We start from the raw sequence: 144,179 nt of genomic DNA on the forward strand, positions 1-144,179 counted from the left end.
ATAATCACAGTTTAATAGTCTCTCAAAAATAGTAACGAAGGCAGTCTGCCAAGTGCGGAGTCACACACACACTCGCAGCTGGTATCAAAAACAAACAGTCTAGAACAACCAGTTAAGGGGAGCCGCAGAGCCATCTTCAGGCTGGAGATGGAAAGTACCACGGCCAGCAGATGGAGAGACCAGGCAGAGGGAACCGAAGACTCAGATGGTGAGATCCTGAGAACGCATCAGTGGCTTGGACTGGGACCAAGACTGAGGCACACTCAATATAACAGGTCAAAAGGCTTCTTGAAACAGCGAAGAGCAAACGCCAGCATGGGAAAGCAATAATCTGACACTGAAGCTCGGAGAGCAACAGAGAAAAGAAGGGGAAACAATCAGAGAAGAAACAAAACAGGTGCGTGAGCAATCAGCGCGAACGCTGAGGAGAAATGAGCTGCAGGTGAAACTAAAAGAAATGATAGGAAGAAAGGAGAAAATAAGGAGCAATTAAACCTGGTTCATGACAACAAAAGCCATGTGATGCATATATTTCACATACGATGATTTAAAAGATTATAATAGCTAAAATGATAAACAATACAGTTTTTATGTATTCATTTAAGTTTCAGTCATGAAGGATTGAACTTGAAGCACTTCTGCTGAGGATCATAATGGTTTGGTTTCTGCTGTTCACTGATTGAGTGGATGTGGGTGATTTTTACTCTGTTTTCAAAAGCTTGTTATCAAGAGATTCAGTAGTGATCGCACATTTCCTCATTTCCCATCAGCATTAATTCATTATGCATGTCACAAACCACCTCTAATGTAACATGAATGTTTACTGTTTTCTACTGAAATTATCCTTCAATGTCAGATTTGTTTGATGAAACATCACAACTTTAGTGGGCAAACTCCATATACATGCTTGATTGGTAAGATTTGTGGGTAACACTTTATAATAATGTTCAGTTATAAGTCATTTATAAATGATTAGTTAAATTACAAAACATCATAAATGATTAACATGCTAATGACATGCTAATGATTTACAAATGTATGTTATCTTAAAAATGTGTAAATCATTAAATAAATCAATCAGATTATTAGTAGGTGATTGATAAGTCATTAGTTGATACATTATTGATCACTTATAAATCTTTGAATTATTTATTTCAAAATTGTTTTGTATCATCTCAATAAACAATGGTTATTCATAAACAAATGATGAACAAACCATTAGTAAATGATCAGTATATGATTTATTGATTATTTATTGATATTGATTATTTATTGATTATTATTAAGTTGTAAGCTGGTCAGTGTTCAAAAGCACAAACATCACTCTACAAAATGCTGGCTTAAATATGGACAAACCCAGGGATTAGGTTGTTTTCACCCAGCCATTTTTTTCAAACAATTTTGGATTTATTTTTTTAGCCATCAATATAGTAATATAGTAAAAGGCATGTTTTTGCTCACCCCCAAATAGGAGCAATTTTGTGGGGTATTTTAAACTGAAACTTGACCAGACCAGAGACTTATATTACATCTTGTGAAAGAGGGCATAATAGGTGCCCTTTAACCCAACCTGCTGGGTTTGTCCATATTTAACTTAACTTAGGTTGTTTTTAACCCAGCATTTTTTAGAGTGATGCAGGTGTGCTAAAGCACTATTTTTAAAAAGAGTAATTTATTTGTTTTGAAGTGGATAAACATTTATAAATGCCTTACAGTCACGTGATTCTAGTCGATTATATTAAATCTTTTCACTCATCAGTACAGGCTTGTGTTCTGTGTGGAGTGTGTGGATCTAGTGATGAAGTGAACCTCTGAACCGGTTTTACCTTCCACTGAAGCTCACATCAGGTGCACAGAGTTAAACACTCCATGTACACACTACAAAGTACACACTACAAAGTGTTTAACACCTGTTATAGATGAAGTGTAAACGCATGAATCATTTGCAAAGCTTTCTGCATCTCTAATCTAAAGTGTAAACTATTCATCAATTTTAAATGTGTTACACATAATTTGCAGTTTCTTTATAAATTATGTACAAACTGCAATTTGTAAATTTACCCTTCATTTGCCATATGCAAAGGTTCTGCTACCTTTCAGTTACAGTATATAAAAATTTTAGTCTTCACAATATTCCTCATTTAAATAATTAATATGCAGAATAAAAGGGCAGGCCTGGTTAAGTTAGTAAGTAGTTTGTTGAAATTGGCGGTTATGGTAAGGGGCGGGACATTTCCCAAACGCCAATCACAACACACTGCTCCAGCCGACCAATCAGAGCACATTGTGCTTTTCAGAAGGAGGGGCTTCATAGAGACAGGATCTAAACAGAGCATTACTGACAGACTGGGAAGAGAGGAGCTGCAACAATGAGAATATGAGGAAGCATTAAAACATCTCAGGTTGTGTATTCAACCCGGTTCCATAAGAAGGTGAACAAGACACTGCGCCTTGGTGTTAATGCTATGGAGAACGCCATCAGTGTGACCGGTGTCTGAAGTACATGTAAGAACATGGCCATATTCATTGGCAAATGGCAGTCTATGATGTCACAAGTGGAGCCTGTGAGTATAAAAGGGAGCCTGTAATACACGTCACCATCTCTTTGTATGTAGGAGGTTCGCAGGCAAGCATGGGCAAGCTATTGAAAGAGATGCTTCCAGAGGTCATAGATCCTCTTCTTAATATTGTTAATTCATCTTTATCACTAGGATATGTACCAAAAACTTTTAAGCTGGCTATTATTAAACCTCTTATTAAAAAAACACATCTTGATCCTAGAGAATTAATCATTTACACGCTGATCTCAAATCTCACTTTTCTGTCAAAAATTCTAGAAAAGGCAGTTTCATCACAACTATATTCCTATTTAGAAAGAAAAAGGATTTAGACCGTACCATAGTACTGAGACTGCTCTCATTAGAGTTACTAATGATTTGCTCTTATCATCAGATCGTGGTTGTATCTCTCTATTAGTGTTACTGGATCTTAGTGCTGCATTTGACACTATTGATCACAATATTCTTCTAAATAGACTCGAAAATTATGTTGGCATTAGTGGAATTGCATTGGCATGGTTCAAATCATACTTATCTGACCGTTATCAGTTTGTAGTAGTAAACGATGAGATGTCATATCGATCACAAGTTAAATATGGAGTACCGCAAGGCTCAGTACTAGGACCGTTGCTTTTCACTCTGTACTCTAATTTTTGGACTGAAAACTTCTTCACGTAATAACCTAGAATACTGTCTAACACTTGATGGCTGCTCTGTTAAGTCTTCGTCGTCAGTTAGGAACCTGGGTGTGCTCTTTGATACCAATCTTTCATTTGAAGGCCATGTTACTAGCATCTGTAAAACTGCATTCTTCCATCTGAAAAATATATCTAAACTACGACATATGCTCTCAATGAAAAATGCAGAACAGTTAGTTCATGCGTTCATGACCTCGAGACTAGATTACTGTAACGCTTTACTGGGTGGTTGTTCCTCCCGCTTGATAAATAAACTACAGCTCGTACAAAATGCAGCAGCTAGAGTTCTTACTAGAACTAGGAAGTATGACCATATTAGCCCAGTTCTGTCATCACTGCATTGGCTTCCTGTTAAACATCGTATAGATTTTAAAATCTTGCTAATTAATTACAAAGCACTAAATGGTTTAGCTCCCCAGTACCTGAGCGAGCTCTTAATGCATTATAGTCCTTCATGTTTATTGCGATCTCAGAATTCAGGCCAGCTGATAATACCTAGAATATCAAAATCAACCGCAGGCGGCAGATCCTTCTCCTATTTGGCACCTAAACTCTGGAACAATCTTCCTAGCATTGTTCGGGATGCAGACACACTCTGTCAGTTTAAATCTAGACTAAAAACACATCTCTTTAACCTGGCATACACATAACACATTATCAATTTATATTTTCAAATCCGTTAAAGGATTATTAGGCTGCATAAATTAGTTCAGCCGGAACCGGGAACACTTCCTATAACACCAGATGTACTCGTTACATCAGAAAAAGAATGGCATCTACGCTAATATGAGTCTTTCTGTTTATCCCGAGGTTTACCGTAGTCAACCGGATCCGGGCCGTATCCAGCTGAGACCAAGGACCGGTGCCATGACACGACCACAACGCAGCCCTGAAGTATCAGCAGAGATCAAGTCGACTAGATTATCCATTGTGAAGACATCATCGACACGACAGCCAGTAGCACAGCTCCTCAACAGACTGTCCATACTAGAGCTGTAATCGGGCCTTAAAAGTTAGGCCCGACAGAATTCGGCCCGAGCCTGACAAATACATTTTGATTGACAGCTTTTTAAAAGCCCGAACACGTTTACAGCCCGACATTATTCAAATGTGTGCACACATACAGCTTTTGTCAAGAATGAGTCATTTATACATGTTTTAACATAATTTATTCATGACTAACGTAGGCTACTTGGAAGTTGTAACAAAGAAAATAAGTCCTCTGTAACATCTCAGCACTCTAAATATGCCTAGGCATACACTTAGCATATAAAAATAATTTCTTAACAAATTAAATTAAGATAAATTCTAAATTAAGATCGGTATTTGGCAATAACGAAATTAAGATAAAGGCTTCGCCACTTCTCTCCACAATCCAGCCTCAACACGACAGTAAATAGCAGCTGAAATTAAAAAAAAAAATAATGCCAACATTAGCCTATACTCTGTCTACATTATGCATTTAAGACTCAATTAATATTTAGTTATAATTTTAAAAACCTTTACTCACCAAGATTAGGCTACATGTTTTTGTGGAGGAAAATTATTGAATCCACTGATAGTTTCAGCGCAGTCCTGTGCTCACTGAACACCCTTTCACTGCTGCTGGTACTGGCCGGGATGCATAGTAGGCCTACCTACTGATCTGGCTAATTTTTCAAGTTTTGGGTAGGATGGTTTGTTGATCTTCCACATCTATTTCATTTTCCATGACAGCCGTTTTAATGTAGCGAGTGACCTCGTTATCATCCCAGTCAGCTTACTGTAGATTTTCCCATCTTTCTCGCGCTAATCGAAACGCATCACATGTCCGCTCATTTACAGCGCAAGCCGGAGCGCAAGTCCGAGCCCGTGTAAAATGATAGATATTAAGTCCAAACCCGGCCGAATCCGTCGGGTCCCGTCGGGTTCAAAGATCTTCAGCTCTAGTCCATACCGGCGTGATGAATACGATCCTCAACTGGATGGAACTGAAATAAATACTTTGATTGTTACGATCCTATCAGACTTATGATAGCAACCTGAATCGTAACAAAGCACTGTTCGCCAGAGGAGAACTGGCCCCCTGACTAAGCCTGGTTTCTCCCAAGGGTTTTTTCTCCATTTTAACACCTATTTGCCACTTGTTTGCCACCTGATGTCACCTGATGGAGTTTGGGTTCCTTGCCACTTGTCGCCTTTGGCTTGCTTAGTTGGGGACACTTGACATTTGACATTCAATAGTATTCTTGACATTTATTCAACAGTGCTTTGATCTGCCTGCATTGACACTATTCTTGAAGAGCTGCTGTGCAGCAAAAATTATGTACCAGTTATCAATGTAAAGCTGCTTTGACACAATCTGCATTGTAAAAAGTGCTATATAAATAAAGGTGACTTGACTTAGCCCAATGGTGACTATAATCCAGCAGCCTATTCCAGCTGTTATTAGTCAAATAAACACAGACAGAAACAGATACAGGAGAACTGGAGCTCTTTAATTATATTAATGATAGAAAAGAGAGAATACAGGACAGTCTCTGACTCCATATGATACAGTCAACTATATGAAACACTTCTATAAACACAACAATATTACTAATAACTCCTGGATAATATTTATATAAACTTAGTACACTTCTGATATACTTCATGCACTTGAAATCAAGTGTTTTTAGGGATTGTTCACCCAAAACTGTCCACTGACTTACAATATATGGACAGAATAATCTCAAAATATTGTCTTTTATGTTCCACAGTAGAAAGAAAGTTATTCTTCTTTTGATCAACATGAAGGTAAAGTGTCATTTTTCATCCTTTTAATAGCATGAATAGTAATTATCTGCTAAAAAGAGTGTGATAAATGTACATGCATTACGAACACTAGCTGACAAGCAGGAATATGACATTAAACTGTGAGTCTAGCGGGAAATTAAGTCAGAATAAAGGGTGTTTGTGTGCATGTGTGCGTCTGCACTGATGTAGTGATCAGAACTGATGCTGAACGCAGTGTTCACGCTGAAACCTGCTCGTGTGTGGAGGATCCAGCAGACTGTTGGACCTGTTTTACTGCGGGAACATTGATCCTACAGCATTTCCCCACGACTGCAATGAGACGCTCTTTATGAAGGCAAACCATTGATCCACTACTCTGGATTATAACTCCTCTCCATTGAATGAGAAATTACTGCTGCTACAGAAAGTCAGCAGAAGCTTCAACAGTAAGTGTTCATCAATACATCTTTGGATAAAACTCTCTTTACTGTGTGTGTTTTCTTTATGAATCGAGAGTTTTCTCTGATAAACCTGTTTGTGATGAATAGAATGACACTGTCTTCATTTCATCAGTTCAGCTCTATTTCATCTGTTTAAACTGAACTGCAGGCGGTCTGTGAACGAGACGCAGGATTTTGCACTGAAACACAGCAGGCAAACGTGGCTCTACTGTCTCGAGAGTGTTCGTCCCGACTGTGTGTCGAATTCTGATGTGTGTCAGTCCTACAACAGCAGCGAACAGACTTCATTAAATCACCAGCATCAGGCCTCATGAACAAGTACAATAAACAGTCAGCGAGTGGGTTCAGATACAGGAGGTGTTTAGAAAAAAAAAAAACTTTATCAAATAATAAACTGTACTTTAACTTGGGAAAAGTCGTGACAATAAAATCTAGGATTACAAAGGGGAGAATGAGAAATGTGTAAGTCAGCAGCACCAGGAACAAACTTCCCAAAATCAATCGTCGCTTTAGAGAAGTAAGAGATATTGCGTGTGAAAGACCGCGACGAGTACCAACAAAACACAGAATGATTATCGGGTAGGGGATAAAACAGCCGATCGATCGCTTCACATATCCAAAAGACAGCGAATCAAAGTCTATGTCTACAAAGATCAGAGGAACAAACCAGATGATCACAGAAATAACACAGGAGACTTTTAGTGAATGGTGAGATTTGTACCAGATAGGATGAGAAACCAGAAGATATCGTTCAAAAGCAACACACGCCATAAAATACACACCCGCAATCAAACTGTAATGATATGCCCTAAAGAATATATATAACTTGAATCCAATATACACTTCAGGTGTGAAATCGATTGTCTTCATTATGATACAAATGATCTGAATGAGATCTGAAAGAATCAAATGAATAACAAAAACTGGAGCAGAGCGCTGAGATTTGATAAGAGCACACAACGCCACCAGAGTTAAGATCATGATGGGAATCTCAATGGCTGAAATGACCCAGATGAATAATGATGCTGCAATATCGTGTTTCTTGTCAAATTCATTTAGCTCATGCAACAATTCCTCTTCATCATAATAATCTTCACTTGATCCGTTGAAGCTGGTGTTTTGTTCCATTGTTTCATGAAATCTTGACAGGCAGCACTAAATAACAAACCAGTCATTAGTTTGAAAAACATGTAAGATTAAATATTGAAAATCCTCCATCTGAACAATAACACAAGAATGCTGTTGTTGTGAATATTCAGTTCAGCTCAACTGTAAGTGTTCAATGGTTTATTAATGGAGGAATAAATCTGGAAGAACTTACGTTACTGACAGTAGTTTGTGTGTTTGTTCTGCAGGTCAAAGCGAGTCGAAGCAGAAGGTTTGTGGAGCAGCACACAGACTGACAGATGTTTCACGTGTTTGAAGAGCTCTTCATTCGCTGCACTGGAAAAACACACATTTTAAAGCTTGTTGATCTGATGTAGGAAATGACAGAGATTACAGACAAACAATCTGATCAACGAGTGAAACTGTGATTACCTGAAAGGACACGATTAACTAACAATGATAGTTTGAGTGAAAAACCAGTCTAACTTTCAGAACTGGTTCGGCTCAACTACGACGACTGAAGTAAACTGAGAAATGCTTTGCAGCTGCTTGATTTCATTTTTAAACTTCACTCAGTGTTTTTCATATCCTCAGTAAAATAAGAAACCCACGAATGATCATGAGAGGAAACAGAAATGACATGATCTTCCTGAAATATTGATTCTTCTGCTGCTTTTCAAGCCCATTTTCTTTAAGAAATGGAAATCTGTAGTTTTTCCATTTGGATCTGCTGTACTGAAATCACACACAATGTTCATTAAAGGAAACTAGTTTAAACACAAATGATCACAGTGATTCCAGAGGCTGAAACACAAAGATAGTTGATGATATAAACTCACCGATGAGATGATCTCCTGATCTGACCTGGAATCAGACTGTGGACTGAAGACGCTGTTCATCAGAAGATGATGGTGTTTATGAGCTGCTCAGCGCTCTTTTATAGCCTGAATAACTCCGGAAACATCAAACAAAGATGCATTAAACATCATTAACACTTAATGGACACACAGCCGCATCAGCAAACAAAACCAAACTTCAAATGAGAAAACCACTGAAACAAAGAGCCTCAAGTGTTATTGAGAGGAAAATGTGTACAGTGATATAATACTCGGATTCTGTCATTCTGTAAGTTTATCAAATTATGATTATGCAGTGAGAGCAAAATAAAGACAAAACCTTAGAGCAACTTTTTCTACTGAAAACAAAATCTCTGCATCTTTATCTTGAGTTTCATTCAGACTCTGATGTTTGTGAAGCTCCACATCGATCCGTCAGTAAACTTTGAGTTAGTTTGATTCTGCACTGCTTTAGTAATGTTCACTAATTTACATCTGATTATAATTACTGACACTTGATGTAGTGATAAATGTAAAGTATACTAACTTTATCTGTTAAACATTTACAAATCATTATAAATGTGTATTCCAAATTTTTAATTATGTTGTGTTAATATCTATTAATATTGGTGAAATCATAATTGATGTTCAGATATGGTGAACACTAGAGTTTTTCACAGCAGAATAATCAAACACATCTGATCTTAATGGTAAATAATGACAGTAATGAACACTTTCATTAACATGTTGATCGTGAACACAAAAGCCACGTGATGCATATATTTCACTCATGATGATTTAAAGATTATAATAGCTAAAATGATGAACAATACAGTTTTTATGTATTCTTTAAAGTTTCAGTCATGAAGGATTGAACTTGAAGCACTTCTACTGAGGATCATAATGGTTTGGTTTCTGCCGTTAGAAAACTCTTCCCTGATTGAGTGGATGTGGGGGATTTTTACTCTGTTTTCAAAAGCTTGTTATCAAGAGATTCAGTAGTGATCGCACATTTCCTCATTTCCCATCAGCATTAATTCATTATGCATGTCACAAACCACCTCTAATGTAACATGAATGTTTACTGTTTCCTCCTGAAATTATCCTTCAATGTCACATTTGTTTGATGAAACATCACAACTTTAGTGGGCAAACTCCATATACATGCTTGATTGGTAAGATTTGTGGGTAACACTTTATAATAATGTTCAGTTATAAGTCATTTATGAATGATTAGTTAATTTACAAAACATCATAAATGATTAATAAGTGACATGCTAACGATTTACAAATGTATGTTATCTTAAAAATGTGTAAATCATGAAATAAATCAAACAGATCATTAGTAGATGGTTGATAAGTCATTAGTTAATACATTATTTATCACTTATAAATCATTGAATTATTTATTTCAAAATTGTTTTGTATCATCTCAATAAACAATGGTTAATCATAAACAAATGATGAATAAACCATTAGTAATTGATCAGTATATGATTTATTGATGAAGTTGTAAGCTGGTCAAAAGCACAAACATGCAGGTATACTAAAGCACCATTTTTAAGAAGAGTAATTTATTTGTTTTGAAGTGGATAAACATTTATAAATGCTTTACAGTCAGGTGATTCTAGTCGATTATATTAAATCCTTTCACTCATCAGCACAGACTTGTGTTCTGTGTGGAGTGTGTGGGGTCTAGTGATGAAGTGAACCTCTGAACCGGTTTTACCTTCCACTGAAGCTCACATCAGGTGCACAGAGTTAAACACTCCATGTGTGTCGGAGAAGACAGCTGTCTGTACCCTCACCAGTCAGCACTCACACTGCAGTACACACTACAAAGTGTTCAACACCTGTTATAGATGATGTGTAAACGCATGAATCATTTACAAAGCTTTCTGCATCTCTAACCTAAAGTGTAAACTATTTATCACTTGTAAATGTGTTACACATCATTTGCAAATCTTCTTTATAAATTATGTACAAACTGCAATTTGTAAATTTACCATTTATTTGCCATATGCAAAGGTTCTGCTACCTTTCAGTTACAGGATATAATAATTTTAGTCTTTACAATATTCCTCATTTAAATAATGTGCAGAATAAAGGGGCGGGGCCTGTTTGAGTTAGTTAGTGGTGTGTTGAAACTGGCGGTTATGGTAAGGGGTGGGACATTTCCCAAACACCAATCACAACACACTGCTCCAGCCGGCCAATCAGAGCACATTGTGCTTTTCAGAAGGAGGGGCTTCATAGAGACAGGATCTAAACAGAGCGTTACTGACAGACTGGGAAGAGAGGAGCTGCAACAATGAGAATATGAGGAAGCATTAAAACATCTCAGGTTGTGTATTCAACCCGGTTCCATAAGAAGGTGAACAAGACACTGCGCCTTGGTGTTAATGCTATGGAGAACGCCATCAGTGTGACCGGTGTCTGAAGCACATGTAAGAACATGGCCATATTCATTGGCAAATGGCAGTCTATGATGTCACAAGTGGAGCCCGTGAGTATAAAAGGGAGCCTGTAATACATGTCACCATCTCTTTGTATGTAGGAGGTTCGCAGGCAAGCATGGCAATGAGATGTAGCGTCTCATTCTCCTTCTCAGAGAAACGGGTTACATACACATCATGACACGTTCCTTTTCAAAATGGAACTTCAACGCTGTGTCTTGGTGAATCTATGGGGAACTCAATACCCCAGAAATGCCTGCCTCACTAAGCTGTGAATATGCACAAACACAGCGACTCTACGGGACAAGGCCAGAGTCAATAGTGTGTCAACCCCCAGGTTTCATCTTCTTTTCAATGCACTACAAACAAATCTGAAAACAAAAGAGTTGGTGATATGTAGCTCAGGCACCCTTTTATACTCGCCAATGAATACTGCCATGTGTTTACATGTGACACCGGTCACACTGATGGCGTTCCCCATAGCATCAACACCAAGATGCAGCATTGAAGTCTCACTTTGAAAGGGAACCTATTCTAGTAGAGCCCAAAAACAAAATCAAGACTTTGTACATAATAGATCCCCTTTAAAGACTTAAAAACATGGTTCATTTCTCCAGAGAGATGACAAACACAAAAGCAGCACAAATGCTTTTCCAGTTTATTATTTATTGCTTTAAAACAGTAGCATGAATGTAAGTGCAACTAAGTGTAGTTTATTGGATATTTCGTATGAACCGTGTTGTGGTTGAGACTTATAACTGTTCTTTGACCCGCACAGGATCAGTTCATCCACCTCTCTTATCACGTCCCACATTGATTCGTCTCCACTGTCATGAGTCTGGCCTACGCTTGGGTTAGTCATTAACATACGCCAGCGAGAGAATCAGCTCTACATCAAAAGCATTCTGGGACTCTGTCAGAAAAGAAGTGCAAAAAATGACAGCTTGTCACAGGGGCAGAACCCTTAAAGAGACAAGTTTATTCTTTATTCACCCTAAAAGTTCATAGTATCGCTTTAAACATATAACTGTATTATATTTGAAATGCAAATTTCTAAGGCGTCTAAATTACCAACATGATCAAAACTTCGCTGATAACCCTGTTGCACACAATTTACTACAGTCCTTCTGTCCTCTGATTGATAGTTTAGGCTTTTTTTTAAGTAAAAGTCTTTTAGTACAAATGTCCACCTTCAGCTCAGCTTCACGTATCTTTCTTCTGTGAAATATGTACTGATTTTTGTCCAGTAAACATTAGAATAACTTTGATATTGTTAGTAATATTTCAAGATGAACACATTGGACTGAAAAAACAAGTGTGTAAGGCTTTACAGGGACAAGCTGTTTTACCATTTTTCTAATTTTTCTCATCTAATTTTTTCTGAGAGTGAGAACACTAAGTAGTCCCATTGGAGCATCCGGCAGGCGCTAGCCACTCTTCGCTCACGACTGTTTCCGATTCACTTCCATCCACAAATTCAAAAAGAGCCTGAAACCTCACGCTTGTGCATTTAGTGAGTTTGCACTGAATGGTTGCCACGTCATTGGCATCTCGGAGCGAGCAGCGAACGCCACCGCCATCATTGCCATGAACTGGGATCTCTGTAATGTTTGTGTCGGAGGAGCTTTGAAACGCAGAGCTGGAGTTTTTCGCACAGTCGAGCCGCTCCTTCTCCACAGACACCACGCCGTGTCCCCGAATAAACCTGGGAGCTTGGCAGTAAACCCGTGTCACGTCCTCCACGTTCCTGAGGTTGTTCCTCAGCCAGTCGGAGAGATACTGTATCCCACAGTCACAGCGCCAGGGGTTCCCGTGGAGCTGAACGATGCACTGGAAGTCCAGCTCATCGAAAAAGCCATCAGGGATGCTCTGTAGGCTGTTCATGGACAGGTACAGCTGCTCCATGTCGTGCAGATCCTTCAGCAGACCCACTTCCAGTGAGTTCAGTTTGTTCTTCTGCAGATGGATGGCTTTTATACTGAACAGTCCTTTGAAGACGGTGCCAGGCAGCGTCGTAATTTGGTTCTCGGACAAATCCAGCTTTTTCAGAGAGATCAGGTTCTGAAAGAGATCTGAAGGAACCTCAGAGAGCTTATTCTGAGACAGGTCCAGATAGGTAAGGTGATGCAGTTTGTGAAATACAGAGGGGTGAAGCTGCGCCAGCGCGTTCTTCTTGAGGATCAGCTTCCGCAGGCTGGACGGAAACACGTCAGTGCTCAGGTCACTTATGTGATTGCTGCGGAGGTTCAGCTCCTCCAGGTGATCCAGGTGGGCGAAGATCCCTGCCGGAAGCTGCGGGATCATGTTGGTCTGCAGTGAGAGCACTCTCAGGAGAGAGTTGTTCTGGAAAACATCCGCCGAGACCAAGCTGATCTGGTTGAAGGACAGGTCCAGCTCCTGCAGTTTGTGGAGACGATGGAAGAGACGATCGGGCACAGACAACAAGATATTCGCCCTCAACTGCAGCATCTCCAGTTTCTGCAAGGAGTCAAAAATGCCGCCGTCCAGAATGCTGATCTTGTTGTTGTTGAGAAGCAGTCTTGTCAGGTTGGTCAGCGAGCTGAAGGTCCGCACGTCAAACATCAACCAGTTAGAGTTTCCACTGATGTCCAGCTCCTGCAGCTCAAGCAGGCGGTCGAAGGCGTCGTGTGAGACCGTTTTCAAGACGCCGTTGAGGACGACCAGTTTGGTGAGTGTGAGGTTCTCTCTGAAGGAATGGCTGTCCAGATGCGTGACGCCCGACGCCACTACAATCAGCTCTCTGACCTGTTCTGAGATGTTGACAGGTAGGGTTCTCATGTCGTCGTCTGCGCAGACGACCTTTGCAGCGGAGAAGCACTGGCAGAGTTCAGGACAGCAGTCGCTGCAGTGAAGCTGAATCAGGACGAGCAGGAGCGCAGCCCAGTGTTTGCTCATGACTTCTGGGAAAAGAAAAGCCACAGTTCAGTTTCAGTCACTGCGTCTCTTCGAAGTTTGGGCTGTGTTCACATCCAAAAATAATAGTTAAACAACTCTCATATGCAGTTTTAACAGGTCAGAGATCGTCTCTGCATTTACATGAACATTCATTACACTGAGTAGAAGAAAACTTGACTTCATCAAATGTACATTAGGTCTTGATCATTGAAAGTAAATGTAAGGTTGCAGTACATTTGACAAACACTTTTATCCAAAGCGTATGTTTTGTCAGCGTGTGCGTTCCCTCAGAAATCAGACCCAGTACTTTGATATTATTAGTGCAGAAACAATTTACAATAAAGTTTGATTTATTAACATTAGATAACTACAATATTTAAGATGAACTGACTATGAAATAACACTTCTGAAGCATTTATTAATATGAGTTATTAGTTAATATTAACTAATACATTATTAAAATCAAAAGTTGTATCTGTAATGGACCGGAGCAAATATGAACAAACAATTAGTATTTTTGTTAACTAACATAAAGATTAATAAATACTGTTTGCTCATTGTTAGTTGATGTTTGTCAATGCGTCAACTAACGTTAACTAATGGGAACTTATTGTTAAGTATGTAAACAATGAAAATTAGTATATTTATGAATTTACATTAACCTAGATTAATAAAAGCTGTAAAATAATATTTTTCATTGTTCATGATTCCTAACTAATGGTAATGATTTTTTTTTCTAAGATCACATTTTAGTCATTTAAAAGAAACGTATTTATTTTAATATTATCCACAAAGAACATTTAAATTTGCCCATAAAATGGCTCAGGGGACTACAAAAATAAATATATAAATAAAATAACAAAATTAATATTGAAAATGATTAATTACTGGTTCTTTCTTTAGAAATTTATGGTATTCTCACCCATGCCCTCGCACACGTCCAGCTCCAGGAGAAATGAGCGACGTCAGTGACTCTCAGATGAACTCTGGGTCTGAGGACACTGATGGTGATTGGTCAGCTCTATCTGTGACATCATCATGGTTTGATCAGTTTCAGACCCTCAAACAGCTAAAACACACTGACTGCATGCACTTATACTGCTCAAATCATTATTCTTTTAGTTCAACATTAATAATAATGAATTCTCCCAAATACAGTGATCATGTGGTGGTAACAGAGCCGACAGAGGACGGATTTCAGTGGATGTATTTGTGCAGAGCAAGACTTATGGATTGACCCGTGCAGACAGTTGAGCAACACAAGAGGTGTGTGTTTTGATTTATTTGCTTTTCTGTGGTCAACAGAATTCAGATGGATTTCAGATCTGTGAACGCTGTTCACCATTAAACAGCAAATAATTCAACATGATTTACAGATTCAATCATATCACATTGTCACAGGCCCCACTTGTGTTATTTTGAGAAAGTGTAATAAGAACACAAGAACACATTCCTCTCATCATGTCTACAGTGATTCACACTAACATCTATCAGTCTATTCATATTCATTACATTTCATACATTCAGTTTTTAAATGTTTTAAATGTTTTTCCCTGGTTATATGAGTGTTAAGGGAACATTTCATTGGATCATTCTTCAAACATTATGGGAACGTTACATTTTAATGTTCTCTGTTTTGATAACTTTGAACAAATGTTATATTAACGTTACTAGAAGAACAGTTGTTCGTAAAGTTCACAGGATGTTCCATGTTGTAAAAAGTAGTTAAATAATTTACTTAATTTAACACATAAAAATACATTTTGTTTGTGTAGATTAATGTATTTAGGTTGATTTAGCAATATTAAATAATATTTTTGACTGTGAGCAAACCTGTTAATTTAGTTAATTTAACCAGTAAATGTTTATGTTGGCCTTTTTAGGTTACCATTTTTGTTCAGTGCAGCTGGGATAGCCTACTATTTTATTTTATTTTATTTTATTTTATTTTATTTTATTTTATTTTATTTTATTTTATTTTATTTTATTTTATTTTATTTTATTTCATTTTATTTTATTTTATTTTATTTTATTTTGTTGTCATATAATTATTCTTTAACATACACTGCCCTCCAAAAGTTTGGAAACGCTCTAGAAAAGTGGGGTTTTGGACAATATTGGCATGAATCCTTTTTAATTTGTGATAATTTTGCACTGATAAGGAACAACACAAACTACAAAAACATATTTTATTACATAAATTGTTTATACGTAGAAAAATCTTAAATTTTCGATTAATCAATATATCCAGCATTAGCAGCTATCTGACCTAAACTGGGTTCTGATTGGTTCATTGTATTCTAAACTTAATTGGAAATCAATTGTTGAAGCTATTAAGGTGTGCTGACCCAAACATCTTTTACAAACCTGGGCCAAGTTTAATCCAGTAACCAGCATCACAGCTGGCAAAGGGGCATGTCTGACTTTGACATGTATATATTGCCATTATTATGTTATCAAAATGAAAATTATTATTGCTGGTCTTCAATAATAATGTCAAGTTACCTTAATGTATTTGCACCAAAAAATGATAAGGATTTATGCTGATATCGTCCAAAACCACACTTTGCCAGGAGTGTTCCCAAACTTTTGGAGGGGTGTGTAAGTTTTGTTGTTGTTGTTTTTTATTACTGCGCAGTGTGAAGTTGTGTGAAACTGCAGCCTCGAGCGGTGGGAGGATCTTCAGGTGTGGCTTCAGAGCTCGTGAGGATGATGATAATGATGATGATGATGATGATGCTTGAGGAGTTTCATTCAGGTGTCAGCAGCAACTCGAGCGGCTCTCAGCTCATCTCTCTCCCTCCAGCGGTCTTTAACTCAGTGTTCAGGCGCACAGATGGCCAACGCGGGTCTGCAGCTCCTCGGCTACACTTTGGCTTTTCTGGGTCTCTTGGGTCTCATCGCATCTACAGCCATGCCCGAGTGGAAGATGTCCTCATACGCCGGAGACAACATCATCACCGCCCAGGCCATGTACGAGGGGCTCTGGCAGTCCTGCGTGTCTCAGAGCACCGGGCAGCTCCAGTGTAAAACATACGACTCCTTACTGCAGCTACCAGGTACGAGTTCATCCGTTCAGTGTGTGAGAGAGAGAGACCACTTATTCCTGCGCATGTCCAGACAAGTCAGACGAATACCGCAAATTCTTCAACAGATGTGTAGAATGATCTAAACCTCTGGATGTATTAGTTTAAGACTTTAATCTTCATCTGAGCTCGAGCTGTATTTGTGTAACAATAAGTGAAGACAAAAAAAAAGTTTCTGTCTCTATTCACAAAGTTAACAGAATGTTCTCTCAAAGTTCTTCTAGTAACGTTAATAGAACGTTCTTTAAAAGTTATCTGGTCTTTAATAATGTTCTCAGAATATTTGCACAAAAACACAATTTATACATCGTTCATGGAACGTTTTTCTGAAACATTTTAGTTTCTACCTTGTTACTCCTTATTTCAGAACATTCAAAAGTAACATTCAAAAGTAACATTCAAAAGTAACGTTCCCATAATGTTTAAACTGAAGAATGATACAATAGAATGTTCCCTTAAGGTTCACATAATCAAGAAAAAATATTTAAAATGTTTAAACTAGACACAAGACAGAAATAACATTCTTTAGAACTTTTTTCCCGATGGGCTCCAGGTATTTTCCTTTCAGAGCAACACTGAATGTGTCGAAAACATATGGAGTGGGTGAAAATTATTCTCTTTTACACTTCTGTTTCTTCTGTTTCTTTTACATTTAATTTTAAATTACCAGCATAACCAATTGAATAAACTGAAAATGGTCACATGATCAGGGACTTATTTTCTTACATTTGAATAAAGTCACTGTGAAATCAAAATGGATAGACCTTATCTTTTATGAAATATTGTTTTAATCATGTTTAACAAGCCTGGACTGTTGGTGAATCAGCTGATGGGATGCGATGTGCTACGATGATGGAATGCAATGTGATGAGATATGATGGGATGCGATACGATGATGGGATGCGATGGGATGGGATATGATGGGATGCGATACGATGATGGGATGCGTTGGGATGAGATATGATGGGATGCGATACGATGATGGGATGCGATGGGATGAGATATGATGGGATGCGATACGATGATGGGATGCGTTGGGATGAGATATGATGGGATGCGATACGATGATGGGATGCAATGGGATGGGATATGATGGGATGCGATACGATGATGGGATGCGATGGGATGGGAGACGATACAATGCTTAACTGTAAAGCTGCTTTGACACAATCTGTTTGCAAAAAGCGCTATATAAATAAAGGTGACTTGACTTGACAATGCGATTGGATGTGATGCGATACGATGCTGGGATGGGGTGTGATTGAAAGGGATGAAATGTGATGTGATGTGAAGGGATGCGATGTAATCCATTGATGAGATGAGATGGGATGGGATGTGATACAATGATGTAATGTGGCTCTCTCAGGGGAAGTTCAGGGCGCTCGCGCTCTCATGATCCTCGCCGCCTTCCTGTGTGGCATCGGTCTGCTGGTCGCCGCCGTCGGCATGAAGTGCACAACCTGCCTGTCTGACAACACAGAGCTGAAGAACAAGGTGGCCATGGCTGGAGGCGTCCTCTTCATCATCGCAGATAAGTTGCTATTCACTTTCATTCATTCCAGAAACAACTAATGTGTGAAGACACAGAAGAGCGCTGAGATTAACCAGGTCAACAAAGTTATGAAAGTCCTAAGACAGCAGCATGTTCATGTCAAATCTCTTCTTATTTCTACAAGGGTTTGTGCTCTTTCTGCCACAAGCTGGTATGGAGAAAACATAAGACGAAAGTTCTTCGACCCGTTCACTCCAACAAATGGCAGGTGAGCGTCAGTTTAACGGTTCAAATGATGCCAGCTTAATTTATTACAGCTAGATGAGTCACATTATATTTATGGTTTGGGTCAATCCTTACATTTTATTATTAATATTTCAGTTTTTCAGCATGTGTGGCTTTACGTCTAATATCTTAATTTTTAATAATTCAATAATAATCCATCCAAAGATGTGACTTGATTATAGTGCATATTGTTATTCATTAATTGAATTGTGTCTTGAACATCCATGGTGAAGTCATGTGACACACAGGCATGGCTCTAAATGGTCATGTGACTGTGGTTCAGTGGTCAGGTGCTGATGTTGACTCGTGTGCTGACAGGTTTGAGTTTGGCAAGGCTCTGTACGTGGGCTGGGGAGCGTCGGCGCTGGCCGTGATCGGCGGGAGCATGCTGTGCTGTAACTGTTCGAGCAAAGCTGCTGGGAAATCATACCCGCCTCCTTCCCGCGCAGCAGGACGACCGGGAACGGACCGCGTGTGAATCCCCAGGATCAGCAGTCATATGAACACACCTCTGTCTGCCAGTGATGTGCCAATCAGTTTCTGTATGTACTTTATTACTGTATGTGTTGTAATGCCAAAACTTCTCACGATGTTTCAAAAGGCTTAAATCAATGTGTTGCTTCACTACTTAATAAAATATTTTAATAATAAAATTCATTTTTTCATTGATGTTATGAACAATTCATTATTATGTGTCACGCCCCTGTCTGCCATTGGTCAGTAAAACAGACAGCTCCGCCCCCAACTCTGAGTCAGTGAATTAAACTTGTGTGAAAAATTGGAACATGGCATAAAACGTTTGTGAATAACTCCCTAGAAAATTGGCGCAAAACATAATAAAAGTGTAAGTTTCGAGTTTTGGGCTCTTTTTCCTCCATCATAAATGAGTTAATCTCAGAGCGTCAGACGAAACACAATAAACGCCATCATGTGATCTTGCGTTCGGATGCTGGTGTTTGGGAACACAATCGTGTGAGACGCTTCTGGAGGAATTAATCCAAATCATTCTGATGACAGACTTTGACTCAGAACCACCAAACCAATGTTTGAGATCCTGCGATGCGATTGGTCCACTGGTTAGTCCAGTTTTCCAAAGTCACATGAGTTTATTGTCACACATAGAGGGATTTATTCAGTAAATGTGTTTCCAATATAGTTTATACGTGTTTCTTGTTATCGGAAGAATTTAGCACGCAAGTTTTTTATGCACATTTTAAGATTTAATGCCTATCCTGATGTTTCCATCCAGCACTCTTTTATATTGCAAAATCCACATTAAAAATGTATGGATAGAAACACAGCTAGTGTGAGAGTGTCGGGCTGATGCAGTGATGGTGAAACAAACTTTAAATGACTGAATATAAAGAAAGTATTTGAACATCCAAAACTATTACACACTTCAGCTTGACTCTGTTTTCCAGTGTAGTTCAACTGCTGTTATAAATACATGATAATAGTGGAAGATTCATGGGTTTAAGTTTCAGGTGAGTTTATCTGCTAAAGATTTGCTCAGCGGGGTGTTTGCTCTCTATCGTGTGTGTGTGTGTATGTGTGTGTGTGTGTGTGTGTGTTTGGACATGCTCCGGGTTGAACCTGTGTGGACCTGCACACATTCCTCCCACATTATCCACCAGAACAGAACAACAGCACACAGTTAGGACGGAAATATCACCATGTGTTCATTACTTCAAGGTTGTGCTCATAAACTCTGATAATGAAGAGCAGCACAGCGACGGAGGTGTGTTTCTCAACATCCTCAGCCTACAGATGAGTCTCAGCAAACACATTATCAGACAAGCACCACTCACTATCAGACAAAGCACACCACAAATCACAGTCAAGAATAAACACACACAGTTTGTCCGGGGTGGATAGATTATGTAGCATTACTTCACACTCATTATAATGTGAGCTGAGATCTGATCTGTCCATTATACTAACCAGACTGTGACTGAATCATAATGAAATCTAAATCTCATCACCAATTAATTTTCTCTTACATTCAACAAGGGCCGTGGGAAGTAGTGACAATGACATAAGAAAGGACTTTTCTTGTAATACATTTGTGCCAGTCAAAGACAGAATATGCACGGACGTTTAAGTTTAGATTGCATAAGTTGAATATGTGACACATAACATTTTAGTTTTATGTAGACAGAAATGAATTAGATGAGATGCTGCTAGGCTTGTAACCACACACCCACCGATTCCTGTGAATGTGAGAGATGGAGAGGGGGTGAGGCGGCTGTCAGTGAATGATGAGTGTGTTAGTGAAGGGAGAATAAGCTCTCATTTTTTAACATATGTCTTTAATAAACATAAATTACCACATTTATATGGTGATCTGATTGTAGTAGTGTGTGTACGTATGTTGTCTTTTTCATGCACTGAAGATGATGAAGCTGTTTCTCAAACCCCTAGTGTCTGGTGAAGGAAGTGCAGGGGTTTGTAAGTTCATGAAAAGCTGATATTTAATTCAATAATTATCATTTATCATTCTGAATATGGGCCCCAGCTTGGTTAAGGTGATCATTCATGTGGGCCCCATGAGGTTTTTGTGTGTAGCCCACCTTGGCCCCATTATTAGCTCACATTTTGAACCCAATTGTGCCATATAATGAACATCTAAATGGGCAGCCCTGTCATGTGCCCCTATGGGCTGACATACACGGGGTCCATGTGGAGCCGATGGACATATTTCTTTGGCCTCCGTTCGGGTTGCAAATGCAGAGCCCAAGTGACAGCCCATCAAAAACCCACATGGAAATGTTGGCTGGGTTATGAACAAACGTTCTTCCGGTAATGTTAATAGAATGTTTGTTCAGCATTATCTGGCTTTTAATAATGTTCTCAAAATGTTAGCACAAAAACATTATTTATACATCATCATTGTTTTTTAAATGTTTGTACTTGTTTCAGAACATTAAGAGAACATTCAAAAGTAACGTTCTCATAATGTTTGAAGAATGAAAAAAATGGAATGTTCCATTAATGTTCATTTAACCCAGAATTTATTTAAACACTTTAAAAACAGGATGTTTTGAATGTTCAGAGATAATAATGTTTCATAACTTGATGGGACCGTTAGCAAAATGTTATTAGAACATACTTTTGTAGGCTGTGTATGTGATAGAAATTAAAATATAATGTGGTTTTTACAGCAAAGTTCATATTGAATCTTCACTGATAGTGTTTGATGAAACATGCTACAGAAACACACACTGGTGTCAAAAGAGACACTGACTTCACTTGGACTGACGGAGAAATAAAGTAACTTTTGTCTCTGTGTGAGAAAATGTGACCCGAGCGTGAAAACAGTCAGTCATGTGATTGTGGGCAGCCCTTGATGATTCTTGCCATGAAGCCCACTGCTGTATGAAGAGTGAAGAGTTTTGCACAACAAGGTTAGAATCTAACAAAGATTAGAATCAGAGATTTCTCAGATGTTTCTGTGATATTAACGTCAATATGTTCAACAAGAGCAGTTAGTTTTGATTAGTCATGTGTCTGATGTAGAGAACTGTGTTTAGCATTTTTCAAAAAGTTTGTTTTACAATTGCAAACTAAGTGTAAAGCAGATAATGTGTCTGCAGTATTTCAGACTTGGTCTGAAGATAGATACACGAGTGAATGGTTTCACTGAGTGGGCCTCAAGTACCACATTTAGCTTGAGCATTTAAAAAAAAAAAAAAAACTGTAAAGCTCAAAATATAATGGAAATGTTCAGGCTGAATGTTTAGATCCAAACACAAGAGGGCAGCAGATCACCACTCACATCGATCATTACTTAATCAGAATCAGAATCAGAATCAGAAAGAGCTTTATTGCCAGGTATGTTGTTTACACATACTAGGAATTTGTTTTAGTGACAGAAGCTCCACAGTGCAACAGAGTAACAGCGACAAGACAAGACACATAATAAAAAGAATAAAATAATAATATACAAATTTACAAGATAGACAAAGTGCAAAAAAAGCAAAAGACAATATATATTATAGACAATTGTATGTACAATTATGTGTGCAAATTGAGATATAAATAAGTGTTTTAAGTAAATAATGTGTAATAGTGTTGTGTGTTCCGTGTTTGTCAAGTGTTCATGAGATGGATTGCTTGAGGGAAGAAACTGTTCCTGTGTCTGGTCGTTCTGGTGCTCAGGGCTCTGTAGCGTCGACCGGATGGCAACAGTTCAAAGAGGGAGTGTGCTGGATGTGAGGGGTCCAGAGTGATCTTCTTTGCCCTTTTTCTCACTCTGGATAAGTACAGTTCTTGGAGAGTGGGGAGGGTTGTGCCAATGATTCGCTCAGCAGACCGGACTACCCTCTGTAGTCTTCTGAGGTCAGATTTGGTAGCTGAGCTGAACCAGACGGTAATTGAAGTGCAGAGGATGGATTCAATGATGGCAGAGTAGAACTGTTTCAGCAGCTCCTGTGGTAGGTTGAACTTCCTCAGCTGGCGAAGGAAGTACAACCTCTGCTGGGCCTTTTTCACAATGGACTCGATGTGGTTGTCCCACTTCAGGTCCTGGGAGATGGTGGTGCCCAGGAACCTGAATGACTCCACTGCAGTCACAGTGCTGTTCATGATGGTGAGTGGGGGGAGAGCAGGTCGGTTTTTCCTGAAGTCCACGATCATCTCCACTGTCTTGAGCGTGTTGAGCTCCAGGTTGTTAAGACTGCACCAGACAGCCAGCTGTTCAACCTCCAGTCTGTAAGCAGACTCGTCACTGTCCTGGATGAGGCCGATCAGTGTGGTGTCATCCGCAAACTTCAGGAGCTTGACAGAGGGGTCTTTAGAGGTGCAGTCGTTGGTGTAGAGGGAGAAGAGCAGTGGGGAGAGCACACAGCCCTGAGGGGCGCCGGTGCTGATGGTGAGGGTGCTGGATGAGAATTTCCCCAGCCTCACTAGCTGCTGCCTGTCTGTCAGGAAGCTGGTGATCCACTGACAGACAGAGGTGGGCACGGAGAGCTGAGTTAGTTTAGGCTGGAGGAGTGATGGGACAATGGTGTTAAAAGCAGAGCTGAAGTCCACAAACAGGATCCTCACATAAGACCCTGGTCTGTCCAGATGCTGGAGAACATAATGCAGTCCCATATTGACTGCATCATCCACAGACCTGTTTGCTCGGTAAGCAAACTGCAGGGGGTCCAGTAAGGGTCCAGTGATGTCCTTCAGAAAAGCCAGAACCAGTCTTTCAAATGACTTCATGGCCACAGACGTTAGAGCCACAGGTCTGTAGTCATTTAGTCCAGTAATTTTGGGTTTCTTTGGGACAGGGATGATGGTGGAGCGTTTGAAGCATGAGGGACTTCGCACAGCTCCAGTGATCTGTTGAAGATCTGTGTGAAGATGGGGGCCAGCTGGTCAGCGCAGGTTTTCAGACAGGCTGGTGAAACGCTGTCTGGGCCTGGTGCCTTTCTTCTCTTGTTCTTTCTGAAGACCTGGCGCACGTCATCTTCACTGAACTGAATTGCAGGTGTGGGGGAGAGTGGGGTTGATGGAGGTGTGAATGGTGATTTTTCAAACCTGCAATAAAACCCATTCAGATCGTCTGCCAGTCGTTGATTCTCCACAGAGCTGGGGGATGGTGTCTTGTAGTTGGTGATGTCTTTCAGACCTTTCCACACTGAAGCCGTGTCATTAGAAGAGAACTGATTCCGAAGTTTATCAGAATAATTCCTCTTTGCCACTCTGATCTCCTTTTCCAGTGTGTATTTGGCCTGTTTGTACAAGACTCTGTCCCCTTTTCTGCGAGCATCTTCTTTGGCCTGACGGAGCTGGCTGAGTTTTGCAGTGAACCAGGGTTTGTCATTGTTGTAAGATAAATGAGTCTTTGTAGGAATGCACAGATCCTCACAGAAACTGATATATGATGTAACAGTCTCTGTGAGCTCGTCCAGATCGGTGGCAGCAACTTCAAAAACACTCCAATCAGTCCATTCGAAACAGGCTTGTAAAGCCCGCTCTGTTTCGGTGGTCCATCTCTTTACAGTCTTTGCTACAGGTTTAGCTGATTTCAGTTTCTGCCTGTAGGTTGGTATGAGATGAACTAGACAGTGATCAGAGAGCCCCAAAGCTGCCCGTGGGACAGAGTGATATGCATCCTTTATTGCTGTGTAACAATGGTCGAGTATATTACTGTCTCTGGTGGGACAAGTAACATGCTGTCTGTATTTGGGCAGTTCACGTGAGAGAATCGCTTTATTAAAGTCCCCGAGAATGATAAGAACAGAGTCCGGGTGTTGTTGCTCGCTCTCTGTGATCATATCAGCGAGTAACTGTAAAGCCGAGCTCACGTGCGCTTGCGGAGGAATGTAGACGCTCACCAGAATGAACGAGCAAAACTCCCGCGGCGAATAGAACGGTTTGCAGTTAATGAAGAGTGTTTCAAGATCTGGACAGCACATCTTCTTTAACACCGTTACATCTGAACACCACCTTTCGTTGATGTAAAAGCACGTCCCGCCGCCGCGCGATTTCCCCGTTGATTCAGCGTCGCGATCTGATCTAAACAGCTGAAAGCCCGGCAGACATAACACGCTGTCCGGAATGGCGTCGTTCAGCCAGGTTTCCGTGAAGCACAGAGCAGCCGAGTTCGAGAAATCCTTATTTGTCCGGGAGAGCAGAAGGAGTTCGTCCGTTTTGTTGGGCAGAGAGCGGAGATTCGCCAGATGGATGCTAGGCAGCGGCGTTCTTAATCCGCGCTGTCTGAGCTTCACGAGGGCGCCGGCGCGCTTTCCCCGTCTGCGCGTCCTGAAGCATCTAAACAGCGCTGCCGCTCCGCCGACTACAACATTCAACAAAACGTCTGAATAATCGAAATCCGGAAAAAGATTTTGTGGTGTGAACTGCCGAATGTTCAGCAGTTCATCCCTGGTAAAACTGATGGTGTTTGAAAAACAGAAAACAGGAAAAACTAACAAAAACAGAACAAACACTGAAGAGCTAAGCACTGTGGCTGCCATGCGCGGCGCCATCTTGATCTTGAATGTTGTTTAAAAATCAATAATGTTAATAACAGTTCAACAAAAAGTACAAGCAAAAATAAACAAAATACATTAAAAATATATCATCGTTGTCCAATACTCGGTTCAAGCATCATTGGCTCATGTAGATGATTCAGTATATTTTCTAATATATATTAACCAACATCTCAGAAACACGAGCCATGTGCAGTCTAGTGTGTGTTAAACCCAGTGAAATACTTGAGTAATTTCACCTGATTACTTTAATATTATTTTACTGGATTTGTACTTTACTCAAGTGCAATTTAAACTGAATAATTGAATTTTTTCTTAATTACATTTCTGAAGCAATCAAACAAACAAACAAAACCGTAGCCTAAATTTTACTCTTACTTTTCACTTCTGCAAATTATTTTTATTTGAAAAGTACTCGTTTTAATTTTGCAGCGGTGTTTAGAGGGTTTATGATCAGGTCTTTATTATCCAACCAGGTTTTTGGGGATATTTAGCCTAGCTGAGCGATATACAGCAACAATATGCTTCTGGAAGTAAAAAATACAATTCAAACAATTCACAAAGAAAATACATTTAAAAGTAGTATTTATAGAACTTTAAACTTTACAACTCTAAATCTAAAACTGCAAAACAATCCTCATAAAGTATAACATCACTGATATAGTGTTTGTCAGTCTCATAATCTGGTGCTTCATGTTTTGTTTTGATTAATGTGCTCAAATCTAGATCAGTGTGGTTAACTAATAGAGAGCAAGTCTACAACTGCAGAATGGAGTAGACTGTGATCTGTTTACGGTGTTGTGTATGTGTGTATGTCTGGTGTTTCTTGAGAGATTATGTGGACAATACCACTAATTACTACTTGCAAACTGAAAGCATTTTCTGACTGCATAAACCTCCAATCCCACAAACTGTGTCAGCACTAACTGACATTTTCTTTATAAATGAATCTTAACTGAAGCAATCCTCCTACTATCATTCTTGCTATTCTGTGAAAGCACTTGTAAAGGTCTCCAGATAGAAGCACCTTAAACATATCAATCCGCAAGTTTTAATTCAAAGGTATTTTATTGAGGTGAATGTTTGGATGACGATTCATCAGGTGTGCTTGCTGCTCATCAGCTATACTTTTATATACATCTAGGGTTGCAGTAGATGAACAGTGTCAGGTTCATCCTCTCCAGCAGGACCAAGCAGACAGCTGGTATATACATTCTTCTTTCTTTCTTGTTTTTTTTTTATCCTTTTTACTTTATATGAGGGTTTGATGTTCTGTCATGGTTGCGTGTGGTAAAACCTAAATGTAAAGGATCACTATAAAAAGAAATGCACACAGGATCCAGAGCCAAAGCAGAGCCAGGATGAAGACCCATGGCAGAATCGATGTTGGGAGAAGATAACAGAGATAATGACAGGAGAGGTGAAGACCCAGGTGGAGTCCGAGGGACGGAAGGGCCGGGCAACACTGGAGGACTAGGAGGTCTATGTGGAGCTGCAGTGACAAGAAGCTGAGGTGGAGCCAGGTTGCTGGAGAACTGAGAACTAGTGGGAGTGAGGACTGAGGAGGAGCCGGAGGTAAGGAGGAGCCCAATAAGGCACAGTCAGGGGCCCGGAAGCCCAAGGTGGAGCCGGAGTGATGAGGTTGCACGGAGCCAGAAGGACGACGGTCTCAGGTGGAGAAGAGGGAGTGAGGGGGCAAGGTGGAGCTGACTGACCGATGGACCGAGGTGGAGTACAGGGCTTGGAGGATTGAGGTGGAGCACAGACCAAGGTGGAGATGATGATCTGGAATCCAATGAATTCGTCATGATAAAATCAAGTCTACAAAATCTACATACTTTCTAATTGAATATTCCATTTATAGAAATAACATGGTTTGGAAATGCAGTTGTCATTGATTCTCTTACTGTGATCTTCCTGAGAGGAAGAATGGAAGGACATTGGACTGTTTTCTATACCGTTGCATCAGATATAAAACGCTTTATGACATCAGTTCATGAGTGAACTGACATGATCGTCATCTCCTCATCTATGCATTTCCAGCTTCCACAGACTCCAGAGAGACTCTCCACAGCATCTCTCAGCTCTTCGTGTCGAGTTTTTTTCCACTCAACAGAGTCAGAATGGCTCTCTTCAGACCATTTAGACTTGTGTGGTCTCTGCATGTGGGCCAAAGATGTCACCTTCATCCCACAAGCACCTACTGAGAGACAGCAGTCACAGCGTCTGGTCAAACTCGTGCGACCGCCAGTCAGATTTCAGCCTCGGCTCGAACTATGCCAGCGCTGAAAGAAGGTTTTTACTTCACCCACAGGAGAGTTTCTGGAAACACTAGATCACACTGGCTCCCTGTGTGCTGGAGGCTCAACACATTTATGTTAATTTGAGGTTTGCATTTATGTATGCAGACGCTCTATGTATATGTGGTGTATATATGACTGTGAGCGTCACTTATATGCTGCATGCTGACAGGAGAATCATTCAGATGTACAATAGTGTCTCACGTGAAGAACATCTGACTGCGCTACAAAATGCACAGTATGTTATTTTGTCCTCAGATCATGTGTGTTGTTGAGAAGAGTGAGCTGCTGCTTTACAAAGTGATCAGATGCATGATTTTCAGGAAAAAGCTGAAAAGCCCCACAGATACACACTGAAGGAGGAACTAGAGTCACATATACAGACCAGAAGATCAGGAGCAACTCTTCACACACCAGACAGGAATAAAACATCTAGAAACACCCTAAAACACACATGGCACTGCATATTAAGCATATAGAGATCCCTCTAGTCTTTCTTTTAAGAAGCTTTAAAGAAAAAATAACCTATAAAACTTTTTGTGTGATTTTTTTCACCATTTATATTGCAATAAACACTCCATAAAGGCGTGTTGAAGTTTTTGTGGTCGCATGTTATTGGTCTCTTGGCTGTTTCTTTGTCCATTTGATTGTCAGTTTAAGAAGAAGCTGTTAAAATGCTAAAGTTTCATTTGGATGAATGTATCTGTACTTTTTCCACATTTTCTGTGATTGTAAATCTGCTGTTGATGGACTGGCCATCCATCTGTCGGGGTGTTTCCCTGTCAACAGCCTGAGACACTGGGATGGATGAATGGACTTTAAATCTGTCATCTTTCCATAAGTTAAACCCTTCGATGGCACATATTATTCCTTCATGTTTCTCTCACAACACAGGTCTGGATCCTTCACAGTGCTTTTCATTGCTTGAGGTTTCCTGCCAAGCTATCAAGAGTTTCTTTGCATTTCTGAAAGTCAGAGAGTGAAAAATGAATGAAAAAGAACGGCATGTTTTTGTATTTTATTCCGTGGTTGTTGGATCAGATTATTCAGCAAGAGTTAATCAACTACAGTTAGACATATTGATGCATTAGCCAGTAGCTGGACTGATGGAGGAAAAGGAAAACACACAACAACCACAGACATTTGGCCAGTTTCCATCCCAGCGGCTCCTCTTACCCACTTTCCCCTGCGCCGTCTGAATCTCAGCAATATGTTTCTCATTGTGCTTCTGTGCTTGCTCTGTTCTTCTGCTCCCTACATCTATAAAGCCACCAAAATAACCTCTGATTCCTCCAGACAGGAGACGAGAGAAACTGGCATACAGGCAGCTTCATTTCACATATATGTGTATTAAAGCTCATGTCTGGACGTTTCCAGATTCTCTGTGTTTGATGAGAATGAACAGTATGAACGTCAAGATGTGAGTTATGATGTGTTACGAAATCAATGCTTCTCCGGCTAACAAAATGAGTTGCAAGTACATTTTGCAAATGTTCCCATTAATTTATGAAAACCTTATTTCTGAATGTTCTCTAAACTTACACATTTTTTTAAATGTTTAAAAAACGTTTTTTCTTGGTTATGTGAACGTTAAGGGAACATTCCATTTCAACATTCTTCAAACATTATGGGAACGTTATTTTGTTCCAAATGGCAACTACTTTTTTTTCTTGGTGGAAAGCTCATAATAGTCTTCACAGATGTTAGAAATCTCTTTTGTTTTATTTTAATTTAATTACAAAATAGTGATGACATTCTTTCATCTCTCTGTCAAATAATTTGTAAAACAAGTAAACCCCAAACATTACTAATACAAACTGGTTAAAACCTGAAGAAGCATAAGGACAAATGAAAGCATCACTGATTTCATGATGTTTCCCGCTGGACCCTGATGAACTTGAAGGATGATCTGTCTCAGATCAGTAAGAGCGATCCGCTCATGCGTCAGTCAATGGGTCTGATCATCATACGCACAGACTTCATGGAGTAAAAACCACCTCCGTAATCGGCCCAGAAGATGCCATCCTGAAACCTGCTGCGATACACTCCTCCTGAATACCACACGCCGTTCAGATTGGTCTGACCGCAGGCGTTGTACCACCAGCCGCCCTTGTGGAAATGAGCACAGTTCCCTGAAAGACAGTAAAGAAGCATAATCAATGAGGCAAACAGCACTGTCTAAATGACAAATGGACTATTGGTGTGGGCATTTCACTCATAAATGTGCTTTAGTCTCGCTTTAAATCATAAAATGACCTCTCGAGCTTCACAAACATGTACATGTGAACACCCAGGCAAAAATACTGAGGAAGAGCATCATTTTTTGCATTGTTACCTTTAACCCAGTGTGTTCAGATGTACTTTGTGTAACCGTGTGAACAGTGTGAAGGACAGATCTCAATGAGCACCTGAGAAGGCGTCGTTGTCGTGGTCCAGCGTAGTGAACTGTTTGCCGTTGTGGCTGGTTAAAGAGTCTCCAGCGTTGCCCTGGTACGTGCCCAGACGCAGGCGGTACGACTGACTCTCCGGCTCCAGGTGGAAGCTGCTGTACGCCGCGTAAACCTTTTTCCCCATCCAGTCCTCCAGCTCCACCAGCAGCTTGTAATCCTCCTGCTTGCCCAGGTTGTAGATGTTTTCCAGACCCAGCCAATGTTCGCCATCCACACTGCCAAAGCCTTTCTGGAGGAAAAGGAAAGGAGAGCTGAACACGGCCGTTTCATTACCGTCACATTGGGCTTTAAAACACTGCGGCTTCCTTGAACAACCGGGCTGATGATGATGGATGTTATCACCAGACTTACACTGCTGATTCAGCACATGCTGTGGCTTATTATTATTTCATGAAGTGAATAAGCATGCATGAGTTCAGTTACAACTCAAACACACCTGAAGCAGCTCATCAAGCGCTGGAACGTGTGTTATGTTGAGGTTTAAGAGACCTCACTATGTGTATGTGGGGCTCGAGGCGAAAGGACTGCTGGCACACGGGAACGAGCGCAATCAAAACAAACGGACGTGAGCAATCCTGGGAATGAGATCCAGCTGTTTATTTTAATGTTAGCGTATGCCTGACAGCATAACAGGCCCTTTATTATTAATTACCAGTGTTGTTAACTCTGAGGGGTCTCCACCTCTAGTTTTATTCCTGGACAATTAATGGACAAAAGAGTGTGAATTGGTGAATTAGCCATCGCTATACCTTATAGCTGTCCCAGTTTCTGAAGAAGTTGACCGATCCGTCCTTCCTCCTCTGGATAAGCGTCCAGCCGCCTCTGTCCACGTCATGCTCACACCAGGCCTCTACAGGCTTCTCCGTCCCGTCCGGCTTCAGCAGATACGTCCCGCTGGTGCCGTGTCCAGCCTGCATCACCTGTAAACAGTCCCGGAAGGGACCTCGGGAGACAAGAACACACAAATGAGTGCTGTTGAGCAGAAATAATGCCTCAATATAGTTGAAGTATAATGTTTTCGGATGCAGGGTTGATCTTGGGTGCCTGAAATAACTTCCCAGAGGTGTTTCAAATATAGCCACAGAGTGAAAAGACCTTCCTCGATAGGGAAGTGTTTGGTGTGCAAATGAGTGTTTGGGAAGCCATTTTCAATTTGTGCAGACTTTTTAATGCAGTTAATAATGTGTCCTAACCAGACGCTATGCGATAAGATTCCAGCAACAAGCACACCAGACATGACACGACTATGAGACCAATCAAGCCAATCAGAAGAGAGTGTGGGCGGAGTCTCTCTCAAACTGCACTCGCAACCAAATTAATCCAAAATCACAGCCAATCAGAAGAGCATGTGGGCGGAGTCTCTCTCAAACTGTACTTACAACAAACTTAATCCAAAATCACAGCCAATCAGAAGAGAGTGTGGGCGGAGCCTCTCTGCAAGAGCACTGCACTCACAACCAAATCAATCCAAAATCACAGCCAATCAGAAGAGAGAGTGGGTGGAGCCTCTCTCAAACTGCACTCACAACCAAATCAATCCAAAATCACAGCCAATCAGAAGAGAGAGTGGGTGGAGCCTCTCTCAAACTGCACTCACAACCAAATCAATCCAAAATCACAGCCAATCAGAAGAGTGTGGGTGGAGCCTCTCTGCAAGAGCACTGCACTCACAACCAAATCAATCCAAAATCACAGCCAATCAGAAGAGAGAGTGGGCGGAGTCTCTCTCAAACTACACTTACAACAAACTTAATCCAAAATCACAGCCAATCAGAAGAGAGTGTGGGCGGAGCCTCTCTGCAAGAGCACTGCACTCACAACCAAATCAATCCAAAATCACAGCCAATCAGAAGAGAGAGTGGGTGGAGCCTCTCTCAAACTGCACTCACAACCAAATCAATCCAAAATCACAGCCAATCAGAAGAGTGTGGGTGGAGCCTCTCTGCAAGAGCACTGCACTCACAACCAAATCAATCCAAAATCATAGCCAATCAGAAGAGAGAGTGGGCGGAGTCTCTCTCAAACTACACTTACAACAAACTTAATCCAAAATCACAGCCAATCAGAAGAGAGTGTGGGCGGAGTCACTCTCAAACTACACTTACAACAAACTTAATCCAAAATCACAGCCAATCAGAAGAGAGTGTGGGCGGAGCCTCTCTGCAAGAGCACTGCACTCACAACCAAATCAATCCAAAATGTCAAATTCACAAATATTACACAATAACATTATTAAAAATACCTACTGAGTGACTGAAACAATCTTTGTCATATAACATTTACAGTTTGAATGTTCTTGTTTCCTTTCATTTATTTTGAGGATTATTCTCTTTCAGTACGACTATAAATGATATCCAAACTCACATTAGATGCTTTTAACATTAAAACACATTTTTATCATGTTTCGAGGCGTCTGGGTAAGTGTGTCGTGGAAATCTCAGTCTCGCAGGTGTGTTTTCTGTGTAATGAGCTCTTGTTACCCTCCAGACTGACGTTGGCCGGATGAGTTGGCCTGGGACTCCTGTCCTCTGAAATGGGCCAGCCGGGGCTCCTCTGGATCTCATTGGAGAAGCGAGGCACGTACACCGGGATGTTCTCCGGCACCACCTGCACAAGAGGTGGAGGCAGCGGCTCCCGTCTGTGGTTCCCGTACACCTGCAGGCATCGGTCCTCCAGAGCGGCGATCAACAGCGACTGGTTGTTGACCAGCGCGGCCAGCGCGGAGAAGCGCAGCTCCAGCTCACGGTACAGGCCGGACAGCCGCAGCGCCTCAGCCGTGCCGTTCAGGATCCGTCCCTCCAGCTGCGCCAGCTCCAGAGAGTTATCCCGCTTGCGGATGATTTCGTGCAGCAGCTGCATGTACAGCTGGGTGACGCGGGAGTTCATGTTGCGCGACTCTTTACGCAAAAGTTTCATTTCGTTGACCATGTTTCCATCCACGTCCACGATCAACCGGAGCGTGTCCATTTCACGTCTCTGCTTTGTCAGGATCTCGCGGACATCAGCTACGTCCGTCTGCGTCACGCGCTCTTTGTCGGGCAGAGACGGGCCCTGACTGGCACAGATCGGCCCTGTGATCTTCTGCTCCGGGACCAAGAAGGTGTAAGAGCACTTTTTCGGGGCCTCATCGTCTGTGTCATCTACGAATCTCCTCTTTCGGCTCTGGACGGGCCCTCTGGACGCGCTCCTGCTCCGTTCACAGGTGAGGACGCAGAGGAGAGCGCAGAAGATCCAGGCATGAGGACTCATGGCAGCAGATCCGACGATCAACCCTGAGATGAAAACACAGTGTCACATGTACAAAAGGAACTGTTAGCTGTCTTTAAAATCTTAATATCTTCAGTCATTTCTCTTCTCCAGCAGTGTTGGGGTAGTTACTCAAAGAATGTGATTAGTTACTAGTTACTAGTTATTTCTGTAACTTGTAATGAGATTACTTTACTAGTTACTGCATTTGAAAAGTAACTTCACTACTTATTACTTTACTTTCTTTTTCTTAATTTACTGTGTAGATACATGGACAAACATCATAGCCCTATCATCACTTAACCTTTCTGCATAGAGTTTATTGTATAAGTATTGAACCATATGAAAGAACAATATCCCTGTCTGCACAAAGAAATATGCCTCACCGTGAAATCCAGAAACAACAGTATAAAGAAGGCTATGGTGGGGTCATTTTAAAATGGTGTCAACACACAAGTTTCAAAACACAGGCTTTGGGAAACATGAGAACAAAACCAGCTTTTTATTAGATTCATGGCAACAACAAAAAAAAGAAGTGGTCAATGAAAAATATAAAAATAAAGGTCCCTTTATCCTATAAAAAATAAATCTTAATTTAAAATGCACTTAAGCCCATAAAAAGGAAATAGAAAATGAAATTAATTAGTTAAACAGAAAATTCAAGTCATCCCACAAACCCTCACCCCGTTTTCCCCTTAGCTTTTAATCACCATCGCAATATCACAATATTTGTAATCACCAATGAAATCTCACAATAACTGTCTCATAATTTTTTTCCCAAACGCTCGAATCATGACAAAAAACCCCTGTATTTTTTAGGCTGGATCAAGCTAATGCACATGCGCAGACCTAAATGCCCGTCTCTGGAAGCGAGCGTCTGGTACCGGTGCTTCTAACGGCCGCTGCAGTGACGCGATGACTTTACCAGTCGGCGATTGGCTCTTATTTAGAAGGCGGAGCTTATTCCGCCATATTGCGCGTTACACTTTCTCCCATTCATAATAATACGAGTGACACGTCTTGTGTTATTCTATAGTCTTTGATGTGGCTTCCAGAGGCGGTAACATACCAAGTCACAAACTTGTCGCCTGGGCATAGTGTGCATTTCACACGAGCAATAAACTGAAAGTAATGTGAATATCGCCAGTGGCCGAAACCCCCTGTCTCTGTCTCCATCTCCATTTCTCGCTCCCCTTTGCACCAGCAGCTACGTCAAATCGATCTCTATGGCAACGGCACAGATACAGGCACACGCATGCACGCGCCACTTAGACAGACAGAACTTTACACACAGGCAAACACGGCTTGGGTAACGCAGGAAAGCACGTTCCTATAGTCTAGTAAAGTAGTGTAGTTACCAATATTATTAGTGTAATGCGTTACTTTACTTCGTTACCCAAAAAAGTAATATAGTTACTGTAATCCGTTACTTTGTAACTCGTTGCCCCCAACACTGCTCTCCAGTAAATGTACAGTACAGCCCAAAAGTTTGGAACCACTAAGATTTTTAATGTTTTTAAAAGACGTTTATTTAATTAAAAATACAGTAAAAAACAGTAATATTGTGAAATATTATTACAATTTAAAATAACTGTGTACTATTTAAATATATTTGACAAAGTAATTTATTCCTGTGATCAAAGCTGAATTTTCAGCATCATTACTCCAGTCTTCAGTGTCACATGATCCTTCAGAAATCATTCTAATATGCTGATCTGCTGCTCAAGAAACATTTATGATTATTTTCAATGTTGAAAACAGTTGTGTACTTTTTTTTTCAGGATTCCTTGATGAATAGAAAGTTCAAAAGAACAGCATTTATCTGAAATACAAAGCTTCTGTAGCATTATACACTACCGTTCAAAAGTTTGGGGTCTTTTTTTGAAAAGAAATTAAAGAAATGAATACTTTTATTCATCCATGGCAGTAAAGACATTTATAATGTTACAAAAGATTAGATTTCAGATAAACACTGTTCTTTTGAACTTTCTATTCATCAAATAATCCTGAAAAAAAAATATTGTACACAAATATTTTGTACAATTGTACACATTAAATGTTTCTTGAGCAGCAGATCAGCATATTAGAATGATTTCTGAAGGATCATGTGACACTGAAGACTCAAAATTCAGCTTTGCATCACAGGAATAAATTACTTTGTGAAATATATTCAAATAGAAAACAGCTATAATATTTCACAATATTACTGTTTTTTTACTGTATTTTTAATTAAATAAATGTAGCCTTGGTGAGCAGACGAAACTTCTTTTAAAAACATTAAAAATCTTAGTGGTTCCAAACTTTTGGACTGTACTGTATCTTGATTTAAGAATGTTTAGATATTTGTGCTGGAAAACAAGACAGAAACACTGAGGAAGAACCTCATTTAACATCACACAATCAGGTGCGACTCTTGTTCAGACACAGATAAGATTTGACTGCATGATCTTCAGTTCAGTCCAACATCTCCTTTCGTGCCTCACAGAAGAACGAAGCTCTTATGGATGAACGATGAGTGTTTGAGGCGAGGGTTTCTATACCCGTCACACGACAGCTCATGGTCAGGTGAGTTTGCTTTCCATCTTATTAGTGGCCAGTTTTCCCTTCTCTGCTCATGAAAGGTTTGGTTTCTCTTAAGAAACTCAGTGACTCCGTCAGCAGAGGTATCGTGATGGTGTCATTCAGAGTAGTTTGTAAGGTTTCAGTGCTGCTTCATTTATACTTGCTTTCTAAATGTCAGTGATGTTTCAGCATCTTTAAAGGATTAGTTCACTTTCAAATAAACTTTTCCTGATAATTTACTCTCCTCCATGTCATCCAAGATGTTTTTCTTTCTTCAGTTGAAAAGAAATGAAGGAAAACATTCCAGGATTTTTCTCCATATAGTGGACTTCACTGGGGTTCAACGGGTTGAAGGTCCAAATGTCAGTTTCAGTGCAGCTTCAAAGAGCTCTACATGATCCCAGACGAGGAATAAGAGTCTTATCTAGAGAAACCATCAGACATTTTCTAAAATAAATTCTACTTACAGAAAAAAATGAATCTGGCGCTGCGTTCGTTCCGTGAGTAGAATAGGGAAGGTGTAGGACATACAGCGTAAACCTTTTGAAGAATACGGAAAGCGTAAGTACGTGCAAGGGGATATTTTGTGTTTATAAAGCATATACAGTTGTATTTTTTTAGAAAATGTCTGATGGTTTCTCTAGATAAGACTCTTATTCCTCGTCTGGGATCATGTAGAGCTCTTTGAAGCTGCACTGAAACTGACATTTGGACCTTCAACCCGTTGAACCCCAGTGAAGTCCACTATATGGAGAAAAATCCTGGAATGTTTTCCTCAAAAACCTTCATTTTTTCAAATTATCAGGAAATTTTAATTTTAAAGTGAACTAATCCTTTAATGCAGCTTTACTCAGAAATGAGGAATATGACACGAAAGCCAGTGTTTTCTCTGTGTTTGTCAGCATTGCTGGCGGCGCATGATTGTCTGTGCAGGAAAAGAGAGAAAAAGAGTTTGTCGTGAGCAGAACTGCAGCTTTAAATAGAGGCTGGCAGGACCTGTGCGTTCAGTCACAATAATACAAACACTGATTTATTCAGCGGTTTGGTGAGATCGCTCAGGACTGGCTGCTTCAGTATTTTCCATCATGAAAGCGGCTTTGGCAGCGCGTGATCCTTCACAATGTCCAGAAAACAGAACAAGGGAGGAAAGGGATCTGTTGCCATCATGAGTCAATGAAAATAAATTACCTAAGACTTTCTTCAAAAATGTAGTTCTCTGTCCTGTCGCAGGATGGAAAGTCTCAACAGCACAATCATTTGAGATGCTCTGGAACTCACTTTCTGCTGAATTACAGAAGCACTGAGAATAAATCCTCAATGATGAAGCATAAAGGAGGTCTGGGCTTGTGCGGATCCAGAGATCAGGATATTATAAAACTATCTGAATTATTCACAGAATTCACCATCACTGACACTTTGAATTTGAATAAAACCCTGTGAGAATATGGAAAATGAACTATTGTAATGACTTTTTGTCATAATTCTGTATAAATATTTTCAGATTAGTCAGGAGTGAATTACTCTACATTTACAGCCACGAAGTTCATCTGAATGTGAAGATGTAAGATTGTCTGATGCGAGACATGTAAAGCTTGTTCATGCATTAGCAGACTGAAAACCAGGATGGAAAAAGTTACTCACAGTCACAGAATTTGAGAGCTAGATGAAAAATTTTCACGGCTGGAAAAATCCCAATTGGATAAAGTTACATCCGTCTGAAGCCGGTTCAAGACTTGTTTTTAAACTCACACAGGAGCTAATAATTGCTTTCTTTCTGGTTTCTGATGGTCATGTGATGAAGTGAAGTTTGTCATAAAAACTTATATCTAATATACATCTAATATATATATATATATATATATATATATATATATATATAGTTGTTCAGGTATTTGATAGATGAACGCTGACAGCTGCTCTCCAAAGATCCACAACACATAAAGGGAAATCCACATCAAGACTTGAACATTTCTCTAAGTCTAGACAAATCTGGACTCGACTTTATAAGATTTATTATAGAGCATTTGATCATGACCTATGAATCACGACTTCACTGTGTCATGCAGTCCAAAATGAATAAAAGCTTGTAAACTGGTAAATGTTTATGTTAGTTTTTATATTTCAGGAGTTTCAGCAGACCGTCAGAGAGTAAAAGCAGTCACTGACCTCTGTTCGTTCTGATGATCCTCCGTCTGCTGCAGTCTGTGCTTCTGCTGATGAGCGGCTGCTCTCGCTCTCACACTGTGTGTGTGTGTGTGTGTGTGTGTGTGTGTGTGTGTGTGTGTGTGTGTGTGTGTGGTTCACCTCTGTGATCACACCACTGACAAGAATCTGGCCACAAAAGTGAGAAAGAAACTGATGTATTTTTGTCTATGATCGCTTGTTTCTGCCATGGGATAAATAAATAAATAAAAAAGCTAATTGTGACTCTTTTTTCACAGTTGTGTACTGCTTTTGTAATTCTGAGTTTGTACCTAAAATCAGAATTTAAAAAAGATAAAAAGGCTTCTGAGTTTTAAACTGTGAGAAGAGAGTCAGAACTGTGAAATATTGTCACATGATCTTTCTGTTTTACTTCTGTTAGCTCTTTTGATTGTGTGTTCACTAGTTGTCATGGTTTCTAGAATGTTGCCATGTGTTTCCATAGTTACTCATTTGTTAACTGATTAACTCCCCCTGTTCCTTGTTTTCCTCCTCACTCTAAAAACTGCTGGGTTAAATGTGGACAAACCCAGGGATTGGGTTGTTTTCACCCAGCTATTTTTTTCAACCAATTTTGGATTTATTTTTTTAGCCAGCAATATAGTAATATAACAAAAGGCGTGTTTTTGCTCACCCCCAAATAGGGGCAAATTTGTGGTGTATTTTAAGCTGAAACTTGACCAGACCAGAGACTTATATTACATCATGTTTGTCCATATTTTACCCAGCTTGGGTTGTTTTTAACCCAGCATTTTTTAGAGTGTATAAACAGTGTTGTAGTCGAGACCAGCTCATTCGAGTCCGAGTCAAGACCGAGTCCAAAGAGGTCCAAGACAAGTTCAAGTTCACATAAGGTTGGGTCTGAGACAAGACCTAAAGAAATTTAAAGACCTAAAAGAATATGTATATGTTTGGTCCCGAGTCTCGAGTACTACAACACTTTGTATAAAGTGTTTCAGTGTGTCTTTATTTTTGGCTCAAATAACAGTGACTGCTGAATATCATGAAGCTAATATCATCATTTCATCATTTTTCCAGACAGACAGGATCCTCTCGTCCATCAGCATTCACACTTTCTTCAGGACACGTGTGTCTGACATCATTCCTCTCATGATATCTTCATGTCACAGCTGATTAACTTCAGGAAGAGCTCACAGAAGACTTTAATACTTCAGATCACAGGATCAGAAGATGCTTCAGTGGAGATCACAGCAGATTTTACAGCTCAGATTTACCCCACACTTTCCTTTAGCGGATTCTGTTTTCTGACACGCTAGACTGCGCGCGAATACACTAATTTTAATTAATTAACAGTCTGTATTTTATATCCCACTCAATGAGCTGCAGCGCCCTCTGCTGGCACAGATGTGTGATGATCCTACTGTCAGATCCGCTTTCATTTGCTCTTTCAATATCTGTTTATTCTGACAGTTTAAACAAATTTGTAATTTTGTAACAGCAAAAACTATTTTCATCAAATGTTCATGTTATTATATTGTGTCGTGCAGTTGAAGTTGAAAAACACGTCCAACTTTCGCGATATGTTTTCCATTCTCCAATCTATAAGTTTTATTATCTGCTTTCACACATTAAACTTGTTAAATTGACAAACTGACTTCCGGTAAAAACACAAATCTGCTGTTGACACGAGCAGCTGTCAGACGAGGAGAGGAGAAGAAATACATCTAAATAAAAAACGTTTTGCCGATACATAAATTGTAGGAAATTTAGGAAAGAAAGAAAATAACTTGCTTTATCAAAACTGGAAGGAAATGGAGTCTTAAAGGCAGGAAATAATCAGTTGTAAGTTTTAGTGAATAAGTTGAATATATGAAACAGGTGAATGTATAAATAAAGCCATGTTTAACACACTCTAATACACTAGGTGGCGCTGTGAATCGTGTGATGGTCTGTAACCCGCCAAGAAACAAGCAGAAGAAGAAGAGCGCGTCATCGCAGCTTCCGGTGCCAGTATGGCGGCTCACGCGAGTGAACTGGAGATCGCGAAGAAGAATTTAACCGACGCGATCGGAGACAATGTTAAACAGTGAGTGTTAATGAGCGATTAAACCTTTAATTATCACTGACTCGATACACTCGTGTGTGTGTGTGTGTGTGTGTGTGTGTGTGTGTGTGTGTGTGTGTGTGTGTGTGTGTGTGTGTGTGTGTGTGTTTGAGAACTGATGACTGATCCTGTATCTGAGAGTCTTCTTTTGTGTCTTCAGATGATTCTGTGTTTGAATATTCGCTTTTCTGCCGTTAACTGAGCTGTAAACTTTGTTTTGAAGATAATTTCAGCACTTTTAGGACATTTCGATATAAAGTTTGTAAATCTCGTGTTGACTGTTGTTTTATATTTAATGGAAATGTCATTCACTGCTTAAACTGGCTGATAATCCAGATGAAAACTGATTAAAACATTTACTTTAATCATTATCATCAATTCAGAATGAATGAACTTCGGTAAAGTTGGTTTTATATTCGCACATTCGGACATCCGTATTCAATAGCCTTGTTAATCACACTACATTGGACATTCAGTGGACATTCACAAGTAAATATGCCATTAAAACAATACTTGCCTATTTTGATCGACTGTGAAAAATGTTGTAAGTTGACAATCGTTGGTTGTCAATATCATGTCGCTGCTTAAAATTCGCAAACATTAATTTATTGAACATTTATTGCACATTTATCAGAAGTCCGAATGTGCGAATATAAAACCAACTTTACCCAAGTAATGAACTACTGACTGATCCAGTTTTGAGTCTCTGCAAACACAATAATCAATATTTGATGCATATTCTTTTAATTATTCATTTGGTGAAGTGTAAGAAGCCAAATCGACAGGTCAAAATGGGCAAAGTTGAAATTCATGAAATTTATGTTATAACTAAGCTATAAATATAAGATAAAGTCGAAATTATAGCATAAAATGTCATAAGTTTGACTGTTCGTGTCATAATCATGAGTTAGTATGTTATTTTCATCATGTGTCATGATTGTTTTACTGAAGCATGTTTCCCCTCATGTGATCATGTGATGATTTCTCGTGTCGCTCACACTGATGTCTCTCGTGTGTGTGTGTGTGTGTGTGTGTGTGTGTGTGTGTGTGTGTGTGTCTCAGTTACTGGGCCAATCTAAAGCTGTGGTTCAAGCAGAAGATCAGCAAGGAGGAGTTTGACCTGGAGGCGCGCCGTCTGCTGGCCCAGGACAACGGTAAGGTCACGCGTGTCGTCTGTGGGGTCGAGCTGAGGTCACGCGTGTCGTCTGTGGGGTCGAGCTGAGGTCACGTGTGTCGTCTGCAGCTGACGCTCTTGTGTTTCCTCCACAGTTCATGTTCACAATGACTTCCTGCTGGCCATCCTCACACGCTGCCAGATCATCGTGTCCACCTCAGGTACGTCAGTGTGACGCTCAGCGCTTGACCGTCAGGTGTGTGCTGTGCTTGATGATGTGTGTGTGTGTGTGTGTGTGTGTGTGTGTGCGCGCGCAGAGGGCGCGGGAGCTCTGCAGTGGACCGGAGGATCCGCGTCTAAACCAGGCAAACCCAGCCGAGGCAAGAAGAAGTTTCCCTCCGTGCGGCAGAAGTTTGATGTGAGTTCTGTTTGTTCTCTCTTACACACACACACACACTCTCACACACACACACACACACACACACACACACACACACACACACACACACACACACACACACACACACACACACACACACACACACTCACTCACTCACTCACTCACTCACTCTCACTCAGTGAAGAGAAGCGTCGAGGTGTTGAACACTCTTGATTTGGTGCAATATTATTCTCATGTTTCTCATGTTCACACTAATATTTGCATGAATGTTTTTGTGTTTCATCTTTCAATGGTTCTGTTTTTATTGCCTGTAGTACAAAAGTCACTGTAATTTTATAAAAACTACTCCTATGGATCATTTTAGTTTCTAATAAGTTACAAATAGTAGTGTGCTTAATTTCTTAAGTGATTTATACAATACAGATCGTTTCAAAGCAGCTTTTCAGTGATAAACATGATGATAACAGAGATAATGATGCAAACTTCATCAAATATGAGACAAATTCAGAAGATCAAGAGTGTCATTATTCAGATCAAGTTTTCTCATCAGAGCTCGTTTCTGCCATACAATAAAACAATAAAGACATTTGTGATATTTTCTCACAATTTCTGAAAAGTCAAAATTGTGAGATTTAAACTGAATTACGAGGAAATGAGGCGAAATTGTGAGAAACTTGCAATCGTGAGAAAAAACTTTGGAATTCCGAGAAACTTTTGCCTGTATTTGTTTATTCCGGCGCAGAAACGAGCTGTCAGTGAGTCAAACTGATGATGTCACTGCACATCACATGTCTCTTAAAGCAGCAGCACAGATGTTGTCACAGTATTACTGTATTAATGCGGTTTATGCAGTCATGAGGAGGATGAGAGCGAGTGTTTGTTGAACGTGACGTCAGCAGTAGAGTCTGAGCCTGACGTGACGCTCCTGTGCCGCAGCACCGCTTCCAGCCCCAGAACCCCCTGCAGGCGGCGCAGGCCTTCAGCCCGCGAGAGGCGGAGGACGAGGAGCTGCGGCTGAGCGCTCAGACCCTGCTGCTGCCCACCCGAGGACAGATGGAGGCGCGCATGATGGTCAGCGCCTTCGAGATGGGCCTGGACAACGTGAGCGAGGACGCCGTGAGCGGCCTGCTGTGTGCGCTGGAGGTCAGCTGACACGACATCATCATACTGACCGTCACAGTCGCAGTACCGACAGACATGAGATCATACTCTGTGTTCCTCCTGCAGGTCCACCTGAAGGACATCATCACAGCGCTGGTCTCGCGGAGGAAAGCGTATCGTCTGCGCGACGGACACTTCCAGTACGCGTTCGGCAGTGACGTCACGCCGCGGCCGTACCTGAAGAACAGCCTGCCGGCCTATCAGAGCGTCACAGAATGGCACGTCACCTTCCTCTTCCTCTTCTCTCTCAGACACACTCTCTCTCTCTCTCTGACTGACGTGTGTTCATGTGTTGTGTTCATGGCAGCCCCCCGCCGAGCGCATCACTTCCTGCCGGCCCTCCTCCTCAGGTGTCTCCGGATGATGCGGAGCAGCAGGCCGCTCTCCTGCTGGCGTGTTCAGGTGACAGTGTCCCGCCGCCGCTGCCGCCCATCAGCGTGTACGACCTGCTGGAAGCCCTTCAGGTGAGATTGGTGTAGAAACGCTCATAAAAACATGCGCTCAAATGAAGCACATAAATGTTTTATCCAATAAGAAGTCATGCATAAAACACATTTACTGAATAAACCCTTCGATGTGCAACAGAAACCTCAGGTGACTTTACCTCAACAGATCATGTGATCAGAAAAATGGCGTCAGTTGATGGAAATCACCATTCCCTCCTGAAGCATCACATGATTGATGTCCAGAGAAACGATGCTCTTTCAGACTTGTTGTGTAGTGAACAGGTTGTGTGTGTGTGTGTGTGTGTGTGTGTGCAGGTGCAGCGCAGGGTGATGCCGTCTCACAGCATGTACGCGCTGAACATGGAGCGGATCCTGGCGCGGCTCTGGCATCCCAGTCACGAGGAGCTGGAGCAGGACCGGATCCACCGGCAGCACCTCGCCAGCAGAGACGGCCTGATGGTCAGCTGAGAGACGTGTGTGTGTGTGTGTGTGTGTGTGTGTGTGTGTGTGTGTGTGTGTGTGTGTCAAGAACACACAGAGGAAGATCATCATCATCCAGAGACTCTGCATCACTGGGTCTGTCCGTCACGAGCCCGTCACATGATTACTTTGAATATTTCTGTGCATTATTTTGTTGGAAGGCAGTAAATATGATTTTGTAAATATTTGTTCTCTAGTTTTGTATGTCAGTTCAGCACATCTGTGTTTTTATATCTCTAAATAAACCACAGGTTTCTGTTCTCATGACTTCCTTGTTCACTGATGAAATCTTGTTTAGAGTCAAAGACACTGAATGAATATTTAACTCAGTGAAACTGAAAGATTGAAAATAAATGAAAGAGAATCTGTTACAGAAGACTTTCAGACTGCAGTCTGGGAAATGTTTAGAGAGAAACTAAAATTGTAAAAATAGGATTAAATGCTGTACCCGTCAGAAGTTTGGAAATTAATATTTTTTTGATGTTTTTGAATAGAAGTCATTGTTTGCATTTATTTGATCAAAAATACAGAAAAAAGCAGCAATATTGTGAATAATTGTTACAATTTAAAATGATAGTTTTTGAATATATAGTAAAGTGTAATTTATTCCTGTGATTTTCAGCATCATTACTCCAGTCTTCAGTGTCACATGATCCTTCAGAAATCATTCTGATATGATGATTTGCTGCTTTGAATTGTTTTATAACCTGTGATGCTTTTTTTCAGGATTCATTGATGTAAATTAAAGCATTTATTCAAAATAGAAATCTTTTTGAAGTTCAAAGCCTGTTTCTGAAAAAGGAAATTCTTACTTTACTTTCCAATCTGAATTATGTTAAAAATAAATGCAGATAAAGAATAAAAATAAATGAGTGAAAAAATGACATTTCTAACAATAAGTCTTTACCAGCAGTTTTTTTAAATCAATTTTACACATCCTTTCTATTACTGTCCCCAAACTTTTGAACGGTAGTGTATATTGTTATATCGTCTTTTAATTTTTTTTTTACTTTTTATTCTAATAATCCTGACAGAACTGTCGCTGGTTATAAAACATTAAGCAGCACAAGTGATGATAAATCAGAATGATCTCTCGGTCTGGAGGTGTTTGAGGCAGATATTCATGTCTTTCTGGAAGAGAAGGAGAGAGAGAAACTCTTCATGGCTCAGAGTCATTCATGTTCTCGTACTTTTTGGTCTCGCTCGAGCGCCGTAAGCGACAATCTAAAGTCCATGTGAATGTTTTTGTGTTTGTGTTCATTCGCAGAAACTGACTGAAGTCCAGTATCAGACCTGCTGAAGGTGAGAGATTCAGATTATTACTGCTGTAAACACAGAATGATTAAGTGTAACCTGCTTCTTCTATATAATATATTATACACTGAATGAAGAAACAGCACTATAGCGAACACTGTATTCAGTTAATCATATTACAGTAATAATGAGGAAATATTAACCCGCGCGAGTGTAAATGACGTGCATTTTTCTGTTCAAGTGCATTATTTCCTTTAACATAATCTGATGAAATCGTGACATCTATAAAAGTCTATTTAGTCTGAATTCATTTTCAGTACATTTAAATAAATATTTTATGTTTTGATATCTTAAACACCTAAAATGAAATGTGGAGCAAAATTAACAATAAGAAAAATAAGAAGAAATTCTATAACATGATTTCATATTGAAACCTTTCATATAAACATATTTTATCAGTATAAGTAGTTTTAAAGCTGTTGAGATAATTAAATCATTGTTCAGGCAATCTGTGTGTTATCAAATGTCAGTGTGACACATCTGCAAACATGACTTTTATTATGAATTGATAAAGTAATAACAGTAAACATGTCATAAACTGATAAAAAATAGCTATTTTCGAGTATGATACACTTTTATGTCAGGTGGTACAACTAATGTAAAACTAGAAAAATACTATTTTATAATGAACTTATTAACATTTCATGTTCTAGAACAGGCAAAAGCTAATACAGTAATTAATGTATGTGTAAAATTAATTAGTTGCACTTGCAAAAGTCACATGGCACAACTGCAGTGTCCTTATATAAAATAAATAACATTATTTCAGCTAAATAGACAAATTTAAGCTAAGGTTGTCTATTGTGACTCTATTTTTTAGGTATTGTATAAGTATTTTTTTATTATTATTTAATATATATATTGTATTATTTTCATGATAATTTTTAGATAATTTTAGATGCCACTGTCAAATAAAGGAAAATCAGTCACACTTTATATTAGGTGTCTTTAAAAACTGTGCAAATAAGTACATTTACAAACATTTGGTTGTACCACTGACCAAAAATTATATAATATACTTTAAACTAAATTTGAGGTGGCAGGAGGGAGCAGCCAGCCACAGGTTTCCCAGAGGGAGGAGGAAGATTCGGGGAAGAAAAGAAAGAGACAGGATAATGATGAGGAGGAGCAAATAGAGCCAATGTTTGGAAGACGGGAGAAAATCAGGAATTGGTCCCTTAGGCCACAACGGCCGGTCCTGATTATGGGGGACTCCAATATGGGAAGACTGCCAGCAATTTTTGATAATCAGGTCCAGGTGGAGTGCTATCCAGAGGCACACTGGTTCCCTGCCTATGAAATCCTGAGCAACAGGACCCCTACCACAGACTGGGTCACGGCAGTGATTCTATCATTCGGGATTAACGACAAAGGATATGCATCAGCAGAAGGGGGCAAACTGGTCCAAAAGACCCCAGGAGTGGCAGGGATGCCCGGATGTTCATTCCCATCATAAACTTTAACAGGCATCTTCCAAAGGAGCAGTATGGCATGCTGAACCACATAAATGCGTTCATCACCGGCACGGGCACTGGAGGCCTTACCGTATGAACACCTTAAAACGGAACATGATTTCGACTTTTTCAAGGGGGAGGAGGGGGAAGGGCAGAGGGTTCCCTTCACAGGTGCGTCTGAGTGGGAGCCACAGAGATGTCAGGTGGGGGAATTGGTGTGGAGGATAATTGAGGAGGATAAAAAATGATGAGGGGTGTGAGGGAGGTGTGGGAGGATAGTAACTTATCGAGGGGGGAGTGGGAGGCTTTGAAGGGAGGACCACTCATTGGTTATTAAGTCAGCGGACAAGGGGAGTATGGTGGTAGTGATGGACCGGGAACAGTACATTAGTGAGGCTATGAGGCAGTTGGAGGATAAGGAGTTTTATGAGGAATTGCAGGAGCCCATTTTTCCAGAGTCAGTGGGGTTGATTAAGGAGGAGCTGGGGCGGTTACGGGAGGGGTGTTGGCTGAGTGCTAACCAGGTCCAGTACATTAGGGGCCAGGACACTCCCAGGGAGAGGAGATTTTATTTGCTTCCGAAGATTCATAAAGATAGGGCCACCTGGCTATTTCCAGATGTCCCCCCGTGGAGACCTATAGTGTTGGACCGTGGCAGTGAAAGCTATGGGGTGGCGGAGTTCATCACCAAACACCTGGGTCTGCTCTCCACAAGACATGCCAGCTATATTACGTACGATTTTCTGTAAAAAGGTGCAAGGCATAAGAATAGGTCCGGGCGCCAGTCTCTTCTCTATGGATGTGGAAAGCCTGTATGCTAATATAGAGATAGAGAAGGGGCTGGAGGAGCCCAGATCAGAGTATCCTGAGGCTGCTGGAGTTGAGCCTGAAGAGGAATGCTTTTGGATTCAACGGGCGTCACTATCTGCAGGTGAAGGGCACGGCCATGGGGAAAAGGTTCGCACGCACACACATATGCAAATATTTACATGGCGGACTGGGAGGAGTCAGTGTTCCTCAAATGCAGGAGCAGGCCCAGTCATTATTGGAGATATTTAGATGACATATGGGGGGTCTGGGAGGGCACTGAAGAGGGCTTCAAAGACTTTGTGGGGACCCTGAATGAACACCACCTATCCATTCGGGTGATGGTGGAGAAGGATGAGATCAATTTTTTGGACACAACCATTTTCAAAGGGCCCAGGCTTCAGGACTCTGGGCGGCTGGACTCAAGGGTGTATTTTAAAGTCCCTGTAAAGTCATTGTAAAGTATGTGATCTGAGTTTGTCACACCGCAGAAAAATGTGTTATTAACCACCCAGCCAAATTTGAATGATTAAAAAAAAAGCAAGTAAATGAAATAAGATATCAAAATCTCGAAGAACTGAGCAGCATTCGCTGCTCTCAAACGCTGGGGTCGTGTCCACTGTCGGCGATGAAACCACACCCTCTCGCGAGTCTCAACTGACTTGTCTAATGAGTCAAACATAGTGATGCATAAAAAGAATCATGTTAGAGGGTTGCACATTTTAGTAGAGTTACTGTGGACTACCTACTAATTATAACATAAGCACACACACGGCAACTTACACTCATTGGTGGGCGTGTACTGCCGACTGTTATCAAATGACTCCTGCCCCATATCATCGATTGTCGGTGAGACAATAGGAATGCTGAGTCTAGTCTGTTCAGCCCCATTCACCAAAACAGCGGATTATCAGTGAATCCCAGCTGTCTGATGAAAGTCTGTAAAACAATCCGGTGTAGAACGATCACTTTAGATAAAAATTAATCCATCCCTTCTTCATATCATTGTTTTAGGAAATTTAAATAAGGAGACCGAGCTGTATTGTATATCATAACAACCATGTAATATGAATTTGCGTGACGAAGGCATTACTAGCTAAATGTGCAAAGGGCTGTATAACTGTAATGACACTCGAGATTGAGTGGGTGATGCCATGCTCGGTGCGTCGTCGACAGTTACATAGGGTTAGGGGCGGGGCCATGCTCGGTGCGTCGTCGACAGTTACATAGTGTTAGGGGCGGGGCCATGCTCGGTGCGTCGTCGACAGTTACATAGGGTTAGGGGCGGGGCCATGCTCGGTGCGTCGTCGACAGTTACATAGGGTTAGGGGCGGGGCCATGCTCGGTGCGTCGTCGACAGTTACATAGGGTTAGGGGTGGGGCCATGCTCGGTGCGTCGTCGACAGTTACATAGGGTTAGGGGCGGGGCCATGCTCGGTGCGTCGTCGACAGTTACATAGGGTTAGGGGCGGGGCCATGCTCGGTGCGTCGTCGACAGTTACATAGGGTTAGGGGCGGGGCCATGCTCGGTGCGTCGTCGACAGTTACATAGGGTTAGGGGCGGGGCCATGCTCGGTGCGTCGTCGACAGTTACATAGGGTTAGGGGCGGGGCCATGCTCGGTGCGTCGTCGACAGTTACATAGTGTTAGGGGCGGGGCCATGCTCGGTGCGTCGTCGACAGTTACATAGGGTTAGGGGCGGGGCCATGCTCGGTGCGTCGTCGACAGTTACATAGGGTTAGGGGCGGGGCCATGCTCGGTGCGTCGTCGACAGTTACATAGGGTTAGGGGCGGGGCCATGCTCGGTGCGTCGTCGACAGTTACATAGGGTTAGGGGCGGGGCCATGCTCGGTGCGTCGTCGACAGTTACATAGTGTTAGGGGCGGGGCCATGCTCGGTGCGTCGTCGACAGTTACATAGGGTTAGGGGCGGGGCCATGCTCGGTGCGTCGTCGACAGTTACATAGTGTTAGGGGCGGGGCCATGCTCGGTGCGTCGTCGACAGTTACATAGTGTTAGGGGCGGGGCCATGCTCGGTGCGTCGTCGACAGTTACATAGGGTTAGGGGCGGGGCCATGCTCGGTGCGTCGTCGACAGTTACATAGGGTTAGGGGCGGGGCCATGCTCGGTGCGTCGTCGACAGTTACATAGGGTTAGGGGTGGGGCCATGCTCGGTGCGTCGTCGACAGTTACATAGGGTTAGGGGCGGGGCCATGCTCGGTGCGTCGTCGACAGTTACATAGGGTTAGGGCGGGGCCATGCTCGGTGCGTCGTCGACAGTTACATAGGGTTAGGGGCGGGGCCATGCTCGGTGCGTCGTCGACAGTTACATAGGGTTAGGGGCGGGGCCATGCTCGGTGCGTCGTCGACAGTTACATAGGGTTAGGGGCGGGGCCATGCTCGGTGCGTCGTCGACAGTTACATAGTGTTAGGGGCGGGGCCATGCTCGGTGCGTCGTCGACAGTTACATAGTGTTAGGGGCGGGGCCATGCTCGGGGGCTCCAGTGCGTCATCAAACCCCTGTTTTAGCTCCGCCCAAGAAATCCTGAACAGAGAATTGGTGAAAAACTGTTTAACGCTCTAACTTCAACAATTCAGCACTACACAATTCACAGTCTTTGTAATGTGTTTCAGCAATACATTTGTAACATTTATAACGTGTTTAGAAACAATTCTCAGAATTGACTTTACAGGGACTTTGAAATGTTATTTAACAACTTGTTTAAACACTTTGTTCCCGACGCATAAATTTCAACAAAAATTAAAAAAAAAAAAAAAAAAAAAAAACTTTTTTTGAAGCTTTCTTCTCGTGTGTGTGTGTGTGTGTGTGTGTGTGTGTGTGTGTTCCGCAGGTGAAATGAGCAGGTATTATGTGGCGGTGGACGTGGGCACTGCCAGTGTGCGGGCGGCTCTGGTCACTCCGGATGGTCGAGTCAAACACACGGCGGAGGAGCCGGTGGTGATCTGGGATCCGTGTGCGGAGCATTATGAGCAGTCTTCGGAGGACATCTGGAGCAAGTGCTGCAGGACGGTGAAGGTGAGCCGAGAGCCTTCGTCCTTCTGCATCACCCTCGACTCTTGTGTTAGTCATATGGTCTGTGTCCTCAGAGAGTAACTCGGGACATTGACGTGGCGTGTGTTCGAGGGGTCGGGTTCGATGCCACCTGCTCACTGGTGGTTCTGGACCGGCACTTCCAGCCCGTGGCTGTCAATCACACAGGTGAGGAGCGTCCGTCGGTCGTCCGGAGAGCGTGACGCGGCGTCTGACCGAGTGTTGTCCCGCAGGCGTCAGGGAGAGGAACGTGGTGATGTGGATGGACCACCGGGCCGCAGAACAAGCCGCTCGGATCACGGCCTCCAAACACAGAGTGCTCCGGGGAGTCGGAGGAGTGATGTCGCCCGAAATGCAGCCGCCCAAACTGCTGTGGCTCAAAGAGGTGAGGAGCGCCAGGGATCCTGAGGAATGCGAGGACTACAGCGCTTTCATTTCAGACTCTTGTTTTTCTTCTGTTCAGAATCTGCGGGAATCCTGTTGGAAAGAAGCGGCACATTTCTTTGACCTTCCAGACTTCCTGTCCTGGAAAGCCACAGGGTCCTTATGCAGGTGAGATGATGATTAGACGACATTCATCCTGTGATTAAACACTGAATATCTACAAAACCTGATGTTCAGTTTGTGAAGTTTCTCTGAAATGACTTTAATCAGATGAATCACTTCAGCCACTGTAGATGTGAGCTCATCATGTGGACAATTATTTAATATTCTCCATGAGATTCACTCGTAAACACAAACAAACATACATCAGAGGCCAAACGTGTTGCCTGGAGGAGATATTTGTTTTTAATGCCCTACAAGTTTTTATATTAATACAAATGTTATTCACTACTGGTCAAAAGTGTTTGAACGGTAAGATGTTTTAATGCTTTTAATGTAAGTAAAAATATTTCAAATTATTACTGTTTCTGTGTTCTGGATAAAATAAATGAAGCCTTGGTGATAATAATAATAATAATAATAAGTTTTATTTATATAGCACCTTTCCAGAGCTCAAGGACGCAGAAGAGACTTCTTTAAAAAATATTAAAAATCTTACCGTCCAAAAACGTTTGAGCATTGTGAATATTTTTCACAACCTTTACATATAATGGAAGAGCAAAACACTAAACTTGGCAAAATTATTTGGCAAAAATGGAAACTACAGCTACAGGTTTGGTTTTGCTTTGAAAAAAAAAAATGATTAGAAACAAAAAGTTGACAGAAAAAAGCAAACACTGACTACAACATGATCAGTTAATATTTCATTGTTTCTGTCTATCATTTTTTGACAGCCTGGACAAATATTATGTCATGCAGTTTTGCAGGTTTCATTGCGTTATGACAAATAAAACTTTAAGTACAGATATGCAATATGATTACAACTTTTGTAATGGAAGAACAAAACACTAACGATATTTATCTGGCAAAATAATTTGGCAAAAAATGGAAACTACAGCTACTTGCAGCTTAGCAAAAAAAAAAATGCTTAGAAAAACAAAAAGTTTGCAGAAAAAACATACACTGACTTTTTTATCATTGGTTCATATGTTGATCATTTCTTTGACAGACTGGACAAAAATGATGTTGCACAATTTTGCAGGTTTCATTGCGTTATTATCACAAATAAAACAATCGACTCCAAACACAGATATGCAATATGATTATTATCTGAATAAAGGGGGAAAATGTCAGTATTCTCCAGTCGGAAATCACTTTTGGCCAATACTGTACATCTGGAAAAATGACTATTTTCAATCCTCTTCCTGAAATGTTCATTTACTAATATTTGTTGAAATGAAATTAATGTTGCATGAAAAAATCTGATGCTACTGTAATTCTATCAATTATGATAGAAGTAAATGTACAGCACCTTCATAAATTAAAACATAAAGAGCAAAAACATTGCATGTGTGATTTATTCATTATTTTATATAAGTAGAAAATGATTTATTTTGTAGAAAGGTCCATCACCATCTTCCTTTGAACTTAGTGACTTAAACACATCTGATGTCATCATTATGAATTCCTGTAAATATGAAATGCTGAGGAGGAATTAACTGCACCGTATGTTTTTTGAAAACATTATCCATATAAGAGCGTCACACGTATGAAATCATTTACAGACAGTTACTCTCATCATCACACTGTGACTTGTTTACAAAACGATCTGCTGTCAAATGCTCCGAACAAACTTTATTTCTCTCTACTCTGCTAAGATGGCGCCAGTGCACTCGGCATGCCGTCTCTCTTGTGTGTTTCAGTCTGTAGTAACGTTACCTGTACTGTTTGTTCTTTGTGTGGTATTGCACTGGTATCATGTAGACTCAGTGCTGACCTACGATCGCCAAGCCCTATTTAACATCAAATTTTGTATGGAAGCTGGTTACCTGGAAAACTGCCCAGTTCTCTACTCTCGCTCTCAATCCTCTTCCAATCCACCTGCGCCAGAGTGCGTTTACCAGCTACCTTGCTGTGTTCATCCTCTGCGGAAATGCCGCAGAAAGAGAGGTTGTCGTGGCGGTGTTCGAGTGAGAATTAGACGGGCGATTGCTTCCACCTTAAAATTCTCAACCCAGCTTTCCCTGGATACAACATATTTGGAGGGGCATAGTCTGGCGCGACGCTCTTGGGATTATTTATATGCTTTTCATCTTCCAGTTTTCGGTGATTCTTCTACCTCCGCTTTGCCGCGTTTACGACTTAGCCGGAGAGGAGTGGAACGTTTACATCTTCGCCAACTGGATTTTGTTCGACTGGATCGGAACCCGGAACCACAGTCTCATCTCAACATGCCCTTAGTCAATGCTAGGTCCGTGTGCAACAAGACTTATATTTTAAATGACTTTTATACTGGACGCAACTTGGATATCCTTTTCCTGACGGAGACATGGGCCTCTGCCGGTGAGTCGTCAGTTTTTGAAGAACTGTGTCCGCCGGGCTGTTGTTTTATTAGTACATCACAATGTACTGGCAAGGGCGGTGGGGTTGCCATGGTTTTTAAACAAACCCTTAACGTACGTCCCGTTTCTGTCGGGAGTTATGCATCATTTGAGTTACAATGTATTGTGCTTGAGTTTGATTCCACTGCAGTGTTCTGTGCGCTTATTTATAGGCCACCTAATGTTGACAGTGCTTTTATATGAGAGTTTTGTGAATTTGTAACTCATATCATGCCATCATATGATCAGCTGTTATTAATTGGTGATTTTAATATACATGTGTGCTGCCCAGGTCGACCCTTGGTCAGTGAATTTGGTAATATTTTGGAATCTTTTGGTTTTATGCAACATATAAATGGAGCAACTCATATCCATGGTCACACACTGGACCTTATTTTGTCAAATGGTGTTGCTGTAGAAGATGTAACCATAGAAGTTGTCTCCTTCTCTGATCATTGCCCTATTGTTTTTAATGTCCATGCTGAGAATTCTGCAGTTATGGAAAAACATCTGGGCCATTACTCTCGTTGTATAAATTCATCTATTCCTCCTCAGTTTAGTGAAATCTATCATGCTAACGCTGTTGAAGGATCTATTCTGAATGCTGTTGAGTCTTCCATTGGACCTGATGAACTGACTTCTCTTCTCTATACATCTTGTTCTAATATTTTAGATGCTATTGCACCTTTTAAGTTAAAGTCACCCAGACAGAAATCTTATTACTGGCTCGACGATAATGCTCGCTCTCTCAGGCGGGCATGTCGTCAAGCGGAGAGGAAATGGAAACAGGATTCGTTAACTGTGTCTCTTGAGTTTTTCAAAGATTGTTGGTTTAACTTTCAGAAAGCTGCAAAATCAGCTAGGTCTAAGTATTTTTCAGGTTTGATTACTACACACTCTCATAGACCTAGAATTCTGTTTTCCACGATTAATTCAATAATTAATCCAGGTTGTCAGTTTCATGTGGAACCCTCAACTGAACTTTGTGAAACATTTTTACATTTTTTTTCAGATAAAGTGTTAGCTATTCGCTCCTCTTTTACCTTGCAGTCATCAGATCTGTCATTGTTCTCGCTGGCAAGTCCGGCTTCCTTTTCTTGTTTTCAAATTGTTTCTTTGAGGGAACTCTGTGATCTGGTCAATAAGATGAAGAAAACTGCCTCTTCACTTGATGTCATTCCTTCTGAGATTATTAAGGCCTCTTTTTCTGAAATCGGTACTTCCATTCAGTCATTGATTAACTCGTCTCTAAGTGCTGGGGTTGTCCCGAAATGTTTCAAGCATGCTGTAGTTCAACCTTTGCTTAAGAAACAGGGTTTGGATGAAAATTGCCTTGATAATTATCGGCCTGTCTCTAAGCTTTCATTTCTATCTAAACTTTAAGAAAAAGTTGTATATTCACAATTGATTTCCTTTTTGAATACAGCTAAATTAACAGAACCTCTCCAATCTGGTTTCTCTGCTCATCATAGCACTGAGTCTGCTTTGCTTAAAGTATTCAATGACATTTTGCTTGCAGTGGATAGTGGTAAAAATTCAGTTCTGCTGCTTCTTGATCTTACAGCTGCTTTTGATACAGTTGATCATGATATTCTTCTCTGCCGATTAGAAAATCTGTTTGGTATTGGGGGTATTGCTTTGCAGTGGTTCAACTCATATCTTAGAGACAGGTCTTTTTCTGTTGAGTTAGGTAGGTTTTCTTCATCTGTTGCTCCTATTACCTGTGGAGTGCCCCAAGGATCCATTTTGGGGCCACTTCTTTTTAATTTATATATGCGACCTTTGGGAGACATTATTAGGAGACACAATGTTTCATTTCATTTATATGCTGTTGATACCCAGTTGTACATACCATTGAAAGCTGGCGATACTATTCAACTCTTATTGGCCTGCCTTGGGGACATCAAGAAATGGCTGTCCAATAGCTTTCTTCGACTAAATGAAAATAAAATGGAAGTAATCGTCTTTGGTCCCCCTAAGTTGAGAAGTGGTCTTATGAATGAGCTTGGCAAGCATTTCCCCTCCCAGGTTAGGAATCTTGGTGTCATTCTGGATTCTGAACTTTGCTTAACTAAGCAAACTAATACAGTTGTCAAGAACATCATCTCGAGACTGAAATCATTTTTAACTTTTAATGACCTGGAGAAAGTCATTCATGCTTTTATTACCTCTCGCCTTGACTACTGTAATTCATTATATCTGGGTCTTCCTCAGTCATCCATTGCACGCTTACAGATGGTACACAATGCAGCTGTGAGACTGTTGACCGGGGCAAAGAAAACAGAGCACATTACACCAATTTTAGCCTCTCTTCATGGGCTTCCTGTCTATTTTAGAATTCAATTTAAAATTTTGTTGTTTGTTTTTAAAGCTCTTAATGGTCAAGCCCCATATTATCTCTCGGTTCATCTTATTCCTTCTTCATCCTCCAGATCTCTAAGATCTTCTGATAGAGCTCTCTTGGTTGTCCCTCGTTCACGTTTAAAAACGAAGGGTGATAGTGCTTTTTCTATTGCGGCCCCCGTCTCTGGAACCAACTTCCACTGGACATTCGCCTTGCACCTTCCATTACAACTTTTAAAATGAAGTTGAAAACATATCTTTATTCCCAGGCATTTTAAATGGATTTTGTCTATGTTTTATTGTTTTATCTGTTTTGTTTATTTTATGTTTATGTTTATGTTTATCTTTGACTTTGTTCAGCACTTTGGTCAGTTCTGCTGTGATAAATGTGCTATATAAATAAACTTTACTTACTTACTTACTTACAAACATATTTTTCATATCATGACCTGATCATATCGTATCCACACAGTAATGAAGCTTCTCTCCTGCCGCAGGTCTCTGTGTACTCTGGTCTGTAAGTGGACGTATTCCCCGTCTGAAGGGTGGGACGACACCTTCTGGAGCGCCGTCGGCCTGGAGGACCTGATGGAGAACAGTTACTCTAAGATCGGTGGGAGAGAGTATGGCTCAGGAGTGTGTGTGTGTTCAGCCGGTTGTGTTCATTGATAATGTTTGGTTTGCAGGTGAGCAGACGTGTTGTCCCGGGACTCCTGTAGGACGAGGACTGACCGCAGACGCCGCTGCAGATCTGGGCCTGAGACCGGGGACGGCTGTGGCCGCTTCGCTCATAGACGCTCACGCAGGAGGGTTAGGTACGATACGCCATCAGTGCTCGCTCATCCAGAGCTCTTTCCTGTCATATTGAGCTGTTAAATACAGTGTCACTCCACTTCTGATTGACCTGTAAAGATTCGACAACCTGCTTCTGTCCTGAATAGATCAGATAGTTATATAAAATCTGCATAATGTGAACGTATCTAGTTGAACTAACAGATGGTTTGCGTCTTTACTTGTTCACAAATATAAATACTGTCAGCTTGTTTCAGGCAGTTCAGAATCGCTTCTTTCTTTTAGGAAACAATAACTCCATTTATCTACACTTTGCATTAAAGAATAACTTTACTCATATAACTTATTATAATATAAAAACATTTGATTTAACAAGGGAAGTGTATTTTAAACATATACTCAGTCTTATCTTGAAGTAAATGAATGTTTTCTGTGGTGTCTCTCCTGCAGGGGTGATCGGGGCCGATGTGAGCGGACACCAGCTGCCCTGTGAAGAGCAACCGGTCACGTCCCGTATGGCGCTCATCTGTGGGACGTCCTCGTGTCACATGGCTGTGAGCTCCAGTTCCTGTAGGTGTGTGTGTTCAGAGCATGTGACTGATGATGTCAGTGTGTGTCTGTCTCTCTCAGGTGAGCACGCAGCCGCTGTTCGTCCCCGGGGTCTGGGGCCCGTATCTGTCCGCAATGCTGCCGGGACTGTGGCTGAATGAGGGCGGCCAGAGCGCCACGGGGCGACTGGTGAGAGCGGAGCGTCCAGTCACATGTGCCTTTGATATGAGCAGTTGTTTACACGTTACAGTAAAATATTCTCATGGCTTTATAATATTAATATTGAACCACTGTACTCACATGAACTGATTTAAATATGTTTTTAGTACATTAATGGATCTTGAGAGAGGAAATGTCATTGCTGGCTATGCAGGCCTCACTGAGCCATCGGATTTCATCAAAAATATCTTAATTTGTGTTCTGAAGATGAACGAAGGTCTTATACACGGCATATACAGATGATTTACATGGAAATATATGAACATCTTTCAGGTGGACCATGTGGTGAAGGGACACGCGGCGTACGGTCAGCTGAGAGAGCAGGCGGAGACGAGGTGAGCGTCAGTGACTCTGATGCCGTCTCTCTGATGACGCTCAGTCTGATGTCTGTGTTCTTGTTCTTCAGTGGGAAACACGTTTGCTCCTGCCTGAACCTCCATCTGCAGCACATGTGTGGAGACGCAGCACATCTGGAGCAGCTGACCGCCGGCCTGCACATCTGGCCTGATTTCCACGGCAACCGCTCTCCTCTGGCCGACCAGACGTCACGGGGCTTGGTGAGGAGCGCAAATCACAAAATAAGAACATGAAGCTCATTATTAGGAGCATTAAAGTGTTTGTGATTACAGATACAATACACTGTTTTACCTCATTTTTACTGCAGTAAATCATTGTTTGATGTAGTTCCTGCTGGTTTGTTCAGGTTGTGGGACTCACTTTATCACAGACGCTGGATGATTTGGCTCTGCTGTATCTAGCAACTCTTCAGGCCATCGCTGTAAGACACACACACACACACACACACACACACACACACACACACACACGCTCACACTCACACACACACACATGAATCTGACATGTTAATTGTGTCTCTGTTGTTTGAAGCTCGGCACCAGACACATCATAGATGCCATGAGAGAGGCAGGACATGACATCACAACCCTCTTCCTGTGCGGGGGGCTGAGCAAGAACGCTCTGTTCGTACAGACACACGCCAACATCACGGGTGAGTGTGATTCATCTGTGTGTCGCTGACCTGTGAAGTGCAGAGACCAGCTGATACACTGACGTCACATGACTGTGAACGTCACCACACAACTAACATGAGTCTGATTTGTGTTAGTTAATGGAGGATGTAGAAAGGTCAAGGGTCATAAACCGCCTGTTAAAGATTTCCACAAATGCACGCTGCAGTTCATCACAGGCATTATTATCAACACACATATTATAGATGATTTTGTAAGATCACTATAAATGTGACTGATGTAATTTAAAGGGTTAGTTCACCAAAAATGAAAATTCTGTCATTAATTACTCACCCTCATGTCGTTCCACACCCGTAAGACCTTCATTCAATCTTCAGAACACAAATTAAGATATTTTTGATGAAATCCGATGGCTCAGTGAGGCCTGCATAGCCAGAAATGACATTTCCTCTCTCAAGATCCATTAATGCACTAAAAACATATTTAAATCAGTTCATGTGAGTACAGTGGTTCAATATTAATATTATTAAGTGACGAGAATATTTTTGGTGCGCCAAAAAAACAAAATAACGACTTATTTAGTGATGGCCGATTTCAAAACACTGCTTCAGGAAGCTTCGGAGTGTTATTGAATCTTTTGCGTATCGAATCATGAAATCACGTGACTTTGGCACTCCGAACCGCTGATTCATTATGCTCCAAAGCTTCCTGAAGCAGTGTTTTGAACGACATGAGTGTAAATAATAAATGACAGAATTTTCATTTTTGGGTGAACTAACCCTTTAATGCACAAATATCTGCTCAGCCATTTGCGTTTGTACATTGAAAATATTCATATATGAACACTGTTGTATTTTTAATAACTTTTGTCAGTGTTATCCACTAAAAATCACCAAAACACCAGCTGATTCTCACACACTGAATGAAGTGCAGTGTCTGATGTGTGTGTACAGACACTGATGTGAGGTTGTGTGTGTGTGTGTGTGTGTGTGTGTGTTGTGTGTGTGTGTGTGTGTGTGTGTGTGTGTGTGTGTGTTTCAGGGCTGCCGGTGGTCCTGCCGGCCGAACCAGAGGCTGTGCTGCTGGGATCTGCTGTGATCGGAGCCTGTGCTTCATCTGACTGCGGATCCATACAGGTACAGGACTGAACCCGACACACACACACACTCATAACGTCACAGAGACCCTGAGGAACATTCTGCCTTTCTTTCTAGGAAGCAATGAAGAAGATGACCAGAATCGGGCATGTGGTCAGACCAAACCCTGAGCTAGAAAGGTAGAGTTCAATGATGTTTCTCATAATATAGCATTAATACACAATCATAAATCAGGATTCTTGTGCTCATGTTTCTTGCATCAGCAGTTCTTCCCTCCTGTACTAGTAAGAATGAATATTCGTCTCTGTAAAGCTTTTACAGAAGGAAGTACGCCGTGTTTCTGCGTCTGTACGATCATCAGAAGGAGTGTGTGGCGCTGATGGAGGATGATGGAGTTTGACATAGATTAAACAAGTCTTGACATGAAGACTGCTTCAAATGACCAAAAACACCAGATTTTCATGAATCTGTCCTTTATCTGAACATTATATGTGTTCAGCCCTTTACACCTGCACAGGTATTTTACACAAATGAGCAGGAGTGAGGAAACTATCACCAGATAAAACCAGTCAAAACCACTTTTGTGTTTGACCATAACTGGAATCAGTGTTGAAATATGCATTTCAGAGCAATAAAAGTCTTTTTAAAAATCAGTTTTGCATGATTTATTATTATTATTGTGTGTGTGTGTCGCCTCTGGCTCGCTTAGTTGGAGACACGTATATTCAGCAATATGATCATCAGATGAGACCTGACCTGTAGCTGGATGATGACATCACTGTTTTGTGCAGCTTTATTGATAAACTCATGTTTGCTTGTATACTTGAACTATAATTTAAAAATATAGTTGTAATTTGTAAATGTGTTATAGTTCTTTTGGAATAAATGTAAATTTTTTTGATAAAATGCATTAAAAAGTCCATTACATTGCAAATGTAAAAATACAAATTAGAATTGTTTTTTTTTATTATTATTATTATTATTAAAATTAAGTGTAACTGCAACATAAACATAAAAAAAAAAACATTACAAAAAAATAAAACCCTGTGAGGACTGTGCCTCTTCGCTTGAGAACAGTGTTTATACGAACAGCTGCTCACACACACGGCATCACTGAATCACCACATCAGCCGTCCGTACAGTCACTGCTGATGGGGTTTGGCTGTGGTGTGTAGCGCAGATACTTCTTCCCGGAGGGCAGGTCTTTGGTGTAAACTCCAGCGGGGAAGAGCGTCATGGCCTCCTGCTCAGGGATGCTGGGCGGCACCATAACACTGTCTCCAGGCTTCAGACAAGAGCAGATGTGAGCGTTACTCATTACACACTGATGGCAGGAACACACAGACTCCAAACAGACCGGGCTTACCCGCCAGTCCACAGGTGTGGCCACACGGTTGTGTGCCGTTAACTGTAGAGAGTCGACCACACGGAGAATCTCATCAAAGTTACGTCCCGTTGTTGCAGGATAGAGAATGGACAGCTTCAGCTTCTTATCTGGACCAATCACAAATACCTGAATGAAAAGTGCACATGTTAAGAAATCAGTGCAGGTGATGGCTCTGTCCAAACCAATGTCCCTACCTTTTCAGTTATGTTACACTGATATCTTAAACAGTAAACCACCAAACCAAGCAGGTTGAAATGCTGCTTAAATACCCAGGAAGCAGCATCACAGGAAAACAAATGTGATCTCATTCCATTGTCTCACAAATTGTGGTGTTGTCTGCAGTCATCAAGCTCTAACATTCAGTTTTTTTACCGTTTCACTGTTTGTTCAAACTTTATATTCAGTGTCTTTAACTACTTTGTAATAACATTTAAATTAATTATTGGATAAAATTCACTCATTGAGTACATACTGTACATGTTTTTACATTGTACTTTTATTTTAAAAACACCTACATCAGATGTTGGCTTAGCTTTTTTTTTGCATGGGAGCAGGAGCCGGATGTCTTGTGTGGAGAGCCACGCCTTCTGCCTGGTCTGTGGGGGGTGTCGATCTCCTTCCAAAGGCACATGGATGGAGTTGTTGAGACTTCCCCTGCTGCTGGTACAGTACGGACCCTAGCTCGGGATCCAGGTGAATGAGGATAGGGGCAGATGTAAAACCCTCTTTGAGTCATTGGAATGCGTTAGCTGCTTTGGGGGCCAGAACAGAGACTTGGGCGAGGCTTGGAGAGATGTGAGCAAGGCTGTTAGGAGACTGTAGATGTTGTTATAGCCCAAGAACTGGATGTTAGTCTGATGGAATGAGAAACAGCTGGTGCTCCCTCAGCTTTTCCAACACCAGCCCTACGTGGTGATGATGTTTGGTCTGGTTCTGGGAGTACACCAAGATATCATTGATGTAGACCAAGAAGAAATGGTGAAGGTACTCGCGGAATAACGAATTCATAAATCTTCGGTATTCATAGTGGCCTGAAGGAGTTACAAAAGAGAACTTACGTTTGCCCCCCTTCCGGATCTGAATGAGGTTGCAGTCGCTGTGAAGTTTGAGATCCGTAATGACAGCTGCTCTTCTTTTCAGGGATGCCAGGACGGAGGGGAGTGGATACTTCACTGTGTAGTTTTTTAGAGCCCAGTCATCAATGCATTATAGTAATCCTCCATCCTTCTCAGCTGTGAAGAAGCAGCTTGAAGCAGCGGGGTAAGTAAAAGGGTGGATGTGATTCTGAAGTAGCGCTTCAGGGAGAGATAACGGGTAGATTTTCTCAACGATGCCACAGTCCCATGGCAGGTCAGATGGCAATTAAAAGGCTTGTTGGTGCCAGAAGACACTGAAGTGGGACTATTCAGGAGGGATCTCTATGGATGTTAGACTGGCAAGGCTTTTGATGGTTGTGGTCCCAACTACTAAACTGGAGGTCTCATGGATTTCCGAAGTCAATAGGGGATGAGGAAGATTAGGGAAACATCCAGGTAAATAATCTTTACCCCACTTCAGAACGCCTCTGGTTGACCAGGATAATACCAGTGAGTGCTGGATGAGCCACGGGCATCCCAGAATGATCTCAGCTGTCGACTTCTCCAGAACCAGGAGGATGATGTTCTCAGTGTGCAGATGATGAATGAGACATCGGCTCAGAGGTTTCTGACTATAGAGTGGATGGAGAATGAGGTTTTACAAGGCTTTTTGCGAAGGTGGAGCTGGTGGCAGAGTGCCCTGGAGATGAAGCTGACCTGGAGTCGACAAGAGCTGAAACAGGTACAGAGAGGTCAGCAGCAGTAAGGGTCACGGTGGTGAACAAAGGTGAGGATTCATTTTTTTGCTTATAATCAGTGATGGAGTCACACCCTTGGCGCAGATGAAACTGCTGCTTGTTGGTGGATAAATAAGTAGGCTCACACAGACCACAATCTTGACAGGAAAGATATAATATAATGCCTTTACAGGACCTTTTCGATGGAGACAACAATTGAGATCAACAATAGAGATCAAAGATGGAGACAACACCGGAGACAATGATAGAGATCAACGATGGAGATCAGTAATGGAGTACTGAGAGGTAAGTTCAGAACAAACAAGAGTCTGTATGCTTTTGGACACCAGACACTGACTGATTGGAAATGCAGGGTGTTATTGAGTCCTTGATGTAGCTGTCATTGTGACAGGTGTCTGTGGTTAGAATTTGGATGTATTTGTAGGGAAAGCTGGGCGTGGATGTGACAACCTGCCTCCAACCTTATCCGTGTCCAATTTCAATAGCAGCGCAAGTGTTTTACATTACATCATGAAAACAGTAAGTACAATGTACCTAACAATTTACATATACATACACAGTAAAGACAACAAATATAGTTTTTATTGCTGCAAAAATATCAACAAGCACAAAACAAGGTTTATACTCTTTTCAGGTATGTGTAAGTGAAGTGAGGTGAAGTGACATGTTGCCAAGTATGGTGACCCATACTCAGAATTTGTGCTCTGCATTTAACCCATCCAAGTGCACACACACACAGCAGTGAACACACACCCGGAGCAGTGGGCAGCCAATGCTGCGGCGTCTCACCTTAGTCGTGGTATTGAGGGTGGGGAGAGCGCTGGATATTCACTCCCCTCACCGACAATCCCTGCCGGACCTGAGACTCGAACCCATGACCTTGACCTACAAGGCCATTTTTATTTTTAAATTTGCCGTTTTGAAGCTTTTATTTATGTGTGCAGTTCACTTACACATCGCGCGCTGAGCGGCATCCCGGTCTGATCCTTCTCCTCCGGGTCCAGCATGCCCAGCATCTCGACCAGATGCCTCTGATCATCAGCTATGATTGGGAAAGGAAACTTGCTTCCGGCTTCCGCGTTATTGTAAGCCATGATGTCCTGAAATCATCCGTCGAGACTCATTAGCATGTCACACAGAGAGACACACTTCAGACTGAAAGAAGCGAACCTTGCTCCAGCTGTGATGGTCTTCGAGGCTGTCGACGGAGAGCGCGATCAGCTTGACATTGCGTCTGCTGAACTCTGGACTGAGTTGAGCTGCTCTGCCGAGTTCAGTGGTGCAGACAGGAGTGAAGTCTCGAGGATGAGAGAACAGGACGCCCCAGCTGATGGAGGAAATAAACACTCAGTTCACTCATGGGGAATGGCATGACTGTGGAAGCCCAATACTGGCACTTAAGAGAAAATAATCATGCTTTGGTCAATTATAATTATGACTTAAAAAGTTGAAATCATGACATACTAAGCCATATTTATCAGATGAAAAGTCAGATTTTTTATCTCATAAATATGACTTAGTATGTTAGAATTATGACATTATTTAGCAAAGCATTATTTTCTTTTCTTGTGGCAGAAATGGGCTTTTATACAATCATAAACACATTTTAACATTTCACAGCATTTATTTGCGTTAGGTTTCAGAATCATAGGGTGTCTAACTCTAGCAAAACATTCAGCATAAAAGGGTCTGAAATCACTGACCGCACAACTCAGTGCCTGAACCCTTACCCTAACCTCAACCCTAAAGCCAAGTCTTGACCTTCAAACAGAAAGTGAGGACCAGTCAAAAGGTGACTCACTTTGTCACTTTTGACTCTGATGGTCTAACAGTGATCCTCACAAAGATAACTATACACACTCAGACTGTGACGAGGAGTCAAGGAAACTGGGATTCAGATCCATATGTGGTTTATTAAATAATAGCACCAACAGTACACAGCAGTAAAGGCAAATCAGCAATAAGGTCATAACAGGCAAAGTATTGGGGCAGGCAAGCAAACAAACAGAGTCAATATTCAGGTAAATATCAAGATCAAAAAGACGGCAGCATTAACAGTCTGAAGGGTCAGAACACTGGAAAAACAATGGAGGGAAAACCACTCAACATTGTTAGCCATGGCCAAACCTGTGCTCAGCGTTAAAATAGCGTTCATAACAAAGAGTGTTTTTGTCGACTCTGCTCTTTATGTGTGTCAAACTCTGTCAGTGTTTTGATGTAGATGAAGAGGTGGTAACAGTGGTGTCACGACAGCCTGACCTACAAACACAGTCACCATACAGGAATAGACAAGCTTTGACCATGTACGGTTTTATCAAAGCTGCCTGACTCGCACATGTTGTCCATTGTGAGGACATTACGAGAGAAACGTGTGTTATATCCAAGCCACACAATTCACAAACAACCAATACTGAATAAGAAGAAGAACACAGAGGAGGAGAAAAGAGTTATTGTTAGATGTGACCTCAGGAAGTGACTGTTGAGAATAAAACTGTATATTGTAATCTTATGATGAACAACACATTAAACAAACAAAACTCTCTCATATCACAAACATGATCTCATCACTTACGAATCCCCGAGAAAATCATGCAGTTTCAATCTGCCAAAAGTGGAATCGGCTTCGAAATTGGGAACGATGTCTCCTAACAGCATCCCCGGCATCCTGCAGCATCTCTCTATCTCTCTCTCTCTCTCTGTTTCTCTCTCTCTGTCTGTGGTGCATGTTGGGAAGTGTGGTGTGGTTTGGTGTGTGGGAGGGTGTAAGAGAGAACTTGATTTGCAAGCATTATTTCTCTACACATATGGTGATTTACTGGAGTTCTCTCACACATTACAGTTTTTTACAAACCCAATGACCAGCACCAGTTTCTCAATACTAATGTCACTCTTTCTAAACTCTTCACACAGTGATCACACCATCAGTCTATGTGGGATAAACTGTGGATCATTTATCATTGTTTTGGCACAAAACACATTCAATGATGACATCTTTCAAATGACATGAATGGATTTATCAAATACACACAAACAGTGAAACTCTATGAACCTACAGGCCAGTTTGTACATTTAAAGAAGACCTATTATGCCCTTTTACACAAGTCTTGATGTTGTTTTTGTGCAACTAGAACAGGTTTTTCTGCTTGAATGTTCATTGATGATGCTGGTCTGGTCATGGGAGATGTTGTGAGGCTGTTGTTGGTTTAGAAAGATTGATTTTGTGGGCAAGAGAACAGTGTTTGAGATGTTCTTGACACGTTTGAGTCTGTAACAATCTAACAAAAACAACCATTTCACATGTGGCTTCATTCATTACTAATGACAATCATGCAGAAGGGTTCAGTTACTGTAGAAACTTTCCCAGCACTATTAAGATGGTTCAGCTTGACTTTAAAATGTTGATTTAGTGAGTCTACATGAGTTGGAGCTGATGGAGATTGTTTGAAGGATGTCAGATCAAATAATGTATAGTTGATGGACATTGATTTTTCAATTGTTTATCGCATTTTCAGCAGGGTTTCATCAGAATCATTTGTCGTTGTCTTAATGTGAGCTATATGTGTCATGTTTCACATGTATTTATGTTCTGATTGGACTCTTATTTTGGTAGTTGTGTCCCTGTTGCCACTTCCTGTGTTTACATCCTGTGTTGTATTGGTTTCCATGGTTTTTGATTATTCATCACTCCTGCGTCTTAAATTTATCGTCTCTGTGGATCCTGTGGTTGTTCTTGTGCAAACACATACTCTATTCTCTTTGCTGGACCCCAATGTGACAATATGGTTGGATGTTGACTTTAAGACGTTTGCAGTTCATTTAAAACTTTATATCAGATATATGGCTTGATATATGGCTCAAGTCACTGCCTCACTGGCACTGAAAAATAATGCAACCAAGGTTATGTGAGGATTAAGATGTATAAACCCCTGCTTTGCATACAATATCTGGAAAGATAAGAAAAAACATTCAAAAGTACTGAGAGATTCCCAGTGTCCTCTACAGATACTCCTCTATTCCACGAGCAGGAGAAGAATCACTAGACAAATGAGTTTTAAAGCGTTAATGCAACCAAACATGAACAATACATGACATCATGTGACAAAGGGTGTGGATCAGACAACCAATCAAAACTTTATCAAACAACCAATAAAAACTTTAAACTTTCTGATCTGGTAACTCTAGCACTTTCAAACAAACTTTCATACAACCCCCACTTTAAAACTTTTAATGGATGATTGACAAGATGCTATTCTAATCCTTTCTTGTCTTTAACAAGCTGTTAAAGCAACAACACTGAATATATAACATACTGTCATTACAAGCACAAACACCAATGACCAGTGTTCTTGTAGCTCAGACAGAAGACCATGATGCTCCGGGAATGCATAAATTAACAGAATTCACACTTGAAATGCAATATTTGTTTGCAACACTTTGGCTAAAAATATGCATATATATAAATTCAATATCAGAAGTATTCCATACTGTTAATTTATAACAATGTATTGAAATGTTTTGCTTATTGACTTTAATTTAGTAAATCTGCAACAACTAACTCATGTCAGACTTATTGTCAGCATCTATAAAAGGCACCTTTGTATTGTTGCATTCATCCTTTCATCCGCTGGTTTATTGTGTGATAGGAGCTCTTGATGTTGAGCAGAGTCACATCTCCATTCACTCAGAACCGCAAAAGAAATGTGTTTATTGACATGTACAGAGATAATCAGCATCATTCCTCTAGTCTTCAGTGTCACATGATCCTTCAGAAATCATTCTGATATGATGATTTGATGCTCAAGAAACATTTATGATTATTATCAATGTTGAAAACAGTTGTGTACTTTTTCAGGATTCCTTGATGAATAGAAAGTTCAGAAGAACAGCATTTATTTGAAATATATTTTGTAACATTATAAATGAAAACGTTACTGTCACTTTTGATCGATTGAATGAATCCTTGCTGAATAAAAGTATTAATTTCTTTAATTTATTTTCAAAAAAATTAAAATTCTTTCTGATCCTAAACTTTTGAATGGTAGTGTATAATATTACAAAAGCTTTGTATTTCAGATAAATGCTGTTCTTTTGAACTTTCTATTCATCAAGCATCATGAATCTATTTTCTGATAATAATCTAAATATTTCTTGAAGACTCATCATATTAGGAGTAACGATGCTGAAACTTCAGCTTTGATCACAGGAATAAATTACTTTATAAAATATATTCAAACAGAAAACAGTTATTTTAAATTGTAATCATATTTAACAATATTACTGTTTTATTATATTTTTAATTAAATAAATGCAGCCTTGGTGAGCAGACAAAACATCTTTTAAAAACATTAAAAATCTTACAGATTACAAACTTTTGACTGGTAATGTATAAAAGTCTCCATATTTTACATTTATTGGCTTTTTATGGCTATATTCAGATTAATATTTTAAGAAGTCCTGAAACCACATTATGCTCATGCTGTATAAAGTGCCTGTCATTAATTGGTGTTGATGATTAGGCAATATTTGACAAAAATATTGAAAACAATCTCTAATTCATTAAATTAATGTATTTTTATGCATTCAATGCTTTATATCTGTCTTTAAAGCACACAGAATGATAGATTCAAAGACCCAGTGATAAAATATTTGAAGACAGTGAAACTAGTAATCCTTTATACTTATTCTATATACTTTTATTTTGGTGGGCTGTCATGAAGAGTTTCAGAGAGGAGTCTCTCGGTTCAGTTCTGGAGGATCATGTGGATCATCTATCCCATTTATTCATACGGTCGGTCCACAAACAGCCAATGTGTGACTGTAAATGACCACAAAGACTCATTAACGCCCTTTTTTCAAACCACTCAGATTAAGGAGCATTTCTCTCTTCATCTGCTCATGTAGATTCAATGATACAACAGGAAAGTGAACTTTTCAAACAAAAATAATCACTCTTAAATTTATATCTATGATATTATTGACAAATGAAACAGAAGATTATAATTGCTAAAAGAAATAAATTAGACTAACAGAGCGAGTGAAAGACACACAAATGCTGTTAACTGGTAAAATGTTTAGTTGTTCTGAATATAAGAGACTTTATCCACAGAACAAAGACAATATACTGTAGATCTGAGCATTAACAACAGACAGACACATAACTAACTTATAAAATAAACAGAATAACAAAAACAAAATTCTGTGCATATTATTTAAGAGATATAATGTAAATGTTCAAAGTAACATGGACTTTATATATTTTTACACATTTATGTGCTATACTTAACAATCACGTTTATGATTAGACATATTTTAATCATTATGGATGAGTTCAATCCAATCATTATTATATTTGTAGGCCTGATACTGAAGAGCCTAAAGATTTCTGCTGACAGACTCATCTGAGCTTCTTCCTCCTGTTCCACCTTTAAATAAAACTAAACCATCATTTGATTGAATACTAAAGCAACATTAATCATTCAGTATCACATGTTTCTGATGCTCATGCTAAAACAGCTTTATTTAACTGTAAAGAGTCTCTTCCGTCTGTATGAAACACATTTACACATTAATCACACATTTATTTCTCCTCATAGACACAGTAGAGACTCTTCTGTGGATCACCTGATGATTTCTGCTCCTCTCATGATCATTTCACAGATCTTCATCTACAGAAGGAGGAACAGAAGAGAAAACAATCAGTGTTCAGTGGATCAAAATAAAATTGAGTTACTATTAGTTCCTACAATCTGAACAAGTCTATTCTCAGACTGAAATGATTCACTTCTACTGACACAGTTAATAAAGCAGGTGTTGTTGAATAAAGCTGTGAAAGTGTGATTTTGTTCTCTTTCCTCCTTTGTGTTGAACATTTTAATAACTTCACATTTTGTTCTCACACAAACCCATTAAAGCTTAATGATGATTTCCTTTCATGAATATCTGAAAGGTTTGTTCTCATATCAGAGGAAAATGTCTTTAATATCACAGTGATGTTTCCTCACCTCAGGACACAGTTTGAGTCTCGTAGCACGTCACTGAGCCGCTTTGAGTCTCCTATCTTATTCTCTCTCAGATCAAGATCTTTTAAAAACCGCAGTGCTTTTGAGTTAGTCAAAGACTGAGTTAAAGAAGAAACATCTGTAATGCCACAGTACTGTAGACTAGAAAGACACAAACAGAGGAAGAGAGATCATCTTACAAACAAATCATGAATGTGAAGAATTTTACACAAATATAATGTGAACTCAGACTCATTGTGAGATATTGAGTATAAAGTGTTTTAGTTTAAACTGTTGAAGTGATTTTCAGCATTTTGATTCTTGGCTGTAAATGCAGTGAATCCATGATAAATCCCAAACACTGAAACTAGCAGTTATAATTAAATTCACTGAGTGGCGCTGTGGAGCGAATTCAACAAGTTTATTTTATTATCACATAATGTTGTCATCTGCCTCGTGAAGATTAGAATTACTTTGATGAAAATAATCTTACTAAACGGAAGTACTTTTGATCAGATGAATTAATGAAACTGAGTTATCATAATATCACCAGCACAATGAGAAATCACATGAAATCCAAACACAGTCGAATGAGGAAAGACAGCCGTCCATCACTGCATTCACGACAGGTAATCACAGCTGTACCTCGAGTGAGCCGAGAAGATAACTGATCCGATAGCAAAATGATCTCGAGACATGTGCTTCCTTTAGTTTCATCGAGGGAGACAGGTTTAAGATAACACAAGAAAACACAAAGTGCTGTTAGAAACTTCTCTCAGTTCACCGTCTATCTTTGTGTCTCTGAACGTCTGTCAGTGTTTTCTCACCCGACCCGCACATATGGATATTAATGTTTTTCTCAACATGAACATGTGAAACAATATAAACATGATAACCTCAAATGTTCGAATGAATTTTTTTTTTTAAAAATGCCCATCCCTACAGTACATCTAAAAAAATTAAACAATTACTTACTAGATTAAAAAAAAAAAAAATGTGACCAATCGCAAATAAATAAAATAAATAGACTTCAATCTCACTGTAACTGCTGTACAGTATAATGATACTAACTGTAGTTTCTCCAGCTTGAATCGTGGGTTCTTCAGTAGATCACTGAGGTTTTTCACTCCAGAGTCTCCTAGATTATTCCAGCTCAGGTTCAGCTCTCTCAGGTGTGACGGGTTTGAGTTCAGAGCTGAAGTCAGAGCAGAACAACCTTCTTCTGTCATATCACAGAGGCTTAAACTACATTAGAGAGAGAGAAAGAGAAAGAGATTTGATTTTGAAAAAAGCTTTATTACAAATACACCATAAACCCTTAACACAAATGGGTTAACCAAACCATACAATCAACACTAGCACATTAGCAATTGATAATAATAATGAATCTTAAAACTCTAGAAAAAAACCAAAACACCTTCATGTACTGCACACAAAGCACCATGGCTACACCATATTTGCTCAAAAGTGGAAAGATCATTCATTGCTTTATAAAACTGAAAGTCAACCAACACTCTTGATTTAATAAAAGATACAAAACACAGCATAACATCATCACTAGACTTTTGTTCAATCTTGTTTTTACGACTAATATACATAGCCAATTTAGCTTGTCCTAAAACAAAATTCAACAACTGACAGATAAAACGTTTTTTCTGGAAATATTTGAAACCCAAAATGACCGTTTCCATAGAAAACCCTTCATTAAATTTAAAAAACAATTCTTTTAACTTAATAAATAAAGGCTCTAACCTAGTACAAAACATAAAAGCATGAAACACAGTTTCTCTTTGCATACAAAATGGGCATTCAGGACTGACTTCTGGATTCAACACAGAAATAAAAGAATTCACAGCAATGGCACCATGGAGAATTCTCCATTGTATATCACCTACGCTCTTTGATAATGGTGGTCTATATAGAGATCTCCATTCAGGTTTTACATCGTTGCCCAGTTTAAGAACAGAACGCCATGGTGTGTCAAATTTTCTGTCAAAAAGCTTCTTATTAAACACTAAAACACATGCTCTATACAGTTTTTTCCTACAAGAAACCCAAGCACAAAGAATCACATGAAAAAAAATTAAAACTGTCAGCAAGATCAGGCTTAACAACTAAACAGGGAAAAGGATCCTCAATATCAGGAAAAAACACTCCCTGTAAAGAAGTCCTTCAACAAATGGTCTTCAACAACTGTAAGACATGAATTAAGTTTAACCAAAAACTGAGATAACAAACGAACAGATCTAATTCCCAAAACCTTGGATGTTGCCTCCACACACTTAAAATAAGGTCCAGTTAAAGTCAGTAAGTGTTCCAGAGTGGAAACCCTAGAAGCCTGAAGGGAGGTACTAAACCCTGGTAAGTTGCAATGTGTCGTCATGTGCAACCGGGCCCCACAGATCAAAGGTTCCTGTAGCAGCCAGTAGAGAGAGTAAGAATTATCAGTCTTAACACGAAAGAGGCTCCACACTTTGAACAGATTCTGATAAAAAAAAACGGCAAATCCGATAAATCCAGTTTCCTAGGGGCCATTAAAAAGAGGGATTTGACCAGTCCAAAACCTCCAAGGGTACGCAAAATTGTGCAGCTGATAGCACGCCAGCTACAATCTGTTGAGCTGTCCAAAAAACGCTGCAGGAACTGTAAACGAAAAGCAGCAGTTCTACTTTGCAAGTGAATTAAACCTTGCCCACCTTCTTCCTTGGGGAGGTACAAAACACTCTGTGGGACCCAATGTAATTTGTCCCAAAAAAAGTTCACAAGAACCGCTTGAACTTCAGCTAAAAATTTTGGCGAAGGGTCAACACATGCCAACCTGTGCCAAAGCCACTAAATTATTAGCAATGAGAGCACGCCCTCTATAAGACATGTTTGGTAATAACCATTCCCATTTATCCAAACGTGCTTTAACTTTGTCCAACACCTCCTCCCAATTTTTCTGTAAAACACTGTCATCTATTAAATAAACCCCTAAGTATTTTATACCTCCCTTACTCCAACACAACCCATCCGGAAGGCAAGGTTTTCCATCAATCCATTGTCCTAACAAAACAGCTTCACTTTTTTTCCAATTTATTTTAGCAGAGGACAGTGCTCTAAAATCTTCAGCTAGGTTAAACAAAACCTGTACATCGCTTTGCCTAGTGACAATCACTACAATATCATCAGCATAGGCTGACAAACGAACATTTTTGTTACAATCTGTTAAACACAAACCACATAAATTATTCCTTATTTGCTGAAGTAGTGGCTCAATAGCCAAGGAGTACAACATTCCAGATAAGGAACAACCTTGTCTAATCCCTCTAAGAACCTGAAAAGGAGCACATAAACCACCATTAATTTTTAGTGTACTCTCAACGTCACTATAAAGTACTCTTATCATGTCCACAAATTTTTGGGAAAAACCAAAAGCTGCCAAAACATTCCACAAATAAGAGTGCTCAACTCGGTCGAAGGCTTTCTCCTGATCTAAGGCCAGCAAACCACAATCTAACTTTAACAAATTAGAGACATAGAAAATGTCTCTAATTAAGGAAACATTATCAAAAATAGATCTACCAGGGACACAGTAAGTCTGGTCCGGATGGATAACCTGATCCAACACTCCAGCCAATCTATTAGCCAATGCTTTGGAAAGCAGTTTATAGTCACTACAAAGTAATGAGACCGGGCGCCAGTTCTTAATGTCAGTAAGGTCCCCCTTCTTTGGAATAAGAGTGATTACTGCTTTTCGGCAACTCAACGGCAACCTGCCCTTTGACAAGCCGTCATTAAGTACCTCTAGCAGATCCATTGCCAACTCCAACCAAAAAGTCTTATAGAAGTCAACTGGGAGGCCATCCACTCCTGGTGCCCTTCCTGACTCCATACTTTGCAGGGCCTTATGAAGCTCTCCCAGGGCCAGTACTCCTGAAAGAACCTCATTACCCTCCTCAGAGACTCTTGGTAAGTTGTCAAGAAAAACACTATCCACACAACACCCTGGCTCAATCTCACTACTATAAAGATTTTGATAAAAATTGACTGCTCTCTTACGAATTTTGGCAGGATCTGATGGTTAAAACTATAAAATCTATCCAGTCTTGCTGAAGACAAGTCATTATCACGCTTATGAACCCAAGTGTACTGTCTTTCATTCCCATTTAAAATCCTCCAAATATCACATAAATCATACTTTTTAATAATATGAATGAGACGATTTCGGGAAGCCAAATGAGGCTCCATATGATTTCTATCTAGATTGAGTTCAGTACAATTGAAGTCCCCACCTAGAAACAAAAAGTCCTCAGAGCAACAGTCTTTTAAAGTTGAACAGAGTATGTCCAAAAAAAAGCATTCTCTCAAAAGGTGTAGTTGGAACGTACACACAAATAAAATTTAGCGCATATCTTTCAAAAATTGCTCTAACTTTTAAGAGCCTACCTTTTACAATTTCATCCACCTCATAGGAGACTGGGCTAAAACTCTTTGCAAATAAAATAGCCACTCCCCCACTAACTGAGGTATTGTGACTTAACACAGTTGTTCCATCAAACTCTCTCGCCCAATCAACAGCACTCTTTAAATCACTGTTGTAAGGTGGCCGTTGACAGTGGTAAGGCAGGCAGCAAGAACAAGATGGAAAACTCTGAAAGTTCTTAAAGATGAATTTAATTTCCTTGTGGGGGCATATTCCAGACAGTGCAACTGGGTTCCAATCACCAATATTCCAAAACAATGATAACAAAACAAAAATAAAGAAAAAAAAAAAACAAAACAAAATAATATTTACATAGGAAACATAAAGTAAGTTGGCTACTGGCCCAACAGTCACACTCAGTTCCTCTCTCGTTTTGTCCAAACAATTACCCTTTTTAAACTTAAGGCTCCTCCCCTCAAATTCAAACAAACCAATGTCAAGGCCATTTCAATTACAATTTACATCATTTGTTTATAAAAACATGTTTAACATCAGCATTGAAATACAAACATTCACATCATCTTTATCAAAATCTATTTTCCCTATGAAAACCAATGAGAATCTAAAAAGACATGCAAACAATGTAATTTCCTTTAAAACATGCTTAATTCTTTAACTCCTCCTCCTTTGGGACGGTATAAATCTGTCTTCCTGTTTGCAGGCCCCTCCTATTAGGAAGCTCCAGGAAGAAGGTAAGACAAAAAAACTTTCATTAACAAACAAGTCATTAATTCATTCACCTTTTTCTTGTTTTATAGGCCAAAAGGCTAAGATGGACAAACATGGGTCACAATAGAATGTGCACCTTCCATTGGACACATGTGAGAAACAAACAGTGAATAAAATGATCTTAAAACAAACCCATTGTTTGGCTCTTTGAGTTGTAAGTTACAAACCTTATTTTATCACATTTTCTCCCTCCCCCCCCTCTGGATGGGATTAGTCCGATAGACGGGACAAGTAATCAGCAATGAGGTTTTTCTTACCTGGACAATGCTCAATGTTAAATTTATAAGGTTGCAGAGCCAGACACCAGCGCAGTATCCTCGAATTGCTACTCTGCATTGTTTGCATCCACTTCCAGGCTCGATGGTCAGTTTGCAGGGTGAATTCCCGCCCAAGTAGGTAGTACCGGAGAGAGTCAATAGCCCACTTAATCGCAAGGCCTTCTTTTTCCACCTTTGAATATCTTCTCTCTCTGTCGAAGAGTTTTCTGCTCAAGAACAGTACTGGCCTCTCACTCCCAGGCTCTCCTTGGGCCAAAACTGCTCCCAGTCCGACATCCGAGGCATCCACCTGCACAAGGAATCTCTTTGAGAAATCAGGGCCCTGTAAAACAGGCTCTTGACATAACACATCTTTTAGTGCTTTGAAAGCTCTTTCACATTCATCTGTCCAGTGAAACTTAGAAGGACTCTTCTTGGTTAGATCAGTCAATGGGGTAGCCAAAGAGGCAAAATGAGGGATAAAACGGCGGTACCACCCAATTAAACCAAGAAAGGATCTCACTTCTTTCTTTGTCTGTGGCCTTTGAATATCTTGGATACACTTAAGCTTCTCTACCTGTGGCTTAATCTGACCATGGCCAATGAGGTATCCCAAGTACTTCACCTCTGTTTGTGCCCACGAGCATTTGGTGGTATTAATAGTGAGTCCAGCTTTCTGAAGCCTTCGTAGGACATCACTAAGATGCTCTAGATGTTCCTGCCACGTTCCACTATATATCACTACATCATCTAAATATGCTGCTGCATATCGGTCACACCCAGCAAGAACACTGTCCATAAGTCTCTGGAACGTTGCTGGGGCTCCGTGTAACCCAAAAGACATTACAGTGTACTGATATAGTCCTGTGGGGGCACGGAAAGCAGTATATGGCTTACAAGAGGGGTCAAGGGGTACCTGCCAGTATCCTTTACATAGGTCTAGTGTCGTCATGTAATGAGCTTTACCCAGTCTTTCAATCAGTTCGTCTATCCGAGGCATTGGATAGGAGTCAAAGCAGGATACGCTGTTCAGTTTCCTAAAATCTGTACAGAACCTCAGTCCACCATCTTTCTTAGGAACCAGAAGTATAGGACTCGACCACTCACTTTGAGAAGGTTTGATGATTCCCATCTCCAACATCATTTCGATCTCCTTCTTTAGACTCTCAACCATCCTCTCAGGAACTCGGTATGGTTTCTGTCGGATTGGAGCTTCCTCTTTCAAGATGATGTTATGGGTGACCACTTGGGTACGCCCCAGTCTTTCCTGGAAGAGAGATGGAAAAGATTGACCTCTGCGAGTTGTTGCTGTTGTTGTTCACTTAAATGTGAATTAAGGCCAGAATCCTCCGCTGAAGGTCGTATTGGTTCCATCTCCAAGTCATCTTCTTCCTCCATGATTGACCGCACCATCAGTACCACTTGCTCTTTGGGTTCAAGTCCCCTCTCCTTGAATTCTCTCAACAGGTTAACATGAAGGATCTGTTTGGGACGCTTTCTTTCAGGACACAGAATCTCATATGTTACAGGGCCCAGTTTTCGGGTAACAACATACAGACCCTGCCACTTGGCCAACAGTTTGCATGTACCTGAAGGTAACAGTACAAGAACTTTCTGTCCAGGTTTTAGATCTCTTTCTCTGGCATGAGTGTCGTACCATACCTTCTGTTTCTTTTGGGCATTCTGTAGATTGTCTTTGGCCAGAGTCCTGTACGTCTCCAGCTTGTCCCTCATCTGCAACACATAAGAGATGATACTGCACTGGGCTGGTGTCTCTGCCGTCAACTCCTCTTTGAGCATGTCCAGGGGGCCTCGAACTTGCCTGCCATACAAAAGCTCAAAAGGAGAAAAACCAGTTGAACATTGGGGCACCTCTCTATATGCAAACAAAAGAAAAGGAATCCATTTATCCCAATCTTTACCTGTCTCAGCCACAAACTTTTTGAGCATGTTTTTCAGTGTGCCATTAAAACGCTCAACTAAACCATCCGTTTGTGGATGAAAGGGGGTGGTTCGGATACCTTTAATGCCCAGTTGTTTATATAGGAGTTTCATCACATTCACCATGAAATTGGTTCCTTGGTCAGTAATAATCTCGGAAGGTACTCCGACCCAGGAAATCAAGTCAATTAAACATTTTACAATATGTTTAACTTGAATGGATCGCAGAGGGTACACCTCAGGATATCTAGTAGCATAGTCGCAAATTACCAGGGCAAACTGATTACCTGTACTACTCTTTACCATAGGGCCAATTATGTCCATACCTATTCGATCGAACGGGGTACCAATGATTGGCAAAGGCTGTAAATAACTTCTGTCTGCCTTCCGGACAGGAGCTACGAGCTGGCACTCAGAACAGGTCTTACAGTAATTTTGTACATCCTGATACATTTTGGGCCAATAAAATCTTTGACTAATTCGCCCATAAGTTTTCTGCTGACCCAAATGTCCAGACCAGGGTATAGTGTGACCTAGATGTAAGATCATCTTACGCAGTTCAGTGGGCACAACCAATCTGGGACTCTCTGTATTTGCCATATACAAAAGATTGTCTTTTAGGATGTACTGATCCCCACCAAACTGTGATACACCCACAGGATTACCATCTACCTCACACACTTTTTGAAACAGGGGTTGTAAGGTAATATCTGACCTCTGCAACTCCTCAAAATTGTCAGGCACTCGCCATTGGGAATCTATTAAATCAGACTCAGGACCAGGGAGACATAGTGCAACATCCTGGGCCTTATCTTTTCCCTTATTTTTTTCTTGCCTTCGTTGTCTTTTACTCTTTTTAATCTTCCCCCCAGAACCAAACAAATCTGCATCGGCATTAGGAAGGGGCTGTAACCCTTTGGTTTGAGATCGAGTTACCACGGCACAAGTTTTGGGTGTTGCATTGATCAGATCAGTTAAAGAAGGGAAGTCATCCCCTATTACCACATCATATGCCAGGTTGTCAATTACCCCCACCCTCAGAAAAAAATGCCTGCTCATCGATAACCATAGATACATCAGCAGTTGGGTAGCTTTTTTCTTCCCCATGTACACATCCTAAACACACTGTATCCCCATAGTTTAACATTTCACAGTTCAATAAATGCCATTTCACCAAGGTTTGTGTACTCCCTGTATCCACAAGTGCTTGGGCAGGATGACCATTGACAGTTACTGAAATGAACATGTCTAGGTTTAACAGTGGATTTCAATAGTTCACTGGACCTTTCATCTCGGGGAACATAACACATGTTTGTTACCTTGGGTTTTCTCAAAGGGCAAAGAGATGCCTTGTGCCCAGGCTGTTGGCAGTAAAAACAAATCAAGGGCCCCTTAGCAGCAGTATAAGTTTTCCCCACTACTCCCACAGTCTGATCGTTAGGCTCCTCAATTTTACCCTTACCCACAGTACCTTTGTAAGTCCGCTGCGGTTCCCGATGTGCAGCCATATACCTCTCTGCCAATCTCGCAGCTTCCTCTCCAGTCTGGGGTTGATTTTCTTTAACCCAAGTCCTTACTTTATTCTCAGGTACTGCTCAAGAATGATAGTCTCTCCTTCTGTACCTTAACTCTTGTACAAACCTTTGATTCGATTGTAAGTCTCTCTGACACTCTCACCAGATGGCACTGTGAGACTCCTGAAGCGTTGGCGATAAGTCTCCTCCGTGACATTGTACTTAGCTAGTACTGCAGCCTTGATGTCTTCGTAGAAACCAGATCGTTGTTCATCCATCCCAGCATACGCTTCCAAGGCCTTGCCTGTCAAAAGAGTAACAACTCGGGCCGCCCATTCATCCATTAGCCATCCCCACGTTCTTGCGATACGCTCAAAGCAAATAAAAAAAACTCTCCACATCTTCCCCCTCAACGAATTCAGGAATTCGGGGTTCATGATATCGTCTATAAGGTACAGCTGGTGATTGGCTTATAGCTTGCATGCTATCAACTACAGGGTGAGCTTGAGATGAATGTATCATACCTCTTAATGGTGGTGGGTAAGTCCTTGGTGTAGGTAAGGGGTGATGAGTATGTTGGCTGACTAGCTCTTCAAATCTCATTCATTTCTAGGTTTCTGAAAAATGGTGGTTTTCAAATCATGCAGTTCATCAAACAGAATTTTCTCATTTCTTTGTTGCTGTCGCATGAAATTCCTCATTTCTAACAAAAAATCTTGTCCCATAACAACATTGTCTTTACCATCTCGAGGAGTACTTGCTGTCCCAGTCTTGGGTCTTACCACCGGGCCAGTCTCTTCATCTTGAATATTACCTGGATGGTGAAGCATGCTTGAAATGGCTTCCTCCTGTGCAGCAGCCCCAGTTCCAAATCACCACCCTGAGCTTCCACTGTATCCTCTTCTCCCTCTGAGAACAAAATAGGATGTGCTCTGGTAGTCCGTTGAGGACAAAAATGCCCTTTAGCAGTCATCTTACTACTTCCAGTTTTCTACTGCCAGTCTCCCCAGAAACGTCCATCCCACTTCTGACACCATTTGTTGTAAGGTGGCCGTTGACAGTGGTAAGGCAGGCAGCAAGAAAAAGATGGAAAACTCTGAAAGTTCTTAAAGATGAATTTAATTTCCTTGTGGGGGCATATTCCAGACAGTGCAACTGGGTTCCAATCACGAATATTCCAAAACAATGATAACAAAACAAAAATAAAGAAAAAAAAACAAAGCAAAATAATATTTACATAGGAAACAAAGTAAGTTGGCTACTGGCCCAACAGTCACACTCAGTTCCTCTCTCATTTTGTCCAAACAATTACCCTTTTTAAACTTAAGGCTCCTCCCCTCAAATTCAAACAGACCAATGTCAAGGCCATTTCAATTACAATTTACATCATTTGTTTATAAAAACATGTTTAACATCAGCATTGAAATACAAACATTCACATCATCTTTATCAAACTCTATTTTCCCTATGAAAACCAATGAGAATCTAAAAAGACATGCAAACAATGTAATTTCCTTTAAAACATGCTTAATTCTTTAACTCCTCCTCCTTTGGGACGGTATAAATCTGGCTTCCTGTTTGCGGGCCCCTCCAATTAGGAAGCTCCAGGAAGAAGGTAAGACAAAAAACTTTCATTAACAAACAAGTCATTAATTCATTCACCTTTTTCTTGTTTTACAGGCCAAAAGGCTAAGATGGACAAACATGGGTCACAATAGAATGTGCACCTTCCATTGGACACATGTGAGAAAACAAACAGTGAATAAAATGATCTTAAAACAAACCCATTGTTTGGCTCTTTGAGTTGTATGAGTTTCTTGTAAAAAAAGTAACATTAATATTTTTCTGTTTAATCACTTCATATATTATTGTTCTTTTTCTAACATCCCTTGCACCATTAACATTCAATGTAGCTAAAAGCACTTCATTCATAACTAACAAAAAAGAAAAAAAACCCATAGAGCCAAAAAACATCAACCTTCCTACTTGTGGAGTTAACAGACATCGTCATTCAGAGCATTGTTAATATTCCTCACAATTTTCTTCAAACGGTAAACTTCTTTATTGGTAAATAAGCCTTCTGCCATTAGGTCTTTTGCCTTTTCAACAAACTGTTTTAGATCAGGAAAATATTCCTGCACACGCACACCTCTTTTGTTTTTTGTTGACCTGACAAAAGCCTGATATCATCAAGCTCATAACTGCGACCCACAAACTCATTCTGAGAAAGTGTTATACTAGAGTCGGAAGACTCACCATCATCACTCTCTGTAATCTGATCCTCATCCACATCACTTTTTTTGCACATTTTGGCATTAAGTGCTTTGTTACTTTTCTTTCTTTTTTGGGGCATTTTGAAAATCGACTGCTCTTCCTCCACTCCAACACACACCACCTCACAAGCTTCTTGCAAAAGAACAGACGTATTCAGTGAACCGTTACCATGTTTCTCTGCATTTTCAGACCCCTGTGACGCACTGGCTACATTGTTAACGTTAGCACCTGAATTAGTTTCAGTATGGGCCTTACGTGAGGGCTGATGCGCCGAGCTCGACCCAGCAACAGCCTCACCTGCAGTCACCGACTCTGCGCTCGGACCCGGTGACGTCATCTCAACCGCACCGTCAACATCAACCACATCACCATTCTCAGAAATCACGTTCACTACACCTAATTCTTTTGCTGGTAATTTATCAGGACAATTCCGAATTAAATGCCCAAATTTACCACAGCCAAAACGCTTCATCTTCGAAGTGGTGACAAAGATAGCATACTCAAAAGTCATCAACTCTGAAATTCAAAGTCAAGTCTAGCTCACCGTCATCCTTGATAACCATATAGACGAAGCGTCTAAAAGAGACAATATGTTTCAGCAGAGGCGATTCACAACTGATTGGAATTTTTTTAATCGGAGAAACCAATTTACCATACCTGGATAAAGCCTGAATTAAAATATCATCGCTCACAAAAGGTGGAACGTTCGATAAAGTAACACGCTTAGCCGGCAACGCAAGGGGAAGAACAGGAACAAGTTCGTCACTAATAACTATACCATGTTCAACTAATTCATTAGCCTTATCAACAGTGTCAAGGAACACTACAACAGCACTATTCATTCTGGAGGCCGATAACACACTTTCATGCCCCACCACCTCTCCAATGGCCAGACAGCATTCTTCCACACCCACCGCGGACGCCACCTTAACAGCGTGTCGCCGCGTAAGTGAGTTTAGAACCTGCCCGCGTGGGGCCGTCATGCTTCCTCAAGAAACGGACAGCACACGGCCCGAAAACAGCAAACACAAAAAAACCAACTATAGATAAAGATAAAAAGACCAAAGAGAAAGAAAAAGAAAAGTTCTACTCACAGCACTCCACTCGCACTCACAGCACACCTCCGTCCACCCACGCTCAATCACACCGGAAGTGAGAGAGAGAGAGAGAGAGAGAGAATTTTTTGAATTTTTAAACCCTTTTATTTATACCAACAAAATTTCTTTACAAAATGGAATTTAAAATAATTAAAAAAAGGTTTTTATAAACCATTACAAGAAAATTCTAAGTGATTTAAACCAAAACATCTCCAAAGCACAACATGTTGTCAACAACAGAACACAACACATCTTTATAGCACCAGATGAAAATGAATTCCTCAACATTATTTGTGGACATATAAAAATTAAAATCAACCTTCAATCTGGCTTTCAGCATTCTGATAAACAACATGCTTGCATCACAATCAAGAGACCCATCTACCTTATTTCTCCTACTAATATAAATGGCCATTTTTGCTTGGCCTAAAACAAAATTAAAAAGCTGACATCTCTGTCGGTATTTCTGACTATATCTATATCCAGGAATAAACATCTCTTTAGTAAACACTTCATCAAACATTAAAAACAGTCATTGTAACAGTGCAAAAAAATGACAAAGTCTACTACATTCTGAAAAACAATGAAACACTATTTCCCTTTTCACACAGAAAGGACAATTTTCATTTACATTAGAATTAATAACAGAAATAAAAGCATTAACAGACACAATTCCAGGTAACACTCTCCATTGTAGATCCCCAACTTTTTTTGTCAGCAGTAATTTATATAGAGCTCTCCACACAGGCTTGACTTCCTTGTCAAGCCCAAAATGAGCTCTCCAGGGAGTATCCACTCTACCATTCAGTTTATCTTTGTTTAAAATCTTAACACAAGACATATACATGGATTTGCTTGTCATTGTGACCATGTTATTAGTAAGAGTTCCGTTTAACTCTAGCAAAGGACCAGTGCAGTTTTTAAAATCAGGAGCAAGAATTAATGAAGGGAAAATATCATTACTGTTGGGTTGACAATATCCATTACAATATTCATTACACAAGGAGAGTTCAGTCTTTACAAGTTCACTTTTCCAGTTATTAAGCAAGTGATTTACAGTCCTGATAGAACAGACCCCTATATGAGAGGCCAATTTTTCAGCGTTAGACAAATTTGGTCCCCTCAGATCAAAGACATGTTTCAAAGTAACAATTCTTGCTGAAATAAAACGCTGTGCCATAAAAGACCCAGTTAAGTTTTCTACATCAAATCTTGTCCCATACAGCACTGGTTCTTTCAACAACCAAGTCTTCAGAAAGTTTGAGTCTTCAGATTCATTAAAAACAAAGACTGAACTAGGCCCAAAATTCCACCTTGGCTCAATATAGCATGGGCCATGGGTCTCCAGACAAGGTTTTCTGGTCCAACAAGCAGTCTCTGTATAAACTGAAGTCTGAAAGTAGCACCTCTACTAGCGAGATGAATTAGTCCATGACCTCCTTCTTCCTTTGGCAAAAACAAAAGACACTGTGGGACCCCAATGCAAATGATCCCCAAAAAAATTAACTAAAACTGCTTGTATTTTTGCCAGCAGCTGTGGCGGAGGATCTACACACATCAAGCGATGCCACAACATAGATGACACCAAGTTATTAATCACTAATACACATCCCTAAAAAAAACATATGTGGTAAGATCCACTTCCATTTTTTTAAGACGTCCTTCGATTTTTTTCTAAAACATTGTCCCAATTTTTGCACACAACTGAATTGTCTCCTAAAAACACACCAAGATACTTAAAACAACCCTTAACCCAAGATAACCCATTTGGTAAAACAATCTTTTTTTCTAACTCAACACCAAAAGCTATGGCTTCACTTTTCCCCCAGTTGATTTTTGCAGATGACAAAACACTGAAATCATTTATACATTCAACAAGAATATTAATGTCATCTTGATTCTTAACAAAAATAACCACATCATCAGCGTAAGCAGATAGTTTAAAAACTGAATTACAACCAGGAAAGGTTACCCCTGGGATAAGTCTTCTTAGTTTATGTAGGAAAGGTTCAATAGCTAATGAATAAAGCATTCCAGAGAGAGAACACCCCTGCCTAATTCCCCTCTGAACCTTAAAAGGAGCACTTAAACCCTTATTTATCTTTAACAAACTCTCAATATCCCTGTATAAAACCTGGATCATGGCTATAAAACTTGGATTAAAACCAAACACTTTCAACGTTTGCCACAAATATTGATGCTCAACTCTGTCAAACGCCTTTTCTTGGTCTATTGAAATTAAACCAAGTTCACAACCCAAAGAGCTAGAGAGGTCCAAAACATCGCGAATTAAAATAATATTGTCAGATATCAACCTGTTTGGAACACAATAGGTCTGGTCTACATGTATAATTTGCTCCATTGCTTTTTTCAATCTCATGGCTAATACTTTAGATAGTAGCTTATAATCAGTCGACAGTAAAGCTACTGGTCGCCAGTTCTTAATCTCTTGCAGGTCACCTTTCTTAGGAAGAAGAGTAAGGATTGCCCTCCTGCAGCTTAGTGGTAAAAATCCTTTTTCAAGGCTGTTCATTAGCACAAGTGACAAGTCTTTGCTAATTTCTTTCCAAAAAACTTTATAAAAATCCACGGGAATCCCATCAATGCCTGGAGCCTTGCGACTCTCTAGGCTCTGCATTGCTGTGTATAATTCAGCTTCAGAGATTGGACCAGCCAGCTCTATGTTAGTCTCCTCTGAAACCTGTGGTAAGCCCTCATAAAAGGACTGCACCACTTCTAGTACCTCTTGAGACTCTTTCTTAAACAATTTTTCATAAAAATCAACAGCACATTTCCGAATCTCTGCAGATTCATGTAAAAGTTGTCCAGTGTTGTCTCGCAAAGAATGCATAAGTCTCTTTTGCCTATTTTTTCATTCTAGGGCGAAAAAAAAATGAGAAGGAGCATCCATTTTAACTACGTTTCGAAAACGTGAACGAACCAGAGCTCCTTGAGCAGAAAAACCTAACAGGTTAGACAAAGCTACTTTTTTCATTTTGAGAACTTTAAAATGTTCTTTTTCTCCTGTGGAGTCTGCCAACTCTTGCAACTCCAATATTTCACTCTCTAAATTTTTCATTGATCTGGTCATATCTTTTGTAACATTTAAAGTATATTGTAAACAAAGCTGTTTGATTTTACTCTTTCCTATGTCCCACCACTGCTGCAAAGAAACATATTCAGATTTTGTATTTTTAAAACCATCCCAAAAAAACCAGAGTATCTCTGAATACATTGTCATCAAGCAAAGCAACATTAAAATGCCAAAAAGCACTATTACATTTCACATCTTTGATAAAAATAGAACACTGAACAAGAGAATGATCAGAAATACCGACAGGATGTATTGAACAATTACTCAATACATTTGTTTGATTTTTAAAACAATAAAATCTATCCTGTCTAGCTAGAGACAGATAATTATCCTTAACATGAGCCCAGGTGTATTGGCGCTGAGAAGGATAAAAAATCCTCCAAATATCACATAAACCATTTGATTCAATTAGCTTGATTAAAAATTTTCTGCTAGGACCATGAGGTTCTATATGATTCCTATCGACATTTGCAGCAGTACAGTTGAAATCCCCCCCCAGGATCATATTACAGTCGTCAGAACAATTCCTTATCACATTGTCTAAAATGTTAAGAAAAATCACCCTTTCAGTTCCCACAGTTGGAGCATACACATTAATATAGATCTACTTTACATTTTCAAAGCAAGCGTTTATCTTCAACAACCGTCCCTTAATAATTTCCTCAATATCAACAGAAATTGGTATAAAATCTTTAGCAAACAAGATGCCAACTCCACCACTGTTATTGCTCTTATGACTAAGACACACTTCCCCATCCCATTCCTTCTTCCAGTCTGCTTCATTATCTACTGTACTATGTGTTTCTTGCAGGAATACCACATTTAGTTGTCTCACTTTAAGTAGATTAAAAAGAGCAGCTCTCTTCACATCCTCCCTGGCCCCATTAATGTTTAAAGATCCTAGCTTTACTTCACACATATTAAGTAAGTAAAAGCACTGGGACTGCCATTTAAACAAGCCAGAGAGAATAACACATAGGAAAGAGAGGAACAAAAAACAGTTAACCGTCATTAGCTATTTGCGATCTAACTTTGATCATCAATTTCTTGAGACGATAAACTTCCTGATCACTGAAAGTGGACTGATCAGACCTATCAGTGTTTTTCATAAACAACTTGACTGAATCAAGAAACATCTTTAAATCATCAACTCTAACTGACCTCATGCCTTTAGTGTCCTGTAAGAATGAACGGAGTCTAGTGAAAGGGTAAACGCTCTCTGAATCCACCTGTGTGTCAGCACCAAACTCACATACACTCTCCTGTGTGTCCACTGAACTCTCTTCAGACTGTGAACCGTGCGCTAAAATCAACTTTGATACTTTACTAGCCTGATCTGCGTTCGTCTTGTTGTCTAACTCTTTTCTTTTACTCGATTGTTTGGCCAGATCCTTATCACACACCACATTTTCCTCATCAAACAACGCTGATTCAGCTATTCTAGTAGCAATATGAACAATATTAGCGCCTACCTTTGGGTCTCGTTGAACTTCCAATTCAATTTGCTTACTTGTTGACTCCTCCATAACTTCCTTCTCCAGATTTCTAGCATCACTTTCCTCACTTGTAGTGCGTGTATTTCCTTGTGTTGTACCTGAAGTGCCGGCTCCGCTTGTGCTTGGCTGTTCCACCACATTAGCGGTTGTCTCAGCCAACGTTACCCTCTCCGGGCACGAACGAATCAGATGGCCTACAATTCCGCACCCAAAACATTTCATCAACTCTGATGTTACATGTACGGTGTAATCATAACCATCAATCTTAAACTTAAACACCAAGTTCAGCTCCTCATCACTATTTTTAAGCACCATAAGCACCTGCCTCCTAAAAGACATAAGATGTTTTAAATGAGGAGATTTACAACTCATGGGGATCAGTTTAACCGGAGTTACCAGCTGTCCGTGTCTCTGTAACTCTTTAGCCAAAATTTCATTTTTAAGAAAAGGAGGAACATTAGAGATGATAATCTTTTTAGCAGGATTCACCAACGAGAGAACAGATATAAATGTACCTTGAATTACTACTCCATTCTCAATTAACTGATTCGCTTTATCAATGTCATCCAAAAAAATCACAACAGCGCCATTCATCCGCGAGGCTGATCTAATGCTACCATAACCAACTTTTTCGCCGACCGCTAAAACACAATCCTCTACCGAACAACCGGCCGGCGGAGACAGCTTAATAGCGTGCCGGAGCGTGAGCTCAGACAAACCGAGCTGAACGCCCGCAGCCATGCTGCAGCCGCTGCTCTACAAACAACTCACTAAAACCTACACTAAATATCAAAAAAAAGAAAAAAAAAAGAAAAAAAAAAAAAGAAAAAGAGAAAAAAGATAGAAAACTCACTCACACTACCACGCGCTCTCCACGCTCAGTCTCACCATTCACTCAAAGAGAGAGAGAGAGAGAGAGAGAGAGAGAGAGAGATTTGATTTGATTTTTAGAAAAAACTTTATTACAAATAACCAGAAAACAAAATACATTATTTTACAAAATTACATGTTTTTTTCTTCTCTTTTTTTGTATTAACTCAAAAATTAAAAACAAAAAAATAGTTCATCAGCAACAATTGTACACAAAACACTGCACTTACACTTTTAAATAAAAAGTAGAAAGATCAGACATAGCTTTATAAAATCTAAAATCAACCAAAATTCTTGCTTTAAGTAAAGACTTAAAGACAACAATAATATCATCATTACTTTTTTGTTCTATTTTGCTCTTCCTACTCATGTAGATTGCCAACTTAGCTTGCCCAAAGATAAAGTTCAATAATTGAAACTTAACACACTCTTTTTGTGCATATTTAAAACCAAAAATAAAAGTTTCAGGATAAAAACATACATTAAACTTATTACACAACTCTTTTACCATTACAAGCAAAGGTTTAAGTCTGAGGCATTGCATAAAAGCATGAAAAACAGTCTCTTTTTGAGAACAAAAAGGACAACCTGAGTTACTCTTAGAATCCAGAACTGAAACAAAAGAATTCACCGCAATAGCTCCATGAAGTATTCTCCACTGTAAACCTCCTGTTCTTTTTGATAATGGTGGCTTGTACAATACTCTCCATTCAGGTCTTACCTCATCACCTACTTTTAAAACAGAACGCCAAGGGGTATCAACTCTCTTATCAAGTGTCAATAAGAGCACACACATTTTATATAAATCTTTCCCCACACATGAAAAAAAAAAAATCAACAAATGAAAACTTTTTAAAATCAAAGAAACAACCTGTACACCCTTCAAAATTTAGTTGGATTAACAAACAAGGAAACGGATCTTTACTGTCAGGGACATTAGTCCCTACAAATAAATCCTCTAACATCATTTTTTTCTTCATCCGTAAAAACTTCTTTTAACTTAGTCAGATATCAGATATTAACTGACTGAACAGACCTTATTCCCAGTCTTTCACTAACAGCCTCCACATTCTCAAAGTGAGGCCCAGTTAGGCACATCAACTGATTTAAAACAAAAACTCCAGAGTCCTTTAATGTCTTACTGAATCCTGGTAAAAAAATGGACGTAGAAAGATCTAATCTAGCTTTAAAAAACAAAGGTTCATTCAGCAACCAAAAAATAGAATGGAAATTTTCAGTCCTTTCAATATGAAAAAAACTCCAACTCTTTAAAAGATGCTGATAAAAAGACGACAGCTTTGAAAAATCCATTAAAAAAAGTGACTTATCCATCCCCAGATTTCCAACAGTTCTCAGTAAAACACAGCTTATTGCCTTCCAACTAACATCCATGGGTCCATCAAGAAGTCTTTGCAAAAAATGTAGCCGAAAATCTGCAATCCTGCTCTGGAGATGGACCAGTCCTTGGCCCCCTTCTTCTTTGGGTAAAAATAAAATACTCTGTGGTGTCCAATGAAGTTTGTCCCAAAAAAAGTCCGCTTGAATCTCAGCCATCAATTTCACTGGAGGATCAATACAAACCAATCTGTGCCATAAAAGTGAAGCAACCAAATTATTTACAATAAGTGTTCTTCCCCTATAAGACAGGTTGGGCAGAATCCATTTCCATTTCTCATTCCAATTCCCTAATAAGAGAGCTTCACTTTTTTTCCAATTTACTTTTGCTGAAGACCATTTACCAAATTCCTCTATTAGTCTAGATAAAACATTTATATCACTTTGTTTATTAATAATTATTATAAGGTCATCAGCATAAGCTGATAAACAAAAATGAACATTACAATGTGGTACCTTAAAACCATCTAAGTTCTTCCTGATTGTTTGTAGAAGTGGTTCAATAGCAAGAGAATATAACATTCCTGATAGTGAACATCCTTGTCTAATACCCCTTCTGACCTTGAATGGAGCACATAAGCCACCATTAATCTTAATAACACTCTCAATGTCACTATAAAGAATTTTAATCATGTTTAAAAACTTTTCATTAAAACCAAAGGCTTCTAAAACATTCCACAAATAAACATGCTCGACCCGATCAAAAGCTTTCTCTTGGTCAAGAGATAACAAACCACAATTGATATTAAATATTTTGGAAACCTGCATAATGTCTCTAATTAAAGAAATATTGTCAAATATTGACCTGCCAGGTACGCAATAAGATTGATCCGGATGGATCACCTGTCCCATTACTTTAGTCAATCTATTAAGTTTAAGAAAATAATTTATAGTCACTGCACAGAAGTGATACCGGCCTCCAATTCTTAATCTCAGTTAGATCTCCTTTTTTGGGAAGAAGAATAACCACTGCCCTTCGGCAGCTCAACGCTGTCATTGAACACCTCCAGCAGGTCAACTCCTATTTCCGACCAGAACGCTTTCAGAAAATCCACTGGAAGCCCATCTACACCTGGAGCTTTTCAGACTCCATATCTTGGAGTGCCTCATACAGCTCTGCCAGAGTTAGGCCACATTCCACTTCTTCATTGGATTTTTCTGAGATCTTTGGTAGATCATCTATGAAAGGAGATTTTCCTTCATTGTTTGGCTCAAGTTCACTACTGTACAGAGACTGATAAAACCACATAGCTATATCACGAATCTGCCTGGGATTAGATAACAAAGTACCATCCTCAGAACGCAGAGCATGAATAAAACGTTTTTGCCCATTCTTCTTCTCATGACCAAAAAAAAAAATACTTGGAAGGTGCATCCATCTGATCAATATTTAAAAAATGACCACGAACTAATGCTCAACCACATTATCTATACTACGAGTTTCTTGTAGCAAGATTATGTCTATGTTCTTCTGTTCTATTTCTTCAAAAATCTGTGCTCTTTTTTTGGCATTGTTTGCGCCATTAACATTCATAGATGCAATGTGTACTTCACTCATAATAAAGAAAAAGAAAAAACACATAATAAAGAAAAAGAAAAAAGCACCTCAGGCTGCTTCACCCTCATTTCTTCATTATCCTGTTCAATTGTTCTGCTTTCATTCCTTTCCTCCATCTCAGCATTTTTATTTGGACAATTCCTAATTAAATGCCCTGCATTACCACATCCAAAGCACTTTATTTTTCCAGTGGTGACGAAAATAGCATAACTAAAGTCATCAATTCGAAAATTCAGTGTCAAATCCAAGTCAGCATCATCCGGAATAATCATGTACACGAACCGTCTAAAAGAAACAATATAGGCGACTCACTGCTTATGGGAATCTTTTTTATTGGGGACACCAACTTCCCATATCGTGTCAATAACAATTCCCCGTTCTACCAACTCATTTGCTTTGTCTACGCTGTCCAGGAAAACCACCGTTGCGTTGTTCATTCTAGAAGCGGACAAAACACTAGCATGTCCCACTACCTCTCCAACAGCCAAACAATATTCTTCTACACTCACCGTAGACGGCACCTTAATCGCATGACGTCTCATGAGTGAACTCAACCCCTGCGTTTGTTGGGCCGACATGCTTCCAGATGAAGGACAGCACGCGGCCCACAATCTAAACTAACAAAACTTACAACAAGTAATAAACGATCAAAGGGATACACAGAAAGAAGAAGAAAAAAGTTTCACTCACACCACTCTGCAGTCTGCACCACTCACGCCGCTCTGCACACTCTCGCCCAACAATCACACCGGAAGTGAGAGAGAGAGAGAGAGAGAAAATAAGAGAAGAAAAGAAAACTCTTTATTCTGTAAAGTCACATCATCTTCATAAGCAAATAAAACAGAGGAAGAAGATCATCATCTTTATTTCACCAGATCACAAAATACTAATGTGAAGAATTTTACACAAATATAATGTGAACTCAGAAAGAGAAAATGACTCAAATCCATGTTCAGGTCATGTGTGAGTTAAATGGCATGGCTGCCCACGTCCGCTCTGTGTATCTTCGACGACCGTTAGATTTGTGATTAAAGACAATGTTTGTCACGTTTTGAGTTTGTTTTTTGATTCTCTTTCTGTTCCATTCATGTCTGAGTTTCTTTGTATATCTTCTAGGTTGTTAATAGTTCAGTCATCCTCGTTCTCCACCTGTTTGTCTCCACAGTACCTTATTTGATTATAGTGTTCGGTTCAGGTGTGTCTAGATTGTTTCTTCCTTTGTTCTGATCAGTATTTCAGCCTTCAGTTTGTTTGGTCCCTGTCCTGCATTAATTCTGTTCATATGTGTTAAAGTGGTTATATATTCTCCTGTTTTGTGTTTTGAGTGATATTAAAAGTCTTTCTGAGGATCTCCTTCATCGTGTTCATCATTACTGCCACTAAAACCCTGATGGTGTTATTGTATTCTCCATCATGAGCTTCATTACAACTAGCCCTTCCTGACCATTTCTTACACTGTTTTTAGTCTGTTTTCACTTCTGTCTCGTTTCACAGCAAAGATTTGTCAGATTTCAGCATTTGAAACATTTTATAGCCACAAAGTTTAAAACTCTTCAAGGTTTAATGCTCTTTCTACTGATACACATACAAACCTGTTAACTAATACATTCATGAATCTTCTTCAGATGGAGATGCAGTGCTACAAATGATGTGACTTGTGTCCTGTTGACTTAAAATAAACTAAACAGAAAATACAGTATAATGATACTAACTGTAGTTTCTCCAGCTTGAATTGTGGGTTCATCAGTAGATCACTGAGGTTTTTCACTCCAGAGTTTCCTAGATTATTATTGTTCAGGTTCAGCTCTCTCAGGTGTGACGGGTTTGATTTCAGAGCTGATTTCAGAGCAGAACAACCTTCTTCTGTCATATAACAGCACCTTAACCTACATTAGAGAGAGAGAGAGAGAGAGAGAGAGAGAGAGATTGAGATTTTACACAAACTTTATTAAAACAGTTATAAAAATACAACAATCATCAAATAATTAAAATCACATTAAATCAACACACTCTTGAAAATTAAATTATTCTCTACAACAGAGCAGAGCACATCTTTATAACACCATATATTGGAAAACTTTTCCAAATCATTCATCAAACTGTAGTAATTAAAATCTATTTTTAAGCGAGCCTTCAACATTTTGACAAAAACAAAAACAGTCTTATTTCGTCTACTCATATATACAGCCATCTTTGCTCTTCCCAAAATAAAATTAAAGAGTTGACACTGCTCCCTCTTTTTTTGGGAATACCTATAACCCAAAATAAACAATTGTCTAGAAAAAGCTAGACCAAACAATTTAAAAAGATCTCCCAACATAGAAAACAGTGGCAAGAGACGACAACAATCCATAAAACAGCGAAAAACTGTCTCACGAAGAGTACAAAAAGAACAGTCATGATTAATATCAGAGTTCAAAACAGAAATAAAAGCATTAACAGCCACGGCTGTATGTAAAACCCTCCATTGCAAATCAGCAACTTTCTTCAACAATGGTGGTTTGTACAACGCCCTCCATTCAGGTCCAACACCATCATTCAAACCTAAGTGAGCTCTCCATGGAGTGTCAATTTTACCATTTAATTTATCTTTATTCAAAATTTTAACAATCAATCTGTATAATAATTTCTTATCAGCATCATGCACAGATACACAAGAATTATTAGTTTCTAAAAAAAAACCTGTACAGTCCTTGAAAATCTGGGAGAACCTTCAGCACAAGGAAAAATATCATCAACACTTGGTTGGAACAGAATCCATCACAATAGGATTGCAACAATGTAAGTTCAGAATCTGTTAAAACTTCTTTCCATTTTTTAAGCAACAAGGAAATTATACGAACAGAGTGAACCTTTAAATGAGAGGCAAGGAGAAGAGCATTGTCCATGTTTGCACCTGTAAACTTAATTACATGTCCCAAAGTCACTACATTAGTCGTACAGAACCGTCTGAGAAAACTGGGACTTATTTGCCAGGTTGCACTCAACCGTGTTCCATACACGACTGGCTCTTGAAGAAGCCAATACAAGTGAACTATGATGTTCTGCCCTCTCCACTTTAAACAAATTCCAGACTTTGAACAGTCCACGATAAAAACTTGGTAGTCCACTAGTGTTTGAGTTGTTTTAAATCCATCAGAAACAATGTTCTGTCCAGACCAAGACCACCTAATCGGTTAAAAATGGTACAAGCCAGTGGTCTCCACACCAAGTCTGTTGGACCACACAGAAACCTCTGCACAAACTGGAAACGAAAAGTTGCCCCTCTACTGTTCAGAATGGATTAAGCCTTGTCCTCCTTCATCTTCTTGGTAAAAATAATACACTTTGGGGAATCCAATGTAAGCGGTCCCAAAAGAAATCAACAGTAAGTGCCTGAATCTTTGACAGCAAATCTGAAGGAGGATCAACACATAAAAGGCGATGCCATAAAGTGGATAAAATAAGATTGTTAATAACAAGAACTCTGCCTCTATAAGACATTTTTGGTAGAATCCACTTCCATTTAGCAATACAACCTTTAATTTTCTCAAGAACATTATCCCAGTTTTTAAGGACAAAAGGTTCATCACCCAAAAACACACCTAAGGTATTTTAAACCTCCATCTGTCTTCCAATTCAATCCTACAGGCAATTTAAAATCTTTTTCAAACATTCCCCCTATACTGAGAGCTTCACTTTTACTCCAGTTTACTCTGGCTGAAGAAATTATACCATACTGAGCTATAACATTTGTTAACATGTCAATATCTTGCTGATTATCAACTATCAAAACTAAGTCATCTGCATACGCAGACAACTTTAAAGGTACATTGCACCCTGGTAAAATCACACCTTGTAAAACAGTTCTAAGTTTATGCAATAAAGGTTCAAAAGCCAGAGAATATAACATTCCAGACAGGGCACAGCCCTGTCTAATTCCACGTTGGACCTGAAAAGGAGCGCTCAAAACACCATTGATTTTCAAAACACTCTGAACATCACAATACAAAGTCTTGATTTTATTGATAAAACCAGGAGTAAAACCAAAAGCAATCATTGTTTGCCATAAATATTTATGTTCAACACGATCAAACGCTTTTTCCTGATCAATAGAAACAATTCCCATTTTGAGACCAAAAAGCTTAGAGATTTCTAACAAGTCTCGAATGAGAACAATATTATCAGAAATCAGCCTACCAGGAACACAATAGGTCTGATCAGGATAAATAACTTGTTCCATCACTTTACTAAGTCTACTTGCCAATACTTTGGAAAGGAGCTTATAGTCAGTACAAAGCAGGGACACGGGTCTCCAGTTTTTTATGAGCTGCAGGTCACCTTTTTAGGCAGAAGGGTAAGAACTGCCCTTCTGCAACTTAAAGGCAAACGTTCACTGGTTATGCTATCATTCAGCACTGCCAAAAGATCTTCTCCAATTACAGACCAAAAAAAATTTGTAAAAATCAGCAGGCAGGCCATCTAACCCAGGAGATTTTCTGCTCTGCATGCTTTGCAAAGCTGCATACAGTTCACCCAGGGAAATATCTGCTTCCAACACTGCATTACTCTCTTGTTTAACCTGGGGAAGACCAGTATAAAAACTTTGGGCTATTACCTGCTCTTCTTGGTGCTCACATTTATACAAATTACTGTAAAAGTTAACAGCATGTTTACGAATATCAGCATGATCAGACAACACATGTCCCGAGTCAGACTTTATACTATGAATCAATCTTTTTTGACCATTTTTTCGCTCCAATCCAAAAAAAAAAAAGTGTGATGGAACATCCATTTCCACTACATTTTTAAAACGGGACCTAATCAGAGCCCCTTGTGCTGAAACCCCAAGCAAATTAGTCAACAGATTTTTTAACTTCAAGAGCTTCCAAATAGCGTTGATCTTTTGTAGCTTCAGCTAAACCCTGGAGTTCTTCCACTTCAGACTCCAAGCCTTTTACAGACTTCATCAAAACTTTGGTAACATTACAATGATATTGTTGACACAACTGCTTTACTTTAACTTTTCCGAAGTCCCACCACTGTTGTAAGGACATAAAATCATTTTTTGTATTTTGATGATTTTTCCAAAAAGATACAAAAATGTCTTTAAAATTTTTATCTTCTAGTAAAGCTGTATTAAAGTGCCAATAGGCACTACTAGGCTTTACACATTTCAAAAAGACACAAATCACAACAAGTGAGTGATCAGAAAACCCAACAGGGCTAATAAAGCACAATAAAAACAACATTAAAATGATATTTAAAACAATAAAAACGATCAAGTCTGGCCATGGACAATAAATTATCTTTACAATGAGTCCAGGTATATTGACTCTGATTACCATGTAACCCTCTCCACACATCAAATAACTCATGAGTCTCTAATAATTGAATCAGACGAGTGCGAGAGGCAGGATGAGGCTCTACATGATTTCTATCAAGTCTATTTTCAGTGCAATTCCAGTCTCCACCTATAAATACAAATTCTTTATCATTACAATCTCTAATAACATCATTCACAGCCTCCAAAAAAGTCAATCTCTCTAAACCAACAGCTGGAGCATATACAGTGATAAACACAAATTGCACATTTTCATATATTACTCTAACTTTTAACAATCGATCTTTAATAACTTCTTCACATTCAACAGATTGAGGATTGAAACTTTTAGAAAAAAGAACACCCACTCCACAACTATTACTTGTTTTGTGACTTAAAGAAACATCACCCTCCCATTCTCTCTTCCAGTCAACTTCGTTATCAGCAGTACTATGAGTCTCTTGTACAAAGATAACGTCCAATTTTTTAAGGGAGCACAGTCTAAAAAATGAAGCTCTTTTTCTTTCATCTCTGGCTCCATTTAAGTTTAGACTGCCTATTTTTAACTCACTCATAAAACAAAAGAAAACAAAAGAAAAACAGAAGAAAAACAAATTAGAAGATTTACTAAACATATTCACCATCTTCTAATTGTCTTTTGGCTTTCAAAACAAGTTTTTTTAAACGATAAATCTCTTGTTCAGTGAAAGCTTTCTCTCCTGCGCTTTCAGAACTTTTTTGAAAAGTCTTAACTGAATCAATGAAAAGTTGTAAACCAGGAAACACTTTCTCAATTTTCACATTCCTGGCTCCTTTAGTACTCTTAAGAAACTTCTTGATACTCAACATAGAGTAGCCACTATTTTTCAGGGGCAAGGACTGTGAAGAAGCTAAAGAGTCAACATCAGAGTCCACCTCAACATCACTGTCAAAAGTCTGAGAAAAATCACGCAGAGGAACATTTTTCATTTTATCAGGAACTTGATAAACATCTCTAATTTTTCTTTTCCTATCATTAGAGTTGTCATCCACAACCATCTCACTTTCTTCATCCAAAGAACCTCCTACTTCCTCCACTTCCTTCTGCAAACTACTACTGGCCTCTTCTTCAAAATCAATATCACAGTGTTGACTGTTCTCAACAGAGCAGAGTTCTTTCGAACAACTGAATCTGGCCTTTGAACTCTGTGTGATTGTTTCGGTTTTAATCTGTCTGATTCATTCTGTTTTTGTCCTTGAGATTCATTTAATCCATTTTGCTTTTGCCTCTGAGATTCATTTAGTTAAACTGTTTTTGTTCATTTAGTTAGTTAAACTGTTTTTGTTCTTGTGACTCATTTAATTCAAACTGATTTTGTCCCTGAGAATCATTTAGTTCATTCAGCTTTTGTCTTTGAGATTTATTTGAATCATCCAATTCATGTCCCCGAGTTTCATTTGATTCACTCTGTTTTTGACCCTGAGATTCATTTAATTCATTTTGTTTTTGCTCTTGAGATTTGACTGTTTTGTCCGATTTCTGTCCCTGAGGTTCATTTGATCCATTTTTCTTTTGTTTCTGAGATTTATTTGACTCACCCTGTTCTACAGTTTCAATATTAATCTCAGCAACAGTTTTTTATGGGCAAGAACGAATGAGATGGCCCTCCACTCCACATCCAAAACATTTCATTTTTTCTGAGGTTACATAAACGTTGTAGTCATAATCATCCACTCTGAATTTAAACACTAAGTTTAATTCTTCATTGTTGTTTTTTAAGATCATAAAGACTTGCCTTCTAAAAGAAACAACATGTCTCAATTGTGGAGATTTACAGCCGAGAGAAATCGATCTAATCGGCGACATTAGCTGTCCATGTCATGAAAGTTCTCTTTCTAACATCTCATTACTAATGAACAGAGGGACTTGCGACAAAATTATCTTTTTTGCTGGATTAAGAAGCGGCACCGCTTGAACAAGGACATCTTTAATTATTACGCCTTGTTCAACAATTGTTGCAACTTTATCAAAACTATCCACAAAAATCACAACACCATTGTTCATTCTAGACGTGGATTTAACGCTGTCGTAACCAACAATCCCTCCGACTGCCAAAGCGCAATCTTCTACAGAACAATCTATAGTTGGACAAAGTTTAAAAGCATGTCGGCGTGTGAGCATTTCCAGACCCACACTGCCAACTCCGCGAACCGGCATGATTCCCGGTTACACGGGCTGTCACTACCACCAAAACACTAAACCACTTAAACTATACCACTAACAATAAACAAAACTCTTAAATAAACCTAAAAAAACATAAGAAACAAGAGAGAGAAAAAGAGAGGAAAAGAGAGGAAAAACAGTCACGCAAAACCACGTCTCGCATCCACTCACTCAACTTCCGCTCAGAGAGAGAGAGAGAGAGAGAGAGAGAGCAGAAAATAAGACAAAAGAAAAGGAAACTCTTTATTCTGTAAAGTCACACCATCTTCATAAGCAAATGAAACAGAGGAAGAAGATCATCATCTTTATTTCACCAGATCACAAAATACTAAAGGTGTAAATTTTGCACAATTATAATGTGAACTCAGACTCATTGTGCCTCAGGTGAGCGAGGATTTAATAAAATAAAGATATTAAAAAAAACAAGTACAATGCATTAGAGTGTCACAAAAACGAGTGTAGCTTATTCTACTTGTGCAGTTTTTTTTCTTTTACTAATCAGTTAATTAAGTGAAATAGCCTATATTTCATGTAGTCTGATTTAGTTATTTTATTCCTTTTATATAGGCTAGTTAATTTGTTCTGTTTTTTGTGATGATGTGTGAATCCTCATGTTCTGCTGCTTATGCTACTATTTGTGAATGTAAAGATAAACTCCTGGGGAAAACCATAGACTGTAAAAAAAATATGGATGTAGTGTCTGTGACGTCTGAAGAGCAGTTTTGAAGCGAAAACGAGGCCGCTGCCATCTTAGCAGCGCGTCACCGCACGTCAGTCCCAGATTACTGAAAATGGGCAAAGAGGCGAGGCCTAGTTGGAGCCCATGATGTGATTGGTTGCTGAAACCACGCCTGCCTAGCTCGACGTGACCATGTTAGCAGGCAAATGAGCTATCTAAAATATTAATAAAGATAACAAGTTATATAATTAGAAAGTTATAAAGGTTTCCTGTCAATCCACGGTGTTTTTTTAAGATATAGATGCTCCAACACCAGTAATTAATTTGTGTGGGGTGTGCAAATAACAACACGAAAAATCAAACGGACTTCATATCTTTATAATGAAATAGAGATCGCGAGATAAATCCAGTCCGTGGCACTTGGGTAAAATGTCCATACTCTTTGTCCACTAAAGTGTTAAATCCATGAAATATTGATATATTATCCATTGTTTGCATCACATTTCTTCAGAATGATCTGCTCTCCATCATCGTTCTTCAAGAAATTATGCAATCTGATCAACGTTTTTGATGTAAAACTGTATCGTATCTATATATCTGTATATTTCTCAAATGTTCTCTCAAACAAATGAGCATGTGTGCAAAGTATAATTTTTAAAAATAGTGCAGCAGTTTTAGTTATAATATCCAAGCAGTGCTGTGGGAGTTTTATTGCTGCTATTGTCATTGTAGTAAATCTCAAGACGATCCAACAGCGTGTGTTCTGTTTATCTTCCGCATGCGAGCACATGTACACAGACACACATCAGTCTCGGCTATTAATGCAGCAAGCCATATTTTATAATTGTATAAAATAATCGAGAAAAAAGCACAAATACGGCTGAGATGCCAAATTCAGCGGCTGAAATTAGCTGCTGAGGAAACATGACGGCTCACAGACAGCAGCGGCATACCTGTCACTCAAGTGACCACGCCCTTAATTATGCAGAACTTTAAGGCTTAATATAATTTATATTATTAATTTCACCCCCCTCAGAGTTGTCATGAAGGGCAAAATACACCAATTAATTGCAATCAATAAATCAGTTTATTGGCAAATTAGGTAAGTGTGATAACTGCATTACAATATAAATACAACATTAAAAAAGGCAACGTGATCGGCTCCAAATGCATTTTCAAATCCACATTGAATTTTGCTACATTCATTGCGGGACATTTAATGAAAATGCAATCGCAAGTGTCTTTACTGTGAGTGCAAATGCAATTAAGAAAAAATAACATTTAAATGGTCATTTTGCTACAATTTTTCAAACTTTTCAAACTTTTAAATTTTAAAACGTTAAACATATATAACCATTTCTGTAATACATTTTAATTTTAATTTTGCAACTTATAAAGCGTTAAAATATATGTTTAAATTATATATTAAAACTATGTTAGGAAATAGCAAATGTAAATTATATTGTTAAATATGAATTATCATTTTGCTCCAAACATTGCTCATATGATATGGAAAATGTAAATTCAAATACAGAAATGCATTGCCATTTTACATATTGCATTGCCATTTTGCATATTACATTTCAAATTGAAATTTGCTACACATATGCTTCCATACAAAATCTTTATTAATATTATCCTTTTTATTCAGGCAAGGAAGCCATTCTTGTACAACCCTGTCACGGATAATATGTATGCCATTGGAGGAGTAAAACAAGAAATAGATTTTTAAAATCTAATGTTTTTTTCTAATAGTAAAATGTCCCTTTTTTGGAAACCATCAATAGAAAGTCTGTAATTTAATTTTTGTTTTTTATTCTTAGATTTTTAATATTGAAATATGAATTTGACGTTTCAATGGCCTCATTGTTTGTACTGAAAAAATGAATTCACTTAAAAAATACAAATAAAGTCACGTTTATCTGATTAGTCCACACAACAAGAACATCATTCAACATTAATTTATGTAATATTTCATTTTCTTTCCATAAAATTTTAACAAAATGTCCCTGTGACAGGGTGGTAAATGTGACGGGTGGTTCACTGTGACAGGGTGGTATGGACAAATTGTTTTTCTATATGATCTGCTGGTTTTAAACTTTAAAAACTGGGGGAGGGGAGACATTCAAATCGTGAGTGTGTGAGTGAGTGAATGAATCAAACAGTGTTGCCAAGTCTGTGGTTTTCCTGTGGAATTGGGCTACTTTCTCACTGTTGCTGCGGGTTGTTTTTTGTCTGCGAACCCAAATAACATGAGATTTAGCCTTTGGAATGCACATTTTATCAAGGTTTTACCCCCCAAAATGTGATTTTTATTGGGGGACATTTTGGGATGAAATTGGTATGTGACAGGGTGGTAAATTTCATCCCAAAATGTCCGCAAATCTTCCATGTGGTCAGTTTTCTCACCTAGCATACATGCATTCAATTTGAAATATAATTTTATTTGTATTAATAATCACTTCAGCTTTGTGATATAATTTGAAGGAACAGTGCATTATTTATAGATAAAAGAAGTTAGTGTGATGGGGAAGTCAAAGTGTAGTAAGTCAAAGACACACATATAATCCTGAAAATAGTATATGCGTAAAAAAATATAACTTATTTGGTGATATTTTAGATGCAAATGTCATGTTAATTAAAGGGGTGGTTCAGTCTTTTTTCTAGGCTTGATTGTGTTTTTGGGGCACAGTTTAACATGTCTTAATGCTTAGTTTTTTTTTTTTTTTAAAAAGCCGTATTTTTCATATATTTTACCTTTATTCTACACCTCTGTTTCCACTGTCATTCGAACAGCTCGTTTGACTTCCTGCTTCTATGAAGCCGCTCCCTCCAAAATACACAATGTGCTCAGATTGGTTAGCTGGCCCAGTGTATCGTGATTCACTGAAGCGCCCAGAAACGCCACGCCCCTTACCATTTTAGTTGTTACCAATTACGTGGGCTTCGGTGAAAATGTAAATAATGGCGTCTATATTGCTGTATCAAATTGAGCCAAATCAGACCCAGACGAAGAGGGTCAAGCTCTCTGCAATCGTGGCTTTTAAAAGGACGTTTATGAATGGTATTTCATTTAGTATTTGTGTTAAAGTGTTTAGATGCTGTCACTGCTGTTTGTTAGCTTTCAATATACAGTTTTATCCTGATTAAAGCTTTACTGTAGCCAAATACATGACTGAGTAGTAGCATTTTTGTAAAGGTGGTGTTTAATTTATAGCACGAACAACTGTTTGTCTATGAACATAGAAGTTTGTTGGCATTTGTTGAAGTATACACTAGAATTTAGCTAACTGGCTAGCGAAGCAAAAACGAGTTGCTCTTTGTATATGTCCTTGATGCAACCAAAAAATAGCACCAGAACTATAAGCTTAAAAGACATGTACAAACAATAAAACGTACTTACAGTTTGAAGCCAATAAACAGCAGCTTCTGCTTTTAAAGTGGGAACTGCTTCATCTTTCAGTAAAAGCCTTGCAAATCCAGCATTGAACTCGTGTAGATTCTGGAAGCTGTCTTCAGCGCCGCATCCAGTGTAGACAATATCACAGATTATAATGGGTTCTATTATCTTTTGACGCGTCACTCCACTCGTGTCCGGCATACACAACTCTTCCGCTTCCACATGCTGCAACATGGCCTCGCCCACTTTGTTGCGTGTGGCTGGGGGCATGTTTTGCAGGGTTTATGATGTCACCAACCCGTTGTAGTCCAAACCGGTTGTTTTTGTAGGCATTAAACTGCCATAACTTTAAAAGACAATATCTCCGTTTGCATTGAACTTTCAGCACTATAACTTTGCAGATACTGTTTATGCTCAAGCAGCAACATTACACACTAACTAAAGTTAAAAAAGTAAAATCGCATTGAACCACCCCTTTAACACGTACATGTGAAATTGGCTATGTAATAATGAAAAATGGTTTAAAATAGTATGTTAATCTTCAAAAAAAAGCATTTGATCATGTATTATGTTAAAAAGAACACTTGAATTAATAATTTTAAGCTTTGGAAACTACGGGACACACTACGGATATTTTTTCTGCCCTATGCATCTGATCAAACATTGCGTATATATATATATATATATATATTAGAAAATATGGTCCTTGGAAAAGGCTAACTGGCTTTAGCCACGTTCACACAGCAGCAGAATACAGTTGTCAGTCCTGTATTTAAATCCTTAATACAGTTATGTTCACACACAGTACATTATTTACGTGAGTGACAACCACATTTTATAACCAAACTCACATCCGTAAATTTTCAGGACTCAAAATCACATTCTCAGAATATCTGCGCTGTGTGAACAGAAACGCACTGGACAACTAGTTATCTGTCACATCATACAGTGCGAGAGAGCCAGTGTTTTGTGTGTGTTCTCGCGGTTCAATTAGTCTCTATTGTCATGTCAAAAGTGATAATACTTTTTAGTTTTATGGATGTTGCCATCTTTAATATTACGTCGGTCACTGTCGTTATGGTTACTAGTAAGAGAATACAGGCTTGACACTCATTGCATGTTCACACAGTGTTACAAACACTACTGTACATTTCAAGACTCACACCTGTAAGTAAATGCGGTTGTCAATCCCAAAAACTGACAGTGTCAACGTGGCTGTAAAGTGCTTTGAGTGTACAGCAGTAAAGCACTATATAAATGCCTGGGTCATTCATTCATTCATTCATTCATTAGCGATAGTGATAACATTAAAAATTACCATTTATCAGCTGATAATCCTGACATATCCTGCATCCCTAAAACTAATGCTTAGTGTCGATTCAATATTACTCTCAAAGAAAAAAATATACAACAAATACAATAAAATAGCACAATGACAAACTATTAAACATATAACATTTATCAACAAAACAAATAGGACTGATGACACGGTATACCCACATAAAAGAGATAAATGAAAGTTATTTGGATTTTCTCCTTAATTTAAAAACAACAATAGTACAAAGGCAAACTCATTTATAGTAAACAAAGACATGGAACTGTTATTATCAAAAGTTCCCTTTGCTTTTGTCTCCAGCATCATCCTGTCAGTCATCACGTCTCACTCTCATCATGTGACTCCTGTGGCTCAACTTACCTCAGTATCTCCAGTTTACACTTTATATTCTTCAGTCCACCACAGAGCAGCTTCACTCCTGAATCATGCAGCTTATTATTGTTCATGTTCAGCTCTTTCAGATTGGTATCTGATCCAAGGACTGCAGCCAGAGCTGGACAGCTTTTGTATGTTAAGTTACAATCATTTAACCTGCAAGGGAAATAAGTCACAACACAGAATTAGATGGAACACATACTATACATCTTTCTACATACAAATATGAAATATATATTTCCTTTTTTTATTACATAAACAGTTTATTTAGTTTTTACTGATTATTCATAGTGGTCAACCGATGGCAGATGTCGATGTCTTAGAGATCAGAGTGGCCAATGGGTTAACTTTTCATTAATTTAAAGATAGTAAAAACACATCCATAACAATGGCTGGAATTAAATTGATACTTATTTTATTTAATATTTTAATAAATCATTTCAAAATTATTTGAAAAAACAAATAGATTTGAACTTGATAAAAAAATATTTGTAGACAGACCATCTTAAAATGTGTACATAAAATATGATACAACAGGCTTTCGCATTACATTATGTTTTGTCCACCACAATTAAAAGTACAGAACTATTCATAAATCTAAGCATTTAAAATATTAAATTATTGGGGGATACAGAGTGACAACTGATAATATATGTACTTTATTTAGACTGTTTGAGCATCTGAATAAAATATATGAATTTGTTTTCCCTCAAATATGAGCTAAAATAATGATGAGATGATCAGATGAGAGCAAAACATGACAAAATATACTGAATGACTTACAGAGCTCTTCTGGAGGTTTTGATGACTGCTGATAATCTAATGACACACTCGTCTGATTTCTTGAATTTCTGAAGCTCAAACTCCTCCAGCTCTTCCTCTGATGTCAACAACACAAAGGCCAAAGCAGACCACTGGGCAGGTGAAAGGTCACCAGATGAGAGACTTCCTTTGTTAAAGTGGGTCTGGATCTCCTTCACCAGAGTTTGGTCGTTCAGTTCATTCAGACAGTAGAACAGATTGATGGATCTCTCTGCAGGCAGATTATCTTCTAATTTCTGCTTGATGTACCGAACTATTCTCTTGTTGATCTGGTCATTGTCGTCTTGCTGTGTCAACAGACCTCGTAAGAGTCGTCGATTGGACTGGAGCGACAGACCGAGGAGGAAGCGAAGGAAAAGGTCCAGGTGTCCACTGTCACTCTCGAGCGCCTTGTCCACTGCAGTCTTGAGAAAATCAATCTTCTTGCTGATGTCTCGAAACAGATGTGCAAAACGTGAATTTTTATTTTTGTTTTCCTGTTCTGTAGACTCATGAACAAACACACTTTTCTTGTTGATGTCTAGAAACAGATGTGCATAAAGGGCTGCAATAAACTCTTGAATGCTCAAGTGAACAAAGCAGTACATGGTACCAAGAGTGATCCCCGTTTCCTCCTTAAAGATCTGGGTACACATACCTGAGTACACTGATGCCTTATAGACGTCAATACCACAGGCTTCCAGGTCTTTGTCATAGAAGATCACATTGTTTCTTTCCAGTTGATGAAATGCCAGTTTTCCCAGTGAAAGTATGGCGTCTTTATCCCAGGAAACATCTGCTGCGTATTCTTCATCATACTTTCGGCGGCTTTGCTGGATTTGAAAGCGGAGAAAGTGTGTGTACATTTGTGTCAGAGTCTTGGGAGTGTCTTCAGTATTTGATTCCTGCTGTGTTTTAGAGATCTCATCAGCCTGATTGTTTTTCACATCATTATTTCTTTTCTCCTCCAGAATGTTCTGGAGAACAGTGGCTGAAATCCAGCAGAAGACTGGGATGTGGCACATGATGAAGAGACTCTTTGATTTTTTAACATGATCAATGATTGTGTTGGCCTGATTCTGATCCGTGAATCTTTTCTTGAAGTACTCTTCCTTTTGTGCATCATTGAATCCTCGTATCTCTGTCAGCCGGTCGATACAGTCAGGAGGAATCTTACTGGCAGCTGCTGGTCTGGTGGTGATCCAGATGAGAGCAGAAGGAAGCAGATTTCCCTTCATGAGGTTCGTTAGGAGAACATCCAGAGAGGCTGGTGACGATACATCACACCACGTCTCATTACGATCAAACTTCAGAGGAAGGCGACATTCATCCAATCCATCAAGGATGAACAGGACTTTGAATTGATTCCTTCTTGTAAGGTTCAGTACTTTTGTCTCTGGGAAAAATTGAGTTATAAGGTCCATTAAACTTAGTTTTTCTTTCTTCATTAAGTTCATCTCTCTGAATGGAAGAGGAAATATGAAGCTGATATCTTGATTTTCTTTTCCTTCAGCCCAGTCCAGAACAAACTTTTGCACAGAGACTGATTTTCCGATGCCAGCGACTCCTTTTGTCAGTACAGTTCGGATCTCCTCGTCTTGTTCAGCTTGTTGAGCTTCAAACAAATTTCTGCATTCAATCTGTATCTCTTGAGATTCATGACGCCTGGAAGCAACTTCAATCTGTCTGACCTCATGTTCAGTATTGACCTGTTCACTGCCACCCTGAGTGATATAGAGATCTGTGTAGATGTTATTCAGAAGTGTGGAGTCGCCTTGCTTCGCAATTCCTTCAAACACACATTGATACTTCTTCTTTAGGCCACATTTGAGCTGATGAATGAAGAACAGCTCATCTAAACACAGGAACAGAAAATAGATAGTTTTAGTCTTAATTTCCTCTCCTACATTTATAAGTGTCAATCAGACAGATGATCATGAGTCTCTGACCTTCTAGAGCATCAGCAGCTTCATCTTGCTTCATCTCTCTCAGGTAATGTAGTGTGAGATCAAGAGCTGCTGCTTTGGTACTGCATCCATTCTCATTAAAGTCCTTCACAAAGTATTCTGTGTTCTCATTTTGTAATATTTTCTTAAACTTTTCCAGCTCTTTCTTCAGAAATGTGATTATTTTGATCTCAAGATCCTGCAAACAAAAGTAAGAAAAGGAGGACCGAATAACACAGTTTAAACCAAAATGTATATCTGCATTTGGTCAACATGATTTATTCAATAATTATAATATCTGTAAAAAAAATAAATAAAAAAAATTAACTTAAGACTTACATGCTAACCAGCTGTTATTTTAACAAATAGAAAAAAGTGTGCTTAAAAGTAAGTGATCAAGAGGAGTCAAATTAAATTTTGGTTCAATAACATATTTGTTTGTTATAAATATTGAACATTTATGAAAAATGTGCTTTCCTACCTGGAAGATCCACAGGAGATTGTCTGTGAAACTCTTGTGTTTCCTTTGAGTCTGAACGTCTGAGTCTAATGTCTCATATTGAAGCCTGTAATCAAATAAATCAAATAAAATACTGATTTTCCAGGCAAAATATGACAGAAAGAGAATAAAACATATGTGTGAATACTGATAAATATTTGATCTAAAATGTTTCATGATGGTATTCACTGATACAACTTCTTAACACAGTCAGTGTGAACATTAGAAACATGAAATACCTTTTATCAGATGATGGCATTTCCCCACTGAAGTTTGGATCTATACCTTTTGAACAGTCACTCTTCAGAGACACAGAGCTGGACACATGTGAGTCTGATCTTACACTAATGATACAAACACACAAACACACTTTACTACAGGAGATACTTTAGTCTCATTTGAAAAGAATTAATGTTGCAAATAGTAATTAAATGCAGTATAGCTGTGCATTTGTCCATTTATGACTTTGGTTGGATGGATGGATATATACATGTTTAGTTGCATGATCTATTTTTCCTTAATGAATTTACGCCTCCTTGTGGCTGTCTATGTAATTGTGTTACTGGAATGAGCTCCATAAGGTTCCCAAGAATTGAGTTTTATTGTGATTTATTGTTTTATTCAGTCGAGTTCATTCACATACACCACTGAGGACAAATAATGAAACACTATAATGTAAACACACAAAATACCTTTTATCAGATGATGGTTTTTCCCCACTGAAGTTTGGATCTATACCTTTTGACCAGTCACTCTTCAGAGACACAGAGCTGGACACATGTGAGTCTGATCTCACACTAATTACACAAAGAACAGAGAGAGAAACACTTTAGTAAAGGAGGATAAACTGTGTCTGAAACACATCCGTGTCTTTATCTAATCCTCCACAGAAATACACACACTCACACAATTTACAGTTTCATAGTTAACAATCATTTTATTTTACTGGCTCACACTGGATTAATGATTTGTTTAATGTACATGAGTGAGATTAAATATGTTTAAAAATACTTTAACTGTAATTTAAAAGAACATGTCAAGTTATTCTTTATTGACAGAAATGGAGAGCAGAAATGTCTGTGCGATACAGTTTTGTTACAAACTTCAATTAAATTAAGTGTATAGTTGTTTCCTAATGTCTGTTAATAATTTATGATCTAAAAACCAAAGTCATGTATTTGGATTAATTAAGTGTGGTTGTAATTAACAAATGATTAACTGTGATATTGTCTATAGAGCAAACAAGGCTTTATAGACAATGTCAGAGTTAATTAAAAAAGTTTAAAATTGAAACAAATATAAAGCAATGTCTAAAGTTTTGTTATTCACAGTAAAACAGAAACTCCAGTAGAGTTTAAAGTGAAAACAGATGCAGTGTTACCTGTGTTTCTCTGAGAGACTCATCTTAGAGAGAGAGTCCTTTCCTCGCTCAGATAAACTGACACTGAACACAGATCAATCAATCAATCACTCAACCTGGAAATGACACGATTTCACAGAGATGAAGAATTATTGAAGAACAGAATGAAGAATACTGAGTTACCAACAACAGCAACAACAATCAGTAAAATAAAGTGAGTTACAAACAAATATATTGACATGTAAAATAACTGAATAATCTTAATAATTTCAGATTAATGAGTTTAACTGATTCATGGATTAAATATGAATTCATTTGGGAACAGAAATTTACATTGTGCTGGAAAACTGAACACAATTTATTATATTCTGTATTGCAGTTTAATATTATTTTACAATCATATTTACCCAATCTTTATTAATTGTTGAATCTTTGTCATTTAATCATTAATTCAAGTTCAATGATGATTGATTTCATTACTTTCAAAAGATCCTAAAACCGAAAAAAAAAGTAACCTGAATTATAATGGGCATACTGTATAACTACTAATCATGATTTATAGTATATGCTCCTTTACTGTAAATGTCTATATCAAAAATACTTTCGATTTTGCATCACAAAAACAGCCTAAAATGGAAGGAAAAAATTGGAAAAACTTTCATAAACTTACTCGTTTTCGTTATACTCTTGCAGTTAACCCTAAAAAGGGCAAGAACATAAAGTTAATCAAGAGCAATAAGTTAGTTTATTGCTTTTTTCCCCATCTTATTAAGACTCAAATAATTTTTTATGTAATTTTTTTTTTTTTTTTTTTTTTTTCGAATTTAATGTTTGTATATGTGTTATACATCATATATTAATGTTAATGTTTAATAGTAATGGTAATTATTATGAATCATTTATTAATTTTAAATTTTCAATATTTTTTTATTATTGATTTTAATGTTTTATATATATTATACATTAATTATTATACATTATGAATATTAATTAATGTTAATATTAATGTGAAGTTTTATACATATTAATTATTAATTTTATTACTTTTTGTTGGATTGTATGTTTATATTATACGTATTGTTCTATTATTAATGTTAATATTAATCTTAATAGTAATTAATATAGATCATTAATTTTACTTTTATTAAATTTAAATTTTTCATTTAAATGTTTTTATATATACAATAATTATTAAACATTATTTATTAATGTTAATGTTAATTATCATACATCATTATTGTAAATTGTATATATATATATATATATATATACATATCCAAAATAAAAAGTTGTAAAAATTAATTGTAAAAAGTACCTTTATAGGTTTGCTCATTCTATCAACTGATATTTATTTAGGGTCACCCTGGCTATTACTGTACTCATTGTTATATCATTTTACTGTACAGTTTGGAAGAAAATTAAAGGCAAACTCACCCCCAAATATTAAAGTGCATTTTAGCACTTACACCATGTCCCATTTTCCAACACTCATAAAAAACTTTCCTTTATAGGTTTGCTATTTTTTTCAGTTGATGTTTGTTCAAGGTCACCCTAACTATTACTGTACTCATTGTCTTATCATTTTACTGTACATTTTGGGAGAGAATTAACTCAAAAGCAAACTCACCCCCGAACATCAAAGTGCATTCTAGCACATATGTCCCAATTTAAAACACTCATAAAAAACTTTTCTTTATAGGTTTGCTCATTTTGTCAACTGATATTTATTGTGGGTCACCCTGGCTATTACTGTGTTAATTAACTGTCTCTACACACTTCATAAAATTGTGTAGAGCTAGAGAGAGTCCGAACGGAAGGAATTTATATTTGTGTGCCACTCCCTCAAAGGCAAATCTCAAGAATGGCCTTTTGTGTGGGGAAAAGAATGAGAAAAGAAAGATTAAAGAAAAAAGATTTTTATGAGTGTTTGAAAATGGGCCACAGTGCAAATGTTTGAATGCACTTTGATAATGGAGATGAGTTTGCCTTTGATTTTCCCCCTAGAGTAAAATGAGACGACAATAAGTACAGTAATAGTCAGGGTAACTCTGAACCATTATCTGTTAATAATGAGCACACCTATGAGCACACCTATAAAGAAATAATTTTTATGAGTGTTGGAAAATGGGACATGGTGCAAGTGCTAAAATGCACTTTGATACTGGAGGTGAGAGTTGACAGAATGAGCAAACCTATAAAGGTACTTTTTACAATTTTAATTTTTGATGTATGTATGTATATATATATATATATATATATATATATATATATATATATATATATATATATATAAAACAATTTACATTAATGATGTATGATAATTAACATTAACATTAATAATGTTTAATAATTATTGTATATATAAAAAAAGTAAATCAAAAATTTAAATTTAATAAAAGTAAAATTAATATATTATTAATATATTAATAATTATATTAATACTATATTAATTACCATTACTATTAATATTAATAATGTAGAACAATAAACATATAAAACATTACAATCCAACAAAAATGTAAAAAATAATAAATAAATGATGTATAAAACTTCACATTAATATGAACATTAATTAATATTCATAATGTATAATAATTAATGTATAATATATATAAAACATTAAAATCAATATAATATATACACAACATTAAAACATTAAAATAATAAAAAATAATTAAAAAATTAAATTAATAAATGATTCATAATAATTACCATAACTATTAACATTAACATATGATGTATAGCACATATACAAACATTAAATTCGAAAAAAAAAAGTAATTTTTTATATAAAAAAATATTTGAGTCATAATAAGATGGGGGAAAAAGCAATAAATAACTTATCTGATGTCTCTTCATGTTCCTGCCCTTTTTAGGGTTAACTGCAAGAGTATAAAGAAAACTCCATCTTTAAATGCATTTAGACCGTTTCAAGTGCAGGAATATACGCGCAAACTAAAACAACAACAACAAAAAAAAAGACCCACTTGACAGCAGTGATATTTCACAGATCACATATTAAAAACATGTTTCATCAGTTTTATATATTAGTATGTACAATAAAGCTTTGATTTTACAGTGTCTGTTCCTGCGTATTTAATGCTCTTTATTTGAGTATTTAATTTAGTTTCAAGGAAGTTTACTTTACTTTCGGTTCACGCTCAGAAACTCTGAACATTAACATGAACATTAGTTTCAAAGTCTTTATTTCAGTGGATGATGAGACTCGAACTGAAGTAAAACTGTAAGTATTTTATATAAAAACATAGAGATACCTTATTTGACTCTTGTATAATCTCAGGTCTCCTGCATGAACAATCATCTCTGAAGCCTCGGTATTCTTCACCTGGACATAAAGCATCTATACACCTGTCTGTCAGAGCGGAAGTGACGTGTTTCTGTGAATGTGCTACACTTCCGATATTAGCCGCTAGAGGGAAATAACGAGAAGAATATCAAAGTGCAGTAAACTGTAAAACTGTTTATAATTGAGAAAATACATTAATAATGTAGTGAGAAACACCAGTTTGCAGTATCAGCATAACAAGCTGTTTGTACAGATAAAAATAACACCTGATTCGGTCATATTTCAGTCTCTGAGACTTTTTAAAGTCTCAATGTCCATTATAATGAATAAAAATAATTATTGCATTTTAATCATTTTAATCATTAAATAATGTCTTGTTTCTACCGTACACTAAGCATGTTGTCATGTTCCTAAGGCACTTAACTGAATTTGTAGTTAGAAATATTTTAACAAAATGTGCACAATGCCTATAATTTTTGGTAATATTGAAAGTATTATTAAATACTTTAGTAGTTCAGGTGCATCTGCTTGTGAATCTGATTGAACTCTTTGTCTTCAGTAAATTCTCTGAGTTCATGACTTTTCATTTGATCTTCTACACACTGTCTCTCAGCAGACACTCGTGTTCCCGACAGCAGAAAACATGCAGGAGTCAAAGTTAAACTCTTTATTATGTCAGACCAACACGGGATGGTATTTTTCCACAGTTTGTATGAGTTATGTATATCACATATGACATGTTTACATTTTCAAGGTGACGTAATAAAGTGTTTAACAATTAAACATGAACATGCTGTAGGATCTTTCTTACTGACTCCTCAGGTTTTTCCAGCTTCCATACTGTCTTCATGAAAGTCCTGTGAAAAGCACTCAGTGACGAACACAACTGTTTCATGACTGAAATAAGCAGAACATTAAGATACAGTGATGATGAATTATTACAGATATAGTTCATATTCTGAAAGACAGTAAACATCTCTAACCTCATAATCATTTGGCACCTCACATGAAAAGCTTCATTATTTACTTTTTTTGCAGACTGACAGAAAAAAAAGACAGAATAGTCTTGTTAGTTTTATAAATAATGGACATCTATATTTGTAATATAAATTTGAATTATGCTGGTTAATTTCATTGGAGTGGTGTAAACCTCATTAACATATTCATCACATCATGTGATATCAGTGATCTTGTCTGCTAATAATTATGAACAGATGAAAAGATCAATAAATTCAGCCTCATTATGGTAACTGGCATCATTGTAACTAAGCCGTCCTGACAAGGCAAATGGATCCAATTAAAGTTACACAAATCAAAAACATTTGACAGAATAACCAATATCCAGATAACTGCAGTATTATATAAAGAGACGATGTGATAATTTCCCACTGAAGGATGAGGGTGTGTTAAGTTGGTCTCAGCACAAGAAGGTAAATCAACTGTGATCTTTATTTACTAATATAACATGATTCATCAGATGGAGAACTGCATTACATCAGAAGATAAAAGACAAGCGTCAGCATTTGGCTAGAGTTGTTCTTTCACCTGAGGAGGCACATAATATCTCCTGTCCTCCTGCTGGACGCTGTGGAGTTGAGGAAACTTACACGCCATTATCCTTAGATTTGACTGGCCTGACATGGAGCAGGACATCCGCAAGTGGGTAAGTGAATTGTTAAAAATGCCATATTAGATGATGTTGTTGTAGTCAATATTACATTAAAATGGTCATGACCCACCTCTCTTCTTTCAGATAGCTCAGTGTCTTCAGTGTCAGACCAGAAGAAACATCAATAAAGGAGAAAGAATTTATAACACATAACAACCATCTCTCAAAGGTGCACCAGCAACAGATAAAAATAACCAAAAAAACAAAACAAAAATATGAACAAAAAAAGTCAAATCTTACTACCTTATAGACAAGGGAATGTGTTACTGGAGTAGTTTACCATTTAAAAAGAGTTTAACTTGAAGTGAAAAGTCCCACCCAAATCCACTCCTCCTCCAACCCCTCCACTCACACACTCCTCAATGAAAGTGAACTCCATCTCTTCTTCTGGGGCAAGAAAGTTGGGTCAGGACTGGAAGAATTTGGTGGGATTTGCGCCTTCAGGAAAGTTTAGAATGATCAGGTTCTCTCGTCTTCATCTGTTTTCCAGATCATCCACTTTGGCCGTCAGTTCATCTAAGCAATGCAGAGCGCTAGTTTTGTCTTACTCCAACACTCAGGTTTTGACTTCATTGATGTTCTTTGTTTTATCTTGTATTTTATTCACAATGTCCTGCAAGTGGCTTAGGAAAGAAGTGACCTTTTCCTCCATGGCAGCAGTGATGTGTCTGATTATATCAGTGACGAGTCTCTTAGAGCCTGTTGAACTTGTGCTTGATCTTGTACACCATCTTCCTCATGCAACACCTCTGCCGGAGCGTCAACTTTAACGTTTTTTTCTTTGTTTTGCCAGACTTTTCCTCACTTTGAAACGTGTTGCCTCTGCTAGACATGATCTCAAAGTCGTTGCACATAAATTTGAAGGAACATATGTGAGAACTACGCTTTTAAAAGGGTAATGTGAGTAGAGAGTCGTGGATCGCTCCTCTCAGTTGAGTGACATCACGTGACCCCCAAATACTGCTTTCTATTTATTTTCATGGAAACAATAGTGTACTTAAATGATAACTGTATCATTAATCATTATTATAATCAGATTTAAGCTTATCAATCAAGCAATCATAATCACATGGTGTGTCTACATGGATGTTACATCATCAGCTTTCGACACAGTTCATGTCATGGCTGAACAGAGGCATGTGCAGTTTGATCAGTTCATTTTTACTGAAGTTAAAGAAGTTAGAGATCAGTTAAAGCAATACGTTTATTAGCTACTGTCAGAAGAAGTCTCGGAGTCAAATGCAAGTTCAATGTTTATTTTGAAGAGATAGAGAGAGGGTCAGACAGAGCACAACAGTCACAGTTCACAGGTGAAAAACCACACGCGGCGTCCAGCGATGTAATCCACTCTGGTCGGTGACCGGAGAGAAATCCTCACACGACAGATGACTGAAGATGAGATTCACACCAGCAATGAAAGAGACAGCTCACCGCAACCCGGAGGAGACTGGATCTCGCCTAAAGACAAAGCGCACCAGCTTCACCGGGAAACAAGGCAGGGTTCACTCGAGGTCAAGTTCACGAACACTCACAGACGTGTGAACTCCGGGCAAAGACAAACCTCCAGATGCCGGTGACTGAATCAGAGACAGAAACTGAGAGAAAATGAATAACTGGACCAGACAGCGTGACTGTGACCAACCAAGACAATGAGCGCGCGACGAAGGACAGGACAGCGTGCTACTTAAAGAAAACAGCTAATGAGACACAACAGGTGAACACTTACCGAAACGAGTGGGAGGGGCTAGTGCACACACGAGGAACCGCCACCAACAGGTAAGTAAATAAACATACACACACACGCACCATCAATCACCCAGGAGTCGTAACAGCTGCTGTTTAGTCCATGTGTGAACATCAACATTTATTTTAGGTATTGATGGATTCTTATGTTAACTTCATAAAGAATTATTTATGTGCATACCAAAGGATTTTAGAGACATAAACTCCATAGAAAGCATAACAATATTTTGACCGATGAGAGATGTTGTATATAAATAGACGATTATAAAAACATGTTTTGGACATTTTTCAACATAAGAGCGTCACAGCAGTGTTTGTACCTGTACATGTCCTGTCCACCACACATTCACCTGATGATTATCATGACATTGGAGACTGTTAGGATGTACCAGCGGCCAGAGGTGTAAAAAAAAAAAATAGCAGGGGTCAAAAATGCACAGTTCAGAGTGGTTTTAATACAAAAAGTGCAAACAAGTAGTTCTTAATGTAACTAATTATTTATAATAAACAAATTTATCATTACTAATGTATAAAGGCTATAAACACACACACACACACACACACACACACAAAATGTTAAAACATACTAATAATAGAATTGAAAAATCAAAACTGACAATAACAGACTGATTGTCCTCCAGGCGCGCTCATAATAATATTTAATACACAGAGATCTATAGTCACTGATTTGAACATCATTAAAGGGTTGATCGTAGTGTTTGAAACACACTAATTTTTAAAAAGTTTTGTCTGCTCACCAAGATTGCATAATTAAAATTCAGCAAATTTAATTAAAAATACAGTAAAAACAGTAATATTGTGAAATATTATTACAATTTAAAACAATTGTTTTCTATTGGAATATATTTTAAAATGTAATTTATTCTTGTGATGGCAAAGCTGAATTTTCAGCATCATTACTCCAGTCTTCAGTGTCACATGATCCTTCAGAAATCATTCTAATATGATGATTTGATACTGAAGAAACATTATGATTATTATCAATGTTAAAAACAGTTGTTTACCTTTTTTTCAGGATTCCTTGATGAATAGAATGTTCAAAAGAACAGCATTTATCTGAAATACAAAGCTTTTGTAACATTATACACTACCAGGGCTTGACATTAACTTTTTTGTTCACCAGCCACTGTGGCTAGTGGTTTTCCAAAGTTACTAGCCACTCAGCATTTTCACTGGCCACAATTTTAATGTTGGTAAATTACATTTTATATGATTAAAGTTGACTCTGTTATGCTTAAATTACTTTATTTTGAGTCATTTTACTTGATTTAGAAGATTTAAAACCCTTTCAAACTTTTAAATGCAGATTGACCACCCAAATCAAGACTACATTGTATATCAGCTGGTATGTAGCCTACATGTGGGCAAGAGGTGGACAATATGAGCATGGGCTAATATGAGAAATTTGATAAGTTATTTGTGTTAGGCTATATAAAAGAACAAAGAAGCAAATTACGAAAACAATAGTAAATTAAAAATAATCTTTTTTCAGATACTTTAGGTTTATTTAACATATAGCCTAGCCTACATTTATTTAACATATTTTGTTGTTTGATTAACACTAATGACAGAAAGGTAGGCCTATTTAATCGGGCTGCTGAATGCATGGACGTAACTGACGCATATTCAGTTATTACCCACCTGTTTACGTCCACTTAAGCCATAACCGACACTTGTTGTGTGTCATTCAGCGCAATTCCGCCTATCCCTCCTTCACTAACTGCACGTAAATAACGAATTGTGTGATTGGATTGTAATTTTGTGCTACGACGATCTTCGACGATCATTTGGCTGTAAACTGAAATTATATTCAACCCGCCAAAGTGGCTAGTGGGAGTGGCTGTCTTACCCGCCACAGCTGAAATCTACCCGCATTTGGCGGGTTGGCGGCTGTTAATGTCAAGCCCTGTACACTACCGTTCAAATTTTGGGGTCAGTAAGAATTTTTATTTTTATTTAAAGAAATGAATACTTTTATTCAGCAAGGATGCATTAAATCAATCAAAAGTGACAGTAAAGACATTTAAAATATAACAAAAGCTTATATTTCAAATAAACGCTGTTCGTTTGAACTTTCTATTCATCAAAGAATCCTGAAAAAAATATTGTACACAAATATTTTGTACAATTGTACACATTAAATGTTTCTTGAGCAGTAAATCAGCATATTAGAATGATTTCTGAAGGATCATGTGACACTGAAGACTGGAGTAATGATGCTGAAAATTCAGCTTTGCCATCACAGGAATAAATTACTTTGTAAAATATATTCAAATAGAAAACAATTATTTTAAATTGTAATATTTCACAATATTGGGTTTTTTATTTTATTTTTAATTAAATAAATGCAGCCTTGGTGAGCAGACGAAACTTCTTTTAAAGACATTAAAAATCTTACTGATCCCAAACTTTTGAACAGTAGTGTATAAAATGACAAGCAAAAATTTAGAAGTCTGAAACAATAAAACTTTGTTCACATTTATGATGTGAATAGCCAGCACTTCAAGCCAGCACTTCAGCAATCAAAAGTTCCTCACAGATTTCATCTTTATCTGTTTATTAGGGGTGTGACGAGATCTCGTGTCACGAGACTAAACTGTGACGAGATTTCTCGTTGAGGCAAAAAGTAGTCTCGTGATGTTGCCATGACAGAGTGTTAGGATGATTAGGAAAGAATATGCCACGACTACGTTTACATTACGCCTCCACTGTCGTTTTGCTTTGTATTTAAATAAAAAACATTTAATTCAGTTGGATGACGGTCGCCACAGCTCCATATTTACAGCATACGCACGGTCGCTGATTTCATTCAAACGCGATTTCAATACCGCACATTTTGAAAGCGGCTCCCTGATGAATACAGATATCTCTCAATATGAAAGCTATTTTAGGCTGGGCAATGTAGTTGTAACCATCTCTTAGCTCTGTATCAAAGAAAAAGTTGGTCTTATTTGCACTTTGAATATTGAGAGAGTGCGATTATGGTTGCACTTATTGTAAAGTGTTACCATAAAAATGAATAACAGTTTTCTCTTAATCTTATTAAGCACAAACAGTAAGGTTTCATTTGTTAACATTAGTAACACTAGTGCACTGTGAACTATCATGAACTAACAATGAATGACTATTTTTGTCAACTAACATAAAGATTAATAAATACTGTAGCAAATATATTGCTCATTGTTAGTTGATGTTGGTTAATACATTAATGTTAATAAATGAGACCTTATTGTAAAGTGTTAACATTTTTATTTACACTGTTTTATTTCTATGATCAGTTTGTGGAAAGGAGTTCAGTTAGGAGGTCTAAAGTTGTAGAAGCTCATAAATCATGTACAGTGAGGTCTGAAGAGACTGAAATCATACAGAAGAGAAGCCAGTCAGTTGAATTAGTGGATAAACCTTTTACAGTACTTCAGTATTGTTGTCTTTTACTGCATATTATAATTCATACTCAGAAAGTAGAACTGAAATGGCATTGATTACAATATGATTAGTTAAAACATTTCAAATACACCTGCAGAATATTTTTTCTAGTCACGTATTTCGCCATCTTGTCTCGTCTCGTGAACTCAATCTCGAGTCTCGTCTCGTCTCGTGAGATACCTGTCTCTTCACCCCCCTACTGTTTATAGTCTGGATTTACTCTGTTTGTGTACAGTAATGGAGATCAAGTGATAACAGCGCCCTCTACAGTCACAGAATATGATGGTCACAGAATTTGATGTAACATCTGTGTTGCTGTCGCTTGCATTATTCGACGCCAGCACAATGATGATGCCGGCGCTCACACTGTGGATGTCCCATAATCCTCTGGGATAAACTTAGGTGATAGTGTGGCGATAGTGTGATAGTGCCTCTGTGAGGTGTTTGCAGTAGTCTAATGCTTGTGCATCTTTCTCTTTTATCTGCTACACCGCTGAGCTCATGAGATCTTCTGTTGCATGGTGTTTTTAGCTGAGGACAACGGCTTTGTTTGCAGCTGAGCCGAACCTTCACTATGAACACGGCAGGATTTTATGTGATCAACATAGCATCAGTTCTGACACAATGTTGAGTGAACCGAACTCGAAATGGTTACGTTGGGAAACGGTTACCTAATGTAATCTCAGTTATGTGTTCATCTGATACTTTGTCACATGACTTTTTAAACCCTCAGTGAGTCACAAACTGACTGTCCATCCAAATCCATTAAATAAGCAAGTTCTTTCCAAACACAATGACTGTAAAGTTTAGAATAGATTGGTTCAGGAATGTGCTACCAGGATGGTGTGTCCATTAAAACACAGTGGATCTAGTACTCAGTCCATGATCTTTATTTGACATTTGGAGGCATAGGAATTGAGCCATGGCAACATAAGTTTCTGACAGAGTTGTATGGTGTCTAAAAACCAAAACAATAAAGAACAAACAAGTCTTAGATACAATTAACAATATAACTCAAATCATATAATCCAATTAGCACAACAAAACAGTTTAACAATCAAATGAGCACTAATGCATATGAATTAAATCACATAGAATTCAAACATACATAGCTTCAAGAAATAACATTAAATACCAAAAGAAATAAACTTACATAGTCAGAAACGCATCAACTCTACTAGAGGCTCTCTTTGAGGAGAAGGACAAGGAATGTCAGGTTCAGCCGCATGCTTCACACACCAAACAACAGCAGCTAAATAATGATTCAGTGCACCTGACGAGACTTAGCTCCACCCCTGGCTGACATTGTCATGTGACCACCTGGGAATTCTCAACAATGACTATATCTCTAACCTAAACCTAACACTGCCCATAACTGACCCCTAAAATCAGAGGGAAATGATAGATGAACAACACTGATGTAGAAGCACATAATCCTGGTTTTAAGCCTAAACTTGACATCAACTCTAAACGTTTTCCTCAAATTTGATTGGCTGATTGGAATGTTGATCCAGGAACATGTTGCACTTGGTGAAATCAGGTTCGTCAATGAGGTCCTCTTACTTTGTTAAAGAGATTTTAAAGAGATTTCATGAGGCAAACTCTGATGCTTATAGACTGATATAATTCATGATATAATTCAGATGGTAAGGCCTAATTAGATCATAGCACTGTTGCACTAATGGTCTCTATGATCAGATTCCCTCACAATGCTTTGAGAAATGCAGTCCAGCATGGTTTCTTCTCCAACAATTCTAAAGATCACTCACATGGTCTTGTTTAACATCTACAGCTTCACCTTTATTTAAGAAGGACAGGCACGTGCACACATAGACAAAAAAGGGGCTTGAGCCCCTGCCCTTTTTCTTCCTGGAGAGAAAGTGCCCTTTTTTCTGGGGTGCTTTTTTAATAAATGAATATATATTCCTGTTTGCGCACAGCTTCCCTGTCAAACAAATATATTTACTGTATAAAACAAATAAAAAAAACACTATATCAGGTCGGCTTTGTCGAGTTCAGATGCCCTCACTCCGCGACACGCCATTCATGCCCGCACGTGTGCGCGCCACACCCTACCTAACCTTGAGTTTGCTGCTGGCTGAAAACTTGTGACAACTATTCCCGCGAAAATGCAACATTGACCACAATCAACACATCTGCCTGATTTGATACTAATGAAATATATGTCATATTATAATTTAAATTATTGTATTGTGCTATGCATTGCGTTTTGAACCATGGTAAACACTTGACTGATAGGTTGGGCTGTCAATACCAGAAGAGAAGCATTCCATGGACGCACATCCATGAACCACATTATTAGACAGTTTTCTAAGGATGCATGGTTTATTAAAACTATTTAAAAATCATAATACAGCATCAGCTACATAATGCTATTCTTAAATCTACGCTTACACAGGATAATACATCAATAAAAGTTTAAACCCTCGCTCTGTCTTTGCATGTTTGATGTCCACATATTCTTGTTGAAGAAATTACAGTGGCTGTAGCATTTCTATCACAAAGAAGTGGGCGAATATTATTATTTAACTAATAATATATTTTTTTAATCATGGTTGGCTTTGATCGTGGATTTGAATTGGGATTGGATTTTCCTTGGTGAAGTCATTTATTCTAAATATATAGCTACTTGAAAATAGTTGTTGTTGACTTCTCTTGTGATAAACCTAGTGAATACTAAAGAAGACCATGGTCTCTGTGTGAACTGATTATTTTGTAGAAATCTGTGGAGTATAAAACAATTGCGTGAGTACAAAGTTGTCTTAATATATTTAAGGGTTCATTATTTTTTAATAAATAATTATGAGAAGTGCCCTTTTTTCCACTTGAGCCCCTGCCCCCCAAAATGTCTGTGCACGTCCCTGAAGAAGGACACCGTGTCTACACCGGACGAGAGAAGTGCAAATCCATTATAATCAGTGATGTTGTCTACACTGGATGTGAGGGACAAATCTCCGACATTAAAATGTTGCCTTGTTCTGTTTATGACGTACTGACACAAAGGACAAATGCCGCATCCAGTGTAGACTAAGTGCCCTCTCTTGGTGGGAGAATTTCTCTGCATCTGTATTCTGAATATAAGAGACTCCATCCACAGAACAAAGACAATATACTGTAGATCTGTGCATTAATAACAGACAGACACAAAACTAACTTCATATAAAACAGAATATTATATATAATGCCTGATTGTTCATTCTCTGGAGGTTACACTCATAAGGTATGTTTTTAACTTATTAGTTGGAGCGCCTTTTGTATTCAAGCGGAATGTTTTTATTAACAGCTGTTCATTCCGTTGATTGTTAATGGTAACTTTTTATTGCAGATGCGTTAAGCACAGACTGGTTGCGTGTTTATGGACGTTTAGTTCCGTTGGTGGGCTGCGTGGGACTATGGTCCGGGGACGCTGCTGCTTTTACTCTGCTCTTGCTTTTGCTTTTGTTTTGTTATTTTTGTTTTGTTTTCTGTTGTATTACGTTGTTTCGTTCTTGTTTTGTGTGACTTGGTTTTGCCTTGTTTGGTGTGTGTGTGTGTGTGTGTGTGCGCGTGCGTATGCGTGTGCGCGTGTCGGCGGGACCAATTGCATTATTGTTTAAACCAATGTCATGTTATGTTTTTGTTTTGTTTTTTTTTTGTATTGGTTTATTTAAGGATATGAGTGTTTCCTTTTTGTTGTGTTTATATGCGTGTGCGCGTGTCGGCGGGACCAATTGCATTATTGTTTAAACCAATGTCATGTTATGTTTTTGTTTTGTTTTTTTTTGTATTGGTTTATTTAAGGATATGAGTGTTTCCTTTTTGTTGTGTTTATATTAGTGATTGTGAAATCTTGTTTAATGTGAATTTCTACTCCCTTTCCTATTTTTGTTTGTAATTTATGTTTCTACTTTATATTTACTTGGTATTATAATTTCAGTATCTATTAGCTAATTTGTGGATTACGGTCTGAAGAGAAATTTACTTTCATTTGTATTGTCTTTATGGAGTGACTGTTTATGCCAGTGCTATTGTACTCATTTCGGGTTTAGGGTATAACCTAATTCTGTTTGTTACAGGAGCTGAGTGCCTAAGGCAGGGGTGGTGTTTGTGAGTGTGTTTATGCACAGGCGTAAGGGAGCAGTGACTTTGCTGTGGAGGCCTTGTTGTGCCCTTTATTCCCTGTTGTCACGCCTTGGCTCCTGCACCCTGAAACCCAGACATCCCTGATTATTCAGGTCGCTCTGATTGCATGTGGTTTAAACCAATTTTATATTTCTAGTTTTTTTGTTTTTTTTTTTCCATTCTCCTTAATTGGTTTAGTGATTGATTTTGCTGTGTTTGTGCTTTTGTAAAGTCTTTTATCCTTAATAAAATTTATACTTCACTTTTTTTTTTTTCTTTTTTTTTTTTTTAATCCACATCTCCTGCTTATTCCCTGTGAGCCAACCTATGTTGCCTTAAAGGAAATTTTTTTTTTTTAGGGTTGTCCCTGGTAAGACTCTAGGGTGGCGTAGTTGCTATCTGTTAATCTTCAATCCCTCTGGGTCCGGCTATATATATATATATATATATATATATATATATATATATATATATATATATATATATATATATATATATATATATATATTTCTTGTATAAAATGTAATATCAAAAAGTTGATTTCACTAATTCCATTCAAAAAGTGAAACTTGTATATTATATTCATTCATTACACACAGACTGATATATTTCAAATGTTTGTGTTTTTTTTTTTTTTTTTTTTTTTTTAATGACTATAACTGACAACTAAGGAAAATCCCAAATTCAGTATCTCAGAAAATTAGAATATTACTTAAGACCAATACAAAGAAAGGATTTTTAGAAGTCGTGGCCAACTGAAAAGTATGAGCATGTATAGCACTCAATACTTAGTTGGGGCTCCTTTTGCCTGAATTACTGCAGCAATGCGGCGTGGCATGGAGTCGATCAGTCTGTGGCACTGCTCAGGTGTTATAAGAGCCCAGGTTTCTCTTATAGTGGCCTTCAGCTCTTCTGCATTGTTGGGTCTGGCATATCGCATCTTCCTCTTCACAATACACAAAGAAAATCTATGGGGTTAAGGTCAGGTGAGTTTGCTGGCCAATTAAGAACAGGGATACCATTGTCCTTAAACCAGGTACTGGTAGCTTTGGCACTGTGTGCAGGTGCCAAGTTCTGTTGGAAAATTAAATCTGCATCTCCATAAAGTTGGTCAGCAGCAGGAAGCATGGAGTGCTCTAAAACTTCCTGGTATACGGCTGCGTTGACCTCGGACCTCAGAAAACACAGTGGACCAACACCAGCAGATGGCACCCCAAATCATCACTGACTGTGGAAACTTTACACTGGACCTCAAGCAACATGGATTGTGTGCCTCTCCTCTCTTCCTCCAGACTCTGGGACCCTGATTTCCAAAGGAAATGCAAAATTTACTTTCATCAGAGAACATAACTTTGGACCACTCAGCAGCAGTCCAGTCCTTTTTGTCTTTAGCCCAGGCGAGACGCTTCTGACGCTGTCTGTTGTTCAAGAGTGGCTTGACACAAGGAATGTGACAGCTAAAACCCATGTCTTGCATACGTCTGTGCGTAGTGGTTCTTGAAGCACTGACTCCAGCTGCAGTCCACTCTTTGTGAATCTCCCCCACATTTTTGAATGGGTTTTGTTTCACAATCCTCTCCGGGGTGCGGTTATTCCTATTGCTTGTACACTTCTTTCTACCACATCTTTTCCTTCCCTTTGCCTCTCTATTTTGTGTCTTGCCCTCCTTGTGCAAGGTGTCAATGGTCGTCTTTTGACAACTGTCAAGTCAGCAGTCTTCCCCATGATTGTGTAGCCTACAGAACTAGACTGAGAGACCATTTAAAGGCCTTTGCAGGTGTTTTGAGTTAATTAGCTGATTAGAGTGTGGCACCAGGTGTCTTCAATATTCAACCTTTTCACAATATTCTAATTTTCTGAGATACTGAATTTGGGATTTTCCTTAGATGTCAGTTATAATCATCAAAATTAAAAGAAATAAACATTTGAAATATATCAGTCTCTGTGTAATGAATGAATATAATATACAAGTCTCACTTTTTGGGAATTACAGGTATTTGTAGGGAAACACACCCTAGGAAGTAAAATTAGCTCAAATGAAATAATTTATTAGGGAATTATAAAGAGTTGTTTGTTTACGACCGAGCAACTGAGTTGTCCAGCGTTCAATTGCTCAAGCCATACAAAGCTCTTATATAAATATCCAACAATCGTGAAAACACTGATTAGAGCACGGTAACGTAAGATCGACAGTTTAAGATTTAAACTTTAAATTGAATTTTAGAAGCACTTAATACAAGACACTTTCTTTTAAAAATCTACAAGAGACTTTATTTATTCTAACACAAACTAATCTAAACACAAACACATACATACACACATTCATTCATACGCATAAGAAAGGAAATGAGAGAGAAATAGTTTTAAGAGAGAGAAAGTGATATGATGAACATAATTCCTAGCAATGCACTTCAAAGACTTGAACGAACCATGAATCATTAATTTAAATGCACCAGTTCAGTTTTAATCTGGGGTACTTGCTTTAGTGGACTTTAAATGTGAACTTCCCTTGTTGGCGTGCAGAGAAGGGTTTTCCAAGTCGATGATTTGTCTCTTCAGGTACAGATGGTAGTTAGGTAAAAACCAATAACGTTTGAGCTTGCTGAAAAATGGAAGGAAGTCTCTTTGTCATGGCTGGAGTTAAAGCTGAAGCGGCAGAAGTCGTTGGTTGAGCTTTGTGGCAAAACTTAGAAACACAAGACTTTCAGGGGAAAACAAAATTTAGCAAAAGAAAAGTGAGTGAAAGTTGGATGGCTTGAATGAGCTGCTTGTCTGTTCTTCTTGTTACCCCATGGTATTTGTGGACACGATGTAAAATGTATGTACAAAGATGTTTAATAAGTCCATTTAAAATTGTTTGGAACACTTTTGATGCAGTTTTAGTTGCAGAACAGTCTTCATTGGGTTTTCTGTAAAGTTTTAGGTCCCTTAGAGAAACCAAAAGGGCCTGCATTGTTTCTCTTTTCTCTTTTGATCTGGTGATCAAAGACTCTTTATCTTCTTGGGTGACCATTTGGTTTGTCACTTCTCCTGCTGTCAGGAGGCATGGGGGGTTATAAAAGTAATTAAGCAAGGATTTTCCTATAGATGGCTGGAGCCAGAATTCCAATTCTGAATTAGAATTATGTTTTGAAAGAATCATCTGAATGATTCATTTGTCTTGTTCGTCCACGGTTCCTACATAGTGAAATAAATCAACTTTTTGATGATATTCCAATTATATGACCAGCACCTGTATATTTTGATACATTTATGTGGTATACTCGACAATTACGTTTATGATTAGAAATGTTTTTATCATTATGGATGAGTTCAGTCCAAACATTATTATATTTGTAGGCCTGATACTGAAAAGCCTGAAGATTTCTGCTTACAGACTCATCTGAGCTTCTTCCTTCTGTTCCACCTTTAAATAAAACTAAACCATCATTTGATGGAATACTAAAGCAACATTAATCATTCAACATCACATGTTTCTGATACTCATGCTAAAACAGCTTTATTTAACTGTAAAGAGTCTCTTCCATCTGTATGAAACACATTTACACATCAATCACACATTTATTTCTCCTCATAGACACAGTAGTCTTCAGACACAGTAGTCCACAGTAGTCACAGTACTCTTCTGTGGATCACCTGATGAATACTGATCCTCTCATGATGATTTCACAGATATTAATCTACTCTGTAAGGAGGAACAGAAGAGAAAACAATCAGTGTTCAGTGGAACAAAGTGAAAATGAGTTACTATTAGTTCCTACAATCTGAACAAGTCTATTCTCAAACTGAAATGATTCACTTCTACTGACACAGTTAATAAAGCAGGTGTTGTTGAATAAAGCTGTGATTTTGTTTGCTCCTCCTTTGTGTTGAACATTTTAATAACTTCACATGTTGTTCTCACACAAACCCTTTGTTGCAATAAAGCTTAATGGGGATTTCCTTTCATGAATATCTGAAAGGTTTGTTCACATACAAGAGGTAAATGAAGATCTTTAATATCACAGTGATGTTTCCTCACCTCAGGACACAGTTTGAGTCTCGTAGCACGTCATGGAGCTGCTGGTTTGAGTCTCCTATCTTATTGTAACTCAGATCAAGATCTTTTAAAAACTGCAGTGCTTTTGAGTTAGTCAAAGACTGAGTTAAAGAAGAAACATCTGTAATGCCACATTTCTGTAGACTAGAAAGACACAAACAGCGGAAGAGAGAATCATCTTACAAACAAATCATGAATGTGAAGATTTTTACACAAATATAATGTGAACTCAGACTCACTGTGAGATATTGAGTATAAAGTGTTTTAGTTTAAACTGTTGAAGAGATTTTCAGCATTTCGATTCTTGTATGTGAATGTTACTGACCTCAATCTCTCCAGTTTACAGTGTGAATCCTTCAGTACGTCACATAGGTGCTTCACTCCTGAGTTTCCTATTTTATTCCAGCTCAGGTCCATCTCTCTCAGGTGTGACAGGTTTGATTTCAGAGCTTTAGTCAGGATGACACAGTGTTTCTCTGTAATACTGCATCTATTCAGACTGAAGACAGAAAGAGAAAATGACTCAAATCCATATTCAGTTCATGTGTGAGTTAGCTCCCTGAGGTCTGAAAACGCACCGGCGCGTTTTGCAGGATTTTTTTCACATTGCAGCAAAACAGACTTAAAATACTCCGTCATTTCTTGTCATAGAGACATAAGTAATATGTCAATTGAAACTATAGAATGTCTTCTTTTATTTGTGTACACTCAGAGTAAAAACACAATGTTGTGCTTTTTGTAAAATAAAGAAAACTAACATGATGCGTGATCTCTCGTCTCCCTCTGAACGAAGTCCAATCTGATAGTTCTCAGAAAATGAACTGTAACTTATGAATACTAATGACAAAAAAAATGACACTTATGTCTAAAGAAACGTTGAAATGTCAGGTTGTAAATCGTGCAAGTCAAATCGAAAACAAACATTCTGTGTTTATGTAATCTGTATAAAAAGAGAGCCATGTCAGAAGTCCGTGATTCAGCTCATTATCCACTAATGCGGCCACGCCCACGGAGTCAGCGCTATTCAGAGGCAAATTCAGAGGCAATACTTGTATGCATTGTCTCAATCGTGTATTTATTGTCTTGAAAAGTGTTTATCTGTATGTAAAAGACATGGTTAGCGATCTCTAGAAGACATGCCGTTAGTTCCTGGTTCCTTTTCTTCTTTATATGAATTTGTGGCTTAAAGGTGTACAGAGCGCCTCCGGCTGCAAGTATGAATTGAAAAACAGTATCCAGCACTCATAGTGATGACAATAAATATTGAATGAATATTACTCCTCAGTATAGAAAATTGACATAAATATATAAGAATCCATCAATATTTCTCCAAGGTAACATAATTGGTAACATAATTGGGTAACACTTTACTTGAAGGGGTGTGCATAAGACTGACATGACACCTTCATAATCATGACATGACACGTGTCATGAATATGAAGGAGGTTTTATGAATGTTTATGACAACTGTCATTAAGTGTCATTCGCTCAATTATGTCATTTTAATGCAAAGATGACATTGTTTGAGATGTCCGAGTTATGACAACTTGACATAAACCAATACATCGTAACCTGTCAGTGTCTTTGTCATGATAACTTGACATCATTTAGCTTTATCGGTTAACATTGCATTAAACTGTCATGTAGTTGGTTTTGACATGAGGCCATTATAATAGTGTCATAATATGTATCTTGAGCTCAAGTACAGTGGTACAAATTGAACTTGTCATTAAAATGTCATTAAGTGACAATACTCTGACAAATAATTTTATAACAGCGTCATGACTATTTTTCATTTCATGTTTTTGTTTTTGTTTTTTGTTTTTTTAAGTTTCCTCCAACAGAAGGTCAGATAATAGACAATTTCAAATTTCGTAAAAAAGATGACACTGTTATAAAATAATGGTAACACTTTATTTTAGGGTCTTTTAACTAGTTGCTTATTACTATTAGCATTCATATGGCTAAAATATTGGCTGTTTATTAGTACTTATAAAGCACATATTAATGCCTTATTCTGCATGATCTTATTCTACATTCTTAATCCTACCCAATACCTAAACTTAACAATTAACTATAATAAGCAGTAAATTAAGAGTTTATTGAGGGAAAAGTCATAGTTAATCGTTTATATATGTGTTCCCTATACTGAAGTGTTACCAAAATAATGTAATGTAATGTTAACCCATAAAGCTAAGTAGTTTTTTAAGTTTGATGATTAATCTGCTATGTCATGTTTATGACAGGTTATGATTTTGGTTTTGCTAATGTCACGCTGTCATGACAAAGACACTGACAGGTTATGATGTGTTGGTTTATGTCAAGTTATCGTAACAAAGACATCTCAAACAATGTCATCTTTGCATTAAAAATGACATAATTGAGCGAATGACATTTAATGACAGTTGTCATAAACATGCATAAAACCTCCTTCATATTCATGACACATGTCATGTCAAGATTATGAAGGTGTCATGTCAGTCTTATGCACACCCCTTCAAGTAAAGTGTTACCCATAATTGTTCAGACACTTTGTATCACAGAAATACATTATATTTTAAAGAATATAATAGAATATCATTATTTTAAATTGTTATAATATTTCACAGTATTGCTGTTTATGATGAGCTGAGACATTATTACAGAGGGTTTTTTTTCACAGCCTACCTGACTGAAAGGCCTCATTAATATGCAAGTCATTTCAGGTCATTACACTGTGTGCAGAATTATTAGGCAAGCTAACTTTCTGATCATATTTTTTTTCCAAACACATTTTACCAATTTCAATCCACATCAATCTTAATAACTACTATTAATAATGTTTTTAATCATTTATAAGTGATATATAATTGTTCATGAAGGCTGAAAATGAAAATGCCTTATATTCAGGTGTGCAGAATTATTAGGCAGGTTGCTTTTACAGGCAAAATGAGCCAAAAAAGAGATTTAACTTAAACTGAAAAGTCAAAAATGATTAAATACTCACGAGAAGGACGCAATACTAATGCAATACTAGAAATTGCAAAGTTAATGCATGACCAATGGACAGCAAAATGCTCATTGGGTCAGCGGGGTCATACAAAAACAGGTGGAAAAGAAAAGACACATGTTAACTGCAAAAGAGTTAAGAATTAAGGTGAAGAGTTAAGTGTGAAACCATCAGGAACCTTTTAGTCTCCAGCGCCACCATTTTCCAGAACTGCAACCTACCTGGAGTCTCCAGAAGTGCAAGGTGTCTCAGAGACTTAGTTAGGTTAGCTAAAGAATCCTAAAAAATGACCCGCTCTTAATAAGAATCACAAGCTGAAGTGTTATAAAATACATGAAGACTGGGTTTTTATAGGCCTTATAGACAGACAGATTGAGAGTGACTCCTGAAGGACCAGCACCACATCCTCTTTTACCACTGTTTGAAGAATTTATCTTCCAGAATCTGGCAGTAAGTTTTGGAAGATCATTTTTAGTCCATCTCTGCAAGACGGACATTTCAGGATAAGAGAGGACTAAAAGTAAACTCCCACACCTTACTGCCAGATTTTGGAAGATAAATTCTTCAAACAGTGGTACAAGAGGATGTGGTGCTGGTCCTTCAGGAGTCACTCTCAAGCTGTCTGTCTATAAAGCCTATAAAAACCCAGTCTTCATGTATTTCACAACATTTCAGCTTGTGATTATTATTAAGAGCGGGTCATTTTTTAGGATTCTTTAGCTAACCTAAGTCTCTGAGATCCTGACACCTTGCACTTCTGGAGACTCCAGGTAGGTTGCAGTTCTGGAAATAGTGGCGCTGGAGACTAAAGGGTTCCTGATGGTTTCACACTTAATTCTTCACCTTAATTCTTCAATCTTTTGCAGTTAACATGTGTCTTTTCTTTTCCACCTGATTTTGTATGACCCCGCTGACCCCATGAGCATTTTGCTTTCCCTTGGTCATGCTTTCACTTTGCAAATTCTAGTATTGCATTAGTATTGCGTCCTTCTCGTGAGTATTTAATAATTTTTGACTTTTCAGTCTGAGTTAAATCTCTTTTTTTGGCTCATTTTGCCTGTAAAAGCAAACCTGCCTAATAATTCTGCACACCTGAATATAAGGCATTTTTCATTTCCAGCCTTCATGAACAATTATATATCACTTATAAATGATTAAAAACAATATTAATAGTAGTTATTAAGATTGATGTGGATTGGAATTGGTAAAATGTGCTTGGAAAAAAAATATGATCAGAAAATCAGCTTGCCTAATAATTCTGCACACAGTGTATTATGCAATTCTTTTGTCTTCTCAGGTGTAAATGACCCATTATTCATGATGATTCACACCTCCACGCATACTGTGTTTCCTGACAAAAAGTGTCTTACAAAAACTAAATCAATATATTGTTTTATATGAAGGAGTAGGCAGCATATTTTTTACATAATTTTGAAGCAAAAACTCTAGTCTGCAATCTCCAATACCCAGAAGTCTTGTGAACACAGATTTAATATACTTTTTTTGGCCTTATTTCAGTGACTTAAGTTTTTTGTTTTTTCAATAACCACGCATAAATATTATTCCTTCAAAAATACAAACATGTACATACATGTTCCTCACATATTATGGTAGCCTAGTTTGTGCTGAATACAGTGTAATGACACTTTTGTCATTTATATGTTTACGAACAACTGAAAAAAGCACAAATGTCAGGGCATGTCAAAACTTCTCCAAGCCCCAAATCAGCCTCAGACTCCAGAGGGTTAAATGAATCATGAATAAATGTCATACAGTCACTAATAAACCAGCTAAAACATGGAAACTTAATGATATAAATGAGCAAACCAAGACAGGAGCAATTGAGGACACTAGTTACAATCCAAGTCAAAGTCTCTTAAAAACAAGACATTTCACTCGGCGGCCATCTTTGAAACGCCTCTCATGCATCCAAGAGTAGCTCCTTTCATTAAGCTTATGATTACATTTCATATTTGAAAACACCAATGAAATCTGACAACAACAGTCTCATAAATCTTGTTTCTCATGTTCAAATAGTGTTTAACCAGCCAATGCGCATGCAGAGTCATGAGCATGAGTCTGAGAAAGCTGGCTGTTTCTGTAGCAACTGGAGCTTCTAATGGCAGCTGCAATGATGCAATCACTTTACTAATCAACGATTGGCTCTTTCACTTAGAAGGCAGGGCTACACAATATGGCTAGGAACTATACTCTCAGTCTCTGGTGCAATAATCAAGGAACTTTGCTGCGAGACACGCTCCCTGTGCAAGGGGTCACAGGAGCTGCGTAATATCATTGCTCCTGCTGCACTCATGGTACGGCAGCAAAGTTCCTTGATTATTACGCTAGAATGAGAGTATAGTTCCTATCCATATCGGCCTAGAAAATCAGTCTTAGTACACGATGTAACTATAGAAGAGTCAAGTTTTAAATAGAAAAATATCGAAACTCTTTTTCATTTTTGAGCAAGATGCTAACGGTCTAATCAGATTCAATGAACTATGGTAAGCTATGCTAAAAGTGGTACCGCCAGACCCGAAGATCAGCTGAATGGATTTGAAAACAGTAAAACTCAACTGTTTAACTCTAGGGGAGTTGGAAAATGAGTCTTTTTTTTTTTTTTTTTTTTTTAGAGTGTTCCTATAATGCAAGAAAATCGTCTCGGTTATGTATATAACCTTAGTTCCCTGATAGGGAACGAGACGCTGCGTAAAAACGCTATGGGAATGCCTCCGCGTGATGTCGTCTGAAGCACGTGTGCAATCTGTCCAGTCAGGAGACGGAACGTCATAGCGGGGTGACGTCACTGACCAGGAACCATAAAGCCAGCCCGAAAACACTATCATTCAGCTTCTCAAAGTCTGAAGCAAGTCACTCTCGGGCATGCAGGGAGTATGGCAGAGTTACGCAGCTTCTCGTTCCCTATAAGGGAACTAAGGTTATATACATAACCGAGTAATGCATGTCAGTAAAGCCGGTTCTGTGATTAGTGGTAAATGTCCATCACCTGCTTTCAAATGGAGCGGCACTTAATATACAGAGCCGTAGTTCGCGGACAAGCTACGCAATATCGTGTTCATAATCGCAGATGAATTGCTTTCGATTACGAACACGATAATGCGTAGCTTGTCCGCGAACTACGGCTCTGTATATTAAGTGCCACTCCATTTGAAAGCAGGTGATGGACATTTACCGCTAATCACAGAACCGGCTTTACTGACGAGACACGCATGACAAAAGCATGCAATTAATCGTGCAGCCCTAATAAGCATCCAACGCCCGTACTGGACATAGCAGATTAAGCTTTTCCTGGTCCGATGACGTAAATGGAGGAGGACAGAAGGCCTGCAGCATGATAGGTCTTGCAGTATTAGTGAGGACCTTAGGGATGTATCCCGGTCTGGGATGTAGAAATGCCTTTACGTTGCCAGGCGCAAATTCCAGACACGATGGAGCAACCGACAGAGCTTGAATGTCTCCAATTCTCTTGAGAGACGAAATGGTGATGAGAAACACTGTCTTAAGTGTCAGAAATTTTTCAGCAACCTCTTCGATGGGTTCGAAGGGTGTCATAGATAGGCCCTGAAGCACAGTGGCCAGATCCCATGTCGGTACTCTCATGTGTACTGCAGGTCTTATCCTCAAGGTGCCACAGAGGAAACGTGATATGCGGGTGTCTCCCCAAAGAGACTCCACTGAAAGGAGCATGGTAAGCAGCTAAGGCTGCCACATATACCTTTAGTGTGGAGGGGGATAGCCCTGTGGAGAACCTCTCCTGCAGGAAGTCCAGCACCACGCTAACCGGGCAGTTAACTGGATCCCACTGATGATTCTCACACCAAGAAGTGAATAATCTCCACTTCAAAGCATAGAGTTTCCTCGTGGAGGGAGCTCTGGATTGGAGTATGGTCTCAACAACCTCAGTTGAAAGACCGGAATCTATAAGACGTGCCCCCTCAGAGGCCACGCCCACAAGTTCCACAACTCCGGTTGGGGGTGCAGTATTAGACTGCCCGCTTGTGAGAGAAGGTCCTCCTGAGTGGTATCTCCATCGGAGATCCATCCAGGAGAGATACCAGGTCCGAGAACCATACTCGGGCCGGCCAGTACGGGGCTACCAATAATAGCTGAGCCCTTCCCGGCGAACTCTCTCCAGAACTCCCGGGAGCAGAATGATCGGGGAAATGCGTACAGCGGTAGCCTCGGCCACGGCTGTACCATAGCATCCAGCCCAAGAGGTGCTGGGTTGGTCATGGAGAACCACAGTGGACAGTGAGTCGTCTCTCGAGACGCAAACAGATCCACTTGGGCTTCGCCGTAGTTCTCCCAAAGGAGCTTCACCACCTCGGGATGAAGTCTCCATTCCCCGGGCCTCGGCCCCTGCCTCGACAGGATGTCTGCTCCCACATTCAGGTACCTGGGATGTAAACTGCTCTGAGGGATAGCAGTTTCCCTTGGGCCCACAGGAGGATCTGATTCGCCAGCTTGTAAAGCGGGCGTGATCTCTCTGATCGTACGAAACGGATTCCCCCTCGGTGAGAACCCCTTGGTTTTGAGCCACCACTGCAGCGGTCTCATGTACAGCAGGCCGCAAGGTATAATGTTGGACGCTGCTGCCATCAGACCCAACAGTCTCTGGAACTGTTTCACAGTGAGTGACTGGCCTTGCCTTATGTCCGAGACGGTATTGAGGATTGATGTTATTCGAGCCGGAGATAAACGGGCTCATAATCACCGAATCCCATACCACGCCCAGATAAGTGGTTCTCTGTGCAGGAGAAAGCACACTTTTCTTTGCGTTTAGTCTCAACCCCAACTTTTCCATGTGAGCGAGAACAACACCTCGATGTTGAACCGATGTCGATCTATCTCCTCTGATGTCGATCTATCTCCTCTGATTGGGCGAGGATCAACCAATCGTCTATGTAGTTCAGTATGCGGATGCCCTGCATGCGCAAGGGCGCCAGCGCCGCATCTACACATTTGGTAAAAGTTCGGGGTGACAGGGCTAGGCCGAAGGGGAGAACCCGATATTGGTATGCTTCGCCCCGAAAGCAAACCTCAGGAATTCTCTGTGATGTGGGTGAATTGATATGTGGAAATACGCGTTCCTTCAGATCTATTGTCAAAAACCAGTCCTCGGATCTGATCTGTGACACGACATGCTTTATTGTCAGCATTTTTGAACTTGAGCCTTGCTACTGTTCGATTTAATTGTCGTAGATCTAGAATGGGGCGTAATCCTCCGTCTTTCTTTGGAACAATGAAGTACCGGCTGTAAAAGCCTGACTCTCTGCTGGGAGGAGGAACCCTCTCTATAGCCTCCTTTCGCAAGAGAGTCAGTACTTCTTGTGCCAGCACCAGAGCCTGCTCGGGATCCACCACCGTGGGCAGAATCCCGCTGAATCGGGGTGGGCGTGATTTGAACTGAATCGCATACCCCTTTTCTATAGTTTGCAGGACCCACTGGGATACTTTTGACAGATTTTTCCACTCTGACAAAAAATCCACTAGGGGTACCAGTCTCTCGAGACTGGCCTCTGGTGTGACAGCAGCAGCAGTCACCACAGCGCCCTGTAGCGGCGGACCGGCAGGGAAGCACTGGTGTGGCTGTTGAAGCGCGCCACCCTCGGGTGACGCGCAGGGAACTACTGCGCCCCGGCATGGCGGCGGGGTTGGCAGAGCGCCCTCCTGAGGACGCCGAAGACTCACAGGCACCGTATGATGAGGTGAACACTGTTTGTCTCCGACGGGGGCAGGCCTCAGGATCCTGACAGATCTGACGTCAGGATTTCTTCGACGAAGCCCTCTTAGCAGTAAGAATGGCCCTCAGATCCGTCTTACCCTTCGAGGACCTCGCCTGTGAGTGTTGGCCCGCTTCCCAACTCCTCGGAGGGGGAGCACGGGTGGCAACACTCACTTTTTGGTGTTGTCTGTGTGAGGAGCTCGTACTCTGCCTCTGCTGCTCTCGCCCAACAGCAGCAGGAGTTTGGGCCCGTTGAGGGAGAAACTGCTGCAAGGCTGCAGACTGTTTCTTAGCCTCTAGGAACCTGTCGGTGACGGTTGTAATAGCATCACCAAACAGGTTGGAAGGATTCAGTGGGGCATCCAGAAGGAATGACTTGTCCTTGTCCTTAATCTCGGTGAGATTAAGCCACAAGTGCCGCTCCGTAGCCACCATGGCTGCCATGGAACGACCAACAGACTTGGCCGTTTCCTTGGTGGCACGGAGAGCGAGATCGGCAGTCAAACGCAACTCTTGGATGAGGTCAGCCCCCACTTCCTCACTTTTCCCCAAATCCTTTAGCAGGTCAGCCTGGTATGCTTGCATGATAGCCATCGTGTGCAAGCATGCCGCAGCCTGACCCGCAGCCGAGTATGCTTTGCCCACTAGCTCTGAAGTGGTCTTGAGCGGCTTAGTGGGCAACGTCGGGGCTTTTAGGGACGATGCCGCGTGCGGAGAGAGATGGCTCGCAAGCGTCTCTTCTGCCTTGGGATCGCCCCATACCCGTGTTTCCTCATCCCCGCAACATTGCTGTATACGGAGGTTTGTGGCGTGAAAACATGGGTGGATACCGGTCTTTTCCACGACCTCGACACCTCAGTGTGGAGGTCGGGAAAGAACGGTAATGCCCGACATGGAGGCTGAGCAGACCTGGATGGCAAGAAGCGTTCGTCGAGCTTGCTTCTCACCGTCTGCTCCTGCTTCTCGGCTGGCCAGTCAATGCTCAACTTAGCGACAGCACGAGAAAGCACCTCCATAAGCTCCTCGCTGGCAGGAGTCTGAAGTGGCGGATCTTCAGACTCCCCCGTGGCCACACTAACCACGTCTAATTCTTCAGAACTAGACGCCATTAATGTGACCGTGTCACCCGGAACGGAAAAATCGCAAAGCGTGCTTCCTGCCTCCGAATAGACACACTGCTGGATGTACCGGGTGAGGGCAGAGATAAGGCATGGCCCGTCTCTAACCCCTCCGATACATCCATTTGCGAACCCCAGGACATAAGGCGCCGCCCTGCTCGACAGAAGCGGGACCCAAGCCCTGGGGAGCGCGAACCGAGCCACTCTCCTCGAAGAGGGCTCGTCGGGAGCACAGCGTCTTCAGCGGGAGCTTAAGACAATACTCGCAAGCAGTTCCCTTGAGAGCTGCTTGGGCATGCTGCACTCCCATACAAACAACGCACAGTTCATGCGCGTCCCCGTCCGGGATGAATCGCGGACAAGGGTGCACGCATTTCCTGAACAATTGTTCGCTCGCCATTTCAAAATGCAGACAGTAGACAACAATAGACAGGGTACAGACCACACGATGAGTGCTTGCTGAAGACACAGAAGCTGAATGATAGTGTTTTCGGGCTGGCTTTATGGTTCCTGGTCAGTGACGTCACCCCGCCTATGACGTTCCGTCTCCTGACTGGACAGATTGCACACGTGCTTCAGACGACATCACGCGGAGGCGTTCCCATAGCGTTTTTATGCAGCGCGAGTTCCCTTGAAAGGGAACTACTAAATCAATCAAGTCATTTTAGATTATAATTTACAATCTAACACACATTTTGCTTAATAAAAGAAGATTTAGTGAAAAGCACCATTAGTCCAGTATAAATGTAAGATTTCTGAATAATCTATTTGTGTCACAGTGTTGTTGTGTTTTATTATCATGGTATTGCTGTCTGTGTGTGATACCTAGTTAGTGCTCTTGGTTAATTAGTTCCTGCACCTGTTCTGTTTTACTTTGATTACTCTGTGTATTTAATCCCAGGGGTGTCCAAACTCAGTCCTGCAGAGTTTAGCTTCAACTCTGCTCAACACACCTGTCTAGAAGTTTCTAGTAAGAGCTTGATTAGCAGGTTCAGGTGTGTTTAATTGGGGCTGAGCTGAACTCTGCAGGATCCTCCAGGAGCAGGATTGGGCACCCCTGATTAAGGCTCGGTTTACACTGGTGCCTTTTTATTTTAAAATGCATAACTTTTGTTAAGGTTACTCCTGTCATTTACACTACTCCAGTGTTTTTACCCTCGAAAACTGAGACTTTTGAAAAAACTGAAGACCTTATTTTAGATTTAAAACACTGGGGTTGTATTTCAATGTAAACGGACCAAAACTGACACTTCTGAAGACAATGGCATAGCTGCCCACCTCCGCTCTCTGTATCCTCGACAACCGTGTATACAATAACATGGAGACTGAACTGCAGTCTTTGCTGGTTTTGTTGTCATTTTTAGCAGCCATTGATCATTCAAGTTCTGCATTTATTTAATACTGCAGCTACATACCTGCACAAGAGGAAACGGTTTACACTTGTACACACGTCCAATGTGCATGAATGATCAAGTGACACGCATTTTCAGGCGTGTAGACGGAGATTGTTTCTGAAACGCCAGTGTAGACGAGGATCGTTTTCATTTTAAAACAAAAATGTACTAGCGTAAACGGGGCCTTGAACCCTTAGTTCTGTCTCTTTTTTTCTGTCATTTATGTTGAAGTGGTTGTGCTAGATGTGTTAGATTTGTGATTAAAGACAATGTTTGTCACGTTTTGAGTTTGTTTTTTGATTCTCTTTCTGTTCTATTCATGTCTGAGTTTACTTTGTATATCTTCTAGGTTGTTAATAGTTCAGTCATCCTCATTCTCCAACTGTTTGTCGGTTCAGGTGTGTCTAGTTTGTTTCTTCCTTTGTTCTGATCAGTATTTCAGCCTTCAGTCTGTGTTTGGTCCCTGTCCTGCATTAATTCTGTTCATATGTGTTGAAGTGGTTATATATTTTCCTGTTTTGTGTTTTCAGTGATATTAAAAGTCTTCCTGAGGATCTCCTTCATCGTGCGCATCATTACTGCCACTAAAACCCTGATGGTGTTATTGTATTCTCCATCATGAGCTTCATTACAACCAGCCATTCATGACTATTTGTTACACAGTTTTTAGTCTGTTTTCACTTCTGTCTCGTTTCACAGCAAAGATTTGTCAGATTTCAGCATCTGAAACATTTTATAGCCACAAAGTTTAAAACTTTTCAAGGTTTAATGCTCTTTCTACTGATACGCATACAAACCTGTTAACTAATACATTCATGAATCTTTCTTCAGATGGAGATGCAGCTCTACAAATGATGTGACTTGTATCCTGTTGACTTAAAATAAATTAAACAGTAAATACAGTATAATGATACTAACTGTAGTTTCTCCAGCTTGAATTGTGGGATCATCAGTAGATCACTGAGGTTTTTCACTCCAGAGTCTCCTAGATTATTCCTGCTCAGGTTCAGCTCTCTCAGGTGTGACGGTTTTGATTTCAGAGCTGAAGTCAGAGCAGAACAACCTTCATCTGTCATATCACAGCCTCTTAAACTACATGAGAGAGACAGAGCAGAAAATATGACAGAAAAAAAGAAAACTCTTTATTCTGTAAAGTCACATCATCTTCATAATCAAATAAAACAGAGGAAGAAGATCATCATCTTTATTTAACCAGATCACAAAATAATAAGGTTAAGATTTTTTCACAATTATAATGTGAACTCATTGGGCCTCATTTATCAATCTAATGTAGAAATTAAACACAAAATAGGCTATAGTGGCATTCATTATAAACACCACATGTAAAGTCAAAATGAATTTATTTAAAGTGAAACTTCTCTTGTTTAGCAAGAATCCAAATATGCTTTCATATATGCCATGTAACATTTGGTTGCTAAACTATTATTGATTATGTAAACAATAAGGCTTTGTACTTCACTGTTGTTCCAATATTCACGTAAAACAGCATCCTTCACTGCACAAAACTGTGTTTGGTTGGGCGCTGGGCTGATTTTACAGTGGAACATTTAAATTGAGCACTGTAACTTATGTTTGGTTGACTGTATTTGTGTTTGATGATGAATGACTGAAATGTAAAGTTAGCCATGCTAGAACTGATGTTACGTGCGAGACGCCTGCGCGATCACTTGGATTTAATAAAATAAAGATATAAAGAAAAACAAATACAATGCATTAGAGTGTCACAAAAATGAGTGCTTATACTACTTGTGCAGTTTTTTTTCTTTTACAAATCTGTTAATTAAGTGAAATAGCCTATATTTCATGTAGTCATATTTAGTTATTTTATTCCTTTTATATAGGCTAGTTAATTTTGTTCCGTTTTTCTCCACAGAAGCGCTGTGTGATGTGATGATGTGTGAATCCTCATGTTCTGCTGCTTATGCTACTATTTGTGAATGTAAAGCTAAACTCCTGGGGAAAACAAACTAATATTTGTGCTATTATTAATGGGTCACAGACACCCATTTATTCTAATTTAATTTAATTCTAATATGACATTCTAAGCTTAATGGTTCGATTGATAATGAGCTTCAGTTGTCGGTCAGGAAAAAAAAAATCTAAATGAACAAAACACTCTCATCACAATTCTCCACCAGATTTACTATGCAGCACACAAGTTCACGCTAACTCAGAAACTTGTGTAAATGAGCTGAGACAAGACGCGAGATCTGATCATAGCCACTGCTCACGCTCATATTGATAAATGCCAAGTTTTGGCCATACACCCAATTTTCTGTTATACGTTTTGTTTAATAAATGAGGTCCACTGTGAGATATTGAGTATAAAGTGTTTTAGTTTAAACTGTTGAAGTGATTTTCATCATTTTGATTCTTGTATGTGAATGTTACTGACCTCAATCTCTCCAGTTTACAGTGTGAATCCTTCAGTACGTCACATAAGTGCTTCACTCCTGTGTTTCCTAGTTCATTCCAGCTCAGGTTCAGCTCTCTCAGGTGTGACGGGTTTGATTTCAGAGCTGAAGTCAGGATGACACACTGTTTCTCTGTAATACTGCAAACACTCAGACTGAAGACAGAGAAATAACAATAGTTCACATCTACAGTATGATGATCATCTTATTGAAGAGCTTCAGCAGCATTTAGTTTCCAATAGTCTGTTCTGAAACCCAGTTACACTAGTTCTGTGTGCTGAAGATACTGTTTCTTTTTCATTTTAACTATTTATTCTCTATTCTTTATTCTCTGTTGAAAATGCAGATTTCTGTATGAACACAATCAGTACATCGTATCAAATGCTGGAAATTAAACAATAACAAACTAGATTAAAAAACACAAGATGTGAGCAATAGGGAAAACAGAGAAAGTGCAGTGCTATAAAGAATGAAACATAAGCTCTGCTGTCTTAAAATAAATAAACTTCAATCACACTGTAACTGCTGTACAGTATAATGATACTAACTCTAGTTTCTCCAGCTTGAATTGTGGGTTCATCAGAAGATCACTGAGGTTTTTCACTCCAGAGTCTCCTAGTTTATTCTCACTCAGGTTCAGCTCTCTCAGGTGTGACGGGTTTGATTTCAGAGCTGAAGTCAGGATGACACACTGTTTCTCTGTAATACTACATCCACTCAGCCTGAAGACAGAAAGAGAAAATGACTCAAATCATGTTCAGTTCATGTGTGAGTTAAATGAATCATGAATGAATGTCATACAGTCACTAATAAACCAGCAAAAACATGGAAACTTAAAGATATAAACGAACAAACCAAGACAGGAGCGTTTGAGGACACTAGTTACAATCCAAGTCTGGATCCGTCCTCACTCCACAAATAAGTGAATTTATCACTCTAGATTAATATATAGGATCAATATAGAAACAATAGAAAAATAAACATTTAAATGGTCTATTTTCACATTTTTAATGAAAGAAAATCTTGAACATGAATCAATTATTAAATCATTTTAGATTATAATTTACAATCTCTAAACACACATTTTGCTTAATAAAAGAAGATTTAGTGAAAAGCACCATTACTCCAGTATAAATGTCAGATTTCAGAACAATCTATTTTTGTCACAGTTTTGTTATGTGTCCTTGGTTGTTGATTAGTTCCTGCACCTGTTCTGTTTTACTTTGATTACTCTGTGTATTTAATCCAGGGGTGTATAGATTCTGTCCTGCAGAGTTTAGCATCAACTCTCCTCAACACACCTGTCTAGAAGTTACTAGTAAGAGCTTGATTAGCAGGTTCAGGTGTGTTTAAGTGGGGTTGAGCTGAACTCTGCAGGCCCCTTCAAGAGCAGGATTGGATACTCCTGATTAAGGCTCCGTTTACACTAATGCCTTTTCATTTTAAAACGTTTTACTTTTGCTAAGGTTACTCCTGTCATTTACACTACTCCAGTGTTTTTACCCTAAAAAAAAAACTGAGACTTTTGAAAATGCTGCAGACCCTGTTTTAGTTTGAAAACGCCAGGGGGTTACATCTCAGTGTAAACGGACCAAAACAGAGACTTCTGAAAATTATGGTGTGGCTGCCCATGTCTGCTCTGTGTATCCTCGACGACCGTGTAAACAATAACATGGAGACTGAACTACAGTCTTTGCTGGTTTTGTTGTCATTTTTAGCAGCCATAGATCAGTTAAACTCTGCATTATTTTAATACTGCAGCTACATACAGTACATGTGCAAGAGGAAACTGTTTACACTTGTACACACATGCCCAGTGTGCATGAACGGTCATGTGACATGCATTTTCAGTCGTAGTGTAGACGGAGATTGTTTCTGAAACGCTGTGGAAATACCAGTGTAGACGAGGATCTTTTTTATTTAAAAACAAAAATGTACTAGTGTAAACGGGGCCTTAAACTCTTAGTTCTTTTCTTTCTTTTTTCTGTCATTTATGTTGAAGTGGTTGTGCTTTATTTCTTCTACATGTTAGATTTGTGATTAAAGACAATGTTTGTCATGTTTTGAGTTTGTTTTTTGATTCTCTTTCTGTTCCATTCATGTCTGAGTTTCTTTGTATATCTTCTAGGTTGTTAATAGTTCAGTCATCCTCGTTCTCCACCTGTTTGTCTCTACAGTACCTTATTTGATTATAGTGTTCGGTTCAGGTGTGTCTAGATTGTTTCTTCCTTTGTTCTGATCAGTATTTAAGCCTTCAGTTTGTGTTTGGTCCCTGTCCTGCATTAATTCTGTTCATATGTGTTAAAGTGGTTATATATTCTCCTGTTTTGTGTTTGAAAATTTTGAAAATGTGGCAATACCCGCATTTCTGTAGTACCGGTAGTACCGAAAATCCGGGTATATTCGGTACCCACTGATAGGGCTGTGCCAGTATTTACTTGAATATGACACGAGTGAAGCACAAAGCTTTGTTTACAAAAGAAATAATAGGTTAGCAATTAAATGTGACATCGCAGCCATGGAAACATTTTGGTTCATGGCGAATGAGAGGCAGCCTACGTCCATACATTTAAGCTTTTAAGTCCATACACTTATTCTGTTTTGCGAATCGCGATCTGGTCACCCGATTATCAGAGAATTTAACAATATTCCATTAGTTATTCCACTGAACATGGAATTTGTTTCTTTTCCCAAATCTTCACTCACTTAGGGGATTATAAACGTTTCGTCCTTTCGTTCGCATTTAGGCCTATTATTCGCATTCTTTACTGTGGTAAAGTAGAAAAAGCACCATAGGACAGAAACCTTTTTGCTTGCACGTCAATTTCTGTTTAACACAGTTTGTGCTTGTTATTGGACTTTATAAGGCGCGTCAAGTTTATTTGTCTATAGCGCGTTTCACACACCAGTGATTTTGACTTCTCTGGCAGCGCTAAATCAAACATAGCCAGAATATCTTTCCCCTGCGGAGGATAAAACTCGCTCTTCAGACCTTTTACAACAAGTGTCAGTTGCTTGTAACATCAGGAGATAACATATTATTAAAGAGAAATGGTCTCTTTCCTGCTCGTGTCCCACATCCCTCACAAAGCGCAAAGCGGCTATATCAAAGAGTATAGAATAACGGGACTTTGGCTATATGACACATCTTTGTGTGGAAATAAAAAACGAATGTTTTTTTAAATAACATTTAACTTTCTTATTTTTTAGGTTACCATAATTTACCGATATTTATTTAATAGTTTTACAGGCTGTAGTGTGTTGTTTCACTGACTGAATAGCTAAAATAAACACGAACGTCTGTTACCCCTGTTGAAAAAACAAAACCTGTCAGCATATGCTGTTTTTTTTCAACAGTACAAAATAGATGTTTGAGCATTTTTATATATTTAATGTTTTTAAAATAGGATATATAAAATAGTAAAATAGTTCCAACAGATTTTGCTGTGGTACCGAAATTGGTACCGAGGACCGTAAATTTTTCATGGTATCGGTACCGACTACTGGAATTTTGGTACCGTGACAACACTAACTGATACACATACAAACCTGTTAACTAATACATTGCGTCCTGTTGAAAATAAATTAAACAGTAAATACAGTATAATGACACTAACTCTAGTTTCTCCAGCTTGAATTGTGGATTCATCAGTAGATCACTGAAGTTTTTCACTCCAGAGTCTCCTAGTTTATTCACACTCAGGTCCAGCTCTCTCAGGTGTGACGAGTTTGATTTCAGAGCTGACATCAGAGCAGAACAACCTTC

The 144,179-nt window shown here is 39.0% G+C and overlaps 9 protein-coding genes across 18 annotated transcripts in view; 3 read left to right on the forward strand and 6 right to left on the reverse strand.

Annotated features, from left to right (window-relative positions):
- Positions 1-5,712: 5,712 nt before the first annotated feature.
- Positions 5,713-8,621, reverse strand: LOC125250814 (mas-related G-protein coupled receptor member A5-like). 2 transcript variants are annotated; one of them, XM_048163593.1, is made up of 3 exons: positions 8,418-8,621; positions 7,793-7,914; positions 5,713-7,626 (listed from the first exon to the last, which is right to left on the reverse strand). In XM_048163593.1, the coding sequence occupies exon 3, from the start codon at positions 7,597-7,599 to the stop codon at positions 6,604-6,606; it is 996 nt and encodes a 331-aa protein (XP_048019550.1). In that variant the 5' UTR covers positions 7,600-7,626; positions 7,793-7,914; positions 8,418-8,621; the 3' UTR covers positions 5,713-6,603. The 2 variants fall into 2 exon arrangements, with proteins under 2 accessions (XP_048019550.1, XP_048019551.1); XM_048163594.1 differs by lacking the exon at positions 8,418-8,621 and having other exon boundaries at positions 7,793-7,921.
- A 2,893-nt stretch (positions 8,622-11,514) lies between these two features.
- zgc:153913 (carboxypeptidase N subunit 2) lies at positions 11,515-14,856 on the reverse strand. Of its 2 annotated transcripts, none has more exons than XM_048163580.1 (2): positions 14,709-14,856; positions 11,515-13,791 (listed from the first exon to the last, which is right to left on the reverse strand). In XM_048163580.1, exons 1-2 carry the CDS (start codon positions 14,710-14,712, stop codon positions 12,266-12,268), a joined length of 1,530 nt encoding a protein of 509 aa, XP_048019537.1. In that variant the 5' UTR covers positions 14,713-14,856; the 3' UTR covers positions 11,515-12,265. The 2 variants fall into 2 exon arrangements, with proteins under 2 accessions (XP_048019537.1, XP_048019538.1); XM_048163581.1 differs by having other exon boundaries at positions 11,515-13,788; positions 14,709-14,840.
- Positions 14,857-16,446: 1,590 nt separating this feature from the next.
- Positions 16,447-19,318, forward strand: cldn1 (claudin 1). The gene is made up of 4 exons (XM_048163610.1): positions 16,447-16,845; positions 18,239-18,403; positions 18,548-18,632; positions 18,968-19,318. The coding sequence occupies exons 1-4, from the start codon at positions 16,623-16,625 to the stop codon at positions 19,125-19,127; spliced, it is 633 nt and encodes a 210-aa protein (XP_048019567.1). The 5' UTR covers positions 16,447-16,622; the 3' UTR covers positions 19,128-19,318.
- A 9,614-nt stretch (positions 19,319-28,932) lies between these two features.
- angptl1b (angiopoietin-like 1b) lies at positions 28,933-38,492 on the reverse strand. Of its 2 annotated transcripts, XR_007180867.1 has the most exons (6): positions 38,354-38,492; positions 32,860-33,651; positions 31,129-31,322; positions 30,338-30,608; positions 29,565-30,061; positions 28,933-29,443 (listed from the first exon to the last, which is right to left on the reverse strand). XR_007180867.1 is itself a non-coding variant. In XM_048163583.1 (5 exons), exons 2-5 carry the CDS (start codon positions 33,626-33,628, stop codon positions 29,874-29,876), a joined length of 1,422 nt encoding a protein of 473 aa, XP_048019540.1. In that variant the 5' UTR covers positions 33,629-33,651; positions 38,354-38,492; the 3' UTR covers positions 28,933-29,873. The 2 variants fall into 2 exon arrangements, 1 of the variants encoding a protein (XP_048019540.1); XM_048163583.1 differs by having other exon boundaries at positions 28,933-30,061.
- A 1,786-nt stretch (positions 38,493-40,278) lies between these two features.
- Positions 40,279-44,322, forward strand: tada1 (transcriptional adaptor 1). The gene is made up of 8 exons (XM_048163592.1): positions 40,279-40,436; positions 41,517-41,608; positions 41,724-41,789; positions 41,886-41,986; positions 42,905-43,111; positions 43,196-43,347; positions 43,437-43,593; positions 43,891-44,322. The coding sequence occupies exons 1-8, from the start codon at positions 40,363-40,365 to the stop codon at positions 44,041-44,043; spliced, it is 1,002 nt and encodes a 333-aa protein (XP_048019549.1). The 5' UTR covers positions 40,279-40,362; the 3' UTR covers positions 44,044-44,322.
- Positions 44,323-45,239: 917 nt separating this feature from the next.
- Positions 45,240-60,247, forward strand: fggy (FGGY carbohydrate kinase domain containing). 3 transcript variants are annotated; one of them, XM_048163578.1, is made up of 16 exons: positions 45,240-45,357; positions 50,482-50,666; positions 50,738-50,849; positions 50,915-51,066; positions 51,145-51,233; positions 56,446-56,561; positions 56,635-56,763; positions 57,191-57,294; positions 57,371-57,478; positions 57,782-57,843; positions 57,915-58,065; positions 58,212-58,286; positions 58,397-58,517; positions 59,539-59,633; positions 59,712-59,773; positions 59,907-60,247. In XM_048163578.1, exons 2-16 carry the CDS (start codon positions 50,487-50,489, stop codon positions 59,992-59,994), a joined length of 1,644 nt encoding a protein of 547 aa, XP_048019535.1. In that variant the 5' UTR covers positions 45,240-45,357; positions 50,482-50,486; the 3' UTR covers positions 59,995-60,247. The 3 variants fall into 3 exon arrangements, with proteins under 3 accessions (XP_048019535.1, XP_048019534.1, XP_048019536.1); XM_048163577.1 differs by lacking the exon at positions 45,240-45,357 and adding an exon at positions 47,089-47,754; XM_048163579.1 differs by lacking the exon at positions 45,240-45,357 and adding an exon at positions 47,683-47,780.
- A 350-nt stretch (positions 60,248-60,597) lies between these two features.
- On the reverse strand, positions 60,598-65,493 carry LOC125250825 (peroxiredoxin-6-like). The gene is made up of 5 exons (XM_048163607.1): positions 65,388-65,493; positions 63,986-64,142; positions 63,769-63,915; positions 60,961-61,107; positions 60,598-60,879 (listed from the first exon to the last, which is right to left on the reverse strand). The coding sequence occupies exons 1-5, from the start codon at positions 65,477-65,479 to the stop codon at positions 60,721-60,723; spliced, it is 702 nt and encodes a 233-aa protein (XP_048019564.1). The 5' UTR covers positions 65,480-65,493; the 3' UTR covers positions 60,598-60,720.
- Positions 65,494-68,504: 3,011 nt separating this feature from the next.
- On the reverse strand, positions 68,505-111,782 carry LOC125250797 (NACHT, LRR and PYD domains-containing protein 4-like). 3 transcript variants are annotated; one of them, XM_048163569.1, is made up of 12 exons: positions 111,680-111,782; positions 108,426-108,520; positions 107,737-107,841; positions 107,284-107,388; positions 107,027-107,111; positions 106,549-106,744; positions 104,582-106,454; positions 103,784-103,954; positions 92,216-92,389; positions 70,885-71,058; positions 69,817-69,975; positions 68,505-69,480 (listed from the first exon to the last, which is right to left on the reverse strand). In XM_048163569.1, the coding sequence occupies exons 2-12, from the start codon at positions 108,446-108,448 to the stop codon at positions 69,477-69,479; spliced, it is 3,069 nt and encodes a 1,022-aa protein (XP_048019526.1). In that variant the 5' UTR covers positions 108,449-108,520; positions 111,680-111,782; the 3' UTR covers positions 68,505-69,476. The 3 variants fall into 3 exon arrangements, with proteins under 3 accessions (XP_048019526.1, XP_048019527.1, XP_048019528.1); XM_048163570.1 differs by lacking the exon at positions 107,737-107,841; XM_048163571.1 differs by lacking the exons at positions 70,885-71,058; positions 111,680-111,782 and having other exon boundaries at positions 108,426-108,601.
- A 13,382-nt stretch (positions 111,783-125,164) lies between these two features.
- The window catches only part of LOC125250790 (protein NLRC5-like), a 243,665-nt gene continuing 224,650 nt past the window's right edge, over positions 125,165-144,179 (reverse strand). Inside the window, exons 24-29 of one of the 3 annotated variants that reach the window (XM_048163565.1) lie at positions 144,031-144,179; positions 140,962-141,135; positions 140,462-140,568; positions 138,897-138,963; positions 126,714-126,875; positions 125,165-126,377 (exon numbers count right to left, since the gene is read on the reverse strand). The exon at positions 144,031-144,179 is cut by the window's right edge and continues 25 nt beyond it. In XM_048163565.1, the coding sequence (XP_048019522.1) occupies positions 126,368-126,377; positions 126,714-126,875; positions 138,897-138,963; positions 140,462-140,568; positions 140,962-141,135; positions 144,031-144,179 (669 nt within the window). In that variant the 3' untranslated portion in view covers positions 125,165-126,367. The remainder of the gene's footprint in view (positions 126,378-126,713; positions 126,876-138,896; positions 138,964-140,461; positions 140,569-140,961; positions 141,136-144,030) is intronic. The other 2 variants (XM_048163563.1, XM_048163564.1) reach the window with 2 other exon arrangements.

This window comes from Megalobrama amblycephala, linkage group LG17 (genome assembly GCF_018812025.1).
Source record: "Megalobrama amblycephala isolate DHTTF-2021 linkage group LG17, ASM1881202v1, whole genome shotgun sequence".
NCBI lineage: Eukaryota > Metazoa > Chordata > Actinopteri > Cypriniformes > Xenocyprididae > Megalobrama > Megalobrama amblycephala.

Bases quoted from the DNA above. Each gene is read 5' to 3' on its own strand.
- angptl1b (XM_048163583.1), bottom strand. From the start codon at position 33,628: ATGAGTCCTCATGCCTGGATCTTCTGCGCTCTCCTCTGCGTCCTCACC. The intron at 31,323-32,859 runs GTAACAAGAGCT...TTGTCTCCCGAG, and splicing joins GGCCAACGTCAGTCTGGAGG to GTCCCTTCCGGGACTGTTTA. The intron at 30,609-31,128 runs GTATAGCGATGG...CTTTTCCTCCAG, and splicing joins GAAACTGGGACAGCTATAAG to AAAGGCTTTGGCAGTGTGGA.
- tada1 (XM_048163592.1), top strand. From the start codon at position 40,363: ATGGCGGCTCACGCGAGTGAACTGGAGATCGCGAAGAAGAATTTAACC. The intron at 41,987-42,904 runs GTGAGTTCTGTT...CCTGTGCCGCAG, and splicing joins CCGTGCGGCAGAAGTTTGAT to CACCGCTTCCAGCCCCAGAA. The intron at 43,348-43,436 runs GCACGTCACCTT...TGTTCATGGCAG, and splicing joins TATCAGAGCGTCACAGAATG to CCCCCCGCCGAGCGCATCAC.
- LOC125250814 (XM_048163593.1), bottom strand. From the start codon at position 7,599: ATGGAACAAAACACCAGCTTCAACGGATCAAGTGAAGATTATTATGAT.
- LOC125250797 (XM_048163569.1), bottom strand. From the start codon at position 108,448: ATGAGTCTCTCAGAGAAACACAG. The intron at 107,112-107,283 runs GTATTTCATGTT...ATTTGATTACAG, and splicing joins ATGCCATCATCTGATAAAAG to GCTTCAATATGAGACATTAG. The intron at 71,059-92,215 runs GTTAGTATCATT...TCTCTAATGTAG, and splicing joins TTCAAGCTGGAGAAACTACA to TTTAAGCCTCTGTGATATGA.
- fggy (XM_048163577.1), top strand. From the start codon at position 47,490: ATGGGGTGGCGGAGTTCATCACCAAACACCTGGGTCTGCTCTCCACAA. The intron at 50,850-50,914 runs GTGAGGAGCGTC...GTTGTCCCGCAG, and splicing joins CGTGGCTGTCAATCACACAG to GCGTCAGGGAGAGGAACGTG. The intron at 58,066-58,211 runs GTGAGGAGCGCA...TGGTTTGTTCAG, and splicing joins ACCAGACGTCACGGGGCTTG to GTTGTGGGACTCACTTTATC.
- LOC125250825 (XM_048163607.1), bottom strand. From the start codon at position 65,479: ATGCCGGGGATGCTGTTAGGAGACATCGTTCCCAATTTCGAAGCCGAT. The intron at 64,143-65,387 runs GTAAGTGATGAG...TTCCTCCATCAG, and splicing joins CATGATTTTCTCGGGGATTC to CTGGGGCGTCCTGTTCTCTC. The intron at 63,916-63,985 runs GTTCGCTTCTTT...GGATGATTTCAG, and splicing joins ACCATCACAGCTGGAGCAAG to GACATCATGGCTTACAATAA.
- cldn1 (XM_048163610.1), top strand. From the start codon at position 16,623: ATGGCCAACGCGGGTCTGCAGCTCCTCGGCTACACTTTGGCTTTTCTG. The intron at 18,404-18,547 runs ATAAGTTGCTAT...TTATTTCTACAA, and splicing joins CGTCCTCTTCATCATCGCAG to GGGTTTGTGCTCTTTCTGCC. The intron at 18,633-18,967 runs GTGAGCGTCAGT...GTGTGCTGACAG, and splicing joins TTCACTCCAACAAATGGCAG to GTTTGAGTTTGGCAAGGCTC.